This window comes from Meriones unguiculatus, chromosome 17, assembly GCF_030254825.1.
Source record: "Meriones unguiculatus strain TT.TT164.6M chromosome 17, Bangor_MerUng_6.1, whole genome shotgun sequence".
In the NCBI taxonomy this organism is placed as follows: domain Eukaryota; kingdom Metazoa; phylum Chordata; class Mammalia; order Rodentia; family Muridae; genus Meriones; species Meriones unguiculatus.
The window spans coordinates 79371069-79515247 of NC_083364.1; the positions used below are offsets into that span (position 1 = coordinate 79371069).

The following is a 144179-nucleotide window of genomic DNA, read 5'->3' on the forward strand; positions in this document are numbered from 1 at the left end:
TCCCTCTGTGGTGGGCTCCTGTCCTGTTCCCTATTTTCTCCCTCTTCCGATGTCCATCCATTTGCCTTTCTGAATGAGGATTGAGCATCTTACCCAGGGTCCTCCTGCTTGATTAGCTGCTTTAGGTGCACATATTTTAGTATGTTTATCCTATATTATATGTCTAATATCCACTTATAATTTAAAGTTTTAACCCCTATTATGAATATCAGTTATGAAGGAAGGTCATTATAGGTCATTCATTACTGTATAGAGGTTATACAGTCTGCATATCATGATAACAATATAAGAATTATTTTCAATCAAATGGTAAATTTCATTTCTGTTCATCGTTAGTGTGAAGCTCATTTGCAAGGACAGCGTATAATGAAAATGCTGAAAGCCTATTGCAAACATGTTAATAAAACCATATAATGCCAGATACATAGGAAAGTTTATTAAGGCCACTGTGTATTTATTGATGGAACGAAGAGGAGATACTACTGTTGAATTTTTTTATTATTCCGAGTTAATTTTTTTTGTTTGGGTGCGGTTACCACATGAAAGTCACATTGCTGTGTTGTTTTCTTGTTTTTTGTTTGTTTTGGACAAAGAATATTTTTACTTCTACAGCTATACTTAATACATCTTACCCATATTTGCTCTAATGCATTTCAGTGCAATTTGTCAGCCTATACTGTAATTCTTCATGAAGTGAAATCAGCATGATAATTGTGCATCTGTAGTTAATTAGCTCAGTTGGTTGAATCATGAAGCTAATGAGGCCATCTCCTGGGTCTGAGCTGTGTGTGGGCCACTGAGTTTTACTCTCTTCCTGGGTCACACACTACAGTTCAAACTAGGGCCGGCTATCTCATAGCTTAATGCCGCTGACCGTAAGGAAATTGGGCCAAGAGAAGAGCAATTCAATGGCATGCCTCTACACAGTGTGTGCTTGGTAATGCAATCTGTGAGCCCCATGTCTGCCGTGAAACACTAAGTCACACACTCGGCGTGCTGCCAAAGGACACTCAGCGAACCTTTCGTGGCCTCAAATGATACAACGAGGAGTAACTGATTGTAAGGGTTAGCACTAGGAGGTAAGAAAAATAGCTCATTCTAAACTACAAGTTGAATCTTTCTTAATTTGCAAGGAAAGAAAAATTCCTATGGTCCCCAGGGGTTGGTTTTCCTTCAAGTAGTAAGAGTCTTACATGAGTTTAATAAGAAGCGTACTCTAGACTCCTGAAAGTTCTTTTTCAACTATAAAATATGACAAATATGAAAGGGATGTGAAGGCATTTCAGATGATCATTTCAGAAAATTAGCTTAAACATGTCTTAATAGAAACTACACAATTAAACAAATGTGCTAATAATTTCTGACAAGAAAACCATGGTTATGTCTAGGGCACCTGCTTAAATTTAGTGATTAGATGATTCCTTTGTAGGAAGCCAATGCTCCAAGGAAGTGGGTAGTGGTTTACCCATGCATGGAAATGTTTTGTTATTATAAGCATATCAGATTATATCCTAAGAAGAGAAGGCCATGAAGTAAGAAAGGCCTGGATGGCTTGAAATAAAAGAGAACATTTCCCTCCCCTTCTGTTTCACTTACACTTTGAACTTTCAGGACTGTGGTCAAATCTAATATACTGTGATAGGTAGATCCTAGTAAACAGTTTCTATCTAGTTTAAGAAGTAGTTTTCAAAGCTCTTGTGGTGCACAGGCATCACAGCCAGATAGGGCTGGTGGTTATTTCTCACCTTTGAAAGCTTGAACAGCACCTTCTGCTACCATGAAAGCTAGTCCTCAGGGAGGATGCTTTCAGGTTAGATACAGCTCAGGGGCCTCTGAGCCTTAGGCCTGAAGTGTACTTTATTTTCAGAAATAGGAACTTACCATCTACTTCAGGACATAGATCTCTCGTGTAAGATTTTACAAATGTCCACCTCACTCCTGAGAATGAAGAAAGGATTCATCTCCATTGAGTCCACATTTCTCAGTTTGCTTAGAATTTAGTCAGTGAAGATTCAGGTTGAATTTTGACATAAAAAGCTCTGCAAGGAGAGCAACAGAACCAAGAAATCAAAACCAAGGGGTCTTTTCTGGGACTGATACTCCAACCAAGGACCATGCATGGAGATAACCTAGAACCCCTAGAACCCCTGCACAGAAGTAGCCCATGGCAGCTCAATAAGCAAATTGGTTCCCTAGAAAGGGGAACAGGGACTATTTCTGACATGAACTCAGTGGCTGGCTCTTTGATCACCATCCCCTGATGGAGAGCAGCCTTACCAGGCCACAGAGGAAGACAATGCAGCCAGTCCTGATGAGACCTGATAGGCTAGGGTCAGAGGGAAGGGGAGGAGGACCTTTCCTATCAGGGGACTTGTAGAGGGGCAGAGGAGGAGATGAGGGAGAGAGGGTGGGATTGGAAGGGAATGAAGGAGGGGCTACAGCTGGGATACAAAGTGAATAAACTGTAATTAATTTAAGTTTCAAAAATCTCACTGGTTTAAGCAGAAAAATAACCTTGAGAACTTTAAAACTCAACTTGCTTGTAGAAACTTGACAAATACCTGTTTTGGTACTGTTTTCTTCAAAATACAGGAGCTGTCACAGTGAATGTAAACACTAATATCTTTGTCTTTTTGGAGTTTCTTTGTATTGTAACTGCAGAAGGTGGTTTTTCTTCCTCTTCTGAAGTATCTGAGAGACATTCTTTCATATTCAGGAAAACAGAAAATTGGTCAATTTAAGGCTTCCAACCATCAGCAGTGTTCCTGGATACAATAATTACTTCAAAAATAGGAGGATTGTGGTTTTGGAAACATATTTATGACCATATTTTAGAGCCAGAAGAGTCCTGTATTAATGAAAGAAAAAAAGGCATTTAAACAACTGCTATGACCCTTATAAATTGTTGAGTTTCTATCATCCCTATTTCTTATAATCAATTTAACTTACTCGTTCATACATTGAATACTTTTTCAGAGATTGCTCCATCTGCAACGTATGAATAAATGTAACTGAACTCTCAGTTGTTAAAAATAGACTAAATTAATCATATTAATTACATAATTGGAACTCTAAAACTCTTATTCTTATCATAATGCATGCTTCATTTTGTCTGAATGTAAGATTTCATCATAACCATCAAGTGCATACAAACATTTTATCTAAACTTCATATGTTTTCAATCATCTTGAATTAATATAGATTAGAACAGAGAGCATGTTATTCCCATAAGAAAGAGAAAATCCTGATAATTACCCCAGAGTAACAATTTTTCCATCAAAATACTAAGTTGTAATTACTATTTAAATAAATGGCAGGGCAGTCTTATGGGATAATTGCATATTTTCCTTGGGCTTTTCTTGGTTTCTAATTTCTCTTAAATAGTGTTGCATCACATATTATTTAAAAATAACACATACCACTATATATTTTAAATAAATAAATCAATATTTACTTAAGCGAATTTAGAGATCTGTTCTTTGAAAGATCTTTAAGAATCGGCATGGAACATGTAGTTTATAAAATTAAAAGCTCATCTGTGCTTACATACAAAGTTTTGTAAACAGATCAAATTTTGTTTGTGTGGAGATGATATTTAGTTCTTTACCCCAAATTTCTAGTTAATGTAGATAAATAGTCTTGTTTAATTATAAAAATTGCAGTTATCCAAGTTCATACCATACTTTTTAATCATGTAAGTGATACTTTTATTCTTTATAGATTCAGCTTGGTATGTGGAAAAGTTATCAGCAAAAGAAATTCAGTTACAGTTGAAAATAAAATAAGTAAATTATAGAAGTTTATGATTGTATTTGAGAATATTTAAACAAAAAATACTTTCAGAACAGGCCTTTTGATTAATAGCATAGTCACAAGACATGTCTGAAGTGTACTATTTTGATAAAGTGTAGCCATCAGTAAAACAGAAATATGTTGTTGTTGTTCTAAGCAAAGCAATTAGTACAATTGAAATTTTACCAAACTCAGAATTATTTAATTTTATTTATTTTCAGTGAATTTTAATCATTCACCATCAAATATAATGTTCTTTTAAAGTTCTTTGTTTTTAAAATTTTTTATTTATTATTCACTATAATTTATTCATTTTGTAACCCATCTGCGGCCCCCTCCCTGTGGCCCCTTGCTGGAAATTTTTACTTAATAGCTTTATATAAATTAACATATTCAATTGGGCATAAAAGTCTGAAGCTTTGAAAATGACTATAAAGTTCCACATTATTTAATAGTTACTATGTAGCAAACATTTTAACCTCTGTGGGTAGACCACCCTATTTTAACCTTTCAAAATCACAGTAAGGTCTTTATTGCTTTATTCCTGTTTGGAAGAAAAAGAAAGGGGTTTATTTAGCTTATGGTTCCAGGGGGATCTAACATGGCAAGTAGGCATAGCAGCAGTCATGGAAAGCATGAACATGGCTGGTTACATTTTCATATACCCCAGAGGAAGCAGAAAGAGAAAATAGATCTGGTGAGGTTTTAAACACTTAAAGTATGTCACTTGTGACATAATTTCTCAAGCAAAGGTCTCCCTGCAAAAAGTTTCATAGCTTTATAAACACGGCCACTAAGTATTCAAAAACAAGAGTCTATGTAAGATATTTTTCATTTGAACCACGACAGCTTTTCTGTTCTACCTCCAATCTTAACTGGACAGCCTCTTCTATAGGAATCTGCCATACAGTGTTCAAAGCATGTGATTTTTTTTCCAGTAAATGATTCATGACATTCCAGAATGTTGTTTTGTGAAGATGTCCTTCCATTGCAATGTTACTGTTTGGATTTCTGTTTTGTTTCACATTTTGTTGGATTAATGTATAGTTCCCTTAATAACTGCAATCATGAGTATCTGGAAATATAAAAAGAAAGTTACTTTCACCATAGGTCATTTTTCCAGTGATTTCTTCATGATAACTTGACAAAAGAAAGTCATTGAGAGTGGAAAAATTAAAAAAAATAAATTCCAAAATATCATAATACAAATTAATAAATGTAAATAAAAGGGTATTATATTATTTGGGGAACATGAACTACATAGTTTAATTTAAGCAATAAGTTTTCTCAAATTAAGCATATTGTTCATACTCACTCAAGATATGTAAAAAGGGGAGGTCCTCCTCCCCTACTATCTTAAATAATGCCACCACCACCAAGAAGAAGAAGAAGAAGAAGAAGAAGAAGAACAACAACAACAACAACAACATTGGAACCCCTAGTGAGCATGTTATAAAAAAGTTATGCAAGAAATTCTTTTAGACACACCTGCACATATTACCACTTCATGAACACAGGAAGAATAGTTAAATAGATCCATCTTTTTTATTTCCTGAAAATTTATCATAGAACAATCATCATTACCAAATTATAATACCTGTAATTAAACATGATTGATAGAGATGCATTTCTTATGAAGAAACCAAATAATGAAATTATATAGTCACCTATGACCCCGGCTTCCCATGGACAGAATTATGTTAAAGAAGTATGAACTCAAGTTATTTGAGGCTATTTTAAGTCACAATAAGCACTCACAATAAGCACTCAGCAATAAGCACTCACAATAAGCACTGAGCATACCTAGATATTATATTTAGTTCTGTTGCCTCGTTTCATACTCCTTTCTTTCTAAATTGGAAATGCTATAAAAATAATTACAACAAGTAAATGGAAATATATACATGCTTCATTTTTCATATTATTTTTAGTTTCAAATTATAAACACATATTGCACTGAAGAATTTTTTTACATTAGAGTGCATTTCAAAATTATTTTTAAATGATTATGTTACAGATCTTGCCTTGTAGTATAGATGAAAAATTGAACTAAATAATCGCACAACTAGTGACATCTTTCTTTTATGATGTTTATCTTTTTAATATATATCTTGTGCATATGGCCCTGATAATTATGATATTAGTAGCTTTCTTCCCTGGGAGAATTCAACTGTCATTCTGAATACCACACAAATCTTTGTAATGTGGTTTCTATAAATATATAATTTTAAATTGCTATTTTTTTTTTTTTTTTTTTGCTTTTTGTTATTTTGTTTTTCTTGATGGAGCATTTTTTTAATGTATGTGTAGCCTTGGCTGTCCTGGACACACTTTGTAGACTAGGCTGACCTCAAATGCACAGCCATCTGTGCCTCTGCCTCTGCCTCTGCCTCTGCCTCTGCCTCTGCCTCTGCCTCTGCCTCTGCCTCTGCCTCTGCCTCTGCCTCTGCCTCTGCCTCTGCCTCTGCCTCTGCCTCTGCCTCTGCCTCTGCCTCTGCCTCTGCCTCTGCCTCTGCCTCTGTCTCTGCCTCTCTCTCTGCCTCTGCCTCTCTGCCTCTGCCTCTCTGCCTCTGCCTCTCTGCCTCTGCCTCTCTGCCTCTGCCTCTCTGCCTCTGTCTCTCTGCCTCTGCCTCTCTGCCTCTGCCTCTCTGCCTTTCTCTCTGCCTCTCTCTCTGCCTCTCTCTGCCTCTCTGCCTCTCTGCCTCTCTGCCTCTCTCTCTGCCTCTCTGCTTCTCTGCCTCTCTGCCTCTCTGCTTCTCTGCCTCTCTGCCTCTCTGCCTCTGCCTCTCTGCCTCTGCCTCTCTGCCTCTGTCTCTCTGCCTCTGCCTCTGCCTCTCTGCCTCTCTGCCTCTGCCTCTCTGCCTCTCTCTCTGCCTCTCTACCTCTGCCTCTCTGCCTCTGCCTCTGCCTCTCTGCCTCTGCCTCTCTGCCTCTCTGCCTCTCTCTCTGCCTCTCTACCTCTGTCTCTCTGCCTCTCTCTGCCTCTCTGCCTCTCTCTCTGCCTCTCTGCCTCTCTCTCTGCCTCTCTGCCTCTCTCTCTGCCTCTCTGCCTCTCTGCCTCTCTGCCTCTCTGCCTCTCTGCCTCTCTGCCTCTCTGCCTCTCTGCCTCTCTGCCTCTCTGCCTCTCTGCCTCTCTGCCTCCTCTCTGCCTCTCTGCCTCTCTGCCTCTCTGCCTCTGCCTCTGCTGGGATTAAGGGCATCCAACACCACGCCCAGAGACACAAAGCTGCTTGCTACATAGTAGTTTCTACATGCAAATACTGATTTTTTTTGTTCAACATTAAAGCAGTGAAGTTTACCATTTTAATAGCTTGATTAGTGTTGTTTTTTTTTTTTTTTTTAATAACCACAGGCAATTAAATTCACTAAGAAGTTACCATAGGTCGGGCGTCACTGCAGATGCCTTTAATTCCAACATTTAGGAGGTAGAGGCAGGAAGATTTAGATGAATTTGAGGCCAGCCTTATCTACATAGTTCATTTTCAGTCCAGTCAAAGTTACATAATGAGAAAATGTCCCAAAAACACAAGCAAACAGATGAACAAACAAATGAAAAAAGAAGTTAGCAGTAGGCCCTGAATGTTAAAATAATATTGACATCTTGATGAATACAGGAGATGAGTAAAACCAGTAAAACAAAAAATTATAGCTTAAATAATATAAATATAGTAAAATATAAAATGTAAAAATATGAAAGCTTATTTAGGGATAAATATAAACACAGTAAAATATAAAGTGTAGAAATATAAAGACTTAAGATTTAAGAATGAATATTCAAATAATATTTATATTTTTGAAGATCTTTGTAGACCTTTGCTATGAACAATTGAATACATAGGCACAGAATGTTTTGGCGAGTGGAGAGAACACACTATATATTTATTATTATTATTTGAAATGAACCTTGGTATTGTGCTCTGTTGCAAAGTTGAGATACTGTGTTTACCTGAAGATCAAAATAACAGAATAATGATACCTAACAAACTAAATCTACCTAGAAAATATACAAACTACCTTGTATTTTGCGGAATATGTAAAAATGGATAATGCTCTCTAAATGCATACTTACAGAGCTAGGAAGGAATCCAACACCTTGCAAATGTCCTCATATTTTAATAATAATTTCTTCGAAATGTAAAGAAAAACAACAGTCATTTTTCTGGTGCATGATGGGCAGTGTTATACTGGTAAAAAAAATTATAGTTACACAAACTTCTTGTTTATTAAGATATGAAAGTGAAATGAATCTCTAGTTATCAGTGGAAGCTATTGCCTGGGGTAAGAATTTCCTCTTGGTAGAATTTTGGGGATCACTCATGTATACTATCATATCATCTGCAAATACTGGTACTTTGACTTCTTCCTTTCCAATTTGTATTCCCTTGATCCCTTTAATTGTCTTAATACTCTAGCAAGGACTTCAAGAACTGTGTTGAAGAGATATGGAGAGAGTAGGTAGCCTTGCCTTGTTCCTAATTTCAGTAGGATTGATTTAAGTTTCTCTCCATTTAGTTTGATGTTAGCTATAGGCTTGCTGTATGATGTCTTTACTATGTTTAGGTAAGTGCCTCAAATCTGTTTTCTCTCCAAGACTTTAAACATGAATGGGTGTTGGAATTAGTTAAATGCGTATTTGGCACCTAAGGAGATTATCATGTGTTTTTTGTTTTGTTTTGTTTTGTTTTGTTGTTGTTGTTGTTTTGTTTTCTTTTAGTTTGTTTATACGGTGGATTACATTGATGGACTTCCTCATATTGAACCACCCCTGCATACCTGGGATGAAGCCTATTTGGTGATAGTGGATGATATCTTTGATGTGTTCTTGGATTCAGTTTGCGAGTATTTTGTTGAGTATTTTGCATCAATGTTTATAAGAGACATTGGTCTGAAATTCTCTCTTTGTTGGTCTTTGTGTGGTTTAGGTACCAAGGTGACCGTGGCTTCATAGAATGGGTTTGGTAATGTTCCTTCTGTTTCTATTTTGTGGACTAGTTTGAAGAGTATTGGCATTAGCTCTTCTTTGAAGGTCTGGTAGAATTCTGTGCTGAAATCATCTGGCCCTAGGCTTTTTTTGGATGGGATAATTTTGATAACAGCTTCTATTTCCTTAGGGGACAGAAGACTAATTGATTTACCTGGTCTTGATTCAGCTTTGGTAAGTGGAATCGAGCCAGAAAATTGTCCATTTCATTTAGATTTTCAAATTTTGTGGTGTATAAGCTTTTGTAGTAAGACCTAATGATTGTTTGGATTTCCTCAGTGTCTGTTGTTATGTCCCCCTTTTCATTTCTGATTTTGTTGATTTGGATGGTGTCTCTCTGCCTTTTAGTTAGTATGGCTAAGGGTTTGTCTATCTTGTTGATTTTCTCCAGCTTTTGTTTTCATTTGTTCTTTGAATTGTTATCTTTTTTTCTAATACATTGTGACATTTCAACCATATATATAACACACTTTCAACATATTGATTAATCACCCAAAATTACCCACTTTCTCTTCCTTTACCACAATCCTAGGTCCCTTTCTTCATCTCAAATGGTTCAATTTCTCTGGAATATCATTAAATATGTAAATTCATTCATTTTAATCATGGCATGAGTTTTGCTACTCTTAAAACAACACTGGAATATACTTAATATCTCATGTAAAAAGAATATTCATGGCATGAATTTTGAATGTATTGTTTGGTTGCTAAGTCTCAAATTGGATTTTCAAGTAATTTTAATAGAATTCATGTAGTTTTGTAGCATAGATTTTATGTCAGTTTTCAGTCAAGGCTCCAATGAGTCTTCCAGTTCTCTTTAAATTTTTATTTTTCACAATAATTACATTTTATTCACTTTGCATCCCAGCTGTAGCCCCTCCCTCATTCCCTACCAATCCCACCCTACCTCATCTCCTCCCATGCTCTTCTCCAAGTCCTACTCCAATAGGGTAGGTCCACCTCCCCTTCCATCCAACCCTAGCTTATCAGGTATCATCAGGACTGGCTGCATTGTCCTCATCTGTGTTCTGACAAGGCTGCTTCCCCCTCGGGGGGGGGGGGTGATCAAAGAGCCAGCCATTGAGTTCATGTCAGAGACAATCCTTCTTTCCCTTACTAGTGAACCCACTTGGATATTAAGCTGCCACAGGCTACATCTAAGCAGGGGCTCTAGGTTATATCCATGAATGTACCTTGGTTGGAGTATAAGTCTCAGAAAATACCCCTGAGCCCAGATATTTTTGTTCTGTTGCTCTCCTTGTGGAGCTTCTGTACTCTCCAGGTCTTACTAACTCCCTCTTCTTTCCTAAGATTAGCTGCACTCTCCCCAAAGTTTGGCTATGAGTCCCAGCGTCTGCTTTGATACACTGCTAGGTAGAGTCTTTCAGAGGCCCTCAGTGGTAGGTTCCTGTCCTGTTTCTTGTTTTCTCCTTCTTCCAATGTCCTTTCCCTTTGTCTTTCTAAGTGAGGTACATGTTCATAGGAGCTTTATTCATAATAGCCAGAACCTGGAAACAACCCAGATGTTCATCAATGGAGGAATGGATACAGAAATTGTGCTACATTTACACAATGGAATACTACTCAGCAATTAAAAACAGGGAAATCATGAAATTTGCAGGCAAATGGTGGGAACTAGAAAAGATCATCCTGAGTGAGGTACCCCAGAAGCAGAAAGAAGTGGATACTAGACCTATAAGATAGGATAAACATACTAAAATCTGTACACCTAGAGAAGCCAAACAAGAAGGAGGACCCAGAGTAAGAGGATCAATCCTCTTAGAGAGTCTTCTAGTTCTTCAGAGCCAAATCTCTAGATCTGAAAATGTCCAGCTATGCAAAAGTAGCAAACAGATATCTAAAAATTTTAATAAATATTAGTGTGTAGATAATTATGTGCCCTATTGTTTTTCTATTTTAAAGCTGAAATTTAAAAATCTATACTAATTATATATATGATTAAAACATAAAGTTACCTAAAATACTGTTATTACAATATTGGTTAATAATAATACTCTTTTTCCCTGGTGCATAATGGGTAGTGTTATTCTACCAAAAAAAAATCGCTATTTGCATAAGTGGAGAAACTAATCTAATTATCAACTGAATCAATTTATTAAAAAAGTTTGCCATCATGTATATGGGAATGGCATTATACATGGGAGTGCCTGAAATATTATGAATATATTTCCAAATATTTCAGTATGACTTTTAATTATGCATAAGAGTTATGTCAGTAATAATTTAACCTCATTTTACATTATAGGTATGTTACAAAATTGTGTTCCCTTATCATTCATTTTCATTAAAAATGTTTTAATTTTTCTTAAAAATAGTTTCATCTGTTCCTTTCTGATAGTGAGATGACATCATGATTTCCTAATGACACTCTGTGGGTGTCTAATAGATTATAAAGGAGAATAGAATGGGCACTTTAGTGTTTGGCATCGTTCCAAATCAGTTTGTTTTTCAGGGTGTTGTATGTCTAATCATCCTAACTTGCTATAAAAATCCCCAGTATTGTTGTCTCAGGACTCTAGAGGGTTTCTGTGATTTAAAAATTAGTGTGTACTTTTTATTCTCTTGGGGAGTAACCCAAGGCAGACAATCTGCATCAAAGAGATGCTGTAAGAGGCAGATCATTTCCCACTGAAACTATGAAGAAAAAATATTACAGTGATCTTGAGAAGATGATTTTTCTACTCGGGCCCCAGTTCTACACTTTATCCGTAGAATTTCTATTTTATTCATCAAGGACAGGATGAAGGGAAATAGAAATAAGAGACCATTTAAGAGGAAGTTCTAAGTGGAGGCAGTTAGCAGATACAGAAATGGAGTGGTTCTGAACACGAAATGGAAATGCACTGAGCCAAGAGATGCTAGGCTCCAAAGTAGATGTAGCACAGTGGTCAGTAACTACATCCATATGCTAAGTTGAGATCATGTTTTTGTACAGTTGATTCTTTTTAATGCTTTTTATTTTAATTTATGTTTATGAACATGAAGTGTATTTTATAACAGTGGTGATTTTGAACTTATTTTTTACAATGAAACTCTTACTGGAAGGGTGCTGCTCTCATATTCGTTTCTGTATTTCAAAAGCAAAGGTGGGCAGCAGGGATAGACAGCACACAGCACAGAGCTGCGATGTGTCCGTCATACAGCCTTCTAGAGACCTTTGCTGTCCTCGGACTTAGGACATGCTCACAAGCCAACAGGCCCTGCTGTCCCACACACTGCGTCTATGCAATTTCAATGCTCCCGCTAAAAATGGACAATTTATACATTCAGACTTTCTTCTCTTAACTCTTTATAATAGCATAAATGGGTTCAAATAACAAGTAAAGCAGTAACAGAAGATTGGGATGAGTTACTTATAAAGGTTCCAACTGCTTATTTGGAGGTAGCTGAGGATTCGCGTGCATTACAAAGAATGAAAACAGGTGCACTTTCCAGCTCCTAAAAAATCTCTGCATTTCTCTTTAATATGCCTATGTTCCTCCCACTTCTATGTCAGCATTAAAGCCTTCTTTGTTTGTTTGCCACTTCTATGAAATTCTGAAAATTGTAGAAGTGAAACCATATAGAATAATTTTCAGCATTGTTTTCTGACATCCAATCTAATTCTCTCAAAACCATCTAGGCTGCTGAGTGCACCATTAGATTGTTCCTAAGTTCATTACTGAATGGTATTCCATTGTATGGATATTTCTGTTTATATTAATAAGTCATCAATTTAAAAATTCTCAAATTTCTCAGGTTTTGAATATAATGAATAGAGCTTCTGTAAGCATTCAGACTTTAGTGTCAACATAATTTTTTACTTTTTTGGAGAAAAATACTCAGGAGCCAAATTGCAGGTTACATGACAAGTTTACGATCTTTAAATATTTCATTATTATCATATCAGCATGAGAGGCAAGTGTCTGTGCGCATGCACATCCCTTGCGTGCCTGTAGAGGTCAGAGGACAACTGTGTGGAGTCTGCTATTACTAGATAATAGCATGGCTGCTTTATTATAGGGTCTTCAAAGAATATGCTAAACTACTTTCAACGTGGTGGCATCAGTTTTCTCTCCTTCAAGCAGAGTAGAAGCTATTCAGTACCTTTTCATACAGTCGCTATGATTTTTCTCTCACCTCCTTTCATAGTCATGCCTTGCCTCCCTGTGCTTTTCCTTTTCATTACACGTATAGCTAACAATTCTCAGACTCCGCTGATATGTTTCTCAGTACCTGTCTGTTCTTTTGGTGTGGAAATCTCTTCGTTTCTTTTGTACATTTTCCTTTTGGATTAGTGTACTATAGAGTTGTGAAGTATCTTCATATTTTGTAGAACATGGTACTTCATTGAGTAGGTAGTTTGAAAAAAATTTTACAATCAGTTGTTCATGTTTTCAAATTATTAGCAGATCATTTTTTTAATTTCACATTTATTTTTATTTTTTTATCATTTATTACAATTTATTCAATTTGTATCCTGGCTGTGCCTCCCTGCTTCATCTCCTCCCAGCCCCACCCTCACTCCCTCATCTCCTCCCATGCCCCTCTCCAAGTCTGCTGATAGGGGAGGTCCTGCTCCCTTTCTATCTGACGCTAGCCTATCAGGTCTCATCAGGACTGGTTGCAAGGTCTTCCTCTGTGGCCTGGCATCCTTTTAAGGAAAAAAAAAAAAGTTTAATATTTCCAGACCATTGCATCAATTTTTCTTTTAAAAGTATAATTGTATTTGAAATTAGAATATAATTACATCATTTTCTCCTTCCTCCCTCCAAACACTTCAATCTGTTCTCTTGCTTTCTCTCAATCAAATTCAGGGCTTCTTTTTCTTTATTATTATTATGTGTTTGTGTATAAGTACATACATATATAAATATACATATACATATATAAGCTACTTAGGGATAACCATTTCTCACTGAAGAACTGACTTACCTGTGGGCAATAGAATCAACCTTTGGAAAACTGTTCCTGCCCTCAGCATTCCTCGGTTGCTCATAATTCCCTTACTACAGTTGAGCCATGAAAGGTTTCCTCCATCTTGTCTGTTAATTTTTGTGTGGATTCTAGGCACCCCACATAACCACAAATCTTAAAAGTCTTATTTTATAAATTCTATTAGACTTTGTCTCTTTTAGGTCAAAGGAGTTAAAAATAGATCAAAATTCTCTTTCTGTCTTTTATTGTTCATTTCAGCCTGTCTAATTGTCCATTCCTGTGCTTTGAAAGATTCATCATATTTCATATTACTGTTCTTAAAATTTTGCTCCAATTAATTGGATGTGCATATATGAATGCCTTTCTGGATTTCTGTTCTGTTATCTGGTGTATTTTTTTCTATAATCTCACATAGTCTTTATTGGTAAAATTACAATCAACAATTAAATCTGCTATTATTATAGTTTTATGTTATAGCTAATTGTAATACATTATGATAATATATTATGCAATATGCATCAAAATCACATAGATTAAGTCCTCTTGTTACAATATTTATGTCCAGAAATTTGTTTCATTTATTTAATTCCTTTGAATGTATATAAAGTTACAAGGTTTGGAATAATTTTTTGTATCTACATAAATAATCTATACTGTTTTTGGAGTCACTTGTTGTACTCTGACCAAACATTTGAATGGAATTTTTGTGCACAGTATTGAGATTTTTCTTAGTCTTTGGTTCATTTAAGTGTGTGTGTGTGCACATGTGTTTATATATATGTATATACGCATATATACACATATATACATATATACACATATATACCTATATACACATATATGTATTGGGTAAAATATTAGATAACTATAAAATAATGATTACCAGAGACTCATACTCCAACCAAGGACTATTCATGGAGATAACCTAGAACCCCTGCACAGATGTAGCCCATGGCAGTTCAGTGTCCAAGTGGGCTACATAGTAATGGGAAGAGGGACTGCCTCTGACATAATCTGATTGGCCTGCTCTTTGATCACCTCCCCCTGGGGGGGAGCAGCCTTACCAGGCCACAGAAGATGACAATGCAGCCACTTCTGATGAGAACTGATAGTCTAAGATCAGAAAGAAGGAGAGGAAGACATCCCCTATCAGTGGACTTGGGGAGGGGCATGCATGCAGAAAGGGGAGGAAGGGTGGGATTGGGAGGGGAGGAGGGAGGGGCTTATGGGGGGATGCAAAATGAATAAAGTGTAATTAATAATAATAATAATAATAGTTTAAAATAAAAAATAATGATTCCATGAGGCTTTTTAGTTGATACAGTTAAAATGGGTTGGAGACATAAACAGAGAGTTCTCTAGAAAAAAATTTAAATGGTTAAGAACAATAGAAGATGGACTCTCAGAGTTGTTTTGATTTGCATTTCCTTGAAGACTAAGGATGTTGAGCATTTCTTTATTTCTTTAAGGGTTTCTCTGCCATTCTATATTCCTTTGTTGGGAATTCTCTTCTTAGCTCTGTACCTCATTTTTTAAAATTTTTTAACATTAATTACAGTTTATTCACATTGTATCCCACCTGTAACCACCTCCCTCATTCCCTCCCAATACCACCCTCTCTCCTTTATCTCCTCCCATTCCTTTCTCCAAGTCCACTGATGAGGGAGGTCATCCTCCCCTTCCATCTGACCCTAGCCTATAAGGATTCATCAGGACTGGCTATAATTAATATATAAAAAAAGGAAATCATGAAATTTGTAGACAAATTGTGGGAACTAGAGAAGATCAACCTGAGTGAGGTATCCCTGAGTAAGGCATCACAGAAGCAGAGAGACACACATGATATATTCTCACTTATATGTGGACATTAGACATATAATATAAGATAAACATACTATAATATGTACACCTAAAGAAGCTAATGAAGAAGGAGGACACTGGGTAAGATGATCAATCCTCACTCAGAAAGGCAAATGGGATGAACATCGGAAGAGGGAGAAAACAGGGAACAGGACAGGAGTTACCCAGTTTTTTTATTGGATTATTTGGTTTGTTGGTGTCTAATTTCTTGAGTTCTTTATATATTCTGGATATAAGCCCTCTATCGGATGTAGGGTTGGTGAAGATCTTTTTCCAGTCTGTAGGCTGTCATTTTGTTCTGATGACAGTGTCCTTTGTTTACAGAAGCTTTTTTAGTTTCATGAAGTCCTTTTTACTGGTTGTTGATCTTAGAATCTGAGCTGTTGGTATTGTGTTCAGGAAATTGTCTCCTGTGCCAGTTTGAGGCTCTTCCCCACTTTTTCTACCAACAGATTTAGTGTGTCTGATATTATGTTGAGGTCTTTGATCCAATTATACAAGGAGATAGATATGGGTCTATTTTCATTTTTCTACATGTGAACATCCAATTAGACCAGCAATTGTTGAAGATGCTATCCATTGTATGCTTTTGGCATCTTTGTCAAAAGTCGGGTGTTCATAAGTATGTGCTTATTTCTAGGTCTTCTATTTGAATCCATTGATCCACCAGTTTGTTTCTATTCCAGTACCATGCAGTTTGTTATTACTGTTGCTCTATAGTACAGCTTGATATCAGGGATGGAGACACCTCCAGAAGATCTTTTATTGTAGAGGATTGTTTTAGCTATTCTGTTTTATTTTTTTTCTCTATATGAAGTTGAGAATTTCTTTTCCGGGTCTGTAAAGAATTGTGTTAGTAATTTGATGGGAATTGCATTCAATCTGTAGATTGCTTTTGGTATGATGGCCATTCTCAGATGCACCCAATTGGCATCTCAGTATCCAGGTAGGTTCCTGGGTAAGGAGAGCAGGAGCTGCCTCTGTCATCAACTATGTTGCCTGTTCTTTGATCACTTGTTCCTGGTGATGTGGCCTTCTCAGGCCACAGAGGAAGAGGATCCAGGCAGTCCTGATGAAACTTGATAAGCTATGGGCAGCTAGCACACGAGGAGAATTTTCCCTTTCAGTGGACTAGGAGAAGGGGATGGGGGAAGAGGAGGGAAGGTGTGACTAGGAGGAGTTGAGGGAGGCGGCTTCAATTGGAATATATAATAAATAAATTGAAAAAAAATTAATTTAAATTTAAAAAAAAACAATGTGGAGGTTACCTGTTTACCATCATTAGGAATTAGAGAAATGTAAATTCAAATAATTTTGAGACACTTTTGCTAAGATCAACAAAAAAACAAATAGCAACAAATTCTGGTGAGGTGTATAGAAAGAGGAACACGTATTCACATTAGTAGCCTTGCAGATTGGTGCAGCCACTCTGGAAATCCATACGAAAGATCATCAGAGAACTAATAAAAATAAATCCGCTTTATTGCTCAGCTCTGCCACTCCTTAGCATATGTCCAGAGGACTCCACATCCTCTCGCTGTTTGCTTAACAGTGTTCATTGCCACCATATACTCATTAGCCAGGGAATGGAAACAACCTATATGTTTAATGAATGGATAGCAAACATGTGGTACATACACAAAGTCAATAAACTATAATTAATATAAAAATAAAAATTAAAAAAAACTCAGAGACAAAACAAAACAAAACAAACAAACATATGGGATAGTACGCAGCTGTAAAGCAAAACGAAACCATGAACCTGCAGGTATATAAATAGACTTCAAAAAGATTGCATTGCGCATGGGAACCCAGATGCAGACTAAAGCGGCATGTTCTCTCATCTGTGGTTCCTTGCTCCAAAGCCTCAGGTGTGTGTGTACAACATGAAATAATCACAGAAATCAAGGAAGTCTGAAGGTTCCATAGGAGGGGAAGGGAGATTAGGGAGGAAAAGTCAGGATACAGAAAATATGAAGTGGCAAATAAAATAAAAGGGACGTGGCTCCAACCAAGGACCATTCATGGATATAACCTAGAACCCCTGCTCAGATGTAGTTCATGGCAACTCAGTCTCCAAGTGGGTTTCCTAATAATGGGAACAGGGACTGTGTCTGACATGAACTCAGTGGCTGACACTTTGACCATCTCCCCCTGAGTCTTACCAGTCTTACCAGGCCACAGAAGACAATGCAGCCAATCCTGATGAGACCTGATAACCTAGGGTCAGATGGAAGAGGAGGATGGCCTCCCCTATCAGTGGATTGGGGGAGGGACATGGGAGGGAGTGAGGGAGGGGCTACAGCTGGGATACAAAGTCAATAAACTATAATTAATATAAAAATAAAAATTTAAAAAAAACTCCGAGACAAAACAAAACAAAACAAACAAACAAAAAAATACCCAACAGGATGTAGCATCTCAACTGGGAGCAGAGAGGGCTCAATACAGAAGAAAGGACAAGAGGCAAAACCCAGTATTCTGATTGTATCATTTTATATCTACATCTGTATTGTTTACTAATTCTTAATTGTGTTACTGCCTCCTCATCTGGTTTCCCTCCCTCCTGTTTGTCTTATCTCACTCTTTCCTCCTTCCCTATAATCCCATCCCTTTTTCTTTTTCTTTTTTTTTTTCCTAGCTGCAACTTACAGATTAATTTTATTGAGTCAAGGTTTTGGGCCTGAGCATTCTTGCCTTGATTCTGAACTTAGAGGAGACAGTATTTAGTATTTTACCATTGGAGATAGATATAATATTGACTACCAGGCACTTTGTCATTGTTTTAGAAATCTTTATCAAGTTCAAGTTCTTCTCTTTCCCTAATTATGTTTTAAACCATGCATGAATGGATGCTCAATATTTTCAAATGATAGGACTAGATTTTTGTTACTTAGCCTCCTAGTATTGTAAAATGTATTCTGTTGGTTTTGATCAGGTCTTTCATTTTCGTAATAAACTTCACCAGCTCATGCTATATAGTATTTTTATATGTTGATTAATTGAATTTGATAATAGCTTATTAAAATTTTAGTGTTTATAATCATGAATGCCATTGGCTTGTAGTTTTCTCTTAGAGATTATATCAAGTGGATTTAAAATCAAGATAATTATTAGTTTTAGAAAATGACAGAAAGTTGTTCCCTGTTTTTTATTTCATCTAAATAAATATAAAGAATTGATGTTAAGTCTGTCAGCATTATTTAATGTTATTCATGGAAGCCATCTGTGCCTGGGCAATTTCTTTTGAGGAAACTGCTAAGTTATAAATTCAACTTCCTGGATAGCTGTAATGAATTGAAACAAGTCATTCCACGTTGGAACAGTTGGGATTTTTTTCTTGTTGTTTTATTTTGAAGAGTTGCATTTGACTGGAGAAACATCTGAGCAGTTAAAAATGCTTGCTTCTCTGCCGCGAGAACTGAACCTAAAACCTACGTAACATCCTGGCTTCCCCGGAACACCTGTAACCCAGGCTCCAATGGTCCTGTGTCCTCTTCTTTCCTACACACATGCACACTCACACAGAGGCATGCACATGTGTGTATGCACACACTCACTCAATCACATGCACACACACCCATGCATAGGCACAACCACGTGAACACACAGGCATGAGTACAAACACATGTGCACACAGGCACACCAATGCACACAAATAAAATATTTTTTTAAAGGCTTGACCTAGTTCAGCAGAGGTGTCGAATTGACCTTCATGTGGTTTGTATTTCCCCTTACTATCTTTTGATATCTGGATGTGACTCCCTGGTTTCCTTTCTAATAATAATGGCTTGGATCATCTGACTTTCCTGGCTTGCAGGACTTTTGTCAACTCTATGAGTACCATAAAAGAATCCAAATATTATTTCATTGACTTTATTTTTTTTTATTCATTTGTTTATGTCCATTTTTTCTTCCCATTTCTACTTAGGTTATTATTATGGGTTTTGAGATTAGAGCATGGATTATGGATTTGAGATATTTTCAATGTATGCAGTTATTGCTATTAATTTCCCTCTGAACACTGCTATAATGGCATTTCACAAATTTTTGTATGTTACATTTTCAGTTTTCCTTTCATTCCCTTAATATTTTATGCTTTCTTTTTGTTTTGCTTAAGACTACCTTTGCAATCCATGAATTATTTAAACATATATTGTTTTTTCAAAGTACTTGGAAATATCTTAGTTTTCTGTCAATTGCTGTCTAGTTTGAGGGCATTGTAGCAAAACAAAAAAAAAAACAAAAAACAAGCAAACATCACTTTGTGAATCTAGGTGTGTTAATACATTCTTGAAACTATAGTAGTCCAGAGATAGTGACAGGAGGAATATGAATTTTGAAGAACTTAAGCTTCATAGAAATACATTATCTTAAAATTAATAAATACCAAAAACTACAAAAAAAATAATAAATACTTAAATAAATGAATCACCACCCTCTGTTATTTCAATTGTTAATATTTAGAGATTTATTCTATACACTTATGTTCTTATTTTATTAACTTTTTAAGTTAGCTTAAAATTAGTGGTTTTTACATTGCCATCATTGTGTGTGTGTGTGTGTGTGTGTGTGTGTGTGTGAATTATTACATCTTTTTTCATTTTCCCCTCCCCCAGAACCCTCTCTCTTAACCCTTCCTTAGACTTGTCTTATACTATTCTTCTGATATTGAGGAAAGGGCATCAGGACTCCTTATTTAATCTCAGCAGGCTTCCAAGTTGACTTTTATAAGTATGGGTTAGAACGCAGACACAGTTCCTTCTGTGATGTTTGGCTGTAGAATATGGCGGTGCATGGCTTTAATCCCAGAACTCAGGAGGCAGAGGCAGGAGGATCTCTGAGTCTGTGGCCAACCTGGCATACAGATCAAGTTCCAGGACAGCCAGGGCTACACAGTGAAACCCTGTCATTAAAAACAATAAAGAAAAGAAAAATTAAAATAGCAGTGTCCCACCAATTGCTGTCCTTGTGGTCACTGTTTTCCTGAGTTCATGATTACAATGAACCAGAAAAAGCAAAGGTAAAAGAACTCTCAAGCATGGCAGGGTTTAGAGCCTGAATCTCCAGCCTTCTTTCCATCTTCTCTTCATCTGCCATGGTCTCCTTCTATCTGTTTTATGCATGTTCCTCAGGGAGATTGGTGGCATTTAATAGAAGATTAGGAAACCCATGTTTATGCATGTTCCTACACACAATCTTTTCCTCCTTTCTTCTTCTTTGTTTCTTTCTTTTGGAATTGGGAGGCCACTGTATCACTTTCACATTAGTTTATTTATGGAAGTTAAATATAAAATTATTAGACACTAACTAATGAGCTTTCACTGAAAGGGAAAACTTCAGATTGAGCAAACATTTCTTTCTGTGATTTATATTTAATATGCATGTCACTTCCATTCTTCAATTTCTTCCTGGTTGTTTCATGAAGAGTTTCACTATAATAAATTTACTTTAGGTACTAGTTTCACTGTTTTGTAGTGAGTTTTTCTCATTTCCAAGTAGTTACTGAATGACATCCCTTGGGAGTCTTATCCATTTGGCTTATTGTTATTCCCCTATGCCTATTGCAAGGCCTAGCAAACACTGGTGCTTAATTGCTGCATAACAGAGCAGTCATTAGGAATTTAAATTTTCCATTCTATGTCTGTCACCTACTTTTTGCAGTCTTAAAATACAGGGCTATAGATTTGCATTGCACAATTTTCCACCCAACACTCTTTAGCCTTGTGGTTAGGACTCTAGCAAAATTTGCCCAGAATTTTTTAGTCTAGGAGAAAAGCAATTGCAAAATTCAGCACATGTTTAAGGTCCAGTTCTACTGTGTAGAACTGCATGCAGCTTTCAATTACAGACAGGCAGGATCTGATGATGTTTCCCATATGTGCGTGTGATATTCATATCCACTGCTCCTCATATAACCTCATGAATAGGACAGGAACCCTTAAAACCATTGACTGGACATTTCCTAGTTCCCTGACTTTCAAAAAATAATGTTTAGGCAAGTCATGGTTTGAATTGTCCAATATTATTTAATATATGTGTATTCCTGGCGAGGGATGCAGACCCATTATTCAGATAAGGTATTGAACATAATTTGAGACTTCTTGCAAACATAATTTACATTAGATACAATCACTGCAAATTTTTCAATGGCCTATGAAAATATACATCTTTTAAATTGTGCACTTTATCTTTGGATTAACTGTTAATGCTTACTTTCCTACTTGGCTTTAGATTTTGATTAAGGAAATATTTAAAGACTGAATTCACTCCACTTTTGATAGAAAGTATAGAAATGGTTATACATGGGAACTCTTATTGCGTGCCGGAATAGAAATTCACCAGGGAGGGGGAAGCAATTCGTTTTATAGCCTAAGAGCTGTTGATACACTCACTCCCTGCATCTTTCAAAGGCATCTTTCATGACACAGAGGCAAACTGTAGCCATGAGAGAACAGAAAGAACACTTCTCAAATGTGTCAGTCTCTGCAAACTTGCATAGCAGCTGTGCTAGGTGGTGATGCGGATTATCACAAGACCCAGTTGCAGGGGTTTGCCTGCTGGAAGAGACAACCCAGCCTCTCAGGGGACCACTTTGTTGGAGATGGTAGCAATAATACGTCTCTTTTGCTAGTGGATATTGTGACCATGTAGCACAAATTTGGTGCTAGATAAAATCAGAAAGTAATGAAAATGCAAAAAGGAAAACTCAGAGATTTTGTTTTGTTTTGCTTTGAAGTCTTAAAAGTAGGAGAATAAAACAAACGTCCTGGGTTCGTTGCATGTTCGGTAAAGAAAAATTAGCGATGCCTTTAATGAAGAAAGTGTGCAGGGCATTCAGTCTTATTTGAGAACCGTTTGGGTGTATTGAGAAAAAAAGTTGTGAAGTAGGCATGTTCAGACCTTTATTTGCTACTTTTGATAGGAAAAATATTCTCTCTTTCTCTCTCTCTCTCTTCTCTCTCTCTCTCTTTCTCTGTCTTTCCTCTCTCTCTTTCTCTCTCTCTCTCTCTCAACTACTAGCTTGAGTTTTCTGTGCAAATGAAACAAGCGTTTCAAGAATGAGATTCACTTTGGACGGCTCTTCACATTCCAAGTCATGACTGCTTTAGGCAGCACAATCCCATCTCTGGTTGATGGGCAGGAAAAGTGGGCAGCTTGCCAGGTAGACGTTTCCATGACTCCCAGCCCCCAAAGGTGATGCGTTTTTCAGCTAATTCAATGAAGAGTGGGCTGAACTTTGGGTCTAAACGAGACAATAGCTGCCTTCGCAGTATCAGCAGAATGGTTGATGGGAATGCACTCACTCTACATTTGGCAGAGAATCATGTGACCTGACGACTGAGATTTTGTGATGGTGCCAACGGAGACTTGGAAGCAGTAAACGGGCCTGACTTTTTTCTTCTTCTCCAGCAAGGATCAGAAAATGGTGGATCTTAATACTTGACTTTAGCCAGACTCAGCAAGCAACTGAGCTTTGAAGCACAACTTCGCCTTTATTCTGGGTTTTTGGCAGGCCACCAGGAGGCTGTCCCTTTCACGCCTGATAAATTCTGCTGCTTATCTCTAAAGAGAGAGAGAAAAGGAAAATAATAACAGAATATTGAGGCATAGCAAGTGAATCCTAAAATTGTATGTGTTTTTTCTTTCTTTTCTGAACTGCTGATTTATCTTTTGATTTTATATTAATATCCTTTTGGGGTACTGAATAATCCAAGTAGTTGGGTTATTTATTTATGTATGTATTTGGTTTATAATGAACAGGCATTTGAACTGGTCGAACAGGACGACAGAGCAGTGAGCATGAGATCATTGCAGCCGAGTAGGAAACTGGCACCCAGCCTTTTCACCCCTTCGGTTCGGGAGACGAACGCATGCAGTCGTCATTTCTCAAGCCAGCGCAGCCTGGAAGGATTCCGGGTCTCTCCCATTCTACCATTCGGCTGCCAGTTGATGGCAACGATTGGTGCAGCTTCTGCGCAGTGCTTTGTGCCTGGAATACGGAGAAGGAAGAGCATGAAGACAAGCCCTCCGGACCTCCTCTGAGAAATAGCAGGAGCCCTGAAGGAACAGCAACAAAATCAAACAAATCAAAAAGCCCTGAGCTTCTCAGTCCTTGCAAGAGTGCTGAAAAATAATGATAATGATGAGATGCGCCTGCTTGGAAACAAAAACAAACAAACAAAACTGCAAACCAAAACAAACCAAAAAAAAAAAAAAAGCAAACTTTGACTTGTCTAACTCCAGAGACATCGGGCTTTGTAAAGCAGCTCTGAAGGCGTCACAACCAAATGAGCCTTCTTTATTTTTATTTATTGTTTTTATTTATTATTTCAAAAACTATGGCCTAAGAGCAGTACATTGCACTTGGTGAAGCCGCACTTTCATATCAGGTATAACTTTTGTTGTTTCTTTTTACGCTTTCTGTTACATAAAGCAGGGTCCTTGCACTTTCAATTTACTCTTGTTAACTCATCACCCACTTTACACTTTTCTCTTTGCTTTCTTACTCTAATTGTGATTAGCATAGACACTAAACTGAAAATAGAAAACTCTCTATAGAAATGTGCTCCTGCTTTTGTTGTGTATAGAAGTTTTAGACAGAGAGTACTGTGTGTTATCTGTGATTTTTGTGTCCAGTAATACTTTTTTTTTCCCCCCGGAGGAAAGGGCTTGGAATTCAGTAGTAAAGAAAATAGAACCTTTTCTGTGACTCATAATTTGAAATGCAAAAGAAGAAACTTCTCTAAGTTCTGAAAAGAGATCTTGCTTGGAAAAACGCACCCAAATACTGCTAACTAAAATTAGTTTGGGAGGAGTTCTTAACACGGGTTGCAGTAGAAGAGAAATGGGGATTCAAAGAGCACATTCTCAGTTGCTAAGTACCAAATAGCTTGTTCCTTAATAATTTTACTTCTAAAAATACATGGAAAAAGAATTTGCCCTAGAGCAGTTACAAAGTGTTAGAAGTTTCCCTTCCACATTTTGGGGGGGAAAGTCTGTGCAAACTTCAAGTTCAGAGTTGCTGGGCACGGCAGGTGAACACACTGTATTGCAGTTATTTCGTCTGTTTGTACAAGGAAATTGCTGCACAAGTTCAACACCTTGTAACAATGCAGTTTTCCTGGAAGAGGATTAGATGATACACCCTTCTTTTAAATTTATTATTTAAACAAAATGTTTCTAAACATGCAGGGGAAAATTGAAAAGAGAAAATGCTTTAGGATATGCTTTGTTTATCAATCAAAATTATAATTTTCATAGTAAGAACTGATATGATAATGTCCATAAGAAATTAACTTAAGGGAAATTGTTGTGCTTTTATAATTATATTTCATGATATCAGGCACACATCGGATAAACAAAGAGAAATATACAGATGGTTAAGTCTGTCTTCTTTTTGGTTATTTAACGTTGAATCATGAGAGGATACACAGATCTTATATACAGATAACATTTGAATAAAATGTTTCATCGAGTTTATTGGTTATTGTTCACTAATTATTTACAGAATAGCTCTTGTTCCCCTTTTGTTAGTGGAAAGTCAACTTTCAAAGGCTTAATTAATATTGATAAACCTGTTTTCATGTTTCATGATCCTTTAGTTAAAAAAACATTATTTTGAATGTTATTTCAGGAGCCATTAATCTCCACACTCTTAATTATCTTATTAAGCTCCATGCCAAATCCAAAGCTCTTTTGAGCTTTCACCACTTCATTGTGCAGAACCTAGGCGCTTCCGTGAGAACCTTCTCCTTTCACTTTCACAACTGTTACTGTGAAAGCAACATCAACCAAAATGAACACGTAAATGCAAACTGTGAAAGTACCTCTGTGTCATATGAGTATCCTGGGTGGGGCCTTCACACTCTGGCAAGCCTTAAGAAAAATACTTTTAAAGGTTTTCCCCATTTTGTCATTGTGCTTTCTTCCCAGCCACCTACTCCCTTCCTCACAGTCCACACAGATGATCCTTGTAGGTGGCAGCTGTCTGATATTTTCTTTTTGTGGTTGTTTTAGGGGAACCCTTAAGGTGGATATGAGAAGAAAAGAAAATGACCATAGGAGAAAATCATCTCAGGTAAAAATGAAAAACACAAGTGTGAAGTATAATTAATCTACACTATTAAAAAGAAAATGATTCTGTGCTTGGTATAAGAAATTGTCCTTCCCTTTATGAAGCTAGCTATTGGAATTTTTACTGATGGTTTCCTTCAAGAGTTTACAGTATTACTTGCCTTTGTCAAGCTTTTGTTTCGTTTTGTGATCAATGCTCAGTTACCATCATTCCAATGACATATGTGTATATTGATTCATACAGCACAGGTAGAGGATGGTTGAATAGGAGGCTATTTAATGAAAAGAAAAATGTGTTTTTAGTAGCTCTGCCATATAAAAGGAGGTAAAATCTGGGAGAAAGGTGTAAACTCATGGTTAGTTTCTTCATTTTTTTATATATCTGGTAAGACAATAAGCCAAAGCACATTTTGTAGTAATAAAAGCTACAGCAAGTATTTCCTCTTTTTCTTACATGAAATGTATAAATACACACTGAAATACTTTCTACTACAATTGGATGTATTATTGTTGATTATTTACTATAGTTTTAATAAGTAGGAGAAGGATTTGAAAATAAATAATGGTGAAAATTGTGTAGACCAAATTATCTGTATTAGACTCTAGAAAATACATTCTATTTTTATTTATTTCAAAACACGCCAAATCATGAAGTAATTACTATGCAGTATTATTTTTCACAATGAAGATATAATTAAGAAAAGCTAAATAATTTTTTGATATGAGTGAAATGATTAACGATTGTACAACTTATAATTTTGCTGCAGATGAGCTTAGAATCCTAAAAAAGTACATGTAACTGGTTTTATGTATCCTCACTGGCTTGCTTCCATACAGTCTGGTAGCTTACAAAATTAATAATATTTATTTCATTTCAACCTGTTGAACAGGGGAGAGTTATATGTGAGTATATATCTTATTGAATGAATATAATTTTGGAAAATAAATTTAAATGTATGTTGTTTAAAGAAAATATATGCTCTTTCACGTGATGTGAATGAATACAAACCATGAAGATTAGCAGTAATAACACTTTTGTATCACGGCATTGATTTTAGATTTCTGATACCACCTTTTCTCACTACTGTAGAAGTCTAGTCATTTCCCAATTATAGACACATATCTGTAGATTTAGGATTTATAATTTTTGAGTTCTTTCCCTAGTCAACCAAATCTCATTTGTTTTATAAAAGCTATACTGTTACTAAGTCTTTAAAATCATTAACTAAGTTTTGTGTGAATAAATACAAGCACCCAAGTATATATATATATATATATATATAATTAATAATTTTATTTTAATTGTAGATTCACAATACTATACTTATGCCTCACAATAACATAATTCATATATTCATATATAGATTCTTAATTAGGACAGTTTAAGAAAGCTAAAATATTCACAATTAAAACAAAAGCAATCTATAAAAAAAGGAACTTAAAAAACTACTTTTTTTAATCCCCACATTTACAAACCTGTATTTAAGTCAGCGTATTTCTGAAGATCTTTAGCTGAAAATATGCATCCTGAGAGCACAGCCTTTAAAACATTTACTCTAAAATATTAATACTATTTTTATTCCCTACATTCATTAGATGTTCAGAACAAATGCTACCTTAGTAGGGAGTCCATGTGAGATAATGCCCATTGACATAAACCCGTAGATCCGATCTTGTGGTGAAGTGGACCGCACAAGCTCGTTTCTATGGGTCTGTGGCACTGTGGTGATCTGACAAAACATTATGTAGATTGTTGATCCATCACATTTCAGGACATTTCTGCTAACACTCCACTTTCTTACACAGTCTTGAAACAATCGTACTTCATTTGTTCTTTATGTGTATATTAATCCTCACATGTCTTACAAGGCACGTTTTAATTGTTGACTTTCTGGAACTATGTATAGTACTAGCCATTTGAGGCTAAATTCAAGAGCAATAAACTGCTTTCAAAAGGTTGGTGGCTTTTTTTTTGTTTTTGTTTTTGTTTTTTAATAGCTGGCTTTGAGCAAAATCGGAATAGCTGTTGTTGAGAAACTTCAGTACTTTCTCTGTCAATGTGCCTTATCCACTTCAACAGCAGAATAAAGTCTATAACTAGATTTATATGTTGCAATTGATCCTGTTTCTCTTCAAAATTGAGGGCTCATACTAGTGACTTTTAAATTTATTCACTGCTAGTAAAAGTGTGGCAAATGAGATGTCAAAAGATGTTTCATGTGACCTATACAATAAACCCACCAAATTGGGGTGGCCCTGTAAGATATAATTGAAGTTGATTGGTAATCCACTAGAATATTCTGTCTACAACCTTGCCACGCGCTCTGGTGCTTGGCCGCCATGTTTGGAGGAGCTGACTGAAGATGTGATAAGGAGTGTGGAGGAGCACTGGAAGCTGTGTGCATCCGGGTTGAGGTAGTAGGTTGTATGGTTTAGAGTTATACCCTGGGAGTTAACTGTACAACCTTCTAGCTTTCCTTGGAGCACACTTGAGCCGTCGAGGAAGTCTTCATCCCTTTAACCTCACTGAGCAAATTTCTGTGCAAGAAAGTAATGTGTCATGAGTGGGTGAGGTTTTAATACATTTAAATGATCATTCCAAACCTAACTGTTAGGATTCTTCTTGTGTCTGCTTATAAACAATGACACAGTAGTATCTTTAATGGGTTGCTATTTCGTGTTTACCATTCTAAAGAACTGATGCATGGTGAATTAAGTTGCATTAATAGCTAAACTTTGGTTTTTCATCAACAAATTCACAAAATTTGACATTTAATTTTTAAATAGATTATTGGTCTGCTTTTATTCCATGCCTAGCCACTACAGAGAGTATGTCTGTGAATGTTAATAAATTCCATAAGATCTAAGTTTTCTCATGACCCATCACTTTCTATCTTATGTTACAGCTATAGATATGATTATTTATATTTTCCATCCTAGACTGTAAGCTCCTTGAGGGCAAAGTCCATATCTTATTTTTTATTGTATTATTTTAATGCTTATACATCTTAACTGTAAATATTTACAAGATCAATACATGGGGTATAAGATTTCACTCTGTGAAGAGTTTCTAAAATTGAATTTCCTTTATTGAACCAATTAAACTTCCATAACTTTACATTCCAGACCTCTGATAATGAGTCAGTAGTATACCGATATTTTTTACTGTTTTGATTTATTCTATATATACAAGTTAAAATTTGAGAATACTTTTTCTCTTCAATAAAAAGTAGGATGAATTTATTCTTTCTAATTCATCACAGTTTATAGCTTTAAATAACGTATATTTATGTTAACCATTTAAGTATCTTTTCCGGACAAACTGTTTTTCTTCCTTAATATCTATTATCCTTTATGTTTTTTCAAACAACTGATATTTTTCTACTGAAAGCCCCACAAACATGTAATGAAATTTATAATAAATAAATATGTAAATATAATTTTAAAATTTGGAAACATTTTTATTTAGGAAAAAGGCATTTTATATTAGCGTGTTATAAAAGCAAATAAGACTTTTATGAATATTTTTGGTTTGCCATCCATTTTAGTGGATCCTAAGAGAGAATATGTCAGTGATTTCATCTTGCATAGATCATTCTTCAGCTCTAAGTTTAAGTAGTTTTTCACATTAAAAATGTCAGTTTATAACTATTTTAATCAATCATGGAATAGATCCTATAAATCATATGTTTTTATTTATATATGTTTGTATATATGTATGTATATATACATGTTAAGGTAGTGTGTGTATGTATATATATACATACATATATACATACGCACACACACACACACACACATATATATATATACATACACACACGTATATATATATATATATATATATATATATATATATATATATATACATACACACCACCTTAATTCTTGGCTTTGTGATCATTAATTTTTTTGGAACAGAAGACTTGAACATCCAAAATTTTATTATTTAAAAATCACCAATAATGGTACTAAACAAAACAACTTCTGAATGCTGAATGATATATGAGCCTTAGAAACTGAACACCAATTGTTTTCAACCATTGTTTTTTGAGATGTGGTTTAGCTCATAACCAAGGCAGGTCTGGGCCTCACCATGCTTATTTGAACATAATATACAGTACATTTGAACAATATATTTGAACTTGTGATTCTCTTGCCTTAGATTTATGAGTGCTAAATTATAGGTGTGTGCCAGCAAATGTGACTAAATTATTATTTATAGAAATATAAATTATGTATATAATTTATATAAATTATTATTTATACAAATAGCTAGGGTCCCTGAAAAAAAATCTTTCTGAAAATATGCTACAAAAAGCAATAAAGTACTAAAGGTGAAATTGACATTGGAAAATAGAACGACGGTATCCTGACATAGAGTGCTGCCTGAGCACAAAAAAGTGGAAAAAATGGGCAAGAAAGTAGTTAGCTAGTATGTCTTTGTCATGGATTAGTCCTTCAGAATCTAGCATCCATTTCATTTTTTATATATATTTATTTACACCAATACTGGTTGTTTATATTTGGAGGTTACATGATATACATGCTGAAAGGATCAAATACATACTCTTGCAAAGAAACTGTAATTTTCTATTCAATCCGGCGGAGTTAAGTATCAAACAGAAGCCAGCCATGATGCACAACTGAATAGTATGCTTTAGAATATTATAAGAGGGCGCCGGAAAGGTGGCTCAGCTGATCTTTCAGAGGATCTGAGTTTCACTTCCAGCACCCACTTGGGTAGTTTGCAACATCTGTAACCGTAGCTTTACAATATCCGATACACTCGTCTGGCCTCTGAGAGCCCCTGAACATATCACACACACACACACACACACACACACACACACACCACACACACATCACATACACACACTAACAAAATATTATATCACATTATAGAATTATGATCTTGTATATGTACTTTCTAAAGGTAACTAGAATTGTAGACAGCTAGGGAAGAAGAACAGAGAAGATAAAGTTATAATTCATTTCATTGGTTACACAGAAAAGACAGAAATTCTGCAGAGCAAAAGTAATAGCTTCAGCAAAGAAGGTTTTTAAAACTCCATAAAATGAGAAATATCCATCTGATAATTATATTTTTACCTTTGATCATGACAAATTTTACCAAGTCATTTCTAAGGCTGTTAAAATTACTGTATGTTTCTAAATAAAAATAATTAGCAAATATGAATATAAAAGTTCACAAGATTAACTTGAAAGATATCCAAGTTCTAGGACCATTGATGATGTGAATTAGAAATAGGCAATCTGGATCCTAAAATGGAAGGAAAAAATACTACATGTTGAGGATTGACATTTGGTCATATAGGGTCAACCATCCAAATTGAATCATTCGTTCCCTTAGGCAGCAGGTTCTACTGTACACTAACATTTTGTATCAGATGAAGCATTGACTACAACAAAAAAAACATTCACTTATTAATGAATCATACTTCACCAATATATATTCTGTGGCACTGTGATATGTTTATATTTATAGTGTTCATTCGATGCATTTTGTAAACATACTTTAGTGATATTTAAAGTGCCCCTTGCCTTCTTCTGTCACCTGTGATCTACCTTAAATTCTTTGTAGCAGATGACAGTAAAGTGAGATGGAAGGAGTGGAAAGAAAAGCGCAGCCTAATATAAGCAATATATTGAACCCTGGGTGAAAAACCCAGCCAAGTTCATAATATTGTGACTTCACAGGATTGTGAACTAAATTGGCCAGAATAACTATGGAAGGATCAGATAAATTACTAGGCATGTGACTATTTGAAAACAGTGCAGCAGAACATAGATTATGCTATTAGAATAAGTGAGTAATTTCCCACAAATAAACACTTAGTTAGTCTTACTTCCTGTTAGCAAATGGCGGTATACATGTCTGTCACTGTGAGCCTTAAACACACACCTCTCTTTTCTGCCAGAACACATAGTACTGGTGTGGGGTGACCCCTGATTATACCAGCTTTTCCCTAAAATTCCCATTGGGTTTAGTTGTGAATGGCCTACATGGGAAGCAGTATGCTCTTAAACTTTTTACTTTATACCCTAATCTCTACTGTGTAAACCAAACAGCTAGTTTTGTAGGGACATACTTTCGTGCTTGTCCACAAGAACTTCCATTAATAAGTTCCATTAATAAGAATCAGTGCCCAAAGGAACTGTGATTTGACTTTGTACTTTCTGTTATGTACTTAGGAAGAACCACATTTGTATTGAATCAATGCCTGTTAAATTAAGTTGAACTTTGTGTTATTTATGGATTGTGTTGAGAATCTCTGTACAAAATATTTAATAACTTTTGTTTCAGTGTAAAGTTCTTTGTTTTCAAAGATATTTCTAGGCCCTCTGGAATGTATTATTATTCTATTAGGAGCTTTCTCATGGCATCTTAAAGGTCAAAAGTCTAGTCTGAATTAAAACCTATGATGTTATTTTTGAAGGAGATTTATGAAATTAACCAATCACTAATATTTTTAAGTTCAAAACCATTGTACAAAAAATTGTTATTTTACCACTCACATCTCTTGCTGTATCATTGGGGTTTTAAAACATATTCAAGTGTTCCTTGGTGAACCACCACTATGGCCCCTTGACGGTCTAAATATGGTTTTTGTTAAACTACTATGTCATGGTCTTGGATAATTTCCTGAGGCAGGATTCCTTTCACCTAGGAAGCAACGCGTACATTTAAAATTTCGGGTGTATAGTACATGTGTGTCACAGGTAAGATCCCTTCCTACTACCCTGCAGAAAGACCCTAGACCAACCCGGGGGATAGAAAAGGCCTTCTACAGGATGGTTAATACTATTTCCATTGACTTAGGTCCTTTACCCTGCTTTCTTTTGAGAATGTCAAAGAGACTTGGTGAGCTTGGAGAATGGTGTTGCTTATTATCTGCCATCGATAAAACTTTGAAATACCTTGGCCTGAAAAAAATGACCTTTTCAGATTTTGTGGATAATTGGGAGCACAGAAAATAATCTTTGCTTAGATAGTTTTCTCTTAAATCATTCACATTGTATAAAAGTGCTGGAAATTTTATCAAATAAAAAATATGGGACACAGGTTTAATTTAAATTTGAAATACACAATTTTTAAACTTTTCTTTTTTATGTTTGTATTTCGCCTGCAAGTATGCATGTGCGCTAAGAGAGTGTGGTGTTCACAAGTGTCAGAGAAAGCATTGGATCCTCTGGAATTGGACTTATATACAGTTATGAGTCATTATGTGGTTGTTTGTAATCAAACCGAGGTCACTGACAAGAATATCAAGTGCTCTTACCCACTGAAACACCTCTTGAGCCCAACAATGATTTTTTTAAATATTAATATGTCTAAAATAATCTGTTTCTGTTGTCTATCTGACATTTATATTTTACTTGGACACCTTATACTTTTGTTTGGCTGATGTGCTTACATAGTGTTTTAAATATTAAAGTTTTAGTGTAGGGGCATAAATAATATATTTTCCTATTGTTAACTATGTGAGAAAATATACATCATTAAATTATGATTTCATGATCACAGGAAAACATACCAAAGAAGGTAAGAATTTATATCAAAGTTAAAGAACTTAAAAGAAGCCTTCTTTCTTAAATGTTAGGATATGTAAAGTCGGTGTTTTGTGTCACTCAATAACTAGGAATTACATCTAGTACACCCAAAGTAGCTTGTATCACCAGCACACACTTTTGTCGATTGTTAGTAAGTTCTATAAAATTGTGTTTGCTTCTCAGTTTCTCTCTTAATCTAGCAATCACCAAAATAACTGAGACTCTATTGTATTATTTTTAAAAGCTTCATAACACAATAACTGAGCAGGTATTATCCTAGTCTTAACCCTCTAAGCCTCCCAGTGTACACCCCAGAGAAACTTGCACTTTGTAGCTTTTCTGCTCCAGCTCTTATCTGCTGAGTTCTCCTGGACCTTTCCAGTAACTGAACCCCTACTTCCTCTTCTCTCTCCTCCTCTCCTAGCTGGCAGGAAGTCCAGCCCTATTTTCTCCTCTTTTCTGCAACTAGCTGTTAGCTGCTTTATTGGCATATCATGGGAAAATAGGGGAGCAGTAGTTACACAATATTGAAACAGGAGATTCTCAGAACAAGGATTACAACCAGATATGGGGTTACAGAAATCAACGTTTGAATTTCACAATAACCTTATGCCTACAATGGATAAAGAACTGTAATGGTAAAGTCACACTGTATGATAACTTCCATGAGTGTTAAACAGCTTTTGCACCAGTTGCACCAGATTTTTTTGTAAGCTCTTTAAGGAAATTTTCTAAAAAACAAACTCTTCAATCCTCAGTTAACATAGGACTTCAGTAGTTTTGTACAATCTCTGCTGCTGTGTGTTTGGAATTGCTGTTTCTGTATAGATCCATTGTCCCAGCAAAAGAAATCTACTACATGTAACCTATGCTGTGTCTGTTTGCCCTCAACTTGAGACATTGCACTTTCTAGACATTTATACAGCCTCATTTCTTCTTTCCTTATCGTCTCAACTGTCCCCTGTGTGGTGACCCCCACAGTTTCCTATTTCTCATACACCCCTACAATATTCAGATTTCCAGATGAGGCTTCTCCACACTCTCATCAGCAACCAGTCCCCTCCTATGTTTGTAGACTTGGGCTGATATTCATAGGTCTGGAAATCTTCAGTGTCACTCACCAAACACACATATTCTCATCTAGTGTTCACATACAGTGAATCTTATTTTTAATGAGGGGATTCATTGGGCAAAGCTAGCCTTAGGTCACTTACCTAATATAGAAAGGCATAACTACATAATAACTAAGAGATGCTTTCACAAGTCATACAGAATCATACTGAATACAGGAATACGGGTTGTGCCATTAAGTTAGTCTTTGTGAGGTTAGGCGTCTCCTCCATAACATGGCATCGTTACAATCACAGAATAGTAAGTGTGAGCTCAGAACTTAAAGTACTTAGCTGAGTGAGCTCAGAACTTAAAGTACTTAGCTGAACTACTTAGAGTAGGTGTTCAGAAAGCATTTGTTTTTACCGCCCACTCTTTTGACTAACGAAAAGAGGATATGTCAGTGACAGTGTGTTAGACATTCATTTGAGCTAAGAACTATAGATTTTCCCGTCCTGAGAGATTTCAGCTTACTGATCCTTGACCAACATTCATGTGTCACTGAACAACTAACAACCATGGTTATAAATTTGTTTAGGGAACGTCATTGTGTGAACAACACAGAGAGCACAGAAATAAAATGCCACAGCCTAGCGTACATGTAGGATGATGCTTTCTGACACATGAGCTGTGACTGTCACACAGTACATGACCGAAGCTCTTGATCCCGTAATTGTGTTCCATGTGTTTTATGACTCCATACTATTTCTGTGCTCACCTGTGAATCTTGAATTAGCATGTAGCCGAAGCTCGGTGATGGCGACTGAGTGAACGCAGCCATGATGTTCCGTCCTTCTGCCAGCTGGTGACCGATGTGAAAGAAACATACATGTGCTATTGCTCTATGGATGTTTGAAGTTAAACCATAGTGCAGGCAGGGGGTTAGGTCTTGTTCCCTATTCCTGCTTGATTTTTATTAACATACAATATTTTATTCTGACCCACATTTAAAAATGGTTTTCTTTAAACTTCTTATGTTCTTTCACTCTCTGCCATCTTTATTCAAAGGGCTATGTGAGTTTTTAAAAGGTCAATAAAACAAACTCCTCCGAAAGGCATTAAAGTCGTTTACAGTCTGCTTCCCTTAGATCAGCACAAACTCGCCACATGCTTTCTGACATCTGTCTCTGCTGCTCTTGAGCTCATACTTGTGCATTTCCACCATCCATTTGACTCACTGCAGCTCTAGGTCTGATGTAGTGAAGTGGAGCATCACCAACGTCCATAAACACAGGTTTGGAATGACGCTGCCAGTGCATATATATGGCAGGAACTTGTTGTACTCAGATGGGCAATGTTTAAACCTTATACTCAACTCGTCTGGAATTAGCATAACAACATCATTGACCTCTTATTGGAAAATATGTGATAGCGGTGTTTAGTTTATGTTATAAGTAACATGGAAGAAAGAAGGCAGCAAGTCAAAGCTATTATGGTGAAGTAGGGATGAATATGAAAATTTTTGACATTCCATTTATTTGAAATGATTTAAATTTTTATTAGCACATATTATTTGTATAAAAGAATGGATTTCATGGTGAAGTGTTCAGAAATAAGTAAACAGTGTACTTTAGTCATATCTAACCCACCTTCACTCCCTATCCCCTACTCCATGCTGCCTCTACCTCTGTTTTTCCTGAATCCCCTGTGTGTGTGTGTGTGTGCATGTGCATCTGTGCACATACATGTAGGTACATGCACGCTTTATGCTTTTGAAATATTTTACTTTCTGGAAACTTGCATTCATTTTTCAAGATCTGTTTATTCTCAGTGTTCACATTAAGATGTAATTAATAATGTTGAAGAAAACTGCTCTGGAATTTCCATTCTCTTGTTTTGTCATTAATATGCTTCCTTTTGTATTTTGTCTTCTTTCCTAAACTGTCACAAATATAGTCTTGGGTCACAGGTAATAACTATAAAAGAGTCTCAAAGGTCATTTACTGAAATGCTGTCATCTAGGGCAGGTAAGATGACACTGTGGTTAAGAATGCTTGTTGCATGAGCAGGAAGATGCGAGTGCAGATTTCAGCACCCATTATCAAAAGCAGGTGATGGCTGCTCACAAGCCTACAACTCCAGCACGCTTGACATAGAGAGAAAGGAAACACAAGATGGCTCCTTGCTGGCTGCCTGGGTAGCTCCAGGCTCAATGAGAAACTTCCTCTCAAGAGATCAAGGTGTATAGTTACCTAGCAAAATGCCTAGCGTCCTGCTCCGGCTGCCATGTGGGTGAATGAATACAGATGCCTAACTGCAGATATACTCATACAGACACTACCACACATATGTACTTACAAACCCACAAGTAAACTAGTCACATCCCCAATTAACAACAGTAAAACTAAGGCTCAAACCCTGTGGCAATTGATTTGAGGAAACTACTTCTAGAATGTCTTCTGACATAGCAAATGATGAGTTTCTAAGAAGTGGAAAATAAGTTTGTTTAGTTGTCTTGGTATCCATAAGATTGACAGAGGATGGAACCGCAGTGAAAGTTATTTCGGGACTAATGGAAAGTCTTGAAACTTGCAGAAAAGTGTATAAACTATTGGTTAGTTCTTTTTGTGCGATGGTTCAGGTTTTTCTTGTTTGTTTGTTTTATACAAACTTCAGCTTTTTTACATAGAGAGACAGCAGATTATCACTATGTGGCCCAGGCTTGTCTCAAATATGTGATCCTCCTGCTCCAGCCTTCCAAACGCTGGTGATACTAGCATGAAGTGTGGCATTCAGCTTCAATTTTCACCTTATTTTAGAGATTCTCTATTTTAAAACTTGCTCCTGAAATTCTTTGGACATCTGAAAGTAGTCCCTGTAAGACTGATATTTATAGGACCTGGGAATTCTTTTGATTCTGCACTGCAGTTTCTATCCTCTGTCTTCTAATGTTGTCTTTTCTCAGAGGTCAGCCCTGTTAAAGTGAAGCTGATGCAATGTTTTCACTGTTGTTTACATGTTTGTTTACCTTAGTGGAGCAGAAAAAAAATCAAGACATAAGGTCTTCTACCCATCATAGCAAAATGGAGTGGTCCGTTATGTGACTAGGCAAGGGTTACTTCAACCTACCTTTCATAGTCATACTTAATTTTGCTAATCTTGGTTGTCTACAGACTAGTTGTTAGGGAAATTACTTCTCTTCTAGTGAAAAGCAAGAAGGGAAAAAGAGGAAACAGAATCATAATGATAAGGGTTTAATTGGTGGGGAAAGGGAAGCTTACTCAAATTTAGTTTTCCTCTCTTGCAATGTAGTACACTCCTGGGGGGAACCTCCCTACTGTCTCTCCAGGGGGCTACCTGGGGCCAGTGACAGAACACACTGTACACGCTTTTCCCTGAGAAATGTTATCATTATTCTCCACATTAGTTACAGCACAGTAACTTGGTTTTGCCGTGGCCCAGAGCATCTTTAGGTCCCTATGCTGTAGCTAGCTTTGTCTTTAAACAGCTTTCTTCCTCACATTGTACTTTGGGAACAGTCTTCCTTTACCAGTTAACACTTGAACACTTGAAGTTAGAACACTTCAATGAGTCTTTGATCGGGAGAACTCATATACAAATAGAGGCAAATTATAAGACTTGTGTCAGATTATAAGAATTAGAATATCTTACTGTGGCCCAGACCTTTTGTTGTCTTCTGTGTGTCTCACTTCTAGAGCACTGGCAACATCAAATGTTCCTGAAAAGAGGCTCTGCCTATTACTAGTGGTCAGAAAAACAACAGCTATTATCATTATTATTATTCCTTATTTGTGAAAATTAAGTGAAGCATAGTCAGAGTGGACATGCATGGGAAGTATCCGTCCTTTTCTTTTTATATAAGAAAAACCAATTCCCATTTAAAATGAAAGTTAAGAGGTTCGTAATTAACTTCCTCATTCATTGAATGATTTTAGAACTGATTTCTGTATTTATGAGATGATTTTTCTATCACTATGTTTTCAGAAAAAGCATTTTGACCTTTTGGAAAATAAACATATCCCCTGGTTTCATTGATAGTACATTGAGAGCATACATAAATTTACAAAAGTTCATCTCTGTCTTGACCCTTACTTGAAATTCATCTCTGTAGGGATGGTATATTAGTGACTTCCTGTAAGCATTTGGATTGGATTCAGACACAGGTTAATGAGGCCTTCAGTAAACACCAAGAAGATGATTTCTCATTGATTTTATCATATATTTTGTAGATGTACCATAGTGTATCATTCTCATCTCTCTACTAAATCAAGACACTACATGTAATAGGGTCTTTTAAAGCCCAATACTTCTACTTTATGGGGATTCAGAGTTCCTTCCGCTCAAGAAAAGTAGAAAGCCTTGTGTTAGCAGTTGTTAGTGAACGTGAAATCTGTCCCTACAAGTTTGTGTCATACAAGCATTAATATTCTTTATACAACCATCATTTCTAGCATTTCATTTTCCAAATGCATTTTCAAAAAACAAGTTATATTATGGTCCATTACCAACCACTAATGGAAAATTTTATGACTAACTTTTGGACCAAAAATGATTATTTGCTATGTGAGGATACATTTGCAAAACTAGATACGGCAGTATTTAAATGGCCACTTACTTCTAGTGGAATACTGCCCTGACTAAAGCCTAAAACTTAGATTTCCATTTCATGCCATCATTATCTTCAAGCCCAGATGGATGTCTTTTGCACTTAAAGAGCATAAGCAAAACCAATTTGATGGAAATAGGCTGTTTCTTATCATTAGGAAATTTAGAAATGGAAAACTAATGACTTGCCTAATAAATGTATGGACCAAGGCAAGGTCCATCACCCATGTAGTTAGTTTTTTTCAAGACGCAGAAAAGCAACACACATCTCCACTAGATACCCACTTGTTCAAGAATGGTAGGACCAGTATCCTGTGGGCCAAACTGAGCAAGGTGAGCTCTTTCATCTGAATGATGAGCATTGGGGGATTCAATGAAACTTTCATTTCATGCATATTTTTCGGTCTAAGTGTTTTTTTATAGAGCTCATAAAATAATGCCATCACCATTGTTTCTATCTTATTTTTACCCACTACAAGAGCTGTGGGGGATCCATTAAGCAGTTTTAAATCCTTTCTTTCTTTTTTGATGCTTCTACAGTCTGTTTCCAGTATTGCTGAGGGCAGCTGTAAAATAAACAATGATTCAGTGACAGAATTTATATAGTGCTTGTAGTGTAAATATTGTTTCTTAGTCTAGAATTCATGTCCTGAAAAGCAAGGTGATAGCTTATAAAGACTTTCTATTTTTTTTTTCATTTTGACTTCTAAGATTTACTCATACTCACATAAACCTCAAGTGTTTATTTTATAGTTAATCTCCACTGAAAGCTCTTCCAAACTTGGTTTCCAAGTTGTTTAAAGTACAAAGGGTAGGATAAAGAAAACAATTATTAAATAAAACAGAGGTTAAGTGACCTGCCTATAGCCCCAGATCTAGCTGCTGACTGTGCCAAGAATCAAAGAGAGTCAAACCACACCGTATCTATCCACTGTTCCTAAAGAGTTCAGTGTTCCAAGATGACTCCTTTCAGAGCACAGATTAATATTTTTATTTTTCAACATAAAATACCCTTTACATTATTAAGGAATTTAAATCACTAAGCCTATAAATGCTAACATGTCATGTAGTTTATGATGACTAACCACCAGTAGGATAATATGACAAATATTTATTTAATTGCTAATTCAAGCGAAATAATCCTGGGGAGAAATTTTATTTTGTTTTGTTTTACTCTCTGGAAGTCACACAGTTCCAATAATTAATGGTAAATGAAACCAAAACCTGGAAAAATACTGTCAGACTTTTAAAATCAATTTAGTAATATGAACTCTTAAGAGACATAGTTTTTTTCCTTATCAAAAGCAGAAGAATAACAAACATGATTAGCCAAGTTAGATGACTTTTGGAAACAGACACAAATAGAAAATTTGCTAAATGAAAGAATAACAGTTGAGTGGAAGCATTTTTTTTTTTGTACACGTATGGCTACAGATTCCAAGGTATTTCTGAATAATCCTTGAAGAGTGCAGGAGAGCTTTGAACCCCCCTCACACGTGTCATCATATCCATTGCCAGCTTCCCTTCCCGCTCCATTGCATCTGACTCACATCAAGAATCTCCTATATGCTTGACACAGTATGGCGAGAATACATGGCTGACTACCCAACCTTTTTTGCTATTAGATACTTGACTTTGGAAGGGCAGAAATAGGTGTCCAGGCGTCTGGGGTGTTTTACACTAAGCGATCAGCAACTGCTACATGAAGATATCCGAATGTCAATGAGATTCTATGAAGTTCTTTATAACTTATACTCACCAGTTCTCACACAAGGCTCTTTACGACTTTTTATTTCACCCAAGTGACAAGTACAAGCTGAAACTCCAGCAGGCTTAACAGTATGAATGGCAGAGGGAGGATGTGAGGCCCATGCATTCCCTCACTTACTCTTTTCATTCAACAGATTTGCCGTGAGAGAATCTTCATGTGTCAGACATTATGTCAGGCCTGAGGATCTAAAGATGAATACGTTAAGATCCCCTGAAGCTCTGCCTAGTCAGGGAGATAGACTATAAACAGTAATTATAACACAATGTGATAAGGGCTTTGACAGAACAATGCACTCTCTGCTCTGGAATTTCTAAAGAAGGAATAAATGACTGTGCACACAAAATTGCTCCATTTAATTTTAATATACTTCTAATATTCACTCTTGTCTGATTGTTTAGTGCGCAACTACCGTAATTCAGAGTAAGGTAGAAAAAGGCCTGTGCAAATTAGTGAAAGTTTAAATATTACAATTCTATTTCTAAACTAATTAGTGTTCATTATTGTTCACATTATACATTTAATTTGAATCTCAAACAGAAATCTATATAAAGTCTAATCCAGGAAGCTTTAAATGGCTTGCTTAGAAAACTCATTGTTGTCATTTATATAACTTTGAATCCAAAGAGGATTCTCAAATAGAACTATTCTTGTAGGCACCTTACAAGAACAGGCATGTGGAAGATTCAGTGTAGGAGTACAATATGGCATGAAGACAGCTCAGAATGAGTCAGAAACATAAAGACTGTTCGAGAATGCAGGTGGATGCCTGAGCTTGGGGTACAAGTTCATCTGTTGTTTTGTTTCATTTTGGTTTTTTATTAATTCTTTTATAGAAAAATATTGTTTGACTAATGAATAGATTTATTTTACTTGTCATAGTTTATTAATGTTTATAAAAGATACAACTGGACATTTAGAGCATTTACTAATGGCAGTTAAAATATTCTTTTCTAAGTAAATTAAAAATAAACATCAAATCAACACATCTCTGTTATATAAAGTTCTTGCATGCTAGACAATACGGTTGATACAAAGAGGTTTATTTGAGGGGGAAAGGAGGAAGTTAGGGCCTGAGTAAGCATTGAGGACTGAGACAGAAAGAGACAGGGAGAGACAGAGAGACAGTGGGAGAACATAACAGGAAAGAGAGAGCTTAGAAGAGAAGGGGAAAACAGAGAAAGAGGGAGAGAAACAGAAAGTGAGAGAGAAACAGAATTTGCAGGTTATATCCTGTGCACCTGACACCTGGCCATGGCAGATGATGACATCATAGATTGCTGGGCAACCTAGATGCAGGTTAATGGAAACACCTGTATGCTGCTAACACTCTTAGCATTTCTCTGTTTTTGTTTTGTTTTATTTGTTTGCTATTTTTTGTGGTTGTTGTTGTTTGTTTTTTTGAGGCAGAGTTTCTCTGTGTACCCTTGGCTGTCATGGACTCACTTTGTAGACAAGGCTGGACTTGAACACACAGAGATCAACCTGCCTCTGCCTTCCCGAGTGCTGGGATTAAAGGTATGCATCACTCTTCCCAGTGTCTAGCATTTCTTAATAATCATGAAGTTATTACAACTGAGAGGAATAAAAATTTCATTAAGAAGACATGAACGTGCCAAAGTTTAAGTCGATTGACAATATAAAATTGTTTTCTTTCTCTTAAAAAAAATGGAAAACAACTTAAAATTTTAGTATCTTTTTTCTTCAATTTTATTTTTTTGATAGAGATATCACACTTATATATACTAATGGCGATATTGTGTGCTTTTTCAAGTGAAAGTAATTAGCACCCGCATAGCTTTAAAATTTTATCATATGTAAGAAGTACACTAGAAGTCACATGTAATATTGTTTTTAATTATTTTCATTCTGAAACTCCAGAATTTGTTCTAGCAAACGTTAGCACTGTAGCAGAAGCCAGCCATCTCTGTATAGTCCCCAGACATCTTCCAGCCTTTCTAAGAAATCAGTTCTCTAAGATTCCTCAAGAGTGACTTCATGCAGTTTGTCTTTATCTGACACATAAAATAAAATTTAAAAAAAATACAGTTAACAAAATAGATTTGAAAAATCCTAAAGCAAAGGTGGCCAGTATGAATCTCTGTTTAAAACCTTAATTCCAAAAGCCAGGGGTTAAACACCTAGGAGCCAACAGCTTGGTTAAGAGTAAAGAAAAATCAAACCAAAGAAAAATGGGGAGAAGCCATTAGGAGAAGTCACCTCTTTCAAGCATCTGAGGAATGCAGATTCAACACATTCCAGGATCACCTCCCCAGCAGGCTCTGGGGTTGATCTGCCCAATGTCTATCCATCCACCTTAGGCAAGACTGTAAAATAAATAAATAAATAAATAAAACAAAAGAAATAGATGCCCTTCTGTGTTTGCTATGGAGCTTGATACTAATAACTCCTTGAAACAGAAGAAAGTCAAAATCCATTATCAAAGGGAAAGTCATGTACATAAAAGGTTCTGGCAAAGACAGTGGAAAAGGCAGTGAAAACAAACATAGTAGCTAGGATTTTCTAGCTAACCTAATTTTACTTCTAATCATTCTTTAGTATCTTGTGCCCATTCCCTCATACCATTCCAATTAAATTCTTATGTTTCATCAGTATAAGAATGAAGTGAGAGGAATTTTGTATGGGTGGGTATCACACCTATCTTGTGAACAAACAAATCGATTCTGTGTGAATAGAATCAGAAGAAAGGGGCCTCCTTCATCCCTGTGATTATTAAGAATAGACTCGCTCACATTTCTCCCGGAATTCTGACCCACTGCTGCTGGAGACCAAGCGGAGAAAGGGTTTTCTGCTGTGTTTAATTTGTAGGAAGCAACTGAGTTGGTAGATTATAACATTGCTTCTGTTAGATCTGTCTATGGATTTCTCAAGAGATCTGGGACTTTTGAGAGTGAGAAAGCCGTTTTTTTGCCTCTTGATGAACTGTCCTCAGCAAGCAAGGCTTTTGGAAGGTCAGCAGCCGCCAAGGTACCCTAAATCAGTGGATTTTCTTATGCCCAAGAGAATAAGAAAAGGAAGCGTAAGCAGATCTGTTAATGCCAACTAAGAAGAAAAGAAGCTAATGGAATGGGTGGGGCTCCAAGGAAAAGCCCTGCCCAGTATTCTTGTATGGGACTTATGGCGAGAATTGGATAGAGACTGAGATAATCTTTACCAGATTGGTTATTTTGAGAACTTCAGAATGAGCCAGTAAAGAGCTCCCTAGTGTCAATCAGTTACTCATCCATTCCAAGAAGAGGTGGGTGCATTGAGGCTAGCTCCATTCAGCATGGGCCCTAACTTACTGTGTGAGAGAACTATCTGCTGTCTCCTAAGAAGCCCGGAGTCCCTTCTGTTCTAACGTGGTTTAAAATCCTTTGCCTTTACTTCCTGTTGAAGCATCTTCGCAATATTATGGGTTGCAGAAGAAAAAGGAATCACTCATCCTTCCTAAGTCTAGTTGAATCTTCTGGCCAACTGAAAACTAAGAATCCTAATACCATTGACAATAAATACTTAAAGCTTTTTTTTTTCTTCCCAGCTCTGATCTCTGTGATTCTCACCAGAAAACTCATTCATAGTTTAAAAAGAAAAGTTGCAAACTCCTCTTACAAACATAGTAGCTTCTGCTACTGAAGTATTTAATTATAATCTCATCTAAGACATCACCAAAGCTATCTTGCAATCTCATTTATCAAAAAATGTAGACTAGAAGGACAACGTTTTTCAGTGATTCCTTGAGGGATATCTGAAGAGCCACCACATAAGTATATGTAATAAGCTAGCCAGTGCTAAGACACTTGTGAGATGATAGGCCATAGCCACACTGGCATTCTTTCCCTGATGGTCACTCTCTTAAACCTTATGTTTCAAAGCTATCTTAAAGGTCTAACTTTACACAGGACTCTTTTCTGAGCAGCCCACACATGTATACTCTCTAGTGTACTTTAATCTTTCTCTGAGCATATTCCCCTCTACTTCAGAAACATCAAATCTGCCTTAGAGTAGCTCATCTTTAAATTCTTTTACTATTTTAAACAATGTATTGACTCATGCATCTTTCCTCTATCAAAGTACAAATTTAATATACAACTGAGATGATATGTTGTGTGTTGTTCTGCACAGAAGCCCATTATCTGATTTTATCTGAGTTGGAGTTTCTAACATGTTAAGGGAGCGTCTCAAGGTGCTGAGAGCCACAGGATAGCCCAGTACCTCCTCTCTTTTGCCACTGATGCTCTCTGCATAAAATATATTTTAGTTTAAGTTTTAACAGGTTGTAAATTAAAATGAGTCTCAGGTAACTATAAGTAAGCATAGTAATCATGGTGAAATCAATTAACAAGATTTTTTTCATGAATTTGTTATAAACCACATTTTAAAGCATGTCACTGTATATTAACACTTCACTAAAATCCCCATATTTCAACTTGACATAATTCTAGAGAGAACCTCATTTAATATTGAGCTATCACTGCGTTCAATGTAAGTTCAGTCATCATCTTGCTTTTAATAATTTTTTTTTATTCAATATTATACATATAGGAGGTATTGGGATTACCCAATGTCACAAAACAATCCTGGAAATTTTCCAGTCTTACTATTTAAGCTACTCTTTAAGAATAGCTTAAACCAAAACACTACAAATGCTTTCTCACTATTTGTTACCATTGTAGTTGCAGGTGAATTTTATGCTAATTCTAGTTTAGTCAAGTGTTCCATTCCAGTTTATATGAGATCTTGTTATAGAGACTGACTAGTTTTATGTGACCAAAAGCTAGAAACCATATTTTCCCTAAAATTGTTACCTTTCTTCAAGGTATTCTGCCCTGTATTGTACCTCTGGTATTATCTGGACAGTGTTTTTCGAATACTAAAGATATATATTCTGGGTTCCTTCGGTTGTTGTTTGTATATATTCCGAACTTGCCATTTGTGAATTTTAGGATAAATGAGATAAATGGCTGACCATTTCTGGTCACTTACAGAAGACATAATTAATTTAAGTAGAAAACTTCCAGTGAGAATTTACCTGTTTCTGTTGGTCAGTGGAGAAACACAGATGTAGGGAGGGTCTCCATTTTAGAGACTAAGGTTTTGTGCCATGTAACAATTAACTTTTAACTTCACGGCACTCTTTCATTAGTTGCCAAAATAAGCAGGTTGACTATTTTCTTTTCCCAGGGAAAGCCATTGGAGAGAATCCAAATCATTTAAATTTGATGTTTCCTGCTCAGTTCCTTCCCTTTCTAGCTGACCACTTCTACAAAAGCTTGCATTAGCATTTAAGATGTTATTACAAAAGACATTTCAAAACATTCCACTAAAAGTTCATAAACCTAGCAAATTTCATTCTCTCTGCCCTACAACAAATTTATTCCTGTGTGTTCTACTTGATTTGTTATAATTAATTAAATGCACCCATATTTTCCAGGAACTCTTGATTGCCTAGAAACTGTAGGCAGAGGCTCTCATGCTCTCTGGTGAAAGGCACTGGTAACATGCATCAGTGTCAAGAGCTTCTGAAAATGAGCCATTTTCAACATAGCACACTACAGTTTCCATTTCAGCAACATGAAAATACTTAAAATCTTATGTATGTGCATGTATCTCCTGCCTTCATGTTCAACTTAGGTTAAATTTTCTTCTTTTTAAAACCTCAATGAATAAAAGAAGTACTTCATGCTTTCTACTGTATATTTAAAATTGGCTTATTTTAACATGCACTTTTTCTTTGTACGCATGGCAATCTTTGAAGTCAAATTTGCACACACATGCACGCACAAACACTATCCATTTTCAGTTCCCTACCATGTTGACTGTATGTTGTCAGCCCCAGACTTATAATATCAAATTGGATTAAGTACATGGATCCATTATTTTATTGGAAGAAAGGTCATTAAAGGAGTTTAGAAATGGTTTTGAAGAATAAGCTGCTAGTGCTGGAGAGATGGCTCGGTGGTGAAGCACACAGGCTATTTTCTAGAGGATTAGTATTTGATACCCAGCACCCCCTTGGCAGCCAAGAAACGTCGGTAACTCTGGTTCCAAGGTATCTGATACCCTCTTCTGATCTCCTCGGCCACCATACAAGCAGGTGGTAAACAGACACAAATTCAGAAAAATCACTCAAATATGAAATAAAAATAAATATATATATATATATTTTAAAAAATGTAAAATGCATTGATACAAGGTGAGTAACTTTATAAACATGACATGATGATCTTATGTAATGTCCTAAAAGGGTATGTCTGGTGCCAACTCAACCTCCTGACTTAGTGCTGAACAGTCTGTAGTGTAAACTTTTCTAGACTGTGTTTGTTCATCCTAAGGCTGTGTCTTCTTAACAACAGTTGCCTGAATATATTTTTCTTCTGTTGGATGTGGGGTAAAGATCAGACTGCAGGTGCATTTCCACCTCTGAATCTGTCTCATATACTTACCTAAATGTGAATGAATATCAAAGGGAGAAAGGAACAAGAAGTTCCTGTGATGAAATTAATTGTTCTCATATAACTATAAGGGATCATGGGTGCTATATGCGATTAGCACAATAAACTTCTTGTATTTGAACATATACTACTTACTTTATTATTACATCCATATTTAATTTTTTTTCTATTCAGTGTCTTCTGAGTCATGAATGTGGGAAACTTTCATTTTATTCTGGAAATTTGAATAGGCATTTCTGACATGCATTATCTATTTGCAGAGAAATTATGGGTTCTCAAATTATCTGTGTTATCTGTTCTATTCCTTTTTCTGAAAAAGAATTATTATTGAATTATTTTATGTACAATTTTTATAGTTTTCTGAGATAATGTATATCACTTTTAATTAGGACTACTTATTCAACTAAAATATAGACTTTTTACTTGGAATAGCTATGCATTATCATATTCCATCCTATAATTGCAATATGTAATATTCCAAAATAATAATGTACAAATAACCATAATGGCCCTATTATTTGTATAATATATGTTTATATAGCTCAAATGAAAAAAAAAACTTGAAGTATTTATCTTTGGTTTGGCTTAAAATCTCTGCTTCCTCACAGGAATATTGCAGATTTTTACAGCAGCAAAATTCACATCACATCAACTTTTTCAGACCTAAAATATCAGGACGCTAAACTTTTGTTGGAGGGCAGTTTCCTCCCACTTTATAAATGATCCTATTCATGACTTTTTTTCTGTTCGTTGTCCCTGGTAAATACGGTAGACCACGAAAACAATGGTTTATATAATATCAGGTTTTCACTCTGTTCAATTCATACACTATGTATTGCAATCATTATCTCATGCTCTCTCAGGTGCCCTTTAGCTGTAGACAGTCAGCCTCGTGCCTGGAAGTAGTAGTATGTACTTGGCAGGTAAGTAGAGAAGTGAGTTTTCACCAAACAGTGTTTCTTACAACTGTGTTATGTGCAGGTGGTACTGACACAGCCTGAGTGATTCCTTTTCCATGTAGCAAGCTTAGTCTTCCTCTTGACGCTTGTATTACCTTCTTTATAATTGCAACCTGTTCTTCCCTATTTACTGCTTTCAGTAGGAAGGGGAAGGAAGAGCCTTAGATTATTAGACTCATCGTGTTTTCATTTCAAAGACTTACATCTCACTTAAAATATTCTTTAATTTGTTCCATTCTTCTATAAAACTTTTAAAAATAGTCTTATCCTAATAGTTTATCTTTTAAAAAGTTATTCCTGATTTCAATCAAGGATGACAGTCCATAGTCTGCTGCTCAATACTCTTATCCTAGAACCACCCAAGCCATTTTTTTCTGGTCACAATCTCACATAAAATCATTCTATATTCCAATCAGAACAATGGTTATTTTGACCGGAAGCTCTAACTTGCTCCTACGTTGAAATACTTAATTACCATGCAACTTTTCTCTTATTTAAGTTCTACTTTCCTAGAATTTTCTTTTTGTTCCTCTTGGGAAGGACTTCTTTTTAACTAGAAAATGCACAGTGAAATGTTCCATCATAAAGAGAAAATGTGTTCATTTCATTATGTGAAAACAAAGTGAAATATATTGTAGTGGCTATAACAAATAGGATCATGTCGTAACTAAACTCCAGGTAAACGTCTACATATAAATTCCACTTGAAGACAAGTAGGTAAAATTAATAAACATTTTTCTGAAGTAGTTGCTAAAGGAAAAAGAGACTGTGAAAATTTACCAAGTCTGGAGAATAAACCATTTACATTTTTAATAATTTTTGTAATTATAATTACATTATTTCTCCTCTTCCCATTCTTTCCTCTAATCCTTCCCATATATACCCTTGCTTAATCTCAAATTCATGGCTTATTTTTCTTGAAGTTTATATCGATATGTATGTTACCTGTATGTATATGAACTTAGGGCTAATCACTTGCTATTGGATAACCAGCTGGATGCTCTTCCCAGGGAAAGAGCATCATCTCTCCTGCTCTCAGAACTCTCCAACTGATCAGAGTTCTTTGTCTAAACTTGAAGCTTCTCTTTGCAGCAGATGGCACCATTACAAAAACCACAACCAAGCAAAATGCAGAGAAAAAGAGAGCATGTGTTTCTCATTTCCAACTGATACATCTGTAACATACTTTCTATCCCTAAAGCTTGGGAATCACTGAAGAAGTGGAGACAGAAAAGACCTGTAAGGGCCAGGAGAACAGACAGCTTGCTGTGAGATTGTCTTTCTAAGAAACGTCAGAGAGGTTAAAGCCATGAAGTCTCATTTTTATTAAAAGCCAGTGGGGCCAGATATAGGAGACAACACATACAGTCCTATTATCTGAGTGTCTGGGGCAGTAAGATTGAAAGTTTGAGTTCAGCCGAACTAAGCAGAGTTCAATAAAAACAAGCCACAACAAAAACACCTCAAAGCATAGAAAAGTCAAAAGGAATGATGGGAATGGCAGGTAAAGCATCCTGGATGCAGACAGAGGAAAGGATAAACATGGCTGAGGATGTAGCACAGAGCATGAGCACCAATTTCTCAATACAGTGGCTCCATGGACTAATGATAGTGAGACTGAGTGTTCAGGGAATTCGAAGCAGAGGAGACTATATTTTGGCAAGACCGGAAAGTAGGTATTACAATAAGGTATTATATCCTCCCGTGCTACTCTTTGAGGTATTATTATTATCATTATTTTATCATCATTATTGTTATGGTCCATTTCAAGTACTCAAAAACAGACTATACTGTGCCTTTTCCTTCTCATCTGCATATTTATAAAAATAGTATACAACACAGTTTGTCATAGATGTCAAATATAACCTGTGTGTTTGGCTATTCTACTTTTATAATGTCTTCCAGAGAGCATTGTATGGAAAGTATTTTCATTTTAAAGAAGAAATGAACAACAGAACACTTTAAATTAATTAACTAATTATTAATTAAGTTGAACAAGCTCCTTTTCAGTGCCTGTTGTCCTTTGTTAGAATGCATATTTCTAATTTATTCAATTTAACATGGGTTTGTCCTTTAGAAGAAATAAGCATCAGGAAAACATGTTTATTTCTACATTTATTTCTACATATCAATTTCAATCTCAATACTTATCAGAGGTTTACTGTAGAGTCTTGATGGGATATTGATTTTTTTAAAAAACTGCCCAAATTTTCTTCATATTTTCCCCTAAAAGGAAATGAATTTTTACTCTGAATAGATAAATACTTTCTCATTTCTTCATACTGTTAATCAGATATTTTTTAATGATATATCAAGGAGAAAAAAAAGATATATTTTTTTTAATACCAAAGATGTACAGGGTGCCCTTTTACTTCGTGGTTGTATAAGCTGGTCAGCTGAGGTCTGGATAAATCACTACTGAGGTTCTTAAACTGGTGGGGATTAGTTCATAATGTATCTGAAGAGTTCATTCATCTTTAAAAGAAACTCCACACAACTAATAGTCATGAAGAAAAGAAAAACATGGTAAATGGGAGAAAACAGTAAGAGGTCCCATAAATATTTGATTTACCTGATGTCATTTATCTCATTCTTCCCAAGCTATTTAGGATATTTTTATATGGAAGTTATTTTAACAGTGATTGTAAGGACTTCTTTCAATATGCATCTAAATCATAGTTCATATTTTCATTGGTCCTTTTAAAAGTCATGGCTATTTTTGAAGAGACATGCTTGATAGGGCATTGTTACAATGTGAAAATGTACTTACTGATTATTTAGTTCAACATAGAGCTGTCTTCAGATCCTGAGAATACACCTAGCTGTCTCTTAATTTCTTCTTCCAGGTAGGATTAATATGTGTTAAATTCAGATTGTATCCTTTAATTTTGAATCTTTTTACACCATCAAATATCAATAATTCCCCATCTCCCTGAATTTGAAATACACAAAGCAACATTTTAAAAAAGCAACTTAAGTTAATTTGAATTTTTTCCCATTCAACAAAATTTGCTTTAAGGGCCAGTTTGTAACAAGAAAATGTTACTTTAAAATTCTGTTGCTCCTTTTGTTTTCAACAGGCTTAGAGTTCAAAACTGACATCCTATTCCAATGTGGTAACTTAAAACTTTGAGAAGAGGAATCCAAGGAAGGAGTAAGCATTCTTTCAGTATTTACTCAATGAACATAACAGAGACAAAGTTAGAAATCAGAGTTTCTAATTTCAATGTTTTATTTGAGTTGCTTCTCAAATTAGAAGTGTTCTGTTCTTTCAAGTTTAATTTAGATCTCTGAAAAATACTTTTTCTGCATTTAAGGTATTTGTTTCAAGAACTTAAAAAATCTGTTAGAAATATACATGTAAAAAAATGCCAATAGAAGATCCTAAGTCAATAGATTTTATTTTTACAAAACACTAATAGGCATATTTGTACAGACTTGCTGTTTCACCCATTGACCTTATTATTCTAGAACAGTTATAATAATATATGGCTAAGCCATCTACATTATTGTGCAGCTTGAAATGATTACATGGGACAAAATGGAATACTTTCTTGATAAAATTTTGAACTTTAGCCAATGTTTGATCTCATGAGTCAAGTAAGTAAAGTCTAATTGTTAACTCAATAGTCTGTCATATCATGTAGTCTAATCAGAAATAGAGCAGCCACAAAATGAGTACTAAATCTGGAGAAAAATGGATGGATGGATGGATGGATGGATGGATGGATGGATGGATGGATGGAACAAGCAGAAGTTTCAATGAAGTAATAGATATGTATCTGGTATATTGTAAAATAAAAATAAATAGAAAATGCCTCACCAATTATTGAGCTAAGTCAAAATGCTTCAACTTTCTTCTGAACTTTTATACAAAGAATATTTATTTATATTTATATTTTTGAGAACCTTTATGAGTATTGAATTTGTATCATTTCCCTCCCTCCTTCCTAACAATTCCTCCTATGTTCCCCTTAACCCTTTTTGAATTCATGAGCTTTAACTGTTTAGTTATAATTGTTACACACACACACACACACAGAGAGAGAGAGAGAGAGAGAGAGAGAGAGAGAGAGAGAGAGATTAATACAATTTTTGGAGATAATTTAATGTTGCATGTATGTATTTAGGACTCTTGGGATTAACTGGCCTATCATGGGCTACATCCCTGAGGATGAATTCTCCTGCTCCCAGCAACCATTGGTTACTTGTTGCTCTTTGCTAGGGGTAAAATATTGTGAGAATTAAAGACGAAAATTTAAATGAAGGAATAAGGCACATTAGAGACAGGCACTGGGTTTAACAGCATCCACAATTTAGAATCACTTGAGTTTCTCAACATTTTTTAAATGGTTAAGGAAATTATGCTACAATTCTAAGTTGTTGGGTTTTTTGTTTTTTGGGTTTTTTTTTGGTTTTATTTTTATTTTTTTATTTTTTTTAACAGCCACTTATACTATAGTGGCATGTGAAAAAAGAACATGATTGGGGATGAGGACAAACACACTTCTGTTTCAGTTTGCTGTTACTTTCAAAATGCTTCATGTACAAAGAAACTTGTGAATTCTACTGGGTGCCTTGAGGTTCTGTGAAGGATTTTCCCATGACATGATATAGGTTGTTAAGAGTGACTTGTGAGGTCTTCTTTTCCTTCCTATCAGGGGACCTGGGGAGGGGCATGCATGCAGAGGGTGGAGGTAGGGAGGGATTGGGAAGGGAGGAGGGAGGAAACCACAGGGGGGATACAAAGTGAATAAAGTGTAATTAATAAAGAATTAAAAAAAGAAAAAGAAAATAAATAAATAGATAAATAAATAAAACAAAAAAACAAAAAAGATTTATTTACTTATATGAAAAACAAACACAAAAAAAGAGTGACTTGTGAGAGCCATGTGTAGCATAATGTTTTCAGAGACTGCTTTGCTTTTCAGTGGCAGGCTAACAAACACCCAAGAAAGTGATGAAAGTTGAAACCAAATAGGTCACGGTCAAAGTGATCACACTGCAAACATGCCACAACTTCTCTGAAGCTAAGATTCCTTGGCAGTAATTGATAATAACTATAAGAAGGTTAGCTACTGAGATCATACTGATGATAAAATGGGTAAAGTATATGAGTACTGAGCTGGACAGGAATCATATGCATATAAAAAGTAAATACGCCATCATTGCTGTTTGTCATCACAATAGTTTGAAGTACCACTCAAAACCGCTTCTACTTATGTTTCCTGTATTTCTTTGTTTTTCATGACAGACTTTCAATGTGTAGCTCTGGCTGTCCTGGAACTCACTATGTTACCAGGCCAGACTCACAGAGATCCACCTGAACCTGTCTCCCAAGTGCTGCGATTAACAGCAGGCACTGCTATTCCCCCAGTTTGTTTCCTGTGCCATAAACCCGGGCTTCCACACCTTGCATCACAAAGCCCCTGCTCTCCACCCCGCTGATGCTTTGTCTTTGGAATAAATTGCGTACAGTCATTTCAATTAGACTCCTTTCAGGGACCTAGCAATGGTTTATGTCCTTACCTGAAGCCATCTCCTTCAGCCACCGTCAGGAGATGTGCTCTGTATAAAAGGTTCCACTCTTGTCACCCCAGTCCTTTCTCTGTGTCCTAGGAGTCACTTCTCTGTGTTCTTTGTGCACATCCCCTATCTGCCCTCGAGGCTCTGTTTCCCAGTCTGTCCGTCTGTCTTACATGTCCACTTGTCTGCCTCTATCCCTTCCCCAGGTCCTCACTCCTGTCCCTCCCTCAGTAAACCCCTTTTATGCCAGATCTGTTGCATGGCGTAATTTCTCAGGGGCACACTTTGGCATGGGCTCAATAAAGGTACCCTTCACTGCATTATATTTCATAAAAAAAACTAATATTTTTGACACTCTAACCTTTTCCCTTTCCCCAAATTTATGAATCATCTGTTTTTGAACCTTTCCCTGTGCTCAACACACAACAGAAGTTTTATGACCTTCCCTTTGCTTTTCCTTTTCTACAGACCTCAGCTTTAAGGCCCAGTTCAAGGGGAGCCCCTGCCATTTCTTCCCCCATCCCCGAAGCACTCATTAAGTGTTCGCTGCGTTCTCCAGGAGCTTTGCATCCCACTGAGTACGTTCCAGTTCCATATTTCCATGGTGCTGTGAACCTCCTCTTCCACCACATGCTAATCACTTGGGAACAGTGACCATTTCTTCCTTCACTTTAGTAATTTTTGTATCTGGTTTCTTGTGAACATGTATAAACTATATTTCATTTTACATTGAGGAATAATGGAAAACTCTAGCAAGAGCCTGATGTAACTCTTCATGAGAGCTGTGTGCCATTTGAAGATTTCAAACTACTATTGATTTTGTGTGTGTGTCTGTGTGTGTGTGTGTGTGTGTGTGTGTGTGTCTGTGTGTGGTTACATTTGGATCATATGTGAGGGTACAGTATCAATCTGTTACAAAGAAAAATTTTTTGATGAGGGGTGAGGACTATGTTTGTCTATGAGTGGACGGACAAACCCCTTAAATGCAGTTAAGGGGTTATGCTGATTTACTGAGGACCTGCTCAGTCAGAGAGAAGCCAACCCTAGTAGTAGGAAATTAGACAGTTACTCAGTGCTGGTCAAGTCATAGATCTTGGAGTAGAACCTATTTATGTAAATAATTAAATCTTGACTGAATTTTTGTAGTTCAGAACACAGAGCAACCTCAGTGTTCTTCAGAGTTGATATTTTTATTTTGTAATCATTAGTTTTAAAAACACCACTTCACATAACCCAGTACAAAGTGGCAGACATATGATCAGGGTATTGTAGAAATTGTTAGAATTTCCAACTTCATCACAGGCCAAAATTCATTTGAGAATGTTTTACAAATTCAAGTCAGAAATTCAAACATTGGTCATCAAAATCAAACATTCTATCATAATACCGTAGAAAGAATACTATGTGATAATTACATGCTGAATAATGACATTAGCAAACAAAAAAATCTTTGTATTCTGTAATAATTATGTTTCTGTAAGAGCAGAAAACTTAGCATGTACAGAAAGAAACACAATTGATAGTATACTGTACCCTCACATATGATCCGAAGTGCTTCTAGCAGCTTGCCCGGATGTTGCCAGGGATGACAGCAGGCGCAGAGCAAAGTTCTAAGTTAGAACAAGTTCCAAGTTCAGAGCCCAGAGGCACAATGAGGTCACCCAGTGTAGCACAGGGTGCGCTGCAATGGCCACCTCAGAATCTCACAGAATCTTGAACCAGTTTTTCATAGCTGAGCATTCAAAAACCTATTACTGTGGTCAAATCTTTGTAACCCCTGCACTCAGTTCCAGGATGTCACGTGAGTAATGACCCACAGTTTAAGGAACTGAGCTATGTGGGGGAGGGGGCAGTGAGGGAGCAATGAGTTTATGTGCCTTCCTTATATCTGCTGTGTCCAGTGATAGACAGGAATGCAAATCTCCTGCTTTGGACAGGGTACAGTTTTCCAGTGTCCTAAAACTCTCAAAGATTACCCTCACCAAGTTGAGAACATCATTATTTATTAAATAATGCCTTTTAACTATCCTGAACTGTGCCTTTATGTTACATGCACACAGTCACTTGCACATAAGAACCAATGATGATGATTGCATTGCTGTGAAAAAGAGTACTCATTAAATTGATCTACTGGTCATAATTTTAATACCACGAATATATATTTTGTGTGTCATGTCTTACTTCCAAGGAATGAGCGCTTGGATTCTGTTTTAGGGAGCAAGTGCTAGCCTTTGTCCTGTGTGCGGTTGTACGCTCATGAGGTAAAGCAGCAATAGCTCTTGCTTTTGAATTTCTGTCTTTTTGCCAGAACCGCTTCCAAGATCCCATGTGGAACACTCATAATCCACATTTTTTTCTTCCTGGCCTCTGGCTCCTGAAAGGATTTACCTGCCTAGTTTGGTGGAGGTTTTCCAGCCCTATTTTGTTTCAAAGAGAATTTCTCATTCATTTTGCCTACACAGAGAATAAAACACAATTAGCCTGGAGGTATGAGAAGGACAGTTTCTGGTATTTGTGTCTGGTTTTGTTGCAGGTTTTATGGGTGATGTTTCTGCATGGAACTTGGTATTTTAATATAACTCTTCAAATAGCAGTAAGTCCCAGAAAGAAAAAGGTTATAAGAAAAGCTAAGCAAGTTGTTTGAAAGAAATGAACATTTAAGTGCTTAATCCAATTAGAGACTCTTAAGGTCTATATTGACAAAGATGGCAATACCCTTTATAAGCATTAATTTCATGCCACAAACACTTTGTGGAAGTGAATGTAGAATTTGTAGATCCTTCAGCAAATCCTCCCTGTTGGCTGAATTTATTTAAAGAGCTTTTCTGGTCACCTTTGAACTCCAATGATTTCTCCAGATGTACAGAAGTGAACGATGTAAAAATCTTGCTGCTTCAGCAGAAATGATTCCAGCTGGCTGGGAACAGGATCTGCAAGTCATTGGTTACAGCTGTGTTTCGATTTATGTGATGGTTGAAAAAATAAATTACCCGATTAGATGGCTAGAAAGAGGACTCTTTGTTTAGCCCTTGTGTGGGGACTGAAACTGTTTATGGTGCTGTTTTCTCCGCAGCCTTTGCAAAGTAAGCTGGACAAATAGACTTATTCAATGCTTCTAAGAAATGTTGCATATTCAGCTTTAATTCTTTACTGGAGAAGCTGTATTTTTTTTATAATGCTCTCACCCAGCAAATGTTTTAAAGGTCTAGTATTTAAGGGAAGCACTACATTTTCTGTCCTACTGAGCACTGTGTTTAGTGAATGAAAAGCAGTTTCCTTTGTTTAATATGTACTGTAAACATGTCTTTGTCAGTCAGGTGAGTAGGATTATGCTTTCTCCTAAGTTCAAGCTCTATAGTAGCATGCGATATGAGTATAATTTTTAATTTAACTTATTTACTTCCTGTGAACTATGGCTCATAGCACATAGACAAAAGAGAAAGAAAAAAGACTTTCTAAGGATGTGTAATCAAGTATTTATGAGAGTTTTGAATCTGTGAATAGTGCTTGTCATCTCAGGGAGGTTATACTGCTTAGAGGGGTTTGATTGGCAGATTGAGCCGTAGCCTCAACTCTTTAATTTTTTCTTTTAACACAGGGTCTTGCTAAGTTGCTTAGTTTGGCCTACGACTCACTCTATAGCTCAGGCCTTTTTAGATATCTTGTCAGCCTACAGAATATTTGATATAATAGGTCTGGGTCTTCGGGTCTATCTTAAGTTTTAGGTAAGCAAAAGTCAAAATGCCACTAACTCTTGTAAATATACCTTCCCAAGGCAGCTACTGTATTAGTATATTATTGTATGAGTTTGCTTGTAGAATTTTTCCAATGTAGCTTAACTTGAGTCACTCTAAGTTAAAAACAACCTGTCAGACCAATGACTTGTTTATAACTTAGTCAGATACACTGAGGCCTTTTTATAATAATTAGTTGATTTGGAAAAAAATACAGTGACATTTTTATTTTTAATTTTCTTGATGGCACTGGCATTTAAAACCAATCCAGCATTCTTAAAAATAATTTGTATTACATTCACTGAATTCCTCTGTGTGTGTTAGGGGTCCAGGGTGGTATGGGCATGTCACGGTATACATGCGTGATCAGAGGACAGACAGCTCAAGAAAGGCGTTTTTCTCTTCCAACCATGCTTATCCCAAGAATAAAACTAAAGTCATCCTGCTTGGTCACAAGCACCTTTATCCTATGCTTGCCATCCTGCCATCTCAATCAAATTGTGTTTGTGTGTGTGCTTTGTGTGTGTGTATGTGTGTGTGTGTGTGTGTGTGAAGTTCATTATAAAATCTTGAGAAAAGACTAGACTTCTCAATGAACTTGAAAATGAGATCAAGTTCCTGATCAAAAGTCACACAGAATTTGTAGCAGCACAAACACATGCATGTGTTGTGCATGTGACATACAAACACATAATATTTTCAAAAAATGCATTAGAGATGACTCTTTATCATTTTCTTTCATTCTTATGCCCTACCTTGTGTATGTTTGAGAGAGAGAGAGAGAGACAAAGAAAGAGGCAGAGACACAGAGAGACAGAGACAAAATTTAATAAAACATAGAATAAGTATTATGGATACTTATTCTATGTATAAGGAGGAGAAAAGGGTAGGTTTGAGTTATCTTAAAACAGCAGACACTTTGCTGTGTCAGGTTATTTCCTTGATCAATGAAAGTACACCGGCTAACCCACAACAAAATCAATACAGTTGATTGGAAAAGATGGGAAGAACGCATAAGAATGTAGGACTCACTTGACCTGTCACTGCTCACAAATATTTAAATGATTCCCATAGTGCCTTGGACCATTTTTCACTGTTCCCTTGGAGAGGAAGCTTCTTCAATCTAGAGGTGAAATCTAATAAAGTTTGAAAGTAGACTTGAACTTGCCACCCATTAGCTGTACGTCGAGAAGTGTATTAATCAGGAAAAAAAATCTATTATTGAACATAGAGAAAACAAAACATAATTCAGTATGAAAAATAACATGTACAATTCATGTAAGGTAAGCTTGTTTTAACTTTTCTCCAGTGATTTGTTTATTTTTGCAGTGAATTAAACTTAAGGAATTGAAACCCACTTCTTATGAGTGCCACAAACCAGCCCTGAATTATTCAAATAGGAAAAGAATGCAGGTGATAACAAAATTATCAACAAAGAAATAACATTTTCAATTCATTATAGTTTACATTGTTCTTTAGACTTCCTTCTTGCCAGTTATGATTGGCAGGCAAAATAGTTTTTCTTTAGGGTAAATTTCTCATATTGCCAATTATGGAGATTTCCTCTTATCATCACAACACCTGAAAAACTGAGGCAGGAAAATCGCCACTAGTTTTAAGCCTCCCTGGCATATGTAGTGAATTCTAAGCCAACTGGACTATATATAGCATGAGACTTTGTCTAAAAATATTAATAAAATATAAACTGTTTTTATATTAAATTTGTAAAGCAAAAGTGATCATGAACAGTCATTATAAGTACCTTTAACAGCTTTATTCCTCATAATCAGCATTGTAAGCTGGGCCTTTTTTCTCAGGGCCTTCAGTGTGCTGTGTAAGTACAGGTATTCTACCACTTAATCAGACTCCAGCCTTTACAATAAGATTTTTTATAAACCAAAACATAAAAGGTTTTGTTTGTTTGTTATTTTATTTTGTTGGTGGTGGTGTGTGTGTGTGTGTGTGTGTGTGTGTGTGTGTACGTGTGTGTGTTGATGTTATTTTGAGACAAGAGTTGGCCTCAGAATTGCAACCTCCTGTCTCCAGTTCTTTAGTGCTGAGTTTGGTATGTGACGGCTGTACCTAGCAAAAACTAAGTTTCTTAAAACTAATAGTGACAGGGTCTTCCTGCTTCCTTTTTATTCAAAATGTAAAAGAAAATCATCCGTAGATTTGATAAATTGAGGTATTTACTCTTAACGTATTAAAAAGATTACCATTATAGTAAAAGAATGTGCATTTTTGTCGATAAATCTTAGAGCTCTTTTTGCTCGTGCAGGGAGCTACTATCTATTGACATAGCTGTTCCTCTGTGGACATACTGTGATATCATGTGCACACTTGCTTCCATATTTAAAAACCAACACCTTTTCCGGTTATACATTTAAAAAATATTTTAGCTACTCTTTCAAATAATCGCAAATCTCATGTGGACAGACAACCCATGCGAAAGTTTTAGTACTGTGTTTTCATGTTGCCATCTTCTACAGCTGGGAAGATAATGCACTTTTGTGGTTCTGCCCTAAGACTAGCTAGCAGGGGCCTCAGCAGAAGGTCTCTCTAGCTCTTTTTTTTTTTTTTTTTTTTTTTTTTTTCAGCTCCTCTTGGTCTCTTTCTTTTTTTAATTTAATTTTTCTTTTTAGTTACATTTTGTTAACTCTGTGTCCCAGCTGTATCCGCTCCCTCATTCCCTCCCCAACCTCACACTCCCTCCCTGGTCTCTTCCCTGCCCCTTTCCATGTCCACTAATAGGGTAGGACCTCCTCCCCTTTCATTTGACCCTGTTTTATCAGGTATCTTCAGGGCTGGCTGCAAAGTCCTCCTCTGTGGCCTAACAGGACTGCTCCTCCCCTGGGGGAGGGGGGAGGTCAAAGAGCCTGCCCTTGAGATCCTGTTAGAAATAGTCCTTGTTCCCCTTACTTTGGAAAACTACTTGGTTACTGAGCTACCACGGGCCACATCAGAGCAGAAGTTCTAGGTTATATCCATAGATGGTCCTTGGTTGAGTGTCAGTCTCAGAAAAGACCCTGTGCCCGGATATATTTGGTCCTTGTAGAGCTCCTATCCTTTCCATATCATACTAACTCCCCTTCTTTCATATGATTCCCTACACTCTGCCGAGGGTTTGGTTATGAGTCTTAGTGTCTGCTTTGAAACACTGCTAGGTAGAGTCTTTCAGATGCCTTTTGCGCTAAACTCCTGTCATACGTTCAATGCACATCCCATTTGTCTTTCTAAATGAGGATTGATCATCTTCGCCCTTGTCCACTTTCTTGATTATCTTCTTTAGGTGTATAGATTTCATTATGTTTATCCTATCTTTTAGGTCTATATAAGTATATACCATGTTTGTCTTTCTCCTTCTGGGATACTTCACTCAGAATGATCTTTTCTAGATCCCACCATTTGCCTGCAAATTTCATGATTTCCTCCTTTTTGATTGCTGAATAGTATTCCATTGTGTAAAAATACCACAATTTCTGCATCCATTCCTCTGTTGATGGACATCTGGGTTGCTTCCAAGTTCTGGCTATTACAAATAAAGCTGCTACTAGCTTTCTAGCTTTCTAGTCACAATACCAACCAGAAAGCCATCAGGAGACTGAACTGGGGCAGCTTTGTAAGCACACAAAACAACATTAGATAATGGTGACCCGCCATTCCTTTCCCATTGCACTGTTGCTTCCAGCACAGCTAAGCCTTGGCAATAACCTACTTCTTCCTCCTACTTTTCGAGATTAGAAAGTCAAAGTTCAAGCTCAGTGATTTTTCTAAGAGTGTGAACAATATTAGCTCCTAAGCTAGCACTGCATCTAGGATCCTCAGGATTTAGATAAATTCTTTTCTTACCAATCCCAAGCCATGTTTGTCAAGGAGCATGTGTTGCTCTACAGATAGTGGCTCTTTTCTGCTGTAGAGTTAGTTACAACATAAATTATTATAGCTTGTTCTTGACTGTTATGCATGCTGTGCCTTAACATTCCAACTCTAAATACAACTGTAATTCCAAAGTTATTTGCTATCGTTTTTCTTTCCACTTATGTCTTTTATTTAAAAGCTAGGATCTGTTCTCTCTCTCTCACCTGGCAGCAAGCTGGGCAATGTCATGGGAACATGTGTTTGCTGTTAGTATGTACAGTCCTGACAACCACTCAAATGTACTCTCCCATATTTAAGTATAATTTGATATATCCTGGTGCTTTGTCCTCCCAGTGGCCCCACCTTATAATGAGCTGCCTTCTTTAACTGAAAGAGGGACTGCCACCTGCAGCCTCCAGAACTGCTTGCTCCTGTGTGACAGTGCGTTAGAGCACATTGGCCTTAAGACCTCCTTCAGGGTCACGATCCTGTCCTGATTGGCCCTGACTAGTCTCATTGCTGTGACTGTGAGTGACTCTGAACGCGGTCCTCCTGTGGATGCTGATGAAAACTGCAACCAAGAGTAACTGGTGCCCTTCTAAGAGAGCTGAAAGGGGACAGGGAAAATGGATGTGAAAACTCAGAAAAAGTGGCTACAATGAATTACAGCCAGGTCATTTTTAACTAATTAATACAAGAGTGATTGTTATCAGACGTCCATCCCATTACATTCCTGAAAGTAAGAGATCTCTGTGATTGTTATTCTATGAATTGTAATAGTTTACAGTTATATAGCAGGAGAGAAAGAGACAGACACAGACACAACAGAGAGAAAGAGTTATCAGATTGGCAAACCACCATTTGGCATCCCAGTTATCAAGTGTCTGGATTAAACAGAGACATTCTCTCCCATGAACAGCAAGACTATGAAAGAAAATGTGAATCTGATATCCTTCCTTAGTTAAAAGCCAACGGGTTCTTCATTATAAAGGCTTTAGCATACATTTTTATTTAATGTATTTTAACTTTCCCTGAAATCTAATTGGGGATCTAATTCATACTCAGAAGGATCTCACTTTGACAAACACTGTGCTTTATTTCATAGAAAATTTCTAACTAGATCAACACCCATTCCGGATACTGATTCTTGTCTCTCTGTCTTTCAATTATTCATTATTTTTTCTGTCAAAAAAAAAAAAAGAAAACAGGGAGACTTTTTTCTTTTTGTTTTGGTTTCTGCTATTCCTTTGTAATGTGAATAGGAACTGTGGAGAAAAAAAAAACACCTGTATTTTGCTTCTCTCACTACTACTTCATGCCTTCTGGAAAGCAGAAGTCTGTGTTGTTTGGCCCTAGAGAAAACATGGCTCTTCATTCTGGAAAGGTTAGACAAGCTTCGTGGTATACTCAGAGCTCACACAACAAGCAGATTCTTGAGTCTTCTGACTTTGTTAAATCATCGTTTTGGTAGGAAGTTAGTTTCTGTGTAACCTTCCTCCATAAATCATCTTGCATTTTTAAAGGATATTAGTAAATAAAAACATGTCAGATAAAAGAAAAAGTAGAAGTTCTTCAGCCAAGAAGAAATTCTCTTTATTTAGACCCCTAGGTAAATCAGTACAGGCAGCAGAAGGAAAACATTGGGATCCAATGATGAATTACTCCATTAACTGTCTCAGGGGGGTAAATTAAGTCAGAATTGTACAATAAGCTCACTGCAAAGTTGGAAAAAATTGCTTTAAATTCACATTGTCCAAAATGGTAGGTGCCCAGTCATACATGCTTTCATCAGAGATGTAGCCAGGAAAACAAAGGCAATAAGCTTTGACTTGTCTTTAACTTTAATTTGTATTACAGATTACTGGTTGCAGCTGATTGCAGAAAACAAGTTAAATATGGCACAAAAATATTAGACAGGTGAATAATATATTATGTCTGGACTGTCAAGAATTTTGAGCCAAAATATGAACTATATATCATTTTATGTCATCTACCCTCCTCATTACAAACCTTATTAATTAAATAAATATGATTCTCATAATCACACTAACTTTAGATACCCTTTAGAAGAAATAAGCCATTCTTGCCCTGTGAGAAAGAGCTAGGCAGACTGGATTATTTCAAAGTACTGCTTCCTTTAATTTGATTTAGAATTTACTGTACAACCAGACCTGTTTTGACTTTTTAAAAAGTTAGAAAGCAAATCTCCAATGACATTTGAAAATAATTGAAATTGCAAGACTGTACACATGTTACATCTTCAAAATCAATAGAAGCAAAGTCAGAGTTGCTGTTTTATAAATACTCCCGCTGTGGTCAACGCGTAAACCCTGATGGGGAAAAAGCTTCGGTTTTGGTGATTAGAAGCTGAAAAATAGCAGGGACCTCAAGCTAGCATCTATGGCAGTGGGGGCCAAATTGGTTGATTTCAACAGTTCCTTTCAAATGGATGTTGATGTAACCAAGTCTGTTTTTCTATAGGCCCTAAGGGAGGTCCTGACAGAATCCTCGACACTTGGACTGGTTAACCCATGTCTGAATATAAATATTTTAACCCATGGTCATTCAGTAATAATTATTTTCCTTCCAACTTTTATTGCTTTAATTTTCTAAACTCCTCAGTTAATATAGTTTGTGCTTTCTAGGGAGTCAAGTCATGTATGTTTATCTGGATGTAAAGAAAAATAACATAGATTAAGGGGAAAGGTTGAATGTGAGTTTGTTGTTTCTGGTCAAAAGAGCTAGGAGTGAAGTGTGCATGCACGAGGTCCATAGAGCTGGCTATCAGTGGCCAGTTGCTGTAAGCATCAGATCAATTACCAAAATAATCGACATGTTATCTATGATAACCATAGGGAAGTCATGATACTAATTTACCAATAGCCTTGTGGGCCACTATTTGAGGGAGGAATAGCACAAAGAATGCACAGATACAAGAGAGTTAAAAAGCCAAACTATGGTCTGATCAAGGAAAGGCAATCAGTTAAACCCACAAAACAAGATGAATTCTACATCTTCTGCTGCCACTGACAGAGAAGTGTGCTAAACTAATCGGTGCAAGTCAACCTTTGTTTCACTTTTCATCAAATTCTGAGCTCATTCGCAGTCTCGCGTTTCGGAAACTGTGCTTCATGTTTTCTGTGTTGATTAGCGACATGGTGGCTCGTTGCTATGTTCTTTTCTGTCTTTCTTTAGCTGCTTCTATATTTCGTTTCCTTCTTTTCCTTGCCTTTCTCATTTCTTTCTTTCCTGCCCCCCCCCCTTCTCTCTGGGAGTGTGCACTCAACATCATGTTTCCTTCTCGTGGCTACTTTCTCTTTTTCGATCTTTGTGCTTCAGGCTTGCTCCCACCCCTGATTTTTCCCCCTTTTTTCTTTCAAATCAGAAGCCGGTACGAGCTGATTTTTAGAGAGCGATGTTTGACTTGCATCTCTTTATGGATCGTGTGATGTTTTCTTTGGAATGTCAGCGAATGGTTGGTTGTTTTTTGTGTTTGTTGCTACAGATCTGTTGCCAAACTGCTACCTTAGTTGGTCCTGCAGTGCTGCACTGCCTGCTGGGATTGTCTGTGAGAGTAAAGTGACATAGCTGCAGTACCAGACAGTATTGGCTGGAGGATGGTGTCCTTTGCCTCCCTTTTGTATGCCTTTTTTGTATGCTGTAGAGTCACGGATTGCTAGCTCTCTCCAACAAATAATTCAGAAATACTGCTACCGTGGAAAGGGAAGGTAACAGTGTACTGCACTGTCATCATTACAGGCAGAGACTGAAGAACAAAGAAACTGGTGCCTTGTATGCTGTACAAACCAGCATAGCCAAGGCCAAATGTTTTAGCTCTTTTGGGAAGAGTATACAGATGCACATGGACCCACGTTTTATTTAGACCTACATATTCAATCATTAATATGCATGAACACTTCTACGATGCACATTTTCACTAATAGCCATTTATTATTTTTTTAAATATTTAAAAATTAAAGACTACTAATATCCTGTTGGTTGATCTCACTCCAACTTAGCATTTCAACACAGTTTAAATCACATTGATGAGTCAGATCCTGGCACATCTTGTCTTCTAATTCCTGTGAAATGAGAGCATAGCTAATAAAAACATGAAGCTATTACTTTGATTAAAACTCCCAGCATGTATATATATGCATGTATACACACATATACACATGTGCATATATGTGTGTATATGTATATATATTTGTGTATGTGTATACATGCATATATATAAAATGATTGATCTCTACAGACCCGCCACATTACTGGTTGCCTGGTATCTGGTGCTGGGTGGAGGCTTTGCATAAAAATGGAAAGGCTCTCATTTGCTCTTTCTTCAGTCAAAGGGGGAAGAAAATGAAACTGTAGAATAAAATCTAGGACTGTTAAAAAAACTGCTGGCATTAATTTTTTTTTTCTGTGTCACGTGTGAGCCTGCCTGGCTGCTTCCTGAGGTGGGGACCCTGGCGAGACCGTGCAGGAGTCTGTTTCCACACTGCACTTGCAGATCTGTCTTATTGATTAGCAGGGAAAAGGGTGGGGATTGGAGGGGAGGGGAAGGGAGGGAAGCTCTAACTGGCGACTGGCTCATTGAAGCACAAGACATTTTCTTCCGGGAAGATGTCAAACAACTGAGAAACAGCCACAGAGGAAGTGGAAAGGTGGAAAAAATAAGGACGAAATGAAGGCGTTTCTTAAGAGGCGCGCTCTCTCTCTCCTCTCTCTCGCCTTTCTCTCTCCTTCCATCATATGACCTGCAGAGGCTAGAGTGACAGCGTCATGCAAATGCCGCAGTCCAGCAGGTCTGGGAGAGGGTGGATGCCAGACTGTGCGTTAATGTTAATGATGAGCGCAGTGAAAATACCAGCCGCCGCCACCCCTTGCACACAGAAGCGCTCTGAGTCAGCATCAGATGCTAGCCTGACTCGCCGTGTGTCTGTATGCCTGTGAGCGCGCGCGTGCTCGCTCGGGCATCCGTGTCTAGCCGAGGGGAGGGGGTGGCGTGTGAGTGCGTGGAGGGTAAAAAGCCAGTCAGTCAGTGAGAAGCAAAGGTACGTTGGAGAGCAACTAAAATCTGACTGATTTCCATCTTTGGAGCATCAGATGTATTCCCTAAGGAGGATGGGTCTCCGTGATGGGGGTGGTATAATTATGTTAATGTCATATTTATGGAGGGGTGAGATTTTTCATTCTAATAATTGGTTGGATGCTGTGGTCAAAAATTGTAAAGCCATATTCAGTTTTAAGGAAAAGCATGGACTTTTATCTAAGGACTGTTAATTTTTTTTTTCCTTTTTGCTTTTTTGTGAATGCTGCTTTTTGGTTGTTTCTTTTGGATTTTTTTAAAAACTATTTATTTGGAGCCATAAGTGATTCAGTATGGGAAATCAAATGATAAACAGAAAGAGATCTTATATAATGATGCATTACATCACGGAACAGAATATTTAAGTCTTACAAGGCAAAGTAAAGATCTGGGCAGGGGTGGGGGGGTGGTTAGAAAGGGGTGTGGTACTAGGGTGGGGGAGGGGGACACTTAGCAAATATTTTGTTCAGCCTAGCTTTCCTTGCAGCTTGCCTGGAAATGGATGATTCACCTGCCTACAGGAAAACACTCTAAATCTTTCCATTTGCTCTTTCTCTTTTTCTCTCATTCTTCCTTTCTCTCTCTTTCTTCCTTTCTTTTTAACCTCCTCTTTTCCCTTTTAAGATCAACCACTTCCGAAGAACCAGATTCCACTTCTGTGTCCAGGAGTTCTATGTTATGCTAGTGTGATTGTTTTACCCTGCATTTCATGCTACTAAACCCTTGATCATTCCTAAAGTAAAGATTCTGTTACTTTACCACAAATAAGACTAAAAGATGGGACGGAATTCGGTGAATATATAGGATTAAGATTGTGTATTTGCAAAAGTAGTGAACTTTATAATGTAATTATTCAGAGAAAAGAATCTTTTCTTTTCTTAAGATGTTGCCAGGATTTTAAGTTACATGCTTTATTAAGTGGCCTTGCTCAAATAACTATAGAGTGTGCATGGAAATATTTGCTGTCTGAATAGATTGCATATTGAAAGAGAAAAAAAAACAAGATTAATAGGTATTAAATTATGACATGTAGAAAGTTTTTGTTTGAATCTTAACTACAATGGTATACATTTAAATCAGATTTTTAACTGTTGTATATCCTGGGCCCACCATAACAGTTATGATATATATAAAACTGCAATACAAGCAAAATTTCAATTAGGGTCCCATTAACTGGCATATAATCCTTTAATGTAATTGAAGCGGGTGTTGCTGAAATATTTGCCAGCAGCAGGTTTTAACCCATTTTTTTTTTTTGGTTGTTTCTTTATCTGGATAGAATGGAATGACTGCTAACTGTTCATTGTCTGCTTTGTTTCTCTTATTCCTCGTTATTGTAAGTTCTAATCTGTAAGTGCTCATCATGATTATTTGGCTCATCTTGACTTTCATGTGACACATATGTTTCTATTTGTGTGTTTCAATAGTATTTAGAAGGAAAAAAACTGACTGAACCCAACTGTAATTCCTAGGCTGTCTTTTTCACTGGAAGAAGAATTCTCCTGCATCAAACCAGACTTTTCCTAGTCCCTGAGACCCTAACTTGTGAGGTATTTTAGTAACATCACAAGTCAGGCTCTTGGGACCTAGGCGGAGAGGTACCAGCAGCTTTGGACCTTATTGATTGTCGGCATAAACCACCAGAACAAAAGAACAGACATAGATTCTGCCTAGGAGGAAAGAACAATGCTTTTCATTTTAATCAGCAAGGGTTTCACCATGATCCACCCCCCAAAATACAAACTGCACTCTAAAGATATGGCACAGTAATACCGAATAGCAATTATATTTACTATGATTACTGTATAAAGGTATTGTAAGAGATATGTATTAGAAGCAGAATTAAAACAGACGTGTTTTTAAATGCTTTGGATGTATTTTAAGATGATCAAGAGAATATGTTCTTCATTATAAGAAAGTTGTTTATATTCATAACTTTTTATATGCATAGAATTATATACACTAGTTACTTGAATAAATTATATATGCCTTCATAGAACTGTGGCCTAGAATACATAATATATGATTCTAATCATACTTCAGGCCTGGAAAAGAAACATTTTGCAATCTTCTTTATTGATCCTATTCTGGTTGATATTAATTTGTAGAGAGTATTGCTTTATACATGGTAGTTTTAGCCAGAGTTTTCTTTAGTCTTTTGCCCACATAAAATAGTCAATATGTATTAACAGTCCCCTTTTCTGAGATTCACAAAGACAATGTTTAGAGAAATACAGTGCCTTTTTAATGTCTTCATTTCACTTTGTGTGATAAAGCATTAGATAGTAACTATGAAATCAGATGCCCTAGTTTATGTGTAAAACGCATTTGAGATGCAGACTTTGATCAGAATTTTCATTAATAGACATAAATATCCCATCCGTAGCCTGTGTGGCGCCTTTGCCTTTTTTTTTTTTTTTAGTCATTGACATGTCGAACCTGTGTTTTGTATCTATAATCAATACCTCTTTTCCAAATTTGCAGTAACATTATAAAGGCTAAGGCTTAAAATCAGATGGCTTTTCATGACACAGGCAGCAGAGTAGTGACTGGTGTCTTAAGCCAAATCCTGAACCATAAACTGTTTTCTCCACTGTTAAAAAAAATGTATGAATCTACTTTAGAATGTTGTGTGAAGTCTTTGTTCACTTTTCCTTGAGGTTGTTATTATTGCTTATGACTTGAAATATCAGAAATTGCAAAGCATCCTTATTACTTCCTAAACATAATATAAACCTACACTATGATTAAGTATGTGTTGATATTGCATCTTTTCAGATTTCTTGTTGGCCTCCTCCTTGCCATTCATCTAGAAGCTTGACGATTTAACTGTCTGTGCATATAAACATGTTTTACAACTCCAAGTGACATGAGGAAATATAGTGAAGGTTTTTTGTTTTTATTTATTTATTCATTTATTTATTTATCTATCATTTATTTATTTTCCTAGTCTTTATCTTTTGCTGCTTTTAACATCATTCTTGTTGAAACTGATTTTTTTTAAAGCCAGAACTTTTTCAGCACAAAGAACTCTATGTATGTGTAACTATCTGTGAGCATCAAAAAACATGATTCTACTTAATAGAAGGTTTACACAACTGGTCAGAGCTAGCCTATTGAACAAAATACCATATAGAGGAGTGTGTTTACTGACACCTGTTTTACAATAATCATAAATAATATGCACATGATGTCTAATCAATTTAAATCCAAGAAAAAGGAAAGAATATTTGTCAGCTATAATGAACTATGCTATATATAACTTATATTTCATAAGAGAAAAATACCAAAATAAATTTCAGTTCTCCAAAGCAAATGTCAAGTGTGTATATGTGTTTGTGTGTGTATGTATGAATATATGAGTAATAAATCTCACAGCTTTAAACATTCTCTGTGCAAATACCGTGTGTGACATTATGTTTTTTGAGAGAACCATTCACAAAGCTTCCGTCTTACTCCATGAAGGTGTGTGTACAGCTCAGACTGTATTTCTATAAGCTACTTTATGCTGTAAGTATGTGGATTGATGTGACTCCTGCATTTCTCTCTCAGCTGTCGCCAGATAATGCTGTCCTGTGGCTTCATAATGTGACTTGGAAAACCATATCATTCTAAGCTTAAAATAAAGGGAGAGATAAACAACAAAGAGTGAGAAAATGAAGCGGTTGCATACAAAAAGCAGTGATATTAACAATCCAATGGCTGCTGGGTTGGGAAAGCAGCCTGAGCCAAACGCATACATTAAGAGCTGTGGGCTGCCCATGTGAGCCTGCTCAGTGTGTTGGAAATGAGAGATCGCCTCTTCCCTGACACCAGCTTATCTTACATTTTAATTTTGAGAGAGTGAGTCACTGTTCCACATATATCGACTGGCCTCTGTTTGAGTCTCTCTCTGTCTTAGATTGTTTACTAAATTACTGTCAACTCGAAGTTTCTTTAAAAAAATTACTCAACTTAACCATTTACCAAAGACTAATGAAATAATAATTTTCCTTTTGTCTCTGCTGTGTGACTCTGATAACACTGTGACACCTGTGGTTTTAGCTTTAGATCACTTTTAAGGGAAACATGGATTTTTTTTTTCTAAATGATAATTTTTAAAGCATTTTAGAATCCATCAAGGAGGCCATCCTGGAATTTTGCCAGATCTTAATATGATCATATTTTCTTTTAAGATTCGTGAGATCAATCTCATTCTCAGTTTAAAATTCCTAAACACTTCAGTCTTTCACTGACACAACAGAAGTGTAAAGATATTCTTAAATCATTTAGTAATTTCTGAAACAGGCAGAAATAGCTCAGGGGAATTACAGTACAAATTAATTACTAATGAAATTAGAAAAGGTGGTGTCCACCTTAAATCATCTTCCAAATGGCACACAGGTACAGGTGCCCAAGCTTGAGCTAATATACCTTAAGTATGCAAATGACCTTGCAAGCTGTCGTGTTCAGATGAGTTTGGAGAAAAGCAGTGCACAAAGGAAGCAATGAATCCCAAGTTCCCTTGCCATTTGCACACGCAGCCTACTTGTCCACAGGCAGCAAATGCAGACACAGATTTGATGCCTGGATTCTTTTGTCTAATTTGTTAGAAGACTTTTAATTTAATACTCAAATCCCACTGATTGCTAAGTGACTGCATTTGGAAACAGAAAACAAGGTTCCTAATATAAAAAAAAAATCCTGGGTGTTTGTAAACATTTGAAAATAGAGTTTATCCCTGTAACTCTGCAAATACATATTTAGTATGCTGAAATTTAGTTGCCATTTATATCTATGTGTCAGTTCCACGTTTAGTTTCCTTATCCATCAATGATCAAGTACACATTGGGGTTTGTGTGTGTGTTTGTGTGTGTACACTCGCGTGTGTGTGTGTACGTGTGTGTGTGTGTGTGTGTGTGTGTGTGTGCGTGCGTGCCTGTCTACATGTCTGTATGTCTGTGTATCTCTGTGCATTTCTGGAAAATGTTTAGTGAAAATAGCATAAACACTGCGACAGCTTCCTGATGTCATCCATACTGCGTGATTGCCGACTTCAGTTTTCATTGAGTGATAGGTTTCCCATGTCACTTTGTGTGAAACATGCTACATGTTAACCTGAATGTGATATTGTACCAGTGGGAAGTTTGAAAGCAGAGGAAGACTGGAGGCAATTGAGATTGATTTAAAATTAATTTGTTTCATTATCAATCAGCTAATTCCATGAATATTTTATGGCAACTTCAAAATGAAAAATTCTGAGAAATTGGGAAACCTGCCCCGTTGATGATATTATTAATGTGATTTTAAATTTGTTCTAGAAATAGTTAATTACTTACCAAATAAGGACAGAAACAGTCAAGGATGGCATCTGTTTGGCCAAGTGAGTAAGAATAGTCACTGGGTGTTGACTTGGTTGAATAAGTTATGGGTTTTTTTTTTTATAGAAGCAGTTTTAACAATCTCTCTTTTCTATTTTTTTCTCACTCAGTGTTGACTAGTATCTGACAATTTCTGAACAAGTGAATGAATTTTCTGTGGAATTCTTTTTTTGGTTTGTTTTTGACTTGGGTAGTTTGTTTACTCTAGGAGTCAACATCAATTTTATACATCCAAAATGGCCATTCTTGAAATCTTCTGAATATTTAATAAACATATAAGTGAAATATAGGAAATTATGTAATTATATTATGATTGTGTTTCCATCTCAGGGAACGGTCAGAGTAATGTTGAATTGAAGTGAAGCCCTTGGTTTTATGAATTTTTTTTTTTTATAAATGTCTTTCTTCTAGTAGAATTCCAAATCTTACAGGGGGAACCAATGTTTGCTGCATTCTTACTCTGTTATACATCACACTGAAAGGCTGGTCTCAGCATTTGTAAACTTTAGGGGCAATTTCTACATTAGACAGTATATTTTTTTTTTCCTGAGGGATTGTAGCAGTCAGTTCCCTCCATTTTTCTCTCTTCCTGGCCCCCTGCACCCAACATGGAGCCCTTTCAACTTCTTCAAAGAAGTGGGGGAGGGGTGCGGGGGAGGTAGACTCTTTATTAATGGAAGAAAACAAACTGGCTGCTGGACTTCCGAGACAGCTCTCTAATAATGAAGCTGAGCAAGCTCTGTGACAAAGAATTCTTGAATGTACTAAATATATAGAGAAGCCTATTTAATTCACCAGAGGGGCTTAGAGGACAGGAGCACAAAGTTTAGAATTCAATTCAAGCCATGCCAGAAAATGAAAATGTACTTTAAAAAGGATTTCTGGGACAATTGTTCAAAGAAATGTCAACTTTTAAGGTTCTTTCTAGAATGAATTTTGTACTCTCATTTTATGTGATGACTTTTTCAATTAAAAAGGAAATGATTAATAGAATCTCAAAGAAATTGTATCTTATAATTAAAGAAAATGTGTTTTCTTTCCACAGGATCCATTCTAGTGAGGCCCACCAAGTACATTGCCTAAAAATAACCAGTTACATGGACGGAACACAGAGATAATTTTATTTTTATGACAATTAGACATAATGGAAGTGCTCATCGTATTTCAAAAGAAAAGTATTCAGCTTTTATGATTCCAGCACAATTCTACATAACCAACATTATAATTTAAAATATTTTAAAATAATTTAATTAGTAAATTCTGAAAAAAAATTGTTGATGAAAAATATTACCATGTGATTCTAAATTTACAAGATTAGAAACATGAGTCTAGCCTTATCACATGGTTATTCTGTGAAGAAATTCTGTTTGTCTGTTGCCTCTCAAGCTAACAGACATGACATTGGTAAGGAAGACTCACTTCTACAAGAGTATGAAATTTATCAACCCCAATACTATGATAATGAATCACTTATAAAGTTTACTGAGGCCAGTAGGAATGTGACTCAAGGAAGAACCTACCTGAAGAAGTTTTCCTAACCTTTTCTTAGGATTAACAGACTCTAGAGAAAAGTATGTTTCTGACATTTGTGAGGAGAAACATGCTCTCTTGTTGCTTCTCTGGAGAGGTCATGGCTGAAAAGGAAAGACTAGCTGAGAAGGAAAGACTTCAGAACTCACAGGTCCCTGAATGCATATTGCTGACTCGGTATGAATTATTTATTCATTAGCCCATTACTTCTGTGTTTAGTCCCTCTCTGCCTCTGCTCGCCTGTTCCATGCTCTACTTTTTCCTTCTTTTTTCTCTACTGTGTTGACATGCTTAAGTGGGCTATCACCATTGAATGGCAAAAGTGACAAGCTACAGCATCTTTACATTTTAATATTCCAGAAAGAAATAAAAGACAGAGAAGGGGGAAGAGGGCATAGACAGAGAGAGAGACAGAGACAGAGACAGAAAGAGATCCTTTTTTTCTAAACAACAACAACAACAAAAAAAGCCTTGTTTTGCTTCCACGCCTATCAGATTAACCTAGCAAGCCCTGGGAAGCAAGAGAATGCCTCTTAATGGTGCATAGTAAAAGAAATACCAGACCAAACCAAAAAAGAGCGTGACTAATCATCACTACCTTCAGACTTGTTTACCACTGATACCTCATCTTTGCTTCCCTTAATGAACTCAGTAGTACTTATAACCACGTGTAACACTGCTGTACACATCATGACAATGAAGAATTGTCTTGAATGGCCAATCTCAGCCATAAGCACCATGGAGATTAACTACATTACCTCAACATTTCCCATAGTCATTTAGTTTGTGACATATATTGACACAGTCAGCATTCTTGCCAGTTAGGGATCTGAAATTTTATAAGCTAGGATAATTAGAAATAGAAGTTTGGTAAAGAAAGAATTTGTGATTTTATTTCTGTAGTCAAATCTGTGTATGATAGTTACCATAGGATGTGACCATTTGGTTAAATATTTTTAACTTTTATTATCAAAGTTACAGAAATCTCTGTGGCTAAATCTTCAAATCCTCTTCTTTTGCATTATGAATTGGCCAAAATTTTCCTTTTCTTTAGTGAGTTTGTCTACATGTGGATATTATATTTATAGTTGTACATATTTCTTGTATATGTATGTATGGCAGCTACAATTAAATCTATCAGGTGATAGAGTTTCATATTTTTGTGAGGAACAGTTGAAAACACTGTTAACAACAGTTAACACTGTAGTCCAGACTGGCCTTGAACTTTCAGCAATGATTCTGCCTTAATAATGAGCCTAGCTGGCTAGATTCTTCACAATTTATCCTTTATTTTTGGCACTGTTGTTTATCATGGTATGACCTGGGCAGTTTTTAACATTTTACTGTCAGTTATGACTACTTAAGAAATCTTTCTCCCCGAAAAGAAGATTAATTTGCTATGGACAATGATTCTAATGCAAAACACTTTTACAGTGCAGTTAAACAAAGCTATAAATATAATTTAGAGTGTTTGAAATTTTATTTTAACGTTCACAGTACTTGTTACTAATTAATCAAATTATAAAATTATGCTGTGGTTTCTAGTATATTAACATAAGCTGTCATATTTGGAACATCTGTTTATGCTCCTGTTTTTAATATATGTTTCTGGAAGGATGAAATATCGATTGCAATAAATAACGTTTGTAATTTATTCTACAGAAGGAAGACATCTACTTCCCTTCACTAGGCCTATTTATCTCCTGCAGAGTAAATCTTCTAGATTGTATTCTATCATTCCGTTATCAAGATGGAGGGGCAAAGGTTCAGGTCTTAGTTATGCCTCCCTGATTGGTTAAGAAAATTGGCGCTGTCATGGCAGCCTTTGCAGACACTGCCGTACCAGACCGTCAGCTGGTACTATCACTTTGTCGCGCTATAAATCAGCCTCCTAATGGCTAAGGCTGACACTGTGACATTTTCAAGAACAGTAAAAGACTTGATTTGAGTGGAAATCAATTTTGTTTCACAAATCTTGGGTTTCTATTCCAAGCTTTCCTTGTTACTTCTTTATCCTACCTGGGGTTTTCATGACCATCAAAATATTATTTGAATTTTATATCATGAATTTTTCAGTTTAAAATAAAAACATGTTCTTACTTCAATCTTCATTATTAATTAAGAAAAATCTGTTGTTTTCTTTTTAACTTTATTTTTTAAAAGTCAATATGAAGCCAGATTTTGTTTTATTTACTGATGATTTTTAAATGATGATAGCATTTGTGCTTTATTATAGTTTTGGGAAAGTATTATGAAATGTTTCATGATTCAAAATTGTATGCCTATTAGCTTTTGGTTATTTAATAATAAATGATATAAATTACCAAGTATCATTGAACTTTAGTTAATCAGGTTTCAAGCATGAAATTCTCGAAAGAGTATTTTGATTTTGTGTGACTACACATTAGTAAAGGTTTTAAGTATTAAATTGTGCATTTATGAGCCATTGGTGGAAAGCAGAGGATTGTGCTGGGTAGTTCCAAGCATTACATTGTATCAGCATTTTAACTATCAGGTCCAGAGACCCTGGAGAGACTCTGTACTTGACAATGTGAAAGGACGTTTCACTTGGGACTTGTATGACATGGATGCTGGGTACGTAAAATATCTTCTTTGTTTTCCATATCTTCTGCACTTGAGAAAAATTGAGGTCTTTAAAACCACAGAAGGAAAAATACTGCCACAGTGTCCTCTAAGAATGATCAAAACCAAATTCCTGGGTATCCTAAGAAAAATGTTAGTTGAAAGATTGGGAATCCTCTCCTTCTGGTTACCAAAATTCTTAGTAGTCATTTTCTTTGATGTTCATAATGAGTTCTCAAGTCTATCTGACATTCAATTTTTAGGATGAAATAATTTTTTATTGTTAAAAGGGTCATTTTAAAAAGTCCTATGGATAAGTGTAATTATATCTGATTACAGACAAAAAAAACTTCCAGCTGTTAAAATTTTTATTCATCCTTCAACTTACTCACCCATTCATGAACAGTGATAAGGTATTTACAATAGTCTCTAAGAGAAGTTCCCTAAGGACCATGTGGTTGATTTCCCTAAGGACATGAAAGCTGGTTTGTTAGTAGAGATATGCAACCAACTAAAATATCCAGGAACAAAATAGACTATGCTATATTTCACGTTGAATTTAGTTGCTAAATTGGTGTGTTTCTTGAAAGGTTGAAATATGGGTGCTTAATGAAGGGCAGAGGTAAGTTTGTGAAGGACCTACAATAGTCACAGAGCCTGTGCTCATGATGGGTAGATAGGGAGCCATGAGTAGACAGATGTAAGATTGCTTACAAGCCAACATTCAATTGTTTCTAGTCAGTATGGCTAAAGAGCTCAACAGAGATTATGTTAGAACTAAAGAAAATTTTCTATGAAGATACATCTTACTCATCATCTTGAAAATTCTAACTCAGTATATTTAGGAAAGAGAATATACAGATACATGTTATAAAATCTCCCAGATGCATAACTAGCGTTGTAACTGATAAAGAGTAGAGCAAATGATGCAGGAATGAGAGAATACAAATAAATGAACATATGTCAGGCTTACAGCAATTCTACTGAAAAAAAAAAAAAAAGTGGAGATCTAAACTAGGATTATCCAACCCAAACTCAACATATCCCTTAGATTTTATAGTTACATACCCACATAAAATTTTGTCTAAAATTTTGAATGAATGCCCTCGTCTTTAATTATGGTCTTTTTTATGGGTAAAAGAATCCAATAGTGTATGTAACATTTCCAGGACACTGAACCTACCCAAGATTTATAACCAGTGATGCCAATCATGTGAAACAAGAGGTAGATCTGAAGTCTCAGATGCATAGAACTTAGAGGCTTTAGAGAAAATGTAGATTGCATAGGGACACAAATTATATCGAAGAAGAGATGGTGTTGTTTTACTTATTAATGGCAAAAGGAGAATCATCATAGTCCCCTTTGAACTGGCAGCAGTTCCTTGTGGCCCCTTATTTCAGGAGGTAGAACTGGGATATCGGGCTCCAACTTGGATATAGTATGCGTACCCAAAGCTTATGTGTTTACCACTTGCATCTTCATTTTGGTGTCACTGAACCTTTATGAAGTAAGTCCCATTAGAAAGACTTGATGTCACAGAGACTATGCCCTTGAAATGGGTGGTGGAACCCAAGCCCTCTTCTTCTTCCTCCCTTTTTCCCTGGCTATCAGATGAACAATTTATCTCCACCAAAAAACCTATGGAATATATTTTCACAAGTAGAAAATCCACGGGGCTAACTGATTGTGAAATGGATTAACCAAAGTAAGTAAAAATAAGCTATTTTCTCCTTGTAAAAATGAACCCTCTCGGAGATCTGGTTTGGAAGCCGAGAGCTGACTTTCACGCATGATGTGTGTGTGACACCAAACAAAGATGTCAAGTAGTAGGAAAAACTGTTGAAGTTACTACAAAGCTGAGGAAACCATTCACCTCCAAAGAGAACTAAACACTTGAAATCAGGGGTGCAGACTGCTTCTGTATTGGGTTATCTTTAATGACTTTCATATTTTGAGGGAATCTCAAGATGATCATCAGTCCTCAGATATGCTGTTTATTTCCATGCTGTAAAAAAAAAAAAAAATAAAAGAAAGAAGGGAAAAGCACAAACTATTATTCTAAAGAAAATATCTGAAAATATCATAGCATTTAAAACTATGCTCTCAGAACATCAGCACCAGGAACACACAGTTTTGGAATTGTGTGACAATGGACACAGGCTTTGTTCTTGGTATTCATTCACTCTGAATGTAAATGTAATTTTTATTTCCTTAGATGCTGGGGGATGAGATGAGAACTGTGCCCAAGTTTTAGGAATATATGGCTTGGGGTGAACCCAGAGTGTTTCTGTCTTTGTTCTAGGTGTTCCTAAGCCTAAGCCTGGAAGCTTCTAACCTCCATACAATCTAATCTCCTATAAGTCCGGACCTTGGAGGCTTTAGTTTCCAGCCTCCAGCTGCTAACCTAGGCCTAGAACTCTGAGACTTATTGCTGAATAAGCTTACTTAAAGAGTAAACAGTTCTTTTAGAACTCTGGTTGGTTGTTCCGGCTCAAACTGCTCTCCAAGCTGAGTGATTCAAATTGGCTTCTCCTGGTTTCTCACTTAATTGCTCTACTTGGAGAAACTGCATCTGAATTCCACAAATTTAACTGCACTGACTGCAAGAACTGACCACAACTACAAGAATCAACTGAACTCAACTGCATTCAACTGAAGTTCCCTGAAAATTCAACTCAAGTGTCTCTCCCTGCACAGTTCTTAAGTAGCCTCTCTTTCCTGTCTGTTCTCACAACAGTTGGGTATTTCCTGTCTCTGACTCATTCTGTCAAAACTTCCTCTGATTTCTCACTTTGTCTGCCTCTCTTTTTTTGGGTCTCACTTTGTCTGTCTCTCAATTAGATGTCATTGTTTGGGATTAAAGGTGTATACTAAGAGTGTGGCTATATTCCAGGCAGACAGACTAAAGGTGTGTGGTGTGTCTGCATTCCAGCCGGATCACACAGACCTAGAAGGTCTTTGGATGTGATCCCTAGAGCTACTATAGTTTTGGATTAAAATTCCTCGATATCTGAGAAAGTCCAGAAGGGTAAAAACTAGACATTTGCACAAATGTATTTACATGTTCTTCTGAATGAGACTAATTTTGAAATATGCAATAGGGAATGTAATAAAAACAAAATATAGAGACTTTTTGTCTTAATATTTGTCTCAATGATATGTTTTGTTTGTAAAGACACATGTATTTCTTTGAACTGTCATTTTGTGAAAAATATCTCATTTTAAACTTCTCCTTCAGTGATCTATGTCCTAAAAGTACCAGAACCCTTCCCCCTATAATTAGAACTATGTTAGTATTACAGCTCAAGTTAAACATAATATTAATTCTGCTGGTTTGATATTTTCATGGACCGTCTCAAAATCTTGTCAGATTTTCTAAAGATGAACTAATTTGCTTACAAAATAAAATATTATTTGAGAACAATAGCAGTTGTTCATCCTATAAAATTATACAATTAAAAATTAAGATAAAGAAAAATAACAAAAACTCTAAGAAAATCTCAGAGAATAAATCTTACTATTATACAAATATACTCATGTGTTTTCAAGGTCTTATCACATATATACATACAATTTTCCCACAGCTCTTATAATTTTAACTTGTGTTTTATTTTTGAAATACTAAATGATTTCACTCATGTATTATTTTAGCATATGTTTATTGCATTATAATTTACTTCAATATATGAATATAACCAGTTGGATTACAGAGTACATTTTTACACCATTTTTGGTTACCTAATGTAAACACTACTCTGAAGATCAATTCTCTGAAGATCAATCAATACTTCTATAAGTATATGTAGTAATTTCCTTGGGATACCAAGTGGGACAAATGATAATTGCTTGAAAGAAGAGACTGGATGTACAAATAAGAGACAAGAAGGGTCAGGAAGATGGAGGAGGTGGAACTGACAGAGCCTAGTAAAACTCTGTCATGAAAGCTGGGAGACTTAATCAATGTTACTACCTATCCAAATTACACTGGTGTCTTATATTTTACTCTATTCAATTAATTAATGACATTTATTTCTCTAGTGGATGAAAAGAAACAAGAGGAAAGTAAACAGAATATTTAAACCATCCATTACATTATCTTCTTGATTGTACAGAAAATGTAATGAGCTCAAATCAAGCTTTTTGTCTTAGTAAAAATGGAATTAATTTTATTTTTAATTTCTAAAGAGCATGGCCAGCTACATTAGCCCAGTTTCATACTAGATATGGCATAGAAATTAATCACAAAATAAAGTAAAAATATGATATAATCTAGAGGCAATTGCCCGTCATACCGAACACCATAAAACACGGTAGGCTCCGAGCAGTAGGAAGAGAAGGAAGGGAACACTGCTTGTTCCGCTTGGCATCCCCACCTCTGTGGGAAACCAGGCAGACAAACAATGCGCTCTAGATGAATAGAAAGACAGGAGTCGTAGTTCTTGCTTTGGAACCTGGGAGACCACTTGCGTACATTTGTGTGAATGACAGAAAGAAAGAACCAGAGAGGGACTAAAACACCCAAGTCTCCGTCTAGCCATAAAACCCACAAACTTTCCTCATGAATACCCATTAACATCCATCAACAAACTCTGAGAAAGGTTTCCATATAAGCAAGAAGTGTTAATAACGTGTGAATATCGATGGAAAATTGTAGCATTTTAGAGGACTCAAAACACAAGATAATGGTATAGCTTAACCAGCAATATAGTCTCTAATAACAGTATTACTTAGCTGTAAGCAGAGAGACATTCCAAGAGTGAGATGCCCATGCCTGGAAATATATTATCAGAAGCTAGTTGAGACCAGAAAGCATATGAAGCTTTACTAGAGAGAAAATATAAATCATATTCTACATTCTTGAATTTTATGAACTACGCAAGTCCACTCTAAAGTGGTAGACCCAATAGCGATGGCAATGCTCACTAGAGTTGTTTTGCTTGTCACTTCTCAGTGAGTCATAGAATAACCCTTAAAAATTGGACATTTTGCCTTTTCATAAGGTAGCAAAAGCTTTAGGTTCTCTATTTCTACTCATTACTCCCCCTCTTTCTTTGAATACAAATATGTTCTTGGTCTTTAACAGCTAGGCCTTTATATTTTTCACTCAGTCAACCAATACATTAAATATCCTCCATATGGCAAGCAGATTAGTTTATGCTGTCAAATTATTTTCAGCTATAATTTATTATATTGTATTTGTTTAATGATAATTGAACATATTAGGGTCTTCATGTTACATGAAGCATCTGTCTCACACAATTCTCATTCATGGATTTAGGATCACATTTTTTGTGTTTTTTTTTAAATTATTATTATTTATTTTTTTATTATTAATTACACTTTATTCACTTTGTATCCCCCTATAACCCCCCTCCTCCCCTCCCGATTCTACCCTCCCTCCCCCTTCTTCATGCATGCCCCTCCCCATGTCCACTGATGGGGAGGTCTTCTTCTCCTTCCTTCTGATCTTAGTCTATCAGATCACATCAGGAGTGGCTGCATTGTCATCTTCTGTGGCCTGGCTGCTCCCCCCTCAGGGGGAGGTGATCAAAGAGCAGGCCAATCAGATTATGTCAGAGGCAGTCCTTCTTCCCATTACTAGGTAACCCACTTGGACACTGACCTGCCATGGGCTACATCTGTGCAGGGGTTCTGGGTTATCTCCATGAATAGTCCTTGGTTGGAGTATGAGGCTCTGGGGAGTTCCCTGTGTTCAAATTTTCTGGTTCTGTTGCTCTACTTGTGTGGTTCCCGTCCTCTCCAGCTCTTACTATTTCCCACTTCTTACATAAGATTCCATGCACTCCACATTTTCAACACACACACACACACACACACACACCCCTCTACAGATATGGAGGAGATACTGTGATGCTAAAGAAAATGCTAGGGAAGAGTTTAGGTAGATTGTGCTTTAGAAAATCAGGAAAAAGCCCTGAAAAATCATTGACTGACAGTCTTGTAAGAAAAAAAAAAGTATGATTTCCTTATTGGTGCTTCTAACATCTTTCTTGGAAATTCAAGCAGATCAGAGAAAATGGTGAAATTTGGTGTTTTGTTTTACTTCCCAAAACTTGAATCTAGAGGCTAATCATATGTGCTAAAGTTGGAGAGCATTTGCTTCAATCGCTCTTGCAGATGCTTTCTGATGAAACTGCTTCATTTTCTAACCTAATTAATTCATATACATGGAAAGATTAAGAGAAAAAAGTTTCATATTAGAAATTGTAAGATACATGTAGTGTATCTGACTTCATTGTTTTAGCTGGCATCTTTGCAAGCCTTTTAGTTACTAGATCTCAAAAACATCTGTCTTAGGAAGGGATATTTTCTCTGGCTTTTATTTGAGGAGCGTTTAGCTTAAGGTCATAAGCAGAATCTAGCTTACCTTAAAGATAATAAAAAAATTCATTTTGTGTTGAGATGTGTGTTTTATGTGTGTCTGTCCCCCGCCTCCCAACGTATCTTCTATAGTGCTTAACCTCCTTTAATTCACCAGTATTTAAAGAATTTGAAGTTGCAGGTTTCTGTATTTACCTAATTATATACTCAATGTAGATAAAGTGTGTTTAAAAGATTTGACATCCATAAGAAAATACACATATATCAGATATCATAAGGAAATCTAATTTATTGGAAGTTTCAGGCTATCTTAAACATATCTGTGCTGGAAGAAACCTCCTTTCCATTTTCTGTTTCACTTGCATTACCACAAAATTATTCATGATATGAAAGATTATTATCATATCCATATTTCTTCCTTTATTTCAAACCTAATGTGTTCATGAGATATACATATTTGCATGTTTATACACAGCTATCTAAGCAATTTTATCTTGGTACTACAACTGGATAGCAGGATTAAGTGGCTATATTTTGCTTCATTTGTGTCTTATATCATTAATGACATTACAATTATCAAATATAATGAAATCCAATAATTATAACTACCATGTCTTATAATGTTTTCCTCATGATTTAAAAAGGGGGCATCATATCTGAATCCTACTGAAAATGGCAGGTACAGTTAGCATTTTTTATTGCGTAACTATTTCCATGATACTTATGCATATGTCTTTTAAAAATACTGTATTCACAAAGCAGTCTTATTTCTACAATTCAGAAATCTAATGTCCTTCAAGAAACAACTACAAACTCACAGAATAACAAAATGCCTAACATGCCAGCACTTACCTCCCTGTAATGCTTGATTCTTCTTAGCTCAATATTTCAAACTTAACATTTCAGGAAATCATTTCACTTGAAATTATAGGTAGAGTTGAATAAGAAAAATAAACTCTCTCCTATTCTCGAGTTCATCTTTCACCCTTTGGAAAAGCAAACATTGTTGCTTCAGTTCCCCAAACTTTTTTTTCTCTCAAAAACATCTCTTCTTCTAGAAGACAGAGGCAAACAGAAAGAGAATGAGTTTGCTGGACTGGGAACTTTATGAAAATGGTGCTGTGTCCTATTTCATCTGAACTTCTGGGTGGCAAAAAGGAGGAGAGAATGGGCGGTTGTATTCCCTTCTTTAAAGTTAATTCCCCTTAGCTTGTTAATAAGCAGATCATTTTTAAGTCCACAGGATGTTTTGATTGTATTTTTCTTTTCATCAATTGTTACCGATATTAACGTGAGAAGACAGTGTTAGGCATGTACAGAATGATCTGCTTTTCTTGACAAACTCACTTGTTTAAGATCAAATGGCTACAGCACTGTTAGGGTTACAGTCTCCTTCCCTTCCTCCTTATTCTCAACAGCACTGGAGCTTTTTCCAAAGTTGCCATGGTAACACTATATCTGGCTGCTGGCTCCGTCGTAAGTTATTGAACTGAGACTGGCTTTTGGTTTAGCAGATAATTAGGTTCTGTCTCACAGGTTCATTTTCCTGTGACTGGGACGTGAATATGACCTACAGCTGGCCTCAATTTCAGTGTCACAGACAAAACTTTAACCCTTCAGAGCTCCCCTGGCACAGTCCTGAGTGTGGCTTATGAGGCAGAGTACACCCAGTGCCACTCACCCACACCTTGGGGAGATTACCGAGTCCTCATATAAAATTCTATGTTCACTGTAGCACTGTGCTACAGGAGCATATGGTCAGGAACATATTAGCAATACACACCTTCAAAATTAAAAAGGTCAACAATATGATGAATATTTACATATTCTTTATATAAAACACAACATTGCCAAAGTCATTTTACTGTCATTATCTCTCGAACAATTTTAAAGTCACGTGAAGGTTTGTTCTGTTCAGACTGAGATCAACAACAGTAATAATATTATAACCTCAGGAATATTAGCATGGTACTTTTATTGGCAGCTTTGAGAACTATTTGCTTATCTTGTCACCTTTAAATGTTACAGATTTTAGCTGGTACTGAAAGGCTGCTCTGAAGCCAAAGGTGGACCTGTTTGACAGGAAACAGCAATACTAATTTGTTGAAATGCAAAAATGTTCATTTAGGCTGGAGCCATATTAGTGTGGAAAACTAGCCATATTTGCAGAATAAATTTGTCAGACTTCAGTTAACGATTTGCTCTTTGTTTAGAACAAAGAAAAAAAGCACAACATTGAAACTAGATATTAAATTCACAGTGCACACTCTGACAACGAGAGCTGTGGGGATAGTCAGAGCAGGTATGTCTTTACAGGTAGAACAATGACAAAGGCCTTTAGGGAACCTTAAAGTGTTCTCTAAAGTACATTGCTGGAATTTTAGCATAAAAAGAATAGATGGGCATAGGAGGAAGTTGAGTTCAGTCTAATCAAAATATGAATTAAAGAAATTCTGTAGCTGGACACTCAATTCGGTTCACAGTGATGAGTTGAAGTTGTGAAAGAGAAGATTAGGACATTAAACAGTTATCTGTGTCTAAGCTCAATGTAGAGCACATTTTATTTTAATCAATGTCTTCCATCCTCGAAGTCCAGGTGAGCATAATGGCAGAGGGGTACCAGCCTTGGCAGTCCTGAGTAAGAAGCCAGCACATTACCCGTGTTCCAGATGCAGAGATTCTAGAGGACAAGGCTGAGGTTGGAGTAGCTAGAAGCTACTCATTTAAAAGAAGACCATTGGATGAGGAACTGTTTCACCTTGTTATTAATGAACTAAGCTCCTTTTAGCCTATCAGAACAGACCAAAAGCTGTTTTCTTATTGATGACTAAAGATTGTTTGTTGAATGAATATATGAGTTCTCCATTCTTTTTCAGTGCTGAGGATTGAACTCAGAGCCTCATGCATGGTAGGCAAACACTCTGCCACTAAGCCATTCCCCATTGAGTCCTCCATTTTCTGTGTAATAAGAAATAAGCATTTGATTAAAATTACAAGGAGAACTTAAAATATGCATAATTTTCAATTTAAATAAATCTTTTCATTGCCTTATGATTCCTAGTAACCTCTGATTCCTGCAAACACAGATTATCTCTTGCTGCGTTGTTGCAATGGCCAGAAACTGGAATTATTTATCCAATCTTGTTAACCAATCTTGTGTTTCACAGAGAAGATCTGGTGCTATCTAGAATACAAATTACTTCGCATCAATCTTCTCTTTATAGCTGCCTGTTAGTTTCCCTTGCTGGACTAGCATAGCAAATTCTGTGTTATGAAACCCTTATATGACCTTGTCATACCTGCTTCTCAGCATAACCTCCTTAGTGTGTTCCCCCTTTTCACCCTTTACCTTCCATTTCCTCTATTGGACGAGCATGGGATCAATGGATTGTGTTAGTCTTTGCTGTTCCCACAGCAGGAATGCATGCTTCCCCCCACGTCTTTTGCCTTCTCTGTTGAAATGCCATCTGCTTAGAGTTGCTTCTCTGAATATTTAGAGCATTGCTCTGTTTGCTTTCCAACATCTTTCTTGCTTTAAGTAATCTTTATAGGATTTACAACTTCTTAATATTATAGTATACAAAGAAATAATTCAGTAAGTATCTGCTTATGTGCCATTAGTCCCATTAAGTCATAGATATATCTCCATCTCCTAGAACCTAGAAGGCCAGAACCAAGTAAATCTTCAATAAATACTTGCTATATAAAAAATGAATAAGTAAACGAGTAAAGATGTTCAAGTAGAGTCTAAATCACAAAGAGGTAAAGACATAACCACTTTTTGAACATAATGAACAAAACCCTTCTCTATAAATGAAGTTACATGAGAACTTAGGGTTTCAATGTAAGCACCTACATTTCTTTTAATGGGGGGGTCCTTTTATTTTCTTTTTTTCTATTTAACCACTTCAAAGCCTGATCCCAACCTCCTGCCCATCTTTTCCCAGCCCCACCCTCATGTCCTCCTTTCCTCCTGTCTTTCTTTACAGAGAAGGGAAGCCCCTAAGAGATACCAACACACCCAGATTTCACAAATCACAGTAGGACTAAGCACATCCTCTCCACTGAGGACAGATAAGGTAGCCCAGCTAAGGGTAAGGGATCCAAATACAGGTGACAAAGTCAGAGGTAGCCCTTACTCCCATTGTTAGGGGACCCACATGATGACCATGCTACACATCTGTTACTTATGTAGGGGTCTAGGTCTGGCCTATGCAAGCTCTTTGGTTAGTGGTTCAGTTCTGTGAGCCCCCAGAGGCCCAGATTAGTTTACTTTGTAGGTCTACTTGTGGTGTCCTGGAACTCTCCAGATCCCGCAGTCCTTCCACTTTCCACAAAACATCCCGAGCTTGGCCTTTTGTTTGGTTATGGGTCTCTTGCATCAGCTGCTGGATGAAGTCTTTCAGAAGACAGTTATGCTAGTCTCCGGTCTGTGAGCATAGCATCTGTGAGTGTCAGCATTTGGCTCTTACATGTGGTGCAGTGGGTGGGGAGGAGAGAGACTTAAATTGGGCCAGTTATTAGTTTGTCATTCCCTCATTCTCTGCTCCACCTTCATCCCAACATTTCCTGGAGGTAGAGCAGACTTTGGGATGAAGGTTTTGTGGGTGGGTTGACATTTCCCCTCCCTCCACTGGAAGTTCCACATGGCTACAGGAGCTAGCAACTTCAGGCTCCATATCTGCTGCCACTAGGAATCTCAGCCATGGTCACCCCATAAGCACCTACATTTCTACACTTCTGGCCACCAATTTCAAGTAAAATAGTACTCATTAGCATCCTATTTTCTGTGTGATGTATACGAGCACATGTTTATTCAGGTGTGTGCACCCACATGTATACTCAGAAGCCAAAGGGGACATTGGACCTCTCTCCTTCCTGAAACAGGAACTCTCCCTGAGCCATCCCCAGTGATCAAATTCACCATGGCCACTTTAAACTGCCCCATGTTATATCACCTAGCGTCAAGTGGAGGAGAAAAACCTTGCCTCTTAAATTAGAAGGCACAAACTCCCGCATGTGCTCAGAACACATTTAAAATTTCCAGTGACCTCTTATAGCCATGCAAAGTCTGCAAGAAAGGGTTATTAGCTTGATGGAAACAACTGTCTGGATAGTCATTTGCAATATCAGTAAGTTCAGAATGTTCATGCAATGCTCTAGAATATACATGTAATGCTCTAGATAGTGCCTTGAGCCTAGGGTTTGGTTCAAATACATACGCAATACATGGAAGCTATTGCCTTCTTATTTTAAGTTGCCACAATGTTGAAATGCCGTGTCCGGCTACAGACCCCGTTCAGTCTCCACGGCCTGTGTTAACAAGGCCTCAACGCTGAGCGGCAAGGAGAGAGGAATGCTATGTACTGTTCGCATCTGCACCCCGCTCAAGGTCAAGCTAGCAACCAAATGCCCCGGACGGAGTGAAAAAGTCCCCACTTGACTGCAGCTCTTCATAACACTCCACAAGGGTCAAGCTGTGTTGTTTTCTTTCAATGTTAAATAGAATGCATCTTAGGAGCACAGTTCAATTATTGATTGGAGAGTCGGTCCAGACCGACTATAATCCAAACAAATGCACTTCACTGAGGTCAGGACCCAGGATAAGCCAACAAAGGGCAAAGGTTTCACTCAAGTCTCAACATAAGCACTCAGTATGAATTAGTAACATGGATATCTTAATCTTATGTGACTGCATATAAGATACTTCCAGTCTTCTGACACCAGTGAAATAACAGGCAAAGTACTGACAATGAGCCAAGGCAAGTGATGCATGCTTGAAATCTTAGTATTTGAAGTTTAAACAGGGGGATTATCATGAGTTCAAGGCTGATCTAAGCTATAAAATGAATACAAGGTCAGCCAGAACTAGATACCAAGACTCTTAAACACACACACACGCACACACACGCGCACACACGCACACACACACACACACACACACACATACACACACAGACAGGACAGAGAAATGAGAGAGAGAGAAAAATCCAAGCTTCAAGTGGACACTGATCTGAAAAAATATATATTGACCTTGTTAGAGATCAGTATACATTCTACTTTGTGTTTAAAGAACGTAAATATTTTTCCAAGAATACACAAAAAGTACACTTTTATTTACAGCAGTGAAATGTATGATTTTGCCAACCCTATGGACCTCATTTTTTATTTTTATGAACAAAAACTGGAGAAGCTAGTGGTATTAATTTAGAACTTTCTAGTGCAATGTTACAGAATTGTAATCTCTTATTCCACTTGTCATATATGAATAGAATACATTTTCATTATATTCATTAGACCTAATTAAATTATTATTAGTCTTCCATTTATGTGGATGTTTTTTGTTCAGTGATGTTGTATTATATATAAATATTATGCTTATTCAATAATGAATCACTAAAATTAGCCCTCTATTCTATTTTGAAATTGTTAGTGAAGTAGCTTGCCTTGACTCTGAAAGCTATATTATAGGTTAATGGTTCTTTTCCAGTTTGAGGTTTTTCAAATCTATTTTAATTCCACATCAGAAATTGGAAAGGTTTTTCCAGGAAACGTTATATAAACCCAAAAAATAAAAAGTGGGAGCCTTTGACCTACTTCAGCTTCCATTTTGCACTTGTCCCCAAATAAGAAAACAGATGCATTGCTCATTTTAATGTATCAGCTTTCCTTTGCCATGTATTGCCATGAGCATTCTTGTCTTTATGCTGTATGTCCGTGCATGCTGTGTGTAGTTTAATGTGGAGGCCAGAGGGTGACATCAGTTGTCCTGCACTACTTCTGTGCTTAAATCCCTGGGCCTTGGTCTATCTCCGAATCTGGAGCTCACCATTTTCTGGTTAGCTATCTAGCTAGCAAGTGCTAGCAACCTTCTTGTTTATGTTCCTACCATGCTTATTTATAGGCCCATATGGCCACACCTTGCTTTACAAGTGGGTGGTGGGAAGAGTAATTCAGGTCCTCCTGCTAGCAAGCACTCTTCCCCACTGAGCCATCTACCTTCGCAACACCTACTGGCATTTTAAAACAGGATTTTCCTATGAGTTAATTAGGCTCGTTTGTCTAAATTATTCTTTTCAGTAATATCTAACTTGCTGATGTTGGGGACCTGAGGCAGTATAAGATCTGCAAGCAAAAGGATGAGATTACTGTGAACAAGCACAAAGAAACTCTTTTCTATAAAAATGGTAATGAGATATTCTGGGCATAGTTCGGTTAAAAAGTGCAATTTTTTACTCAAAGGCTATTTTGTGGTGGCCAAACGTGAGAGCTTTCCTCTCTATTTCAGGTGTACAATGTTGACTATCACCACTGCAGGGTAAGATGCAGGACTAGGACTAGAGATCAGTATTCTAGTTTAGCAGAACCTCTATGCCCAGTGAACAGTTACTCTCCCCAGGGTCTTGATCAAATTTCTTTGCACAAATTTGACTATTTTAAATAAAATATCTCAAAAGTGAATCCAGTTTATTTCACTCGGCATGATATTTTCTTCTTTTAAATTATTATGTTTTTTTTTAATGCAGTTTATTCAGGAACCCTGAACAATCATCTGATCCTGGGGAAAGCCAGCCCACAGCTTAAATAGCCTCTGGGTAGCCAACCCCAGCATTCCACGTAGGCAATGCAGATAGGTCCACATATATGAAAGCAAGCCAGATTATCATTTCTTACAATTTATTCAATTTGTATCCTGGCTGTGTCCCCATCCCTTGTCTCCTCCCAATCCCACCTTCCCTTTCTCTTCTGCCCCTATGACCCTCCCCTAATGCCCCTTCTATTTGACCCTAGCCTATCAGATCTCATCAGGACTGGCTGCATTGTCTTCCTCTGTGGCCTGGAAAGGCTGCACCCCCCAAGGGGAGGTGATCAAAGAACCTGTCACTGAGTTCATGCTAGAGAAAGCCCCTGTTCCCCTTATTAGTAAACACAGTTGGAGAGTGCCTATGGGCTACATCTGAGCCAGGGTTTTAGGTCCTTTTCATGCATGGTCCTTGGTTGGGGTATCAGTCTCTGCAGGGCCCCCAGGGCACTGTTTTATTGGCTCTGTTGTTCTCCTTTTGGAGCTCCTATTCCCTCCACGTCTTCTATCACCCCCTTCTTTCATAAAATCACCTGCATTCTGTCCAAACAGAGAATTCTCAATAGAGGAATATTGAATGGCAGAGAAACACTTAAAGAAATGTATATGGTATATATTCACTTGTAAGTGGATATTAGAAATATAATATAGGATAAACATACTAAAATCTGTATACCTAAAGAAGCTAAGCAAGAAGAAGGACCCTAGGTAAGATGCTCAATCCTCATTCAAAAGGGCAAATGTCTTACTCTGGTCAGGCTGCTCCCCGTCAGGGGTAGGTGATCAAAGAGGCAGCCACTGAGTTCATGTCAGAGACAGTCCCTGTTCCCCTTACTAGGGTACCCACTTGGACACTGAACTGCCATGGGCTACATCTGTGCAGGGGTTCTAGGTTTTATCCATGCATGGTCCTTGGTTAGAGTATCAGTAACAGAAAAGACCCCTCTGCCCAGATTTCTTGGTTTTTTGTTCTCCTTGTGGAGTTCTGTCCCCTCCAGATCTTTCTATCTCCCCCTTCTTCCATAAGATTCCCTGCACTCTGCCTAAAGTTTGGTTATGAGCCTTAACATCTGCTTTGATACACTGTTAGATAGAGTCTTTCAGAGGCCCTTTGTGGTAGGCTTCTTAAATCCCAAAGACAATATACAGATGTTGCCTTCCCCATACCCTCACCAGCACATTTTCTCTCATTTTTGATAACAACTGTCCCAGCTGGGTGAGGTATGACTTCATTGTAGCTCTGGCTTTTTGTTCCCCTAATGACTAGTGCTTTTCCACACACCTCTTGGTTGTGTGCCTTACTTTTGAAAATGTCCATTCAACACATTAGTTTGTCTTTTCATCGGAACTTTTTCTACTGAGTTGAGATTTTATTTTTTAATTTTTTAATCTAATAATTCATAATGTGTCAGACCCACAGAATTAACTATACAAGATGGTTTGGTATTGTTTATTATTGCAGTATTGATTAGAATATTAATGGGATGTGTGAGAGGAGACTAGTGCTTACTCCAAGCAGAAAGGCTTGTCATGTGGCTTAGGAGGCCTTCCACTTGCCAAGTGGATGACACCGAACTCTTGATTTTCTTACTTTGACCTCCTGGGGCTAACATTCCTGACCACCATCATGACCAGAATCACCATGCCTATCCCTGGTTAGTTTTTCTTTGATCAATAAAACAAATTTTTGGAGTTTTACGAAAAGTCCTGCAATACAGTGGCTGTTTCAAAATGACAATGACTCAGAAAGTCTGAGATAGTGTGTTTCAACTCTTATGGATGGGATGACATTTTCTGGCATTTACAGTATTTAAAAAATTCCATAACAAATGTCCTTTCTGAATATTTAAGTATATTTTATGTTAAATTCAATTGTTATCAAGTGTGCATTTTTTTTTATGTTCTAGAATAAGAATAGCCACACAAACCACTCAGACTCTGGTCTTATTTAGATATGGATGGTTTATTGGAATGCCTTTTCCAAGCTGATCAATCAGGGCCACAGTAAGGACTCTGTAGCCTAACTGTGACATCTACAGGTTCTCACAGCAGGGTTTTTATAGGAAGAAACAAATGTAAAAGACATGGGGAGGAGAGTAACATTTTCTCATGTATTCTCAGTATCCCTTCACAAATGCAAATGGGCTTCTGTAGCACAGTGATTAAGGGAGGATCCAAGCTAAGGAAATAATCTGGAAATGTCTCCTAGATGTAGGATTTGTTATTTAACAAATATCTGTGAGTGGATGATTATACCACACAGTAACTATAGGAGGCTGTGAAGTCTGTGTTAGCATTTGTGAAGTTATTTGCAACATAACTTTGAAGACATCCCTGGCCTCCTTTCCAACACAAATGCTAATTCTCATATAGGCACTCACAACTCTGATGAAAATTTTACTTATATGACTATGTTATCCTGCTAAAATGTAAGCACCATTGAGGACAATGAAGTCCTCAGTCTGACTCATTACCACATACTTAGAGATAGCACAGTCTTGGCCACTGTGAAACTCTCAACACAATATTGTAGGATGAATGAATGAATGACTCATGAACTTTGCCTCCAATGTTACTATTTGCCTATGATTTAAAGTATTTTTTATGTTATTTTTAAACAGTGATATGTTAATCTTGCTTCTTCAGTTCTGAAGAGAAAGCCTTTGACTATATATTGCGTAGACACGTTGTTCTCTGCTCATTGGGGGAATGGAATCAGAGGTCCCAGATCTCAAGAACAGCTGGATTTCTTTATGATGAGGCCCATGCTACAGGACAAGATATGGAAAAAGATTTTCTACGGATTATTATAAGTCAGCTCTTTTAGAATGAGATTGCCAGTGGCAGTGGAAACACGGGCTTCCAAAGCCTATGGTGATACCAAAGAGTAACAGCAGAGGTATGGGCAAAAGCCCATGCTTGGAGGGTTTGCAGCTGAGACATAGGCCTAGCGAGGCCAGAGGGCAGGCCAGATGAGATCAATTGTGAATCTCAGGCAGTCATGATGGAATGTGGATGGTAACTCAGGATGCAACCAGCATGTTTATTTGAAATAAGGGATTTCTAAACATTTGGGCAGTGGGAGGGATTTGAGGGTGAATGTGTTTGATTCACCAGGGTCAGGAGGTCAGGGATACTTGATTTACATGTAGTAGTACCGTACCTTATTTAAATTCAGCAGCAGGGTCTGATCACAAGAAGGAGGACGTAGTACTTAATTACCCTAAGGGTAAGAGAATCTCCAAGTACTATTGAAGATCATTGCTGAAAACTAAGATCTCCTTAGCAGGGTGGAACATTTCCAGAAATTTTCAGATGCTTTCTAACTGGTTTTCTTATGAGGAAAGGGTCCAGCCTGTAACACTCCTTATAAAACCTGGGGTCACCCAGAGAAGAGGTCAGAGAACCCCATTGAGAAAAGGGAGTCCATCATAATACACCAAGCTCATTTTGGCTGTCTGGATATGTCAGGATATCCAGAACAGTTGCACATAAACACATTTTTAAGACTACATGATATCTTGCGAATAAACTATAAGGCAAAAGTCATGCAATTCCTGTCTAAATTAGATGTTATGGCTCATGTATTTGGACACTTAGTCTACAGCTGATGATATTCTTTTGAGAGAGAGAATGGGCACTTCAGGAGGTAGAACATCTCTCTAGAAAACAGATCCCTGAGAGGCAGGCATTGAGGGCTAGGGTTCCTCTGTTTCTGACCCAGCTGTCTCCTGATGTAGACAAAGAGATATAGCCACCAACTCCTGGTGCCATGGGCCCAGCCACTTCAGCCACCATGTGACCCATGATATGGGGGATTAAATCCCTTTAAATCATGCTTCTTCTGTCAAATATTCTATCTGTGCAGCGAGAAATGTAACCAGTACAGTAGGATAATGTTTGATTGATAGCTTGGGGTTAAATTGCTCATGTTAACTAATCCATTGTTATGCTAGGACTCTGTAAGTAAGGTTGATTGAAGTCATGTTATTTAAGAGTTTTAGCTTTATCAGTATTATGAGCCATCAAAGCGTCAGTTTGTAACACGGTCTTAGAAAGACTTCTTTATGCCCCTGTTGATAAACTTAGCTCAGCTTTCTAGTTGTTGAACAAGAGCTCTGTGACATCACAAAGATGATTTTTTTAATGTACATGCTACCCAAATTGCGAGTCAGCCACCACTCTCGGCAGCACAAGCCCTTTTACTTACCTGATCCTCTCCTTCGCACATATTTGTCAATTATCCACTTTTTCCATTTTACTTCTGAAAACTAGTTGTTCTGTGATCTTTAAAGAAACAGTTATGATATTTTTTAGCACTTATTTCATTTGCTGTATAACAGCAATGATAGCTGAATAATTATAGTTTAGTATGTGAGCTCCCAGCTTGCTGTTCCAGTTTTCACACTGCCTGCTGCTGTGATGGTAAGGGGCTTTTATCCCTCTGGAACAGTAAGCCCAAATAAATTCCTTCCTCGGTCATGGTGTTTTATCACAGTAATAGAAATCATACTTGGAAAATGAGTGAGTGCAACGGTTCATCTATAGCTCTCCAACAAATGAATGTTTTTATATTTAGGTAGTGCTGAGTTTTAAAGATATAATAACCCATATTTGTTTTCTTTCTTTTCCCCAAATACATGTATCATTAGAGTAATGCTGTATATTAAATATAATAAGAATTATAATTTAAAATCACTCAATTATATAGCAAAACTATGCTGTGAACCTGACTGTCAACTAATTCAAGTGTCGCCCTTTTACAACCAAATATTTGAGCTCAAGTTTATGCTAAATCATATCAACTTGTAAAGCAAAAATTATATTTGCCTCTTGCCTTCATGAGTTTGAATACTTAACAGGCTAAAATAATGAAAACTGATATAAATTTCTTAATATTTATTAGGCATTAGTTTCCATCATTATCTAAATAAATTCCCAGGTGTGTTTTACTTAGTGTAGCCACATAGGTGGCTCCTTTCACTGTGCATGTGTTACTGCTGCAGCAGGCAGAGAGGGATTAAAGAAGTGTCTGAAGGCTGCTGAATGGGTAATTCTTAAAATCAATATGAGTGTGTGTTGTGCATGGGTCCACCGTTTACCAGTAGTGAATGCTGTTCTTACTGCAATAATTTAGTTTGGTTATTTTAGCTAATTGTGTAGGAAGTTGCTGTCCTTACTGTTTTCACATTCCATATATGTTTCATTCATACGCAATGTGGTAAAATGAAATCCTATTCATTCCCTTTTATGCCTTTATGTTTATTGTTCTTCAATGGCTTTTATAAATAAATCAAATCATAACAACAAACCTTTCCCTGAAGTGACTTCATAATTCTTGCGCCTTCTTTCATTCTCCTGCTGCCACTCAAGGACTTTTAGGTCCTTCATAAACATCTATCTGCCAACAATGTTTAGTTAGATAACCTCAGACTTACAGATATGAAACCACTAACTAAAGAAACATTTTAGAAAAACATCACTATTACGTATTGCTAGATCTGTAGCTATAGTTAACTGCTGGAATAGCAATAACATATGGATTAGATTTTTCAAATTTAAGGTATGAAATCCATTTTATAGAGCCCTGTTTGTGCCCATTCATGCACTTGTAAAACATAACACAACAATGTTTGAAATTTGTTAACCTTCTCTCTATTGTACATCTGCTCTCTGCAAGTGTTTGTATTTGAATATCACTGCTTTATAAAACCTCTTTGCCTTTATGCATTGCTTTTTTATTATTGCTGCAATTAATTGAAATGCTTCTATTACATAACCAGGGAGAGTTTTCTAAATCTAGGAATGAGTGGTTTATGTAAACAGCATTAAGATATTTATTTTCACTTTTGTAAAATATCAACTTCGGTTCATAATTATAGAAAGGCTTTGTTCATCTTATCTGGGTGTCAACAGTAATTGGAATCCATATCCATATCCCACCTTGCAATCATGCTGCAAAAGGCCAATAAATTCCCGCTGAGTGTGTTACTTGTTAAATTTAGTGCATTACATTCAAGGTAATGAATAAAAGCAGTGGGCCGTTACCGTCTGGCTGGCTGAGGGAGGCTGGAGGAGCCAGACTCTCCTGAGGCCTTGTGCTGGGGAAAAAAAAAACAGTGACAGGCAGGATGGAGGGAGTTCCTAAGCATCACAGTTTGGTGTACCTCCCTCATTTCCTCTGTTTAGAGACTGGGGCTGCTGGGAGAACAGGTAATCTTCTCCATTAATTCACAACATTTTTATAGAATTCTGTATCTTCTGGTTTAATTAATCAACAAATCCAGTGCAGACAGATAGGTACGTATTTACACTGATCGGGGAGATGAAGGTTCTAGTGAATGTAAACTAATAGCTCTGCCTCTGCGCAATTCATATTGTACCTCTACATGTGTCTATTATGGGCTTATCTAGATGAAAATGCACCCAGGTGTTATTACATAAATGACTAAACCAATGAAATAAGCTACTTTCGTATTATATTTATTGAGCATACATAAGCAGTTATTGAACACATGATACCAAATTGTTAAAAATAATTGTTCTTTAAAAAAAACTATCTTAAAAATAAGCCTTTCCATGTAAAATACTCTTCCTTACCTGTAATTTTTTTTACCTGTAATATAAATAATCAATGGTGTTGAACAAACTTGTTTTACATTCTGAGTTTGTATTTTCTTATTCAAGATAAATAAATTAGACATACCATTTCTTTTCAAAGCCAGTTGATATACCTTGTCTATTGTATCATTGTGAATATTAATATCCAAAAAACAAGTAGATTCTTAAGAAAAGAATACAAGTAATTTATGTGAAATAACCACTTTTACTTTTCTTGAGTGCCTTGAAAAATTTATCATAGGGTGCCCTTTACTATCCATGAAAAACAGCTGCTTCCAAATAATAGCATGGTGTATCTCATTAGAGAGATATTAGACCTAATTACACAACATATGAGTGAGATCATTATAGTGACATTATCTCAATGATGTAAGTAAGGCACACATGAAATCCAATACTCAGCTGCTTGAAAGAGTATTGGAAAGCAAATGTAAGAGATTACTGATCATTTCAGTGTATTGCGAAAGACAATGAAAGACTGTCATGAGCTTCCTGTGCACAGATACTCTTTTACTACAGGCTAATTACTTTCTATATGCAGTAAGTCAAGTGAACTTACCAAATCAGACATTCTTAACTATAGAATGTAAAAGAATCATAGCCAGGCCTTGATAAAGCAAAGATGCCCAGACCCCAACCTGAGAATTTCTATTTCAGCAGTGTGGGTGAAGCTCGGGACTTTGCATTTCATTTTTCTTGCTGGTAGTAGACTGTTTGAGAATAATGAAAATATGTAACAGCCCAGAGGACATTAACTTACAGCATGTGCTTCAGTATTTTCTGTAACGTAAAATGCTTTGAATTTTAAATCAAATGATACTTTCACATTATAAATATTTTATGAAGAAATTTGTCTTCAAAATATAACTAAAGTTATATATCAAGGTATTAAGCATATTTATATCAAGGTATTTGTAAACACTAGCCTAAACACTCAGCTAATCAACTGTTAGAGTTTAAATTCATTTGCAAAGGAAAATGCCAAAAGAGTTGCTTACTGTAACTGGTAAAGTTTATCTCTTTCATAGAATGTCTCAATGTGTTTACTGAATTGATTAATTCTGTGCAACAAACTGTATATCAAAAAACATCAATGGAATCTTGATTATAATTATACGTAAGAAATTATCTGGTTCCCTTTGTTGAAAAATAAACGTTAATACTATCTTGGATGGATTGGCTAGTTTATTACTTCATAGTGTGTTGAGGTAAAAGCGTGTAATCTAAGTGCTATTAAAAGTTCACATACAGTGTTTCATTAGTTTTTTTTTTTTACTTTCTTTTCAAAATGTTATTTATTAATTGTGTCTGTGCATTTAAGAATGCACATGCCATGGTACAGTGAGGACAGATGAGGACAGCATGAAGAAGTTGGTATTCTCCTCCTAAGATATGGGTTTCAGAGACTATGTGGGTTTTAGCGCCATCTTGCCAGACCTCTTAATTTTCTTATCTCAAATCAAACATTAGGGTCATACAGAGGTGGCTCACTTGGTAAATAATTTTCCTTGCAAGTCCATGAGGACTTGAGTTTGATCCACAGAATCCACATTAAAAAAAAAAAAAAGACAATCTGGCCTTAGGTGTGGGTAAGGGAAGGCTGCATGTCAGGCAGTAGATAGCCAACCCAAAGCAAACTCAATGGTATTTTTGCAGATTTTCTGTTCATCATACTTTGTCTGGAATTTTTTTTTTAATCTTACAGATACCTTGCTTTTATATTATGTTTCTGATTTTTCTGATTTGGTGTTTTATGTGGTTTCTGTGTATGCAAATGTGTGTATATATGTTTCTTGTGCTTTTTCATTGACATTTTTCTGTTGGTTTTCTTTTGTACTATGCTGGGTTCTGTTTGTTTGTTCATTATTTCTGTTTAGAAGCCTATTTGTTTTCTAATGAGAGAGAGAGAAAGGAAGGGTGTGGATTTTGGTGGGAAGGTGTGGAGGAGTTGGGGTGGGGGAACCACAGCCAGAATACATTGAATGAAAAATAATTGATTGTCAATAAAAAATTTTAGAATGTCAGTTAAGACCCTCCCCTAAATAATCTGGGCATGATTGTACATATTGAAATCCCAGTGAGGGAAAGTACAAGAACCACAGATGCCTGAGGGTTACCTAGCAAGCCAGCCTTGTTTACATAGAGACAGCACTTTAAAAATCAAGTGCCTGAAGATCAAATTGAAAGCATTGTTCTCTGGCCTTCACATATATGGGCATGCAGGAGCACAAGTATCCACACATGTATCTGAATACACATGAGGAAGCACACTCATGCACAAATTTTTATGACAATAGTTGCTTTTAAATTGTCATTTCAGAAGATAATAATATTTTGGCTTAAAATAGGTAACAAAAAATTAAAATTCTGCCTGATATTCTGAGCTCCAATAGCTAAAGCTTCACAAGATCAGAAAACATCTATGTGTGGTAATCTTCTCTAAAAATAAGGAAAATATTATAAGACTTTGATATTAAGTGTAATAGCACAAATCAAATTTGTTAAATAACTTGAATTCCTACTTTTGAAAAACTGGACTCTAACCTGTTTTTCCAAGTTGTTTTTAGTTGAGTACTTTGAAAAAGTTTTGTCTGCCCTCAACGCAAAGAAAAGTTAGACTCTCCAGCCCATAACCTTCTGATTACAAAAATGAAACTGTTATTGCGACCCTGTAAGTGCTGCTGGATCATTTTGATGTAGTTCCCCTAATCCCTAATAAAGTTGTTGCCCAGGCCACTTTTCACGAAGCCAGAAAATGTCTTTCTTGTATTGAATTGCCAAGGCCCATGGCTACCGCATAACGAAACTGAGGCTTTCGCCTTCCATACCTCTCTTGTGTTCTTATTCCTGGCTTCAGTCTATAGTTACATGAACGGCTTTAGAAAATAAATCCTGGTTCTCAACCAGAGAAATCTGGGTCTAATTGGTCTGGTGAATAGCCAGGTCATTAGGATCTTATAAAGATATCATCTTATGGTCATACTATGTGTCTGAGTTTAAGGATAATGTTAACAGTTATTTACAGGTGAGTTTACTAAAAATGAAAGTAGCATTAATAATAATAATAATAATAATAATAATAATAATGTGAATGTATGTGTCTCATGGCCTGGGAGTGTTAACAAACAATAAAGAAGATAGTTTTCCCTCCATTAATGCATATTTGTGTCATTCTGCTTATGAGGTAGTTAGTTGATGGTGAAGTCACTCCAGGCCTTTGTCATGATCTCGGTGGTAACATGTACTCACAAAGCAATGTTCAGTATGTTGGACAATGTTCCAATTGGTTCAGATTCTTAATTTCTTTCTCATGTTTTAGGCTACAATTTCCTAACCAGGATCCCTAAGACAGGTTCCAAGCCTCAAGGGGCAGAAACACAATGGGTGCTAAAGAGAAGGCAGCTTTATGTAATTATTGGTAATATAGTCATAAAATGAATGCAGAGATGAACATTATTCAAAATTATGTAACAGTTTGAAAGTTTTAAAACTTTATATGATAGTAAAATATAAATTATACTGACAAAACTGTAATGGCTTTGTAGATGAAGAGGAAAATAAAACAAAAGGTACAGCAACATTTTTGTTTTAAGTGGGATGGATGAGTGTGCTGCTCATCCTTCAGATGGTTATGCAAATACAAAGGACTCATTTAAATGTCTCTAACAGAAATATAAATGGATAAAACACAAAATAAATATTTAATACTGAAAAATGAATAGCATTTTCATTGGCATTGGCAGATCAAATAGTTTTAAAAAGGAAAAACTGTTAAGTAATGTCTCTGAAATTCATACCTTATAAATAGAAACTCTATTTTTCAAGCATGTATTGTTCACTCTCAAAATATGGCAAAATAAAACTAAACCCAGAAATTGCAATAGCAGCATATGGTCATAATTTACATTACTGAATATTTTTTGTATGTGTGTGAGAAAGGATCTTCCAAAATATTTAAAAGAAACAATAAAACAAAAGCACATTAAATAGAAAACCCATTTGCCTTAATAATTGTTGCACCTTATAGGAAACTAAAACTATAGTTGTAAGCAAATTAGAAATATCACATTACATTACAGGAGCACATTTCAATGGTGGCATATTGCCGATGATATTTTCAGAGACAAGTTCAAATACATCAGTATTTACTAAATTCAAATTAAGTCTTAATCTCAAGAATTTAAATGTTATAAAACTAAAAGAATATCAAATTAATACAAATTTAATTTTGGATATTTTTAAATAATCAAATGAATTACTTAAGTAAATCTTTTTAAAAAATTTTTTTATTAATTACACTTTATTCACTTTGTATTCCCCCTGTAGCTCCCTCTCTCCTCCCATCCCAATCCCTCCCTTCTTCCTCCTTCTCCACGAATGCCCCTCCCCAAGTCCACTGGTAGGGGAGGTCTTCTTTTCCTTCCTTCTGATGCTAGTCTATTAGGTCTCATCAGGAGTGGCTGCATTGTCATCTTCTGTGGCCTGGTAAGGCTGCTCTTCTCTCAGGAGGAGGTGATCAAAGAGCAGGCCAATCAGTTTGTGTCAGAGACAGTCCCTGTTTCCATTACTATGGAACCCACTTGGATACTGAACTGCCATGGGCTACATTTGTGCAGGGGTTCTAGGTTATCTCCATGCATGCTACTTGGTTGGAATATCAGTCTCAGGGACTGTGCTCAGGTATTTTGGTTCTGTTGCTCTCCTTGTGGAGTTCCTGTTCTCTGCGATCTTACTATTTTCCACTTCTTTCATAAGATTCCCTGTAATCTGCCCAAAGTTTGGCCATTATTCCCAGCATCTGCTTTGCTAGTCTGCAGGGCAGAGCCTTTCAGAGGCCCTCTGTGGCAGGTTCCTAACTTGTTCCCTTTTTTCTCCTTCTTCTGATGTCCATCCTCTTTGCCTTTCTGGATAGGGATTGACCATTTTAGTCAGGGTCCACTCTCTTGATTAGTTTCTTTAGGTGTACAGATTTTAGTAGGTTTATCCTATATTATATGTCTATATGAGTGAGTATATACCATATACCGTGTGTGTCTTTCTGCTTCTGGGACAGCTCATTCAGGATGATCTTTTCCAGTTCCTACCATTTACCTGGAAATTTCATGATTTCCTTGTTTTTTATTGCTGAGTAGTATTCCATTGTATAGATGTACCATACTTTCTGTATCCATTCCTCAGTTGAGGGGCATCTTGGTTCTTTCCAGTTTCTGGCTAAATAAATCTTGTAAGAAAAGATTTAATTGTAAATAAGAGGACAAAGTATAATATTATTAATTATTAAAAAAGGCAAGGTGAGTACAAAGAGAATTTAAAACCATTGTATGATGGTAATCTTATTTAAGAAGGTAATTGAGATGTTTTAGAAAAAATACTAACAAATTTATTCAACTCACAATATTAAAAAAATACTTCCTGCTATAGCAATATCCTACTTTACCTCAGAAATCAGCATATGATTCTAACAACACAAACTATATTATAGAGGAAACATATTGGAATGCATGGAAAGCTAAATTCTGTCCTTATCATGTATGGAAACAGTGTGTCTCCCCAGATAGTCATGTGTTTTAAAATGCTGCCCAGAAATGTTTCTACATAATATTTCTTAAATTTATATTTTTGGGAAACTTCGAATAAGATTTTGTTGTTTTGTTGTTGTTACCAATTCGAAATCAGAATCTGGAAAGACACAAAATTCCACCTAACCTAAAACTTGCACGTGAACAGAGACAGCAACCACAGTGTATGCTATTTCTGAATTGCACACTCACAGTTTGACAGAATCTATGCAAAGTCCAATGAATCTACCCGAGCTGACTGTGTAAGACCACATGTAGTCTCTTAGTCTTACCTGTTCTCGCTTCCCTGTGCCTTCTCCAGAAATCTTGCAGTCCACCAGAGAAGCTGCCACTGAGAAGTAAGTATAGGTACCTTACAATGTTGTTTTTCACCAATCGTCAGAATTCATTCACAAAGATTTGGAGTGTCTTGTTTATTTGCCCTGGTTTCATTTTATAAATTATCTATTAGTTTTTATTTTAAAAGTTGTGTCTTCCTTACTAACCTGTGTTTATTGTACCATTGCTTTTTGGATTTGACCTTGACTTTATTCACTTTACCTTGGGAAAGAAATATCTTTTTTTTTTTCTCCAGTCACCCTGTCCACCTGCAGCCCCAGTCATGGCTCAGGCAGGTGACTAACATGGCGAGGGTAGAGGTGACAGGTCTGCAGGGTCAACTTTAGGATTCAGATCCATATTATGGGGACAGAAGGAAGGTATTTCTTTGTATCCCCCACCCCCGTGGTTTGCTCCCTCCTCCTGTCCCAATCCCTCTCTTCCTCCACCCTCTGCAAGCATGCCCTTCCCCAAGTCCAGTGATATTCCATTGTGTAGATGTACCACAATTTGTGCATCCATTCCTCCACTGAGGGGCATTTGGGCTGTTTCCAGCTTCTGGCTATTACAAATAAGGTTGCTACAAACATGGTTGAGCAAATGTCCTTATTGTGTACTTGAGCCTCTTTTGGATATATGCCTAGGAGTTGTATAGCTGGATCTTGAGGAGAAAGAAGGTATTTCATACCTTACTCAAAAAGGTTACCCAATCACTGCCACTGAAGATGATATATTCATGGATACAAGTTTCGATAGATTACAATAAGAAAGTCTAAATATTTAATTAAAAAGCTTTGAGAATATTCTAAAACAAGCAAGGATACAGGATATGCCACTGAAAACAAAAACAACAGAGTAGATTTGAACTTTTAATTGAAAAGCACATTCATACTGGTGTCCAGAGATAAAAACTAGATGCCTTCATTAGGACCATACTCGATGTGAAGAATCAGGCACAGGAATCTACTACATTTTACTCTTTTCAGTATGCCATCACGGAGCTTCTACCATTGCTGCACACCTTTCCTTTCCTTTGTTTGTTTAAGTTTCTTTGAATAAGGAAGCTAAATTTTGAAAAGATCAAGAACTCAATCCTCCATGAAACAGGCAAATAGCTCACACACCAATTTTAACTCCTTGATGGTTAGCAGCAAGCATATTGTTATACTGTTTTTGTTGTTTTTAATGTTGGTAGATGGTATTCTCACTAACTGAACACACTAAAACCCAATTTATAGTAATTTAGGGAAGTCAAAGATTTCAGAAATATCTTTAAAGAAACAAAGTCCAACAATGTAACTGGAGCTCAGTAGCATGGGCAACCAAGTAAAAATACGGACGAAGCTTGTGTCCTCTCTCTGCTCCTACTGTCTTCTCCCTTCATCATCTATCCCTCATTGGTTGTTACTTAAGTTCTCAAGATTGAAAGGCCAATTACTGTGAGCTTCATTCATTTTAGCTAAAGTACCTAAGGCTTAAGAAAACTTACTGCCTCTGACATAATCTGATTGGCCTGCTCTTTGATCACCTCCCCCTGAGGGGGGAGCAGACTTACCAGACCACAGAAGAGACAGTGCAGCCACTTTTGATCAGAACTGATAGACTAAGATCAGAAAGAAGGCGAGGAGAACCTCCCCTATCAGTGGACTTGGGGAGAGACATGCATGCAGAAAGGGGAGGGAGAGTGGGATCAGGAGGGGAGGAGGGAGGGACTTATGGGGGGATACAAAATGAATAAAGTGTAATTAATAAAAAAAAAGAAAAAAAAACTTTACTCACATTTATTTATAAAATTAACAGGTTCTAGATTTAAATAAAAAGCATTTAAATCTAGGCTTACAGCCTTGGTAATTCCCTAGTAGTCATGAATTGCTTTCCTTAAGTCAAAGATATGTTGAAAATGCTCTGTGTATCTAACACTGTCTTAGGTACTAAGGATATGGCAACAAGGCACATAAAAAAAAACAAGAACAAAAAACAAAAAACTTACATTTTCTCAAGAAGAGAGAAGCATGCAATATGTAAGTTAAAGTTTATTGCAAATATCATAAGCAAGTACACAAAGAAGATAAATATAGTACACAGACACATACACACGCAAACAGTATTTAAATTCCACTAAATTAAAACAGAGCAAACGATGGAGTAGCAGACTATAGGCCAACGTTAGATAAAGCTTTAGGGGAGGATTTCTGTTAAATTACACGTGACTGTAGACCCAGATAACAAGAATAAACTAGCTATCAAAAATTACAGAAAATGCTAGTGCATGGCTCAGTATTAGAGCACTTGTGTAGTATATATGAGCTGTGAGTTTAGTCTCTAGCATGAACAAAGTGTAAAGCTAAAATGACGAAAGGCAGAAAAACAAATATGTGAGAATATTAGACAGCCAGAACAGCGTGAGTCTAGTAATAAATAGGAAAGAGATAGGTGAATGAAAGACACCAAAATAGGGAATAGTGTGTGTGTGTGTGTGTGTGTGTGTGTGTGTGTAAAGTTCTACAAGGCATTTGAATATTATTCAAAATGAAAAAAAGTGATAGCCAGAGGGAGGATGCTACGATTTGCCATAGTTGGGCAGGGTGCCCCTTGGGTTATGTTTTAATTTGACTGATGTTGCTGAAGCCAGAGGGCTGCAGGATGAAAAGGAGTATTTCCCCATGGGAGCCATGGTTCTGGGCAGATAAAGCAAGGCACCGTTTGTTTTTCTTACCCAGACTGTTGAAACACCTCTGTTAGAAATGCCCTCAGCAGTTCATCCCCACGTACTGTCAATCACAGTACTAATCATTCCTGCTAATCCAGCCCCAACCTCACTTTGTTCTATGAATTTACAATATCTTAGATGTTTATGCTCTTCCCCATAATTTTAAGGCTGTCCAAAGGGATTGGCTCAATTGGGATGTGATCCAATATTAGTAAATTGTCTTTGTTATGCTGAGTTAAGCATTGAGCACCTGGTGGTTAATACTTCCTTGAATGCTGCCTATTGCTGGAGGGCACAAGTTTCCAGTTTGATTTTACTAAGCTTTGTGCTTTCAAAATTCTTATCTTCCAAGTCTTGTTATTTGCCATGCTTATTTTCAGCCCTCTTACCACAAACATGATTGCATCCTGAGGGTGTTTGCTAGATAGCTAGCAAGGAGCATCACTCAGCGATAGAAGAAAGTTAAACTAGCTTGGGGAGAATGGCACAATGCAGATGCAATGCCAGCAGAAAAAAGATACTCTGAGAGCAGAAAGCAAAAGAAAACTATAGGTAGATAGAAATCATATCAGAAACCGAAGGATCACCCAAAAGGTTGTGAATCGCAGAATTAATGAGATGGAAAATTTCTCAAGAAAAAGAGCCAAGTATAGATAAAGGAAGAAATAAACATCTTAAAGGGAAAAAAAGAACCCAGCACAGAGGAAGAAGAGACAGAAAGAAACAAAGCCCAAGAATAAGGTGACTGGTCGAAACAAAGAATAGAGAAATGAAAAAAACAAAACAAAACAAAAAAAACAAAAAACGATTCATTGCATTAGAGAAAATGAATTCTTTTTTTGTTTGTTTGTTTGTTTTGTTTTTGTTTTTTGTTTTTTCTATTTTTTTCCCCTTATCGGTTTGTGGCTTTGCATTTCTCGAGTAGCAAAGCCAAACTGAAAGGATAATTTTGTTTATGTATCCAATTTGCATAATTGTGCAATATAAATTACAATGCTAATTAAGGACAGCCCTTGGGCTTCTGGAACTGGGTCAAATCGGCTCCCTGAGTGCAGTGAGGTTGGGGCATTGGCTCTGTCCCCTCTCCCACTGCGGGAGAAAAGAACCTCTCTGACAGTGTGTGAAATCTTGTCAGAATTTGTTGTAGACCCAGAATTGTATGTCTCACTCTCCAACTTGGCTTTCAAATGATTCTTGTGTGAGTCTGGAATGGTGTTCCTAAAAGCAAAAACGTCTCCCAAACCTTCTTGCTTATCTTCCTATAATATTTCCCCCTTTTAGTTTGACATTATTTTATTCAGAGAACTGAAATACGAAATTGTGAACAAGTGAGCATGAACCTGGCATACAGCATTTTCTCACAAGACTCTTTGCCAGATTGTCTGAAACCGATGTGTGCCGTGCCCTGCTTTAGCCCTTGTGAGGTGAAACGACAGCCAGCTCTCTTTTGAGCTTTAGTTAAATCAGGGTTCTTAAAGCTAACTAAACATTAGAAACTCAGCCCTAGAGTTAATTCCCTGTACCATTTCGATGAGGGGATTACATATTAGAGGTTTCGTAGAATACCTAACTTGGGTCTTTCAGGATAAGATTGTCTCTGAGTTCGTATAGTGAAGGCCGGTGTAACTCCAGTAAAAGAGCCCTGGGAAAGGCCTCTCCAGGACCAGGGTTTTGGAGGCTTTATAAGTCACTGATTACTGACCTCAAGCAAAGGCTATACACAAAATGGAAGCAGATATCAAACTCGGGAGGATAGGAATGAATAACTGTGTTGTGGAAGAGGTCAGGTATTTAATCTGAGGCTTCCCTTCACTCTTATGCCCCATAGTCTTAAAATATGGACCCATTCTTAGATTAATTTCTACCTAATTTGGTTAACAGTGTAATTAATAGTTAAGGACTCTTGTTGTATCTACGTGATTTCAACTTTAACATGCCAGTAGTTTCCTTTGGTGAGTATCATTTTAGGAATAATTGGATATACCCAATGGCTTTTTAATTCTTGTGTTATTTTCTTTTCTTTTTTTCTTTATTTATTTCAATTTATTCACTTTATATCCCAGCTGTAGCACCCATCCTGTCCTCTCCCAATCCCGCCCTCCCTCCCTCCCATGCCCCTCTGATAGGGGAGGTCCTCCTCCTCTTCCATCTGACCCTAGCTATCAGGTCTCATCAGGACTGGCAGCATTGTCTTCCTCTGTTGCCTGGTAAGGCTGCCCAACATGCTCTAGTAAGTATTTTCTAGTTATTTTCATGTCCACTTATGTAAAGAAAATTGTATTTATTATAAGTAAGACTTGAGTTATTGGTGTTGGTCAATGGATCCTTTGAGAGGTGATGAAGCCACCAAGCAGATCAATGACCTCATGAATGAGATTAGTGCCATTCTGAAAGATGCACAATACTCTCTTCTCTCTTGTGAGTTAAAATAAGAAGACGGTTGTGAATAAGGAAATGGTGCCCATCAAACACTGTACTATGTAAACCCTGATTGTGGGCCACTCAGCTTCCAGAATTAGGAGAAATAAACTATTATTTTCAACTCAGCTTGTCTGTGGTATTTATTGATAACATCCTTAACATTCTATGTTGTAGGGCAAAGTATGGAACTGGAATTTTGCACAAGGATTATTATTTTAGGTGACCTGCTCATAGGATTGGGCCAGCCTAATTTTCTAGTTGCTCATGACTCTGCATTTGGCATCTCATGGCATGCCAGTAGATGCAGGGTCTCAGCCTATTATTTATTTAGCAGCACATTCAAGTGAGCATAAAAAAGAGACCCCTGATTTATTCATATACATCTCCTCAGCTACACACCCTGCACTATGCATGGCTACAGAATAATTGTAGAGAAGGGTTGAATCACTAAACATATCTTAGCAAATGCAGGTAAAGAAAAAGAAATTTGCCAGCAATCATACCCATTCCAGGAAAAGTAAGCACACTATTTTTCTTAACATAATTGTGAAGGTTTCATGATAGAAAGAATGTACTTAATACAGCTACTGAATGATAGACTCTAAATGATTAAAATCGCAACTACAGTGATATCTATATAATACCAGTGATAAGTAATATTCAAATGTTAGGGATAGATGTAGCTCAGTGGTAGTTTCCAGCATGTATGAGACTGGGTTCCATCTAAAGCACAGAGGAAATAAATAGGATGATTTCCAAGCAGTTATGACAACAAGATTTAAAAGTTCTCATCTCCACCCTGCTTGTTCCATTTTATGTAGGATCCACTTCTTTTCACTCTCATATGCACCACCACAGTTTGGATGAAGCCTGCTTACTCTGGCTAGAGAAGAGGAAACCTCATGTCTACTTACCAGAGAGATAAACTCTACCCCAGACCACAGACCTGAAGAGGGATGACAACAGATCAGAGTATAAAATATTGTTGCTGTTAGTTTCAAGAACACTGGGAATATTTGGTCACTTTTTAATATTTTTGAAAACATAGATACAACCATAAAAATCTCCAACTTTCTCCTGTTTTAAGAGATGATAATCCAAATTTTCTTAAATTAAAATCTTAAATTGAATATTGTTTTCAACTGGAAAACCAAATATATACATACATACATACATACATACATACATACATATATATGTATATATATATATATATATATATATATATATATATATATATAAAATCAAACACTTGATGAAACTTAAAAGTAATGAATCAGTTCAGAAATACTCAAGGCTCAATTAGAGAAGCAACACCCTTCACAATAGCCACAAATAACATAAAGCACCTTGTTATAACTCTAACCATGCAAGTGAAAGACCTATATGAAAAAAAAAAAAACTTCAAGTCTCTGAAGAAAGAAAGTGAAGAAGATATCAGAAGATGGAAAGATCTCCCATGCTCATGTATCAGTAGGATTAACATAGTAAAAATGGCCATACTGCCAAACACAATCTACAGATTCAATGAAATTCCCATGAAAATACCAACACAATTTTTAACAGACATTGAAAAAATTTTTCTCAATTTCATTTCAAAAAACAAAAAACCCAGAATATCTAAAACAATCCTGTATAATAAAAAATCTTCTGGGGGTATCTCCATCCCAGATCTCAAGCTATACTATAGAGTGACAGCAATAACAATAACAACAGCGTGGTACTAGCATAGAAACAGATTGGTGGACCAATGGAATCAAAGGTGGACCTATGGAAACTTATTTTTTGACAAAAAAACCAAAACCATTCAATGGAAAAAAGACAGCATCTTCAACAAATGGTGCTGGTCTAACTGGATGCCTACATGTAGAAAAATGAAAATAGATCCATATTTATCACCATGAACAAAGTTAAAGTCCAAGTGGATCAAAGACCTCAACATAAAACCAGACACACTAAATCTGTTAGAAGAAAAAGTGGGGAAGAGCCTTGTCCTCATTGGGACAGGATACAACTTCCTGAACAGAACACCAACAGCCCAGGTTCTAAGATCAACAATGAATAAATGGGACCCAGTGAAACTGAAAACCTTCTGTAAAATAAAGTACATTGCCATCAGAACAAAACGACAGTCTACAGACTGGAAAGTATCTTCACCAACCCTACATCTGACAGAGGGCTAACATCCAGAATAAAGAACTCAAGAAGTTAAACATCAACAAATCAACTAATCCAATTAAAAAAAATGAGGTACAGAGCTAAACAGAGAATTCTCAACAGAGGAATATAGAATGGCAGAAAAAAAATGCTTAAAGAAAAGTTCAATGTCCTCAGTCATTCAGAAATACAAATCAAAACAACCCTGGCTAAGATAAAAAAAAAAAAAAAAACTCAAAAGATGATGCATGTTGGATAAGATGTGGAGAAAGGGGAACCCTCCTCCATTGCTAGTGAGAATGTAACCTTATAAAACCACTTTGGAAATCAATCTGGCACTTTCTCAGACAAGTAGGAATAGTGCTACCTCAAGATACAGCTATACCACTCCTAGGCATATACCCAAAATATGCCCCACCATTTAATAAGGACTTTTGCTCAACCATGTTCATAGCAGTTCTATTCATAATAGCCAGAATCTAGAAACAACCTAGATGTCCTCCAACTGAGGAATGGATACAAGGAGTGTAGTACATTTACACAGTGGAATACTACTCATCAATTAAAAACAAGGAAATCATGAAATTTGCAGGCAAATAGTGGGAACTAGAAAGGATCATCCTCAATAAGGTAACCCAGAAGCAGAAAGGCAAAATGATATATACTCACTTATAAGTGGACATTAGCCATTTAATATAGGATAAACATACTAAAATCTATAGCCCTAAAGAAGCTAGGCAGCAAAGAGAACCCTAGAAATGATTAATCCTCATTCAGAAGGGCAAACAGGGTGGACACCAGAAGTAGAAGACAAGGAGACAAGGAACAATCCAGGAGCCTTACACAGAGGACCTCTGAAAGACTCTACCCACCAAGGTATTGAAGGAGATACTGAGACTCATAGCCAAACTTTGGGTAGAGTGCCAGAATCCTCATGGAAGAGAGGGAGAAAGAAAGACCTGGAGGGGACAGGAACTCTACAAGGAGAAACAGAGCCAAAATACCTGGGCCCAGAGGGGCCTGCAGAGACTGATACTCCAACTAAGGACCATATATGGAGAGGACCTAGACCCCCTGTTCAAGGGAGCCCATTGGCTGCTCAGTTTCCAAGTGGGTGTCCTTGTAAGGGGAGCAGGGGCTGTCTCTGGCATGAAGTCAGTGACAGACTCTCTGATCACCTCCCCCTGGGGGAGGAGGGGTGCAGCCTTGCCAGGCAAAAGAGGAAGATGATGCAGCCAGCCTTCATGAGACCTGATAAGCTAGGGTCAGAGAGTAGAGGAGGAGGTCCTCCCCTATCAGGGAACTAGGGAAAGGGTGTAGAGGGAAAAGAAGGAGGATGGGTGGGGCTGGGAGGAGATGAAAGAGGGGCTGCAGCAGGGATACAAAGTGAATAAATTGTAATAAATAAATATATAAATAAAGTTAAATTATTAAATACCCTAAGCTTATCACTGTATGTAAAGATTGAATGTTTATCTAATTATAGCTAATATATAGGCGTAACTACAATGTGGTCAATATGTTCTATCTCAGCGGTTTATTAATGATAGTGTTTGTCAAGGGCAGACAGGGTGGCAGAGTCTCTGTTCACACTATTAGCCTTTTATTGTCTTATTGAACAGTCTTCAGAAACAGTGTGCATACACTTCCATGAAATGCTATGATTTCTGGTAAATGTTCTTTCTTTTTGCTGTTGCTCAGGCAGATTTAGTAATCCCACCCTTTCTCTATGGTATGTTTTTTGTTCTTCAATATAAAGGCAAAATCTTGACATTGTTCACATTTTAGAGAACATAATTGCTGATCGTTGTATATGAAAGTATTTTTAAATTAATTTTTTAAATAATTTATTTATTTTACATTCTGACTGCAGCCCTCTCCCTTGTCTCCTCCTGGTCCCATCCTCCCTCCCTTCCTCCCAAACCCCTCCACTAGTCCACAGAAATGGGGAGCCCTCCTCCCATACCATCTGACTCCAGTCTATCAAGTCTTCTCAGGACTGCCTAGACCCTCTTTCTCTGTGGCTTGGCAAGGCTACCCCACTAAGGGGAAATGAGCAAAGAGCCAGCTACTGAGTCCATGTCAGAGATAATCCCTGCTTCTCTTACTAGGGAACCCACATGGAGACCAAGCTACCTATAGGCTATATCTATACAGGGATTCTAGGTTCCCTCCATGTATGGTCCTTGGTTGGTGCATCAGTCTCTGCAGGAACCCCTGGGCCCAGATTTGTTCGATTTGTTGGTCTCCTGTGGAGCTCCTTTCCCCTCAGGTTCTTCTATGTCCCTAATCTTAAATAAGACTTCCTGCATTCTGCCCAAATTTTGTCTGCGAGTCTCAGCATCTATGATCCCCTGCTGGGTGGAATCTTTCAGAGGACATCTGGGGTAGGCTCCAGTCCTGTTCCCTCTCTTCCACTTTACCCTTTTGAATGAGAATTAAAAATCCTCCCTAGGGTCCTCTGTTGGGAATGTTAACGTGTTTTTGTTTTGGTCCCAGGTGTAGGATATGGGAGTGATTCAGATGGTCTACAGCAGCAAACTATTTGCCTCATGTGAGCTCTGAGAGGGGCCTTTTTGCCAGCTGCAGACAATTGACTTCTGAAGACTATGAGAGGTAATAAAGGCTAGAGCCTGGACAGTGTTGAGGGTGCTCTGAGGAAGAAGAAGAAGGCTGCTCCCAGTTGCTGTTGATGCAGTATGAAGAGAAGTCAGAGATATCCTGAAATGAAGATTGGTCTTGCCCCAAGGAACCTGAGGACCCTAACCAGCAGGAAGTAGCTAAAGAAAACTCTTCCCCTTCTCCCTACTAACCTCTTTTCTTTCCTACCTGGTATTGGGGTATTGAAAGGAATTGGGGAGAAGAGAGAATGATATTCATAAGAGATAATTATAAGATATTTATAAAAAATGTAAATAAAGGAGTTTTTGAAAAATATGCCTACAGTCTTCCTTGTTTTTTAACTTATTTAGGTTTGTGGATTTTAGTATAGTTATTCTATATTATATGGCTAATATCTACTTAAAAGTGTGTACCTACCATGCATATCTTTCTGGTTTTGGATTATCTCACTCAGGATGATCTTTTCAAGTTCCATCTATTTCCCAGCAAATTTCATGATTCTTCTGTTTTTAATTGCTGAGTAGTACTCCCTTGTGAAAATGTACCACAATTTCTGTATCCATTCTTAAGTTGTTTCCAGATTCTGGCTATTACAAATAAAGCTGCTATAAACACAATTGAACAAATGTCCTTGCTGTATGGTGGAGTATCTTTTGGGTATATACCCAGGAGCAGTACAGCTAGATCTTAAGGTAGCACTATTCCTAATTTTCTGAGGAAGCACCAGATTGATTTCCAAAGTGGTTGTACAAGGTTACTTCGCACCAGCAATGGAGGAGGGTTCGCCTTTCTCAACATGGCCACCAGCATGTGTTGTCACTTGAGTTTTTAATCTTAGCTATTCTGATGGGTGTGAGATGTAATCTCAGAATCATTTCGATTTTCATTTCCCTGATAACTAAGAACATTGAGCATTTCTTTAAGTGTTTCTCTGCCATTTGATATTCCTCTGTTGAGAATGCTCTGTACCCCATTATTTAATTGAATTATTTGGTTTGTTGGTGTTTAACGTTTTTATATAGAATGATACTACAGGCATTTTTCTTAGACCTGTAGTGTTAATGCTATCTCAGAAATGAGTAAAGCACATCACTGGCTCACCCTCACACCCATGGAATCAGGAAATCTGCAAATGAGCACCTAGCAATCTTTACTTTTAAAGGTGAAAGCTTTATTCACAGTAGAGTTTTAACCAGTGCTGGTCAGGCCTAAAGCTACCCTTCTTGGAGATACTTAAAACCTTAATAAATCCTCATGCCTTTAAATAAAATTCTGTTTTGATTCTGTTGCTCTCCTTGTGGAACTCCTGTCCCCTCCAGGTCTTATTATTTCCCTCTTCTTTCATAAGATTCCCTGCACTCTGCCCTAAGTTTGGTTATGAGCCTCAGCACTGGCTTTAATACACTGCTGGGTAGAGTAATATGGGCACAGGGGTCTTTTCTGAGACTCCAACTGAGGACCATTCATGGAGATAACCTAGAACCCCTGCTCAGATGTAGCCCATGGCAGCTCAGCATCCAAGTGGGTTTCCTACTAAGGGGAACAGGTCTCTGATATGAACTCAGTGGCTGCCTCTTTGATCACTTCCCCCTGAGAGGGGAACAGCCTTGCCAGACTACAGAGAAGGACAATGCAGCCTGTACTAGTGAGACCTGATAGGCTAGGATCAGATGGAAGGGGAGAAGGACCTCCCTATCAGTGGACTTAGAGAGGGGCATGGGAAGAGAAGAGGTAGGGTGGGTGGGATTGGGAGGGAGAGGGAGGGGGATACAGCTGGGATATAAAGTGAATAAACTGTAATTAATATAAAAAAGGAAAAAAGAATAAAATAAAATAAACATGGTATTAGGGTCTATAAAAAATTCTGTTTTACTGTAATTTTTATTTCTTTTAGGGGACTCATCTTAATTGTTCCAGTTTGTATTTTAACAATTTTGTGTCTGTGTTCTGTCAATGACCATAGTCAAGTTCTTTGTGTGAAAATTTCCTAAAAGACCAAAAATCAAACTTTCTCAAATTTTATTGCACAAAATAAATTGAGACTGATCTGTAGGTCTAATACTCTTGTAGCTGTTAACAGAATAAGCAGAATAAGCCCCCTTTGCCTCAGTGCATTTTTGTCTGAAAAAAGGAAAATAGTTGTTAATTTTTTGCTAATGTTATAGCTGTAAGACAATACCCTAGGCTCAGCAGTTAAGAACGTTTTTATTCTTGCAGGAGACCTGGGTTTGATACTCAAACCCAGCCCACACGACAGCTCACAACTCTTCATGACTCCAGCTCTATGGGATCTGACACTTTCTGAGGGACCAGGCATGAACACAGCGTGATAGAAATATGTGTACACAATTTACAGAAAAATGGCAATTTCCTAATAAAGATGCCCACTTTTTTTCTTTGAAAACACACATAATGTTAATATTTCACATATGAGAATAGTTATGAATGATTAGGCCCATATAAAAAAAATGAAAACAATATATAGTTCTTATTGAAATAAGTGTAAGGTACACCATCCCCATGTAACTTCAATTTATATGCAACAGGAATTGGTACAGTTTCTTATACACCGAAGTTCAGAAACTTGGAACAGCTCTGGAAAACATACTAGTGGATACAACTTCTAGTGTTCTGTAGCTTCCTCTTTGAGGACCCCGTGCTCTTCTAGTTCCACAGAATTAGATGTTACCTTCATGAGTACAGATGGAGTAATTTTTTTTCTCTTTTCATGCCTGACAGCGTAGATTATTATTCATGGAAAATTTTCCAAAATGTGTTATTATAGCTTGCATTTAAGATGTCTCTAAGGAATGTGTGAAGCTCTCAGGAACATTCTGATCTCCACTGCTTTTCTGTTTGGGTATCTTACTGACAGCTTTACTAATTTTCCATTTCTTACCATATTGACTACACTAACGGTTTCATAATTGAATTCATCATATGTTTCTAGTCTTGAAAAGCCGCTCACATCATGTGCATATCTGTTACTTATTTATTAAAACCATTAACTGCTAGGCAGTGTTTAGGACATTAAGGAAACAATAGTTACAAGAGCTGAGCTAATGTAAGTGAAACAAAGTCTACATTTTCTATAAGGAAAGAGAAGAAACATGTATTGTTGGCTGCACTCTTCATGGAGTTCTGGGAGCATGAGCAAATAGTAAATTAGCAAGTCCTGAATTAAATCGTGTCATGTTTATTGTAACAGAAACAATATAGTAACTTGAAGTTTGTCAGGTCTGAAGTTCAGTTTCTAGAAATCCTAGTACAACTGCTTAGTCTTTAGCTGAGAAAGAGAATTGTTTCAGCAAATAAACACTGGTTAAAATGTCTTTAAACAGGAGACCACCAGCAGGGATGTGTAGGGAATATTGGAAAGAGCACAGAGTCAAGTGAGAAGAAAAACAGGTGTTGGGGTTTCATTTTTATTGCCCCACTTTTGTGTGACTGGGGAACTTTAACACCACAAAGCCCACACCAAATGGTTATCATTTAATTGTAGAGGAACGTCGTGAGAATTAAACTAGGTGGGGTGTGGTATTTGAAAAGGCTCTGATGCCTTTTTCTGATGTGTAATATTTTCTAGTAGAAAGGATTCAATTAGGAGAGAGTGCCTAGAGCTGAAAGGTGAGATGAAGAATGTGGGAGAAAAGAGCACTTCCTGATGCACAATTAGTAAGAATTGTCCGGAAGTCCACCCACCTCCTAGGCTGAAATGAGGGTAGTACTTCAAGAAGATGCACTTGGAAGGCTCAGGAGATAGCTCAGGCAGCAAAGTATTTGTAATATAAGTATGATGAACTGAATATGGTCCCCAAAGTTCAAGGAAAGTCCAGGCCCTCTGGGAGACATTCTAGAACACAACAGAATGACATCAGCCATTGACCTCTGACTTTCATCTACAGCATGCACATACATATATGTGCCCTCTCACCCATGTACACACACTCCCTTCCCCTCAACACAGAATACACACTTTTCAGTTTGGACCATCATTTTATGTTGCAGGCAATTCCACAGTACTTAACTCATTCTCAAACAGCTCTACTGGAAACAAATAGGAGTTTTATATCATAAAATCAACAAAAGCAGCATATTTTAGGAACAACAACTTTTTAGATCAGCAGTTTGTTGTTTGTTTTTTAGCAGGCATAAACATATTGTGTGGTGTTCTATATTTACAAAACTCATAACAAACTGTGAAGAGATAACAGAATGCATTTTGTGTGAGCTGAAGCAATAGATCAAATATTTCATTAAAATTAAGATTCATACTTTGAGTCCTATTCTTGTTTATGAATAAACTTAAATATCATTGAAAGTATTTTTCTCATTGACACTTTTAATTACTATTGTTGCATAACCCACATGCTACTATTTTGGGTAAATGATAGTTCACATATATTGTAGTTTATATCACGTAACATAGGTGAGCAAATGTCATATCATTTAAGTATATGGAATCACTCTGTGATATTCACACAATAACACATAGCCTGGCAGTGCAGTTCTCAAGAAATTACTATAATTAATTACTATAATTAAGTAACCCAGAGCTATATCACATTATTATGCGTTATTTATAATTGAGTTTTTTTTTCCCATTTTAGTTTAGAGTAAAGAAAATAGACTAGGAATGGGAAACATGACAACTGATCCTTATTTTAACTCACTAGACTTGGGTATGATATATTTGTCTTCTTTGTTTTCTTCTCCCAGTGGAATTGCTCCTTCCATTTTGAAATGCTCTAATTTGAGTATGTTTTCTTTTAGTGTGTGCTCATCTGCCTATATTTGTATCATGGAATAAATTATTACATTTTAGTCCTAATATCTTTAGCACTGACCCAACACAGTGCTAATAAATATAGATGCTTAATAAATATAGAAGAAAACACATCAAATTGAATCGACTATTAACGTTTATTGGTTCTGTAAAAATGGTGCGCAACTAATTAAAACTTATAACAAATCTTGAAAACTTCAAGTAAGATTAAATATTAATTCATAAATGCTCAGCCCTCGCTTAGAGACATAGCAATTCAAGAACATACTACATGTGTTACTATAGTCCTCAAATTAAAGACTATTGAGATTGTTCATAGGAGCTGAATGTAAGTTAGCAAATTTTAGTATGTGTGAAGAATTTGGAGAGTATATGAAATGTCATGCCATGACAGAAGATGTTGTGTGTGGCAATTACTAACAATGACACACCTGTGGCACTCACTCAGGACTTACAAACAGTCCTTAGGTAGCAGTTGTGTCAATGGTGTAGAAATGTTGCCACCTGAAAACCTGTTTTGGTAGTCTTTAGTGGAAATGAATTTAATCATTTGACGCAGTTCTTGCTAGTAATAAAAACAGTAGAATCCTTGAGGTGTGCATCCTAGGGAAGAATATTTTTACCCTACAGAAAAGATAAACTTAAGGGATAGTCCCTCAGTATCTTTCTCATCAGCCCAGAGAGATGCATGTCTAGAGGAATATTCACTTTGCAATTATGAGGTAGGCTTCAGAAAAAAAAAAAAACATACACACACACACATAAGAAATCTAGAGCTTGCTTTTGGATCTCAGCACTAAGTCCATCTTAATTATGACACAGAAAAATTCTTATTTAGTTTACAAATTTTCATCTATTTAGTAAATTAATTTAGTATTTAGAAGATAGGTTGATAGATATATAGATGATAGAGATAGATGATAGATGGATGATAGAGACATGGATAATAGATTATATAGATGGATAGGTAGATAGATGATAGATGATAGCTAGGTAGATGATAGATAAATGCCTGAGAAATACAGATGATTGATGAGATACATAGATGATAGATAAAAAGATAGATAGGTAGATAATAGATAGATAGATGGACGGATAGATAGATAGATAAATAGATAGATGATAGATGCTGTGTGTGTACTCATGAATACATACTTTGATGCATATGTGGGCATCAGGGAACAATCTTCAGTAGCTCTTTCTCGCTTTCCAATGTGTGGTTTCTATAGATCAAACTCGTATCTTCAGCCTTATCAAACAATCACTTTGCTTTTTTTCTGAGCCATCTTGCAAGCCCCAAACTTTATTATTTTAAAATCGCTGTCTGCCAGGTTTTCATGAAACCAAGCAAAACTTAATACATTTGTCTTTTCAGAAAAAGGAAACCTGACTTTGCCAATCTGTGGGATCCATTCCTGCCTCCCATCCTACTGAAGCAATTGTGTCTCAACCATAGAATTGAAGAATTGCCCTGACTGACATATGGTATCTGAAAAAGTTTTGTCTTTGTTGTTTTGTTTTGGGTATTTTGCTTTTTTTTTCTTTCAGTTCTTTCCTGAAATGTGGGTATAGCGTTCAGAAAAATGGTCTTAAAGTCTGGAATGCAATCTTTCTGGACATTAGCTGGAAAATGCCGTAATTTGTGTCTCCATCTTTGGCAAAAGCTGAACACAAAACATCTCCGGACAATACGGATTCAATTATTATTTTTTTTCCTCTTTGGGTGTGATTCAAACTGCAGAGGCAAATCAAGGAACATTGACAACTTGCTTAAATCTTGCTCTTTGTCCTATTTCTAGAATTTATTGTTCCTGCGGTTCTGAAGTGGTGCCTCCTATACCTCCTCATCCATGAACACTTCCCAGATGTGCTGAAAATTCCCTATTAATTTGTATATTTCATTCATTTTTTTATAATTAAGAACATATGGTTTTGACTAAAAGAAAAAAAAAACTCATTTAATCCCAGAGGTTTATATGGCATTAAGAATAATTGATTCAAGTCTTTCTCAACCCCACCCCTGTTATTCAAATAGATATTATGAAAGAAATTCCTGCTTTGTAAATTTTGCTGATCCAGACATGAGAAAGGACAATCCATTACTCTCAGGATTTCTTCACGATATGTGTACCATTCAGTCTCTTAATTTTTTTTTCTCCTTAAGATTCATATGATCCTAAAATAGCTTTTATTGCTGATTTTCAAAACCGGAACAGCCTTAAAGCAGAAAGCAGCAATCTCTCTAGCACTGTTTACTTATAGAGGTCTTATATCTTGTTAGCGAATTTCAGGACTAGAAGCCAGGTCTCTGTCACTTGCCTGTGGAATGGTAGAGGAGTTTAGATCCTCTTTGCAATACCAAGAAGGGCTTTTCAATTGATGGCTACCATCAAGTAGATTGCAGATTTTTATTAATTAGAATTCACTGTTGCTTCCTGATTATGAATTATATTTTCCTGTCTGTGACGATAGTGCTTGTACCTACAGTTGCGGCACTACACAAGTACATGTATATGCACAGATACATACATACATACACACACACACACACACATATATATATATATTTCAAATTCTTTAGTTCTGACACTGAATAACCTGAAAAAATGAGAGGAAATATTTATACTGAGGAACCGTAGTATATAGTTCAATTTCCTGGTATTCTCATACTGCCAAGAAGTATAAAATATCAAAGAAAAAAAGTAGAATTCCTGAATTCGTTTGCATCTAGGCTTCTTGATGAGATTAGATTTGAACAGTCTTATCAGAGTATGAGTGGAAGGTGAGGAAGATCTCATGTCTGGCTGCTTCCAGTTATTTCTAATACCCTTTTCTGGTATATTATACTACATATAATATGCTGTTCCCATTTTCAATACATAGTTTCATGACTTTATCATATTTGTAGACATGTATTACTAGCAACAATATCAAGGTACATAAATTAGTCCTTTTGCCTCTTTCCAGAGTGACCAACGGCTGGATCAGACAGCCAATGACTTGCTTTTTGTATTACTAGATCTCTTGTCTTTCTCAGGAGTTCCAAATCTAATATAGACCCAAGATTCTTATCTACTGTTATATATACTTTCTATTTAATGTTCAACCAAAAATCTTCTTATGTAGATGCTTGTATGTTACTACCATAAAGGAATATTTTTCATATGCACTTTCAAGTCCTTAATATTTTGTTTGGGTGGTTTTCCTAGGTAAGGAAGTGAATCTTTAGAGAGAATTAAAGCTATTCAAAGTCTGGGCAAAATGTTCTTGTTGGCCTTTTTTTCTTTATTTTTGTTTACAATTATTATTGTTGTTTACAATTTATTATATCATTGTAACTGGGGGTCAGGAGTCTGGGTGTGGCTTTTATGTGTTCCCTGATGGAAGGCCCCAAGTAGCCACTGGCTGTTCAACAAGCTCAGCTTCAGTTTCTCTTCATAAGAATCTTCACAGAAGAGCAAGTACATCCCAACAATATACTACAATCTCTTGTAAGAATTGTGGAACTGATGTCTCCAAACAGTCAGGCATTTTTATTTACTGCAAACTACTCAATCAAGGTTAATACTAGTCTGTGGATGTCTGGAAGCTGGGATCTACAAATGTGATTTTTAGAAATGAAATTATACTAAGAAGTACAGCACTGTAGGATTTCCATTATCTGCTTACTGTTAGAAATTTGACTTCCTTTGATTTGACCATTTATAAACATGCCCACAAAAGCTGCTACAATGAACTCTCAAGGAGAAGTTGTATGTGGACATATATTTCATTTTTCTTCAGTGTAATTGCAATGTCAAACAGAAAATATCTGTTCCATCTATTAAGAAATTTCCTAAAGTGCTTTACAAAGTGATTTTATGGTCTCTCATTCCCAAAATATCATACCATGTCATTCTTATTTCTACAAGCATTGGACATCATCAGTCATTTTACCTCTAGGCTCATGAATCTGTAAAGAATAATACTGAAATGCATATTAATAGTGTGTTTTAGGGACTAATTATCTTAAGCACTGAGGCCAGTTCACATAAATCTTCCTTTATGAAATATCTATTTAATCAGGTGGTTCATTAGGATTGTTTTGCTTTTTATGAGGATGTTTTAAAAATTATTTCTTATTCATATGTGTCATATATATTATTTTTCTGTTTTTGGCTTGACTTTTCATAGTTTTACATTGTTTATTTTAGATTTTATGGTCATTAATATCCATTGTACCTATTTTTTTTTACTGTGATTAATGTTTTGTAAGCTATGTCTGAAATCATTAAATCACAATGTTGTACTAAAATCAATAATAATGTCTATAAATTATAGCTTTTGGTTTATGTCTTTGCTCTACACTGATTTAATTTTCTATATAATTAAAGTAAAGGTCAATATTTGATTTCTTTATTTATATGTACCTCAGGGAGTCTTATGGAAGTAAGGAAGCGTCAAATGACACAGAGGGGAAGGAGCTCCACAAGGAGACCAACAAAGCTAAAAATTCTGAGCCCAGGGTGCCCTGTAGAGACTGATGTACCAACCATGGACCATTCATGGAGAGGACCTAGACCTCATGCTCAGATGTAGCCCACAGGCAGCTTAGTTTCTATGTGGGTTCCTGAGTAAGGTGAGCAGGGGCTGCCTCTGTCATGAACTCGGTTGCCTGCTCTTTGATCATTTCCCCCTGGTGATGCAGCCTTGCCAGGCCACAGAGAAAGAAGATCCTGGCAGTCCTGATGAGACTTGATAAGCTAGGAGCAGATGGCAGGGGAGGATAATTCCCCCTTTCAGTGGACTAGGAGAAGAGGACAGGGGAAAAAGGAAAGGAGAAGGGAGGGAGGAGGGAGGGGGGACTGGGAGGAGATGAGGAAGGGGGCTACAATTGGGATATAAAATGAATAAAGTGTAAAAACTAAAAAAGAAAAAAGAAAAAAAAGAATTTTGAGGGCTGTTTGTTGAAGGATCCTCTAGTTTAGCAATCCACAATCTGTGGGGGCTGATTGACCCTTTCACAGGTGTCACCTAAGACCATTAGAAAACATAGATATTTGCATTAAATTATAGTTATAACATAGCAACAAAAATAATTTTATGGTTGGGCATCACCACAACATGAGGAATTGTATTAAAGGGTGTCAGTATTAGGATGGGTCAGAACTACTGCTCTATTTTTTATTAATTTTGTGTCCTTTAAATTTTATTTCTAAAATAAAACGTCTGTAAGTTCATGGCTTGTTTTTAACTAGTTTATTCCCTTGTTTTTATTAAACCTTTTTAATATAAGTATCTTTGTCTTAATTACTGAAGATATTGCTACAGATACATAGATAGATAGATATACATAGATATAATTCCTTGGAACTAAATTTAAGAATTTCAACATGATTCTCCTATCTAGTTGTTTAGCCCATTCTAGGCTATTTGTACTTCTTAAATAGTGTAAAGATTAGATTGAAATATTCTAGTCATTTACTAAATATTATAAAGATTAGATTGTTAATCTTCCTCAGAAAATGTTACCTGCAGCAATGATGAGTGGGCTTTTATAGACTCTATTGATCAAACTAGGGAGAATTTGTCATTTCTAACTGAATACCATTGCTATGGTTTACCATATACTTCGATAGTATGTGTAGTTTAGATCTCAGTACATACTGTCTTTATTTTTTTTTATTTTCCTTTTTTTCTCAGAATGTTTTCTAGTTTTCATGGTACAGATACCATAGATTCTTAAACTGTGGGCTTTTACAGTTTCAATTGTAATTGTAAATATGAAAATCTTTTTCCTATTACTTATTGCTAGTACATAGAAATACAATTCAGTTTTGTATTAATCTTGTGTGTTGGTGTTGTAGTTGGTTATACATTTCAAAGCTTTCCTGTGGATTTATTAGAAATTTCTCTATACATAATCATATGACTTTGTAATTAATTGTTTCTTAATCTTCTATCTGTGTTTTTTGTTCGTTTTATTTTCTTTCACTAGAATTGAAGGGTGTTCAGTGTAAGGCTATTTATTGTGTGCCAATTCCGTTCTTTAAACTGTGATCTTATAAAATGAGTCTTTCTGTTCCACTTTACTGACGCACGCACTTTAGCATAAACACATGTTGAGTTTTCTCAAATCCCATCTCTGAAATGATCTGATGGCTTCGTCTCCTTTTTGTTTTGTTAATGCAGTGAGTATCATGGTTGGTATTCAAACGTTAAACTGTGGATTCTTGAGAAAGTCCCTTGTTGTTATCATATTCCCTTTAAAAATATTTGCAGGATTAACTTGCTAATATTTGTTATTGATTTCTGTACCTATTTTCATGAAAAAAAAAAGTCTGTGCTTTTCTTATAAAGGATGTTCCTTTCTTCTTCAGTTTCCTCAAATAGTTTGCATAAGACTGGTGCTATTTTCCTTCAGTGTGTGATGAGATTCACAGATAAATCCATCTGATCTACATATTTCTTCCTGGAGTCATGTTTAAAATATATTTCCAATTTTCTAATGTCGTAGGTTTATTCAAATATTTTACTTCTTTTTTAGGAAGTTGAGTAAGTTTCACATCTTAAGAAATTCACTCATTTTTTAAGGAATTAGCTTAAAATTACCACACTATTCTCTTATTGATGTTCAATGTAGGTTGAATTTAAATTGATAATTCTCTTTCCAGTCTTTAGAAAAAATACATTTATTTACCTTGTATTGAGAGAGGAGAGAGAGCAATGTGTGACAGTCTATGTTTAGAGGTTATTTTGTTTGTTTGTTTGTTTGCCTAAATCCCTCCTCTTGAAATTCTAATTTACATATTCTTAGATTTTCTGAATTCCCATCTCTCTATTCAACTTATGGAGATAGCCATAATGCATGGAAACTGTTGCCCTGCCTATACCAAGCATTGGGGTGTACCTTTACCTAGAAATCTAAGACCAAGATAAAGTTTATTTCATGTTTTCCCTCCCTCTGTACTGCATTGATTATTTTTCCAACAGATTTAAAAAAAATAAATGTCTTTTGTCCACTTCCCTAAAGTGAAAAGCCATTCCTTTATGTTATCATGAAATCAGATACTTAGGCCTATTTCATCTTCCACCTTCTGCTCTTCTTTTTCACTCCCTCTTCCTTTTATTTCTGCCACTGCTCCTCCTGGCAAGAAGACTTCTGAAGCCTATGGTGCTTTCAAGTGTTCAGTTATTGTGTTCATGGGTTTTGAGATTTGGCTATTATAGAGAATTCTCCATAGTAATGAAACCAATGAAGGGAAAAGAAGAGGGGTATGGTGAGGGGAGCAGGGAGCAAAGAAAGAAGATAGAATCATGAGGGGATAGATTATACCCACTTACATGATAAGAGACTGAATGGTTCAATGGTGGCTGTCTGCAACCTGGAGAGCTCTGGAAACCAGTCCTACTTCCCTACTCTGTCAAACAAGCTGAAAATCTCAGAACAGCTATTTAGGGTGCATTTCCAGTCCAAGTCAAGAGGCTGAATGGCTTTTAGGGAGTCATTAGAACTCAGAAACATTTAGAGAATGGAGAGCCTGCAGCTGATGGCCACAGGCATTGGAAGTAACAGAAGGTAAAACTGTTGAAAGAAGAGTAGAAAGTGCTCGGAATTCACCCTAGTTTCACTCATGCTCTCAGCCTATTGCACCATCCTACCTACGTTTGGGTGAATCTTTCTCATGGGGTTTACTGACCCACATGCCCGTCTTCTCTGAATGGACCAGCACAGGAGTATGTTTTGCCAATGTAGTGGGCATCTCTCCAAAGTTAACTTTCACATCTAGATATTAGACACTCTGTGCATGCATGTGTGCTCGTGTGTGTATAATATACCACTTGCGATACAATGGCTTCTGAAAGTCTAGATAATGACAGATGGTAAGTTATTATTGTTATTTCAAAGAATGGTATTTCTATTTGGCTATATTCTTTTTTTTTAAACCTTATTTTAGTTCCACCAAGTCTAAGTTTATTCTTTTGTTGTGACTGTCCTGTTTTCTCATAGGACACCCTAGGAATTATGAGACATAGGACTTGCATTCTTCTCTGTGGGCATTACGTTGTTCTACATTGCCAATGGTGGGCAAATTCAGGACACCTCTTAAGTTGCATTCATTTTCTTCCCCATACTTCCCCAACTTTTCCATAGTTGGTTTGCCCATTCTGATTCATTTCCGTGAACCACCCAAAGTTGTTGCTGGAAACAGAATTTGGGTCCTCTGCAGGAATAGTATGAGCCCTGAATTCTTAGCAGTCTCTCTATTTCCTCCCTACCTCCTTTTTCCATACCTAGTTCCAGGAATTCTAGCCTTTAGCTCAGAATAGACCTAGTGAACTATTACAGATTTCATATAATCTTGGTCAATATGCTTAGGTGAGAAAATGGTTCATATTCAGTTCTAATCCTTACGTTACAGTATTCACTAAAACACTTTTATGCACCAGGTTTCTGTGTACTATTTTTTTTAATTTTATTTTTTCTTATCAGTTACATTTTATTATTAACTCTGTATCCCAGCCGTGTCCCGCTCCCTCATTCCCTCTCAGTCCTTCCCTCCCTCCCTCCCTCATCTCCACTGTGCCCCTTTCCAAGTCCACTATAGGGGGGGACCTCCTCCCCATTCCTCCGATCCTGATTTATCAGGTATCTTCAGGACTGGCTGCAAAGCCCTCCTCTGTGGCCTAACAGGACTGCTCCTCCCTTGGGGAATGGGGAGGTCCAAGAGCCAGTCATTGAGTTCCTGTTAGAAATAGTCCTTGTTCCCCTCACTATGGGAAACCAATTGGTTACTGAGCTACCACAGGCTACATCTGCGCAGAGGTTCTAGGTTATATCCATACATGGTCCTTGGTTGAATGTCAGTCTCAGAAAAGACCCTGTGCCCAGATATATTTGGTCCTGTGGAGCTCCTATCCTTTCCCCATAATACTAACGCCCCTTCTTTCATATGATTCCCTGTACTCTGCCGAAGGTTTGGTTACGAGTCTTTGTATCTGTTTTGAAAACACTGCTAGTTAGAGTCTTTCAGATGCGCTCAGTAGACTCATACTGAGTCATACGTTCAATGCACATCCCATCTGTCTTTCTAAACGAGGATTGATCATCTTACCCCATGTCCGCTCTCTTGATTATCTTTTTTAGATGTATAGATTTCATTTGTTTATCATATCTATAGGTCTATATAAGTGAGTATATACCATGTTTGTCTTTCTCCTTCTGGGATATTTCACTCAGAATGATCTTTTCTAGATCCCACCATTTGCCTGCAAATTTCATGACTTCCTCCTTCTTGATTGCTGAGTAGTATTCTATTGTGTAAAAATACCACAATTTCTGTACCCATTCCTTCATTGATGGACATCTGGGTTGTTTCCAGGTTCTGTCTATTACAAATAAAGCTGCTATAAACATGGTTGAGCAAATATCCCTTTTGTGTACTTGAGCAAAGTTTGGGTATATACCTAGCAGTGGTATAGCTGGGTCTTGAGGAAGCACTATTCCTAATTGTCTCAGAATGGCTCAGCCGTTAAAGGCTAGGCTCACAACCAAAAATATAAGTGTTCCCCATTTTTTAATTGGATTACTTGGTTTGCTGCTTTTCAGCTTCTTTAGTTCTTTGTATATACTGGATATTAGTCCTCTGTCAGATAAAGGGTTAGTGAAAATTCTTTCCCAATCTGTAGGCAGTCATTTTGTTTTGATGACGGTGTCCTTTGCTTTACAGAAGCTTTTCAGTTTCATGAGGTCCCATTTATTGATTGTTGCTGTTAGAGCCTGTGCTGTTGGTGTTCTGTTCAGGAAGTTGTCTCCTGTCTATTTGGCTATATTCTATAAGAGGAAATTTTAATTTCTATGATTCTTTAAACTTCTCAGAAAACATCACTATAGTCTGAATATTAGAGTCAAATAATATTAGAGAAAGGAGATTTGAGATCTCTTTTTAATTGGAAAAATTCATAAATGATGTTTGGGAAGTGATTTGGATAGTAAGGGATGGAATAGAAAAAAATTCCAGAAATGAACATGAAGAGATAAATCAGAATAATCTCATTGTCAGAATAATCATGAGCCCCGTATTGAATAGGAAGATGTGGTCAGTTTGGTAACTAGACAGCAGACTGTGGAGTTAAGGCAGGGTCCTGTTAGCCCTCTGTTCCCTAGGAAAGGAACTCCTCTGGTTAACAGAAGAGCGATGTGAATAAGCTTTCTTCCCCTCCCCACCCTTCTCTTTCAACATTGCTCCAAGATACCCTTTCAAATTTCAACTCTGAATATTCAAGTCTTTGCAGAAATCATCTGCATTTATCCATCTCCTCCCTCAAACCTATTTCGCTCTCCCCTCCTTCCTCAAAGCTATCTCTGAAAATTAACACAGGCTCTATACTGTAATTTAGATGTCCTTGTTTACAAGTAGCCCTTGCACCCTAAAACTGCCTGATCAGCATTCTCCTTCACTTCAGACAGAGCTTATTTAGATATTGATTGTACATGAAGAGTATAGCTAGAGCTTATATATTTCATATAAATTCGGTCTGATTGTAATGAAATGCATAGCATATTTAAGTTTATATTTAGAACAGATCTGTTAAAAATGTGAGCAAAATTGCATGAGGGTATCCAGGCTCTGCAAAACCATAGCATTCACTAGGTCATGCTCTTGAGCACTTTGATTACAGAGTCCTTTGTAATAGGCACACAAAGATGGGACAGGCATGAAATAGACTAAGACCACAGCAACTATTATGCAATGCATATAGTCAGTCAGCAAGCACCAGTTATGGAATATTAGCCTCAGCAGTCTGTGTTTTCAAAGGAAAATATAGACATGGAACATAGACAGGAAAGTTACCTTAATTGTATTTTTAGATACATTTATGTCATTTTGTGATATGAATGTTTTACCTGCATGTATGTATGCTCACTATATGTATTCCTGGTGCCTGCAAAGGTAAGACAAAGACACTGGATCCTCTCAAACTGGAATTAGGGATGGTTGTGAACCACCAGGTGGATGCAGAGAATCTAACCAGGTCCTCTGCAGGTGCAGCAAATGCTTCAAACCACTGAGCCATCTCTTCAGCTCCAGAGATACCTTTAACACTGGATCTGTTCTCAATATTTCCAATATAGTTTCTAAAAATGAACACAAAGAAGAATTACAAGTTGTTACCTCATTCCTGCATTATGCATTTCCAATACAATGAAAATAGCTTGATGTCCTAATAAGAAGAGTAGTCTCTGCGTGGAGGTATGCTCGAGCATTCCTAGTCTCAGTAATAAGTTACCATGCACATGCTTTGTTTCTCAGATGTTACGCATTTAATGGGAAGCTCTCAACAGCATGTTGCCTCACACAGCCTTAAGAGAAATAGAATAATCGTGAATAGTTGCAGCTGGAGAGCAGTTCCAGATTGAGGAAGACCAGAGAGAACAAACAAACAACACTAAAACTTTATAGTTCCACTAGGAGAACTTTTTTTGAAGTCTTTTTTTCTTCCCAACCAACAACTGCAAAGAAAACAGGACGGAGAAATAAGAAAGAGCAAGCACAGATTCTGACAAGAATGCTTTCAGCTATTCTATTCATCACACAGATCATCTGCTTCTCTTCATTGTTGGACCTTCCAGAAAGGTAAATGTGCTGACCCATCAGCTGGCACCTTGTGGCCACTGTCTTCTGCAACATTTCCAGAGTCCAAAGAAAGAAAATTACAGCAAAAGGTAACAGGTGTTTAGAATGGCTGTGCCTGTAGGCAGATACAATTAACACGGGTGCAAACATGGGCTTTGGATGGAGAGTTTCTTATTATCATGGGGATGAAGGTGGTGGCTACAAAACAAACCTTGCACTTGGCATGATATTAAAGCATCAGACATTATTACCAATGTGGCTGGTCCTATTATATCTAAGTTGGTGCAATATGTGGGATTAAGGATTTAAATCAGGGTGTTTAAATATTTGCAGATGTCAGGTTTAAAACAGGAACTGTCTGCATGTTTCTGTAAAGAGACAAAGAGAAGATATTTTAGGCTTTGGAGATTCTGGTCTGTCGCAAATATAGAAGTCCATTGTGGAAGTAGCAGCAATAGATCATATGTAAAATAATGGGTGAGGATGTGTTCTTAAGCATCACAGGCTGTCATCATACTCTAAATCATTCAGAGCAGCTTGAATGTGTCAGCACACAATACCTATGCTTGGGAAGCTGAAATAGTAAGAGTACTGAGAATTTGAAGGTAGCCTGGCCTCCACAATGAAACCCTGTCTTTAAAAATTCTATGTAAAAACTGAACAAACAAGTAAATGATTTACGTATGTTGCCAGAGTTGAACAAAGCATGGAATTTGGTGAGTGGGCACAGAAGTGACTGCTGTTGACATTCATTGTCAGAAGGGAAGGCCCAATGTGAACCTAGATGCCTCTAATGAAATAGTCCAGTTGCAATACAAAGGGAGCAGCTATCCATAGGCCTGCAAACTCTACTGCTAGCCTCAACCCTTCCTACACAGCAATTTGCTACTTCCATAGTGCATGAAGACACAGAGAAGGCCCACCTAACACACAAGATGGTTAATGTATTTTTCTGTATCTTTACTATTGAATATAGAGCCAAGCAAAGGACTTCAGGAGTTTCAACAAAATTGAATTCTGATTCTTCTGTTCGATCAGTGGTTTTCAAATGTGGTTGATTTTACTCCCAACAGGGCTTTTTTTTTTTTTTTAATATGTGGACATGTCTTGGTCATCACAACCAGGGAAGTATTGATTTTGGCATCTGTTGGGAAGAGACAAGGAATACTGCAGCAAGTCCCACAACAAAGAGCAATCTTTTACTTAAAACCCAAAATATCAACTGTGCTAAATTTGAGAAAACATTCACTAGAGCTTAATTAACTCTTCCTTCAGTAAAATAGTTTCAGGACAAAATATGAATCTTTATTTGAAGGATGCTAGAGAGATATAAATGCAGAAAGAAATAGTCTTCAGAACCAAGATCTTACAGAGTAGATTTCAAAAGGAACTCCTGTGAAAATATTTTACCTTTCTGAAAATCAATGCAGGAAATAAACTTGTCTTCTAGTCTCAAATCTAAAATCAGTGGCTCTCAGAGTAGCATTTGAAATCCCTGCTTGGGAGACAATTTCTTTGAATTTAGCATGTTTTCTGTTTAATTTTTCTAACACCAACACAGGATAGGAAATACAGAATACAGACACATTCAGCTTCCCTCTTATTGGTGCAATACGGTCTGCAAGGGCAGCAAGGCTGAAAAGTTACCTGGCGAATGCTGAAGACTGGGACTTTGGAAGCAGTAAGCTTGAAGTGTGTGATAAAATAGAAGCAACACTCTTGTGGAGTTGGAAAGAGATATTGCCGTCTTGGAACTGCATGGGACTGTGTGCTTTCCTGTCAGGAAAGCAGAAGCTACGATGAAGTTAAGGTTGGGCTGACAGAATCAGGTCAAAGTGTTCTGCTCTATTTTGATGTGTCTTAATATGGAGTTACTTGGATAAAGTTAAGTCTCTATACCTCTGAGTCTGGGGGAAGAAAAAGCACTTCAACACACACACACACACACACATGCACGTGCACACACGTGCGCGTGCACACACACACACACACACACACACTACACGAGTTTCTTCTAGTAGCTAAATTTATGAATATTAAATCACCAAAATGATCAGGATCTATAGAAACTTCTTAATGCTTCTAAATTATTCAGTGGCTATTGAGATAAGAAGTATGAGTATAGTATTAAAATCCTCCACCAAAGAAAATTAAAACCAGCTAAATTAATTGTTTTCAGCAATAAAAGAAAAGTTTTTCCTACTTACCAATTGATGTACTGTCATGTAAAACTGAACCATTAGAGCAGCTTCAGGTTTGTGATAACCATACCTAGCCAATGAAGATTTTCCATTCTTCATTCAGTATTTTCCATTCTTCTCTACTGATATTTCATATTATATGGTTGATCTACTTAAAAGTTACACTATTGAAGCAAAATAGATACACTGTTGTTTTTATGATTTGTTTTTCTTTTTAATTCTTTATTAATTACACTTTATTCACTTTGTATCCCCCCCATGCTTCCCTCCCTCCTCCTGTCCCAATCTCTCCCTTCCTCCACCCTCTGTATGCATGCCCCTCCCCAAGTCCACTGATAGGAGAGTTCTTCTTTTCCTTCCTTCTGATCCTAGTGGTGTGGCTGCATTGTTTTCTTCTGTGGCCTGGTAATGCTACTTCCCCCTCAGAGGGAGGTAATTAAAGAACAGGCCAATCAGTTCATGTCAGAGACAGTCTGTTCCCATTACTATAGAACCCACTTGGATACTGAACTGCCATGGGCTACATCTGTGCAGGGGTTATTTTTATGGTTTTTAATTTTTATTGTTTGATAATTTTATACATGCATATTGTGTGATTTGGTCAAGTCCATCCTTCCTCCATTTCCTTACCTATACCATCCACCACTATTCCCTCCCAACTTCATATGTTCTTTAAAATAATACCATTGATTAGCTGCCTAGAGTTCTTGGTCTAGGAAGGAAATGAAATTAGTATTTCCCAGGCATTTGCTGCCTTTCTGGTTATTCATTGCAAAGTGGTCAGCCCTGAACAATATACATACATATATACAACAAAACAGACACCACAGACTGTATGTTGTTGGTTCTCCTACAAGATTCATGACTTCATTAACACTAAATTGTAATTGTCTTTATTTCCTCAGATGTGAGGTTAAGATGAAAGTCTTACCCAAACTTTACTAAAACATGGCTTGGGCTAATCTAGAACATGTCTATCTAGCTAGTCCTCGGCCTAGGCCTAAAATCTTCTGGCCTCCATAAAGTCTGATCTTCTGTAAGTCCAGATCTTGAAGGCTTCATTTCCAGCCTCCATCTGCTAACTCAGACCTAGATTGTTTTCTTCCTCCAAGACTTGCTACTGAATAACTTTAACCTTTAGAGTTCTTTCTGAACTCTGGCTAGCTGGTTCAACTCAGCTGTTTTGCCTCAAATATCTTCTCTAAGGTGACTGATTCAAACTATTTTCTCTCAACTTCTCACTGAATTGCTCTGCCTGGAAAAACTGCCTCTGAACTACATGAACTGAACTGCATGAACTCAACTAGATGCAACTGAATTGCACCAAACTATACTATATTCCTGAACTCTACTCTGTTGTCTACACGAAACAAACTCTCTGTCTCTGTCTCTGCCTCTCTCTCTCTCTCTGTGCAATGCACTTATGTAGCTTTTCTTTCCTGTCTGTTTCTTATGAAAGTTGGGCCCATCCTACCTCTGATTCATTCTGTCAAACCTTTCTCTGATTCATCACATTGTATGCCACTCAATTAGATGTCATTGTTTGGGATTAAAGGTACATGCTAAGGATGTGTCTGTATTCCAGCAAAAGGGATTAAAAGTGTGGTGTGTCAGCATTCCAGACCTAGAAGGTGTGATCCCTTGGCAGAGCAGCCATGTTGCTGGATTAAAAGTCCTCTACAATAAGTAGTTGTCTAGGGCTCCAGCGCTTCACATATATTTCTTCTTGTTGAGTGGATCTTAAGCCTAAAAGAGAGCTCTTGGACAGAAATAGTCTTCTCTATGAAGAAAACACAATGTGGTTATCCGACACCAAATGATCACACATAAAATAACATTATAAAAACTAAGCAGGTTATATTAAGGACTATATATGAATATATGCATATAGTAATGATTAATGAAAAAGCCATGAATTTGTAGAAGAACAATGAAGTATATAAGGAATGTTTGGAGGAAGAAGAGAGAAATGATGTGATTATATCCTAGTAACATATAGAAAAAAATCAAGGAGTCCAATTCGCGCTGCCAGTATGTGTATGGGTATGGGTCCCTCCCCTAGATTTGGGTGGCCTTTCAAGGGCCACATACTTGGAGAAAACTTGATTTGTCTTCTAGCAACAACCAATAACTAATAGTTCTTTAGCACGGTGGATCTTTACGATCACTTTTCTACTCCATGCTGGTATTTTGTATGGCTTGATCTTGTTCAAGTCTTGTTTATGTTGGCCCAGCCAGTGTGAATTTATATGTACAATTGTCCTATCCTAAGTGGAAAATACAATTTTTTCTGTGATGATCCACTGCCTCAAGATAATCCAATGTTTTTCTTTTTAAATTATTATTTATTATAATTTATTCACTTTGTATCTTGGCAGTAGCTCCTCCCTGGCCTCCTCCCAGTCCCCCATTCCATTCCCCTTCTCCTCTTTCTCTATGATTCCCACATTAGGAAGTGAAGTTGTGGCATACATGTCTCTCATCTATTTTGCACTGCCCCCCACTATCCTCAGTCCTTTTTCAATCACTTGCCATTTCCCTTTCATATACATCATTATAAATAAACATCTGTGATGTTCATGACTCTCTAATGTATTTTTTTTCTTTCAGAACTCAAGGGAAGGGAAGGGAAGGGAAGGGAAGGGAAGGGAAGGGAAGGGAAGGGAAGGGAAGGGAAGGGAAGGGAAGGGAAGGGAAGGGAAGCGAAGGGAAGCGAAGGGAAGCGAAGGGAAGGGAAGGGAAAGGAAGGGAAGGGAAGATATTTCTTTGGTTTCTCTTGGATGTCACAGTTTTTGTTGTTGCTTGTTTGTTTCTTAGAATTGTATGTTTTGGGTAATATGGAGAAGTTTTGGCTAAGTATTTTGTCCCTTAGTCAAGTTTTCTGATAGTTCTGTTACAATTAGAGAGGAACGGTGTGTTTGGTGAGGAATTCCATAGAGATTAATCAGCTAGAACAGCATATCAAAGTCACAAGCTATCAACATGATGTATGTTAATTTGAATGTTAGCTTTGATTGATTCCCTGATACATTCCACCTAATTCTGTTTTATATTATACCTCACGTATTAAATGTAACAAGCTATACATGTGGTTTGCAAGACGTTAATGTGGGGGAGCCAAGATGGCGACTAGCACACACAGTTTCTGAGCGGTGGGATACCTGAACTTCTGAGTTGGAGAATGGAAGGACCCCTAACCCAGGAAAACCACAGCGAGGCTTTCTGAACACCAGGGAACATCGCAGGAGGTGAAAACTTTGGTCTCCGGTCACCCAGGGACTTGTTTGGGGAAGGAGAGAAACGATCCTTTGATCTTGCGGCACTCCCTTCCCCCAGACCTCCTTCCTCCTGGGCAGAGCGGCACAGCGGACTCATCTTTCTCAGCGCAGACCTAACTGCCTGGGGTATACAGCCACTGAAACGGAGCCCCAAGCACTTTAGTGGCAGACAAAAGCCAGCAGTACATGTCCCAGAGTTCCAGATTTGCGCAGCGGCTGTACCATCCTCCCAGGACGCGAATCTGCTAGACACCATACTAGCTCCGCAGGATCGCCATCACTGACGGTAAGGCCCGCCCAATCCCACAGTGACAGAGAATACGCTATATACTCACCAAAACCAGGCAGAAACATCATACAACCTGGACACACTAGGCGCTGGGCCTCCCAAGCTTGGAGAGCACAACGAAGAGACCCCAGGACTTCCCACAAAGCATCGGGACTAGTGACCCAGTCTCCAGTTACAGTGGAACATGGCGGCGGAGCAGCACTGAACTGACGGGGCACCACAGCCCTCCAGTTTAAGACTAACCAGGGCCAAACCAGAGAACAGAGAGCCTGGTTACCCCATCCCTGCTGAAGTGACCACCCTGAAATCTCCAGCTGCAGCAAGACCTCAGAACCTGGCAGTGACAGCAGCACAGAACTGGCGGAGCACATCAAAGAAGCAGGGCCAAACCAGAGAGCAGAGAGCCCAGGATACCACGATCTCTGCCAAGAGACCTGCCTGTAAGTGAGTGCACCCTTGAGAATCTGCAGTTCCCCAGATCCTGGGTCCTTCTAAATCAGAAGCCAGGCATCGAACCCCCCTCCCACCCATATACCCACTTTGGGAAACAGAGGGGCACTAGGGACATTGAAGTCCCTGCCCTGTGGGCCTGATTGAGGAGTTAAGGCAGTTAATGCCAGAATTGTGCTGCTATCATCATTAGTGCCTGTGACATATACAGTGCAGAGCCCCTCCCACACACTCAAGGGTTCAACATTAGCCATCACTCTGTCCCTCGAGACACACATCCACACACATTTACACACACAGACACACACACACACACATGCGCGTGCGCACACACACACACACACACACACACACACACGCTTGCATTTGCCCCGTTTGCGCCTGCGTACTTTCCTCCCACAGGTACAGCTAGTCCTCAGCACACGCTGAGAGTGCTCAGCTTCCTGAAGAACTCTCCAGACACCAGAGAGAGACAGCACCAGTCTGATCTGCAGAATCCAAAAACAAACAGGGAAGGTTTCAGATAAGCCAATGGCCAGGGGTAGGCAAAAGAACACTTCCAACATAAATCAGGACATCATGACTTCACCAGCAAACCCAAAAATTTATGGACACACCAATTCAGCAGAAGCACAGGAAAATGATTTTAAAGCCATGCTTGCCCAATTATTTGAGGCTCATAAGGAGGAAATGAACAAGTCTTTCAAAGAGATGGCCAGTCAATTGGAGGCAAAGAAAGAAGAAATAGACAATATCCTTAAAGAAACACAGGCAAACATAGCCAAACAAATAGATACACAAGTAGAGAAAAAATTAGTGGCATATAAGAAGGAAATGAAAAAAGAAATAGAGGCCATCATAGAGAGACAGAAATCCAAACTCAAACACATGAAAGAAATGGTGCAAGGCATGAAAACAGAATTAGAATCAATAAAGAAAACACAAAATGAGAAAACCCTTGAGCTGGAGCACTTGGAGAAAAGATCAGGAACCACAAAAGTAAGCATCACCAACAGAATACAAGAGATGGAAGAGAGAATCTCTGGAGCTGAAGACACACTTGCAGAAATGGATACTTCTCTCAAAGAAAAAGTAAAATCAGAAAAGTTCCAATCACAAAATATCCAAGAAATCAAGGATGCTATGAAAAGACAAAATCTAAGAATAATAGGAATTCACGAAAAAGAAGACTCCAGACTCCAAGGTCCAGAAAATATTTTCAAGAAAATCATAGAAGAAAATTTTCCCAACTTAAAGAGATGTCCATAAATATCCAAGAGGCCTACAGAACTCCAAATAGACTAGACCAGAAAAGAAACACATCACGTCACATCATAGTCAAAACACTAAATCTACAGAACAAAGAAAAGATATTAAAAGCAGCAAGGGAAAAAGGCCAAGTAACATATGAAGGTAGACCTATCAGAATCACACTGGACTTCTCATCAGAAACTATGAAAGCCAGAAGGGCCTGGGCAAGTATCATGGAAACTCTAAGAGATCACAAATGTCAACCCAGACTACTATACCCTGCAAAGCTTTCAATCAACATAGATGGAGAAAACAAAATATTCCATGACAAAACTAAATTTACACAATATCTACACAGCAAACCATCCCTACAGAAGATACTAGAAGGAAAACTCCAATCCAATGAAAACAAATTCACCCAAGAAAACAGGGCATACAGATAATGTCCCAACAAAAATGAAAAGAAAACAAGCAATGAAACAGGGTTAGATCATCGACTCCATTACAAAAGGAACTAACATGCATTGGTCACTATTATCTATCAATATCAATGGACTCAACTCACCAATAAAAAGACACAGGCTAACAGAATGGTTAAGGAAACAGGATCCAACATTCTGTTGCATCCAAGAAACACACCTATGCAACAAAGACAAACACTACCTCAGAGTAAAGGGCTGGAAAACTGTTTTTCAAGCAAATGGTTCCAGAAAACAAGCTGGAGTAGCCATCCTAATATCTAATAAATATGTCCATTGTCCCCATATCTCTTCAACATAGTACTTGAAGTCCTAGCCAGAGCAATAAGACAACTAAAGGAGATCAAGGGTATACAAATCGGAAAGGAAGAGGTCAAAGTGTCACTATTTGCAGATGATATGATAGTATAGATGAGCGACCCCAAAAATTCAACCAGAGAACTCCTTCAGCTGATAAACACTTTCAGCAAAGTGGCAGGATACAAAATCAACTCAAAAAAATCAGAAGCCCTCCTATATACCAAAGACAAAAAGGCTGAGAAAGAAATTAGGGAAACAACACCCTTCACAATAGCCACTAATAACATAAAGTACCTTGGTGTGACTCTAACCAAGCAAGTGAAAGACCTGTTTGAGAAAAACTTCAAGTCTCTGAAGAAAGAAATCGAAGAAGATATCAGAAGATGGAAAGATCTCCTGTGCTCATGGATTGGTAGGATTAACATTGTGAAAATGGCCATACTGCCAAAAGCAATCTACAGATTCAATGCAATTCCCATCAAAATACCAACTCAATTCTTTACAGACCTTGAAAAAAGGATTCTCAGCTACATATGGAGAAACAAAAAACCCAGAATCTCCAAAACGATCCTGTACAACAACAGATCATCTGGAGGTATCTCCATTCCTGATCTCAAGCTGTACTACAGGGCAACAGTAATAAAAACTGCATGGTATTGGCATAGAAACAGAAAGGAGGATCAATGGAACCGCATAGAAGACCCAGAACTAAATCCACACACCTATGAATACTCGATATTCGACAAAGAAGCCAATTCCATTCAATGGAAAAAAGACAGCATCTTCAACAAATGGTGCTGCACCACTGGATGTCTACATGCAGAAAAATGAAAATAGATCCATATTTATCACCCTGCACAAAACTAAAGTCAAAGTGGATCAAGGACCTCAACATAAAACCAGATACCCTAAATCAATTGGAAAAAAAAGTGGGGAACAGCCTAGAACTCATTGGCACAGGAGACAACTTCCTGAACTGAACACCAACAGCACAGGCTCTAAGGGCAACAATTAATAAATGGGACCTCATGAAACTGAAAAGTTTCTGTAAAGCACAGGATACCGTCATCAAAACAAAACGACTGCCTACAGATTGGGAAAGAATCTTCACTAACCCTTTATCTGACAGAGGACTAATATCCAGTATATACAAAGAACTAAAGAAGCTGAAAAGCAGCAATCCAAGTAATCCAATTAAAAAATGGGGAACAGAGCTAAACAGAGAATTCTTGACAGAGGAATATCGAATGGCAGAAAAACACTTAAAGAAATGCTCATCCTCATTAGCCATCAGGGAAATACAAATCAAAACGACCCTGAGATATCACCTTACACCCATCAGAATGGCCAAGATGAAAAACTCAAGCGATAACACATGCTGGAGAGGTTGTGGAGAAAGAAGAACTCTCCTCCATTGCTGGTGGGAATGTAAACTGGTACAACCACTCTGGAAAGCTATCTGGCGCTTTCTAAGACAATTAGGAATAGTGCTTCCTCAAGACCCAGCTATACCACTGCTAGGTATATACCCAAAGTTCACTCAAGTACACAAAAGGGATACTTGCTCAACCATGTTTATAGCAGCTTTATTTGTAATAGCCAGAAACTAGAAACAACCCAGATGTCCATCAACTGAGGAATGGGTACAGAAATTGTGGTATTTTTACACAATGGAATACTACTCAGCAATCAAAAAGGAGGAAATCATGAAATTTGCAGGCAAATGGTGGGATCTAGAAAAGATCATTCTGAGTGAAATATCCCAGAAGGAGAAAGACAAACATGGTATATACTCACTTATATAGACCTATAAGATATGATAAACATAATGAAATCTATACACCTAAAAAAGATAATCAATTGAGCGGACATGGGGTAAGATGATCAATCCTCGTTTAGAAAGACAGATGGGATGTGCATTGAACGTATGACAGGAGTCTACTGAGCTCATCTGAAAGACTCTAACTAGCAGTGTTTTCAAAGCAAAGACTCATGACCAAACCTTTGGCAGAGTACAGGGAATCATAAGAAAGAAGGGGACTTAGTCTGTTGGGGAAAGGATAGGAGCTCCACAAGGACCAAATATATCTGGGCACAGGGTCTTTTCTGAGACTGACATTCAACCAAGGACCATGTATGGGTATAACCTAGAACCTCCACTCAGATGTAGCCTGTGGTAGCTCAGTAACCAATTGGTTTCCCAAAGTGAGGGGAACAGGGACTATTTCTAACAGGAACTCAATGACTGGCTCTTTGGTCTCCCCACCCCCCAAGGGAGGAGCAGTCCTGTTAGGCCACAGAGGAGGGCTTTGCAGCCAGTCCTGAAGATACCTGATAAAACAGGATCAGATGAATGGGGAGGAGGTCCCCCCCATCAGTGGACTTGGAAAGGGGCACCGTGGAGATGAGGGAGGGAGGGAGGGACTGGGAGGGAATGAGGGATCGGGACACGGCTGGGATACAGAGTTAATAAAATGTAACTGATAAAAAAAAAATAAGAAAAAAAAAGACGTTAATGTGGCGCCTCACTTTTCCTTTTTGAAAATCACCTTTTTCTGACAGTGCCCATATGTTCTCAGTGAATATGTGTGCATCTCAGGCATGTTCACCAGTCAGTCTCACCCTGGTAATAACACAGTAGAAAGCACACACGAGAATAAGAAGCAGAGGGTCGCCTGCTGATGGTGTGGCGCATTTTTGCACGCAACTTAAACTCCACCCTAATTTAAAAGATAAATATCATAAAAAAACTATACAACACAGTTCACAAATAAATTAGACCTCAACCAAAACATGCATAAAGAGATTTATGTAAATTGTATTGTTTTACATGCGAAAACAGAACAGAGATAAGGTGAAACAAAGACATTTTATTTTGATGAGACTTGCATATTTATCACATGATTCCACTTGGATTATTATTAATATACATTCGTATACTACATACCAGAGATTCATCTAAAACAAACTGCCTTTGGGTTTAAAAAATTAATGGAAAGTATATAGCAGAAAAAAAAATCAGTGGCCACAGTCTTTGCAACAGACAAGGCAAATTTGTGGGAAAAGAACATGGACCACATCACAGTTTGTTTTGGATGCTGTAACAAAATACACTAAATGGAGTATTTAACAAAATAGAAATTCATTGTGGTTTTAGAGGCCATAATCCAAGATCAAAGCTCTGATTCATTATGTGATAAGGGTGGGTAGGTATCTTGAGTCATAGCTGACACTTTCTCTCTGGTGGAAAGAGATAATAAGCTCCCTTGGGCCTCTTTTTTTAAGGACACTACTGCCATTTATTTGGGCTATGCCCTCATGATCTAATTACTTCCCAAAGGCCCTATCTCCTAGGAATATTAGAATGCCAGTCTAAGAATTGTGGAGTAAACACAACATTTAGATAACAGCAGTGGGTGAGGATGAATTTCACAGTGAACAAACAATAGACAGTTTTTTATATATCAAAGAATAAAACATCAACAGCAGCATAGTAAAACACAACAGAGTATGGATAAAAGGATATGAGTTCATTGACAGGGTCTCACTTTCCTTCTCACTGCTAATACATGAAATCATCTTGAGAAAAGCAATCCAAAATAAACAATCCTCATAAGCATAGCAATGAGGTAGGACTTATTGATGGTCAATATATTTAACCGCTGGGTATCAAGCACAAGCCTAATTTCTGGTACTCAGTGTTCTCTTTGGGAAACACACACACAGATACAGACACACACACACACACACACACACACACAAATGTTCATTTTGAGCTGAAAACAAACAACAAGTAGAATCTATGAAGGCAAATACAGTTGTGGGAGTCCTTGAGTTCTGGGAAAATTCATAACTAGCTCTTGTGTGTCTTTCCATGCATGGCCTTGTTGCCAAACATAATGCTTGGCATATACATCATGCAACTATAAACTCTGTCAGTTTCATTGCAAACAAAAGTGCAAATATGTAGAACCATAATGGCACACATCTGTGCTGGGCACAGCTCTGGGTGGTAAAAACCACATTTCCTGACCATAAACGGCCTGACTCATTAATTTATAAGGCGTTTATTTTTAAATTTTTTGAAATTTTAATTTAATTACAATATTTATTCCTTCCTTTTCCTCTTCCAAACCTACTTCAAGTCCTCCTTGCTCCTTTAAAATTTATAACATATTTTTCCTCAATTGTTTATATGTGTATATATGTATGTGTATGTATATGTATAAGTGTAAACATATATTCCTAAATATGCCCTGCTCTGTCTATATGATGCTACTTGTATGTATGTTTTCAGGTCTGACCATTTGATACTGGAAATCCTGTTCTTTTCCTGGGGGGAATACTATTTCTCCTGTCTCAGCATTCTTTAGTTTCCTATTTCATTATGTGAGGTTAAGGCCTCATAAATAACCTTCAAACTAATAAGTTAAACTTAAAGTAAATTTGCAGTTCAAATTATTACCAAGGGAGGAAATCTCAGTCTTTTTCTGGGAATTCGTACACCACCAGCGTAGACTTTACATAGATTAAAGACAACACCAGAGTTTATTAGCAAATATCAAATATACACAAGGTTAACTCACCAGAATCAGGAAAGAAATGAACCTTTCTTTAGGTGCTATTCATCAGATAATAGAACTACAAAAGAGAATAAAAATTAAGTATCTGCATAAAATATTTAATGAAATGAAACTTATTAACAAAAATGATCTCTATCAGATAACTATGATGATTAAAGCACAAAAGGTTGTAGAAAGCCTGGGCAATAGCTCCGTGGATAAAAGCGCTTGCCAGGCGAACTTGCTGATCTACATTAGATGCTGAGAAACCATTTGTGAGAGCTCATCTCAGCTGGCAACTGGACTAGATCTGCGATCAACTGAAATGCAAATGTCTAGGTACATCGTGGAGAGAATTCCTTGATCAGATTATCTGAAGCAAGAAAACTCCCCCTAAATGTGGGTGCTTCCTTCTGGCGGCAGCTGAGATGAAAAGACAAGGAAGACAGAAAGTTTGGGGCTTGGCCTGCTGGCCTTGGCTCTTGGTAGGACATTCATCTGTCCTGTTGCTGTGGCATTGCTTCATTCATGCTAGCACCAGCCTCTTCAGGATTCCAGTTTAGACTGAAGACTAGTCTAGGAATCCTCCGGGGCTTTGGTGTCAGAGTGAGACTGCTCAGATTTCCATCTTCATGGGCTGAGCATTGTTGGACCACACAGACAGCATGATGTAAGCCAATCGGATAAACACTCCTTTACTATGTTACTTCAATGACTTCTATTCTTTTACAGAGCCCCTAGCCTGCACTACACAACGCGATGCCAAAACTTCAGAAATAATGTTTCAGCAAGGTGGACGGCAAACCTACTAAGTTCCAAAAGTTGTCCTTTACCGTCCACACAGGCACATGTATGCACACAAACTCTCTCTCTCTCTCTCTCTCTCTCTCTCTCTCTCTCTCTCTCTCACACACACACACACACACACACACATACACAGTCCACATTTGAACGCATACACAAATTTAAAGAAAAAAATTCTTGAAAACCCATGTAAGTTTGTGACTATAACATTTATGTAAATGGTAAGTTTCATGTGTTCTTACCATTAGGAAAGTCTCAGAACGTGAAATGAAGCTGAACCTGAAGTCTCCATAAAGGAGCTTGTGTGTGGAAAGAAATAAAAACAAAGTCTTGCCCTTCTGCTCTCATTAGACAAAATTCCAATCCTACTTTTCTTATCAAAGGATCTAGAAAGCATTTCTCCTGGAGATCATCTTTTGAAGCTGCAGTCTAAGTGCTGGCCTTTGCTTAGACTCTGAAAATTTAGCCAGGCACCTTTTAAAGATTATTTTAACATTACTAAAAATACAAATGTTGGATATTGTTCTCTGTTGGCTAGAGTCACTGCTCCTATTGCCTAGAAACAATTTTAAGCTTTCAAAAATATTGTTTATGAGTGTTGTCTGTCCCACTCTTATATCTGTTAGCAATGCACCGTATAAATTTTATAGTTGGTTAAAGAAACTATAAATAAAAAGAAACTCATAAACTTTAATATAGGCATTTGTTCACAGAGATCATGTGGAAGAGATGATGATCCTTGCTGTTGTCTTCCAGTTCCTCTCTTCACCCTTTTATTCTTCAGAGTCAGCAGCTTCTGTACCTATGCGTTTGAACAGTGATCACAACTGCGCCAGCTTTCACCCAATGTGCAATTATAATTTAAGACCAAGGGGGAAGAATCCACAGACTTACAAGCAACAACACAAATTTCTCAAATGGAAACCGTAGAATTTAAAAACAGAACTTAGACATCCCCCAACCCCTTCATTGAACCTCTCAGAGTGCTTACTATATACGTGCAATGAATTAACTATGACATGATGTTGAGTGATGTCCCCAGAAGCTGCCCTTTAAACTCTATCTTGAGACCACAGATGTGTAGGTCAGCTTTTCTTGAGATGCTCATTATTAAATGTTTGCCCTGACACCTTACTCTACAGATATCATGATGCATTTTTCCTGGAAATAACAATTGCTGCTTTCCAGTAAGTATGGGATTCATTGTATTAATGGTATAGTCAAGACCTAGCTGTATAGCTATAAGTATAAAAACCATGGTCTTACATGTACTGATAAATCAATTTACACAACAGCAATGTTGTTGTTCAATTCCATCAGACTGATCTCAAGAAGCTGTTTTTTTCATCTTTTAATCCATTTATTTGGTGATGTCATACGTCATTCAGCCTAACAGACATTCTTTTAATCTACAGTTTTACCTCATACTGGAGTCAGTATTTGTTCCTTCCCTAACCAATAGGTCAAATAAAAAGTGAAGCGACAATTATGAGAAAGAGGCATATTATCCATTTATTCATTTCTCACTACTATAATTGTATATGATTTGGTTCAAGTCCTCCAGTGGGCCATAGAGTCCTGGTCCCCAGGGTAGCCATGATAGGGGATGATGCAGAAAAAATAGAGGTAGGGCCCGAGGCCAACTAGGCTGCTTCGGGTTATGCCATTAAAGATTTTAGTCATATGTTACAACATAGACATACTACAAAGCACAGACCCCAAAAAGATAAGCCTGATTGGCGTCTTAGGGCTTCATGTCGGCCCACTAGTTAGAGAGTGACATGGACTGTGTTGCCTGCTTTTTGATGATCTTCCCATGATGGGATTTTCCTACCAGGCCACAGAGGAGGAAGATGAATTCAGCTCTCATGGGAAGAGATGAGCTGAGATGTCTGGGTAGGAGATTCCCCTATTCTGAGGAATAGGGGAGAGGGGATGTGAGGAATAAGGGAGGGAGGATGGGATTAGGAGGAAAGAAGAAAGGGGCCTATGACCAAGATGTAAACTGAATTAATTAATAAAAAATGTAAAAAAAAACAAAAAC

The 144179-nt window shown here is 37.0% G+C and overlaps 1 long non-coding RNA gene across 2 annotated transcripts; it reads right to left on the minus strand.

Annotated features, from left to right (window-relative positions):
• Positions 1–20015: 20015 nt before the first annotated feature.
• Positions 20016–83199, minus strand: LOC132648593 (uncharacterized). 2 transcript variants are annotated; one of them, XR_009587024.1, is made up of 2 exons: positions 82960–83199; positions 20016–23564 (listed from the first exon to the last, which is right to left on the minus strand). It is a non-coding gene; the product is annotated as an uncharacterized LOC132648593 (long non-coding RNA). The 2 variants fall into 2 exon arrangements; XR_009587025.1 differs by lacking the exon at positions 82960–83199 and adding an exon at positions 55141–55351.
• Positions 83200–144179: the final 60980 nt, after the last annotated feature.